The following is a 144179-nucleotide window of genomic DNA, read 5'->3' as shown; positions in this document are numbered from 1 at the left end:
AATAATCACTATTTCTTAATATCTCTCAACATCAATGGACTCATCTCCCCAATAAAAAGACATAGATTAACAAACTGGATACGCAACAAGGACCCTGCATTCTACTGCCTACAAGAAACACACCTCAGAGACAAAGACAGACACTACCTCAGAGTGAAAGGCTGGAAAACAACTTGCCGAGCAAATGGTCAGAAGAAGCACGCTGGAGTAGCCATTCTAATATCAAATAAAATCAATTTTCAACTAGAAGTCATCAAAAAAGATAAGGAAGGACACTTCATGTTCATCAAAGGAAAAATCCACCAAGATGAACTCTCAATCCTAAATATCTATGCCCCAAATACAAGGGCACCTACATACGTAAAAGAAACCTTACTAAAGCTCAAAACACACATTGCACCTCACACAATAATAGTAGGAGATTTCAACACCCCACTCCCATCAATGGACAGATCATGCAAACAGAAATTAAACAGAGACGAAGACAGACTAAGAGAAGTCACGAACCAAATGGACTTAACAGATATTTATAGAACATTCTATCCTAAAGGAAAAGTATATACCTTCTTCTCAGTTCCTCATGGTACTTTCTCCAAAATTGACCATATAATTGGTCAAAAAACGGGCCTAACAGGTACAGAAAGATAGAAATCATCCCATGCGAGCTATCAGACCATCACGGCCTAAAGCTGGTATTCAATAACAAAAAGGGAAGAATGCCCACATATACGTGGAAGTTGAACAATGCTCTACTCAACGATAACCTGGTCAAGGAAGAAACAAAGAAAGATATTAAAGACTTCTTAGAATTTAATGCAAATGAAGGTACAACATACCCAAACTTATGGGACACAATGAAAGCTGTGCTAAGAGGAAAACTCATACCTCTGAGTGCCTGCAGAAAGAAACAGGAAAGAGCATATGTCACCAGCTTGACATCACACCTAAAAGCTCTAGAACACAAAGAAGCAAATACACCCAGGAGGAGTAGAAAGCAGGAAATAATCAAACTCAAAGCTGAAATCAACCAAGTAGAAACAAAAAGGACCATAGAAAGGATCAACAGTACCGAAAGTTGGTTCTTTGAGAAAATCAACAAGATAGATAAACCATTAGCCAGACTAACGAGAGGACACAGAGAGTGTGTCCAAATTAACAAAATCAGAAATGAAAAGGGAGACATAACTACAGATTCAGAGGAAATTCAAAAAATCATCAGATCTTACTATAAAAGCTTATATTCAACAAAACTTGAAAATCTGCAGGATATGGACAATTTCCAAGACAGATACCAGGTACCGAAGTTAAATCAGGAACAGATAAACCAGTTAAACAACCCCATAACTCCTAAGGAAATAGAAGCAGTCATTAAAGGTCTCCCAACCAAAAAGAGCCCAGATCCAGACGAGTTTAGTGCAGAATTCTATCAGACCTTCATAGAAGACCTCGTACCAATATTATCCAAACTATTCCACAAAATTGAAACAGATGGAGCACTACCAAATTCCTTCTATGAAGCCACAATTACTCTTATACCTAAACCACACAAAGACCCAACAAAGAAAGAGAACTTCAGACCAATTTCCCTTATGAATATCGACGTAAAAATACTCAATGAAATTCTGGCAAACCGAATCCCAGAGCACATCAAAACAATCATCCATCATGATCAAGTCGGCTTCATCCCAGGCATGCAGGGATGGTTTAATATACAGAAAACTGATTTATTTCAGTTAATTTTATACCCAGCCACTATGCTGAAGTTGTCTATCAGCTTCAGTAGTTCTCTGGTGGAACTTTCAACCACCATGATTTTTTCAACGTGATCCATTATATAAACAAACTAAAAGAACAAAAGCACATGATCATTTCATTAGATGCTGAGAAAGCATTTGACAAAATTCCACACCCTTTCATGATAAATGTCCTGGAAAGAATAGGAATTCAAGGCCCATACCTAAACATAGTAAAAGCCATATACAGCAAACCAGTTGCTAACATTAAACTAAATGGAGAGAAACTTGAAGCAGTCCCACTAAAATCAGGGACTAGACAAGGTTGCCCACTCTCTCCCTATTTATTCAATATAATTCTTGAAGTTCTAGCCAGAGCTATCAGAAAACAAAAAGAGGTCAAGGGGATACAGATGGGAAAAGAAGAAGTCAAAATATCAGAGCTATCAGAAAACAAAAGGAGGTCAAGGGGATACAGATCGGAAAAGAAGAAGTCAAAATATCACTATTTGCAGATGATATGATAGTATATTTAAGTGATCCCAAAAGTTCCACCAGAGAACTACTGAAGCTGATAGACAACTTCAGCATAGTGGCTGGGTATAAAATTAACTCGAATAAATCAGTAGCCTTCCTCTACACAAAAGAGAAACAAGCCGAGAAAGAAATTAGGGAAACGACACCCTTCATAATAGACCCAAATAATATAAAGTACCTCAGTGTGACTTTAACCAAGCAAGTAAAAGATCTGTACAATAAGAACTTCAAGAACCTGAAGAAAGAAATTGAAGGAGACCTCAGAAGATGGAAAGGTCTCCCATGCTCATGGATTGGCAGGACTAATATAGTAAAAATGGCCATTTTACCAAAAGCGATCTACAGATTCAATGCAATCCCCATCAAAATACCAATCCATTTCTTCAAAGAGTTAGACAGAACAATTTGCAAATTCATCTGGAATAAGAAAAAACCCAGGATAGCTAAAACTATCCTCAACAATAAAAGGACTTCAGGGGGAATCACTATCCCTGAACTCAAGCAGTATTACAGAGCAATAGTGATAAAAACTGCATGATATTGGTACAGAGACAAAGAGATAGACCAATGGAACAGAATTGAAGACCCAGAAATGAACCCACACACCTATGGGCACTTGATTTTTGACAAAGGAGCCAAAACCATCCAATGGAAAAAAGATAGCATTTTCAGCAAATGGTGCTGGTTCAACTGGAGGTCAACATGGAGAAGAATGCAGATCAATCCATGCTTATCACCCTGTACAAAGCTTAAGTCCAAGTGGATCAAGGACCTCCACATCAAACCAGATACACTCAAACTAATAGAAGAAAAACTAGGGCAGCATCTGGAACACATGGGCACTGGAAAAAATTTCCTGAACAAAACACCAGTGGCTTACGCTCTAAGATCAAGAATCGACAACTGGGATCTCATAAAACTGCAAAGCTTCTGTAAGGCAAAGGACACTGTGGTTAGGACAAAACGGCAAGCAACAGATTGGGAAAAGATCTTTACCAATCCTACAACAGATAGAGGCCTTATATCCAAAATATACAAAGAACTCAAGAAGTTAGACCGCAGGGAGACAAATAACCCTATTAAAAATGGGGTTCAGAGCTAAACAAAGAATTCACAGCTGAGGAACGCTGAATGGCTGAGAAACACCTAAAGAAATGTTCAACATCTTTAGTCATAAGGGAAATGCAAATCAAAACAACCCTGAGATTTCACCTCACACCAGTGAGAATGGCTAAGATCAAAAACTCAGGTGACAGCAAATGCTGGCAAGGATGTGGAGAAAGAGGAACACTCCTCCATTGTTGGTGGGATTGCAGACTGGTACAACCATTCTGGAAATCAGTATGGAGGTTCCTCGGAAAATTGGACATTGAACTGCCTGAGGATCCAGCTATACCTCTCTTGGGCATATACCCAAAAGATGCCGCAACAGATAAAAAAGACACGTGCTCCACTACGTTCATAGCAGCCTTATTTATAATAGCCAGAAGCTGGAAAGAACCCAGATGCCCTTCAACAGAGGAATGGATACAGAAAGTGTGGTACACCTACACAATGGAATATTACTCAGCTATCAAACACAATGACTTTATGAAATTCGTAGGCAAATGGTTGGAACTGGAAAATATCATCCTGAGTGAGATAACCCAATCACAGAAAAACACACATGGTATGCACTCATTGATAAGTGGCTATTAGCCCAAATGCTTGAATTACCCTAGATGCCTAGAACACTTGAAACTCAATACGGGTGATCAAAATGTGAAATCTTCACTCCTTCTTTGATAGGGGAACAAGAATATCCTTGGCAGGGAATAGAGAAGCAAAGATTAAAACAGAAACAGAGGAACACCCATTCAGAGCCTGCCACACATGTGGCCCATACATATACAGCCACCCAATTAGACAAGATGGATGAAGCAAAGAAGTGCAGGCAGACAGGAGCTGGATGTAGATCTCCTCTGAGAGACACAGCCAGAATACAGCAAATACAGAGGCGAATGCCAGCAGCAAACCACTGAACTGAGAATAGGACCTTCATTGAAGAAATCAGAGAAAGAACTGGAAAGCTTGAAGGGTCTCGAGACACCATATGAACAACAATGCCAAGCAACCAGAGCATCCAGGGACTAAGCCACTACCTAAAGACTATACATGGACTGACCCTGTACTCTGACCAAATAGATAGCATTGAATACCCTAGTAAGATCATCAGTGTAAGGGGAAGCCCTGGATCCTGCTAAGACTGAACCCCCAGTGAACGTGATTACTGGAGGGAGGGCGGCAATGGTGGGAGAATGCGGAGGGGAACACCAATAAAGAAGGGGAGGGGGAGGGATTAGGGGGATGTTGGCCCGGAAACCGGGAAAGGGAATAACACTCCAAATGGAAATAAGAAATACTCAAGTTAAAAAAATAAATAAATAAATAAACAAACAAAAAAAGTGACAAAAAAAGAAAATGTTAATGCTGTACCAAATAGATCATTGTATCAAATATGACATAAAGAAAGAAGATGTGACTTTAGGTTGAATCATCAAATAAAGCAATGGTGTTTTATAATTGCTTACACATATATGTATATATCATCATATATTATATACATTATATATTATATATACATATTTAACGATTTATATATACAACACAGAAAATTAAAAACCAGAACGAGCCTAACCCTCAGACTGTGTGCATCAGAATAGAGAAATGTATGGACTTGGAAAGGGATGAATGAGGGCTGAGGAAAGGTGAGAGTTATGCCATGTGGCTGGAAAGCACATCCCTGAAAAGGAAAGATGAAACTCCTAAAATGTCAGTCAATACTGAGGTGAAAGACAGCCTGAGTACAAAGTGCAAGAATTAAATTAAAAAATAAATAAATAATCTGACACTTTAGAAAATTCTTTCCATTGGTGCACAGCAGCATTTTGACTTGGAGAATACAAGGGCAAGATAACAAAGTCTCCCAACAGGGTCCTTATTGAAATGCACCTAGTGTTTGCTTATTCTGTGTAGAAACACACAGATTTTAAAGTGATCATCATGGAAGAAAGTGTGTGCTCATATCAAGTAGGATCCACGGTGCTGCTCCACGCCAAAACAGCAGGTGGAGGAATTGCTTTCTCAGAAATCAGGCTGAGGTTTCTGGAAGGCTCAGTGGCTCTGTAGTTGATTCAGAGTATGTAGAGGAAGAGTTTGCCCCTGATAACAAAAGGGAAATCAAGAATTGAGATAAATTTTAATGAGTTAGGGCTGGGCTGGGAGTACCATAATTGGTGACATTGCTCTAGGCTGAGTCTCAGTGCCAGGGCAGGAGAGCTGAGCATTCCCCAAAAGGACTCACCCAGAGGGAGAACTAGGGAGTTCCAATATTTGTGTTCCTTTAACTCACCTCTCTTCTTCTCCAAAGTACCTTTATGTGGCTCGAAACGCCAAAGACTGCATGGTTTCCTACTACCACTTCTACAGAATGTGCCAGGTGCTCCCCAATCCAGGCACCTGGAATGAGTATTTTGAAACCTTCATCAATGGAAAAGGTAAATAAAAATGCATTGTCCCTCTGTGGTTTTACCCCGATTAGGCTGAGCTGAGAGAACAACCCCTGACAGTTGATCCCCCAGAGTTTCCTGTGCCTCCTATCCTGGCCTCTATTTGGGGATTCCCGACCTATAGACTTTCCTCAGCCTGTGTGACCCTGTCATAATATCAGGGTGCAAGTGATTGTGCATAATCAATATGAAGCCACTTTAATTCTCATATTAAAGAAAAGCCCCCAATACTGACAGAAACTACGTGACCTCAGAATCGAGCAGCTCAGTGATGCTGGGAAATATCTAATACAGAATTTTTCCTTCTCTGATGTACCTGAAGCCAGAAAAAAGAAAAAAAGAAAGAAAGAAAGAGAGACAGAGAGACAGAGAGACAGAGACAGAGACAGAGAGTGAGACAGAGAGAGAGAGAGAAAGAAAGAAAGAAAGAAAGAAAGAAAGAAAGAAAGAAAGAAAGAAAGAGAGAGAGAAAGAGAGAGAGAAAGAGAGAGAGAAAGAAAAAGAAAAAAGGAAAGTCAAACTTTCCTGACTTGGATGGTTTGTGTCCATGAAAACAATTCTTGTTTTTCACAGTAAGTTGGGGATCTTGGTTTGACCATGTGAAAGGATGGTGGGAAATTCGAGACAGATACCAGATTCTCTTCCTCTTCTATGAAGACATGAAGAGGGTAAGTAAATTACTTCTTCAGCATCAGGAACAGGGAAGCTGCTTTAGGAATGTGGTTCTGACAGAGATGTCTGGAAAAATGTGATAGTGTGAAAACTCTTTTCCAGTCCAACTAATGCTACCCTCACTCACAGGACCCAAAGCGTGAAATCCAGAAGGTAATGCAGTTCATGGGCAAGAATTTGGATGAAGAGGTCGTGGATAAAATAGTCCTGGAGACATCGTTTGAGAAAATGAAAGACAATCCTTTGACAAATTTTTCTACAATCCCCAAGACTATCATGGACCAGTCCATTTCCCCTTTCATGAGAAAAGGTCTGTGGGGCTTATTTATCTCTAATTCTGAGGCAGTCCCTCTCCAATCCACATATTGTGATTCTAAGAAAGCTAGAGATTTGTTCCTAGTGTACAAGAAGCTCTACAAAGCAAGTCTTACAGATAACTAAGACAGACTCCCCTTGGTGCACACCTCCTTGGGATCCCTGCCTGCGGTTAGACTCATCAGAGCTGACATCTAGTTTGATTCTGTCTCCAAATCATGACTCATGACACTTTCAGGAATTTCAGCATGTAATACTGAGACCCAGGCCCTTAATGCTTCCTAGATTTTGAAAGAAAAAAATCTGATTATCCCTGGTGATTCACTTTTAAGTGGGGAATGTTATTTTTTAAAGTTAGTATACTCAGTAACTTTCTAAAACTCAACAGTTCGATGATTTCACACAGATCCTCAGTAAACCCACTTTCCAAAAAGGTAGGTACAGAATGAAACCCATCCCACTGTCTCATTAACATCTGCACTTTTTTCCACTGCTATGCAACCAGGACTAGGTTTTATAAACAGCTGCAGAACTTTTTTTCTTTTACTTTCAGCACAGGAGTTAATCCATTGCCCTTGCAGTATTCCCTCTTTTCTCTCTTAGACTTTGGTAAGGTTTGAGAAGCACCCTTTTTCCCAGTCTATCCATGTCCACTCTTCTCTGCACTCACTTGTGTTTGCTTCTTTGCTTGCTTGCTTTGGCCATAAAAACACAACTAAGAATACCATGACAGAAACCTGTTCACTAACACAAACCGTGATTACCTTACATACTTTTGCTTACCAGAATATGAGCTATCCCTCCAGGAAAAGAAATACTGACCGCTACGCATGACTGTCTATACAGGACTCATGGATATCCTGTTATTCTTCCAAGTATTTCTCTTATTCTAGATATTGTGTCCATATTTTTATGATTAATGCTACAATGAACATTTCTTGTTCATCAAGTTGGATAATTTTCTTTAAGAATCACAAGTGTTACAGTGATTATCTCTCTAAAATTATTTAAAATAATAAAAATAGAATCTCGTTCCAATAACATAATCTACTAAAAACAATTCATAGAAATAAACGATGCAGTTCAATACATTCTTACAAACAAATAAAACTAAGTGATCAAAGTAAAAAGAATTCCATCAGCTTGGTTGATATCCTGCCATATCCTTTGCAGGCAATCTTTCCTTCAGAAGAAAATATTCCCATTTCTCACTGTAAGTTGGTTTTGTTTGTTCTTAGGTGGCATATACTTGGAGTGTCACAATATGTATTTTCTTATGCCCCAGATCTCTGGCCAGTATAACATCTTAAGATCTCCTTGTATGGCTATATGTCTACCATTCCTTCATTTTTATAATTGTTACTACCTAATATGTGTGTGTAGCACAGTAGAGCCAAGATTCTGGGTCACATTGAATTGATTGATTTTATTTAGATGCCAGAGCCCCTGCACAAAGACAACTAAACCCCCTTCTCATTAAGGAGAGGTAAAGTGGTGAGGAATTGAGCTCCTCTCAGGACAGCACCAATGTGGGTACTGCACACTCCAGTCAGGGATACAGTCTGTCAACCACACACTGATGCTTTTGTCTGGCCTTTGTCCTTTAGGAATTGTGGGTGATTGGAAAAACCACTTTACTGTGGCCCAGAATGAGAGGTTTGATGAAATCTATGAGCAAAAGTTGGATGGAACCTCTCTAAACTTCTGCACGGAACTCTGATCAAGATGAGAAGATAGACATCAAGGACAGGAGTCCGTCTGCAAGCCTCAATCCAGCCAAAGGAAGATCAGAAAGCAAACTGTAAATGCCAAGGACTGTGACACCGACTCTGTTATTACTGACATCACATTACAATTCACAAAATCATATTATGTCCAGTGTATACTTTCTCCACTATTCAGTACAAATCAGTAAGATGGCTTAATAAGCTAATAAATAAAGAAACTTGAATAGTATAAATTTTATGATGACATCTTTCTAAGAGGTATAGCCTATATTCTAACTCTAAATAACTATCTTATGCACAAAAACACAAATATTAGAAATCATCTAAATGAATGTACAGAAATTCCTAATGTCTTTCTGCTCAATCGGTATTTTTCATGGTTACAGTGGGAAGACTCAGTTTGTAGACAACTTGTTGCAACAGGCTCACTGGAACATTTTCTACCTGGTAGGAGGAAATTGAGGGAAGGACTTCAAGGAGATGTCAGAAATCCAAATCTTAATAAACAGAATCCTAGTTCTGGAGCATAAAAGAAACAGAAGAAAGGCATGAGGGTGACCTTTGGAAAGCACAAATTGTGTCTTGAAAAAAGCAGAATGGATGCTTGGTGTTCAACTTGCAGCCAGTTGAGTTTTGATCTCCTGTCATCTCTTCTGAGGAACAGCTTGTACTTTTGCCCACTTTAGCAGAGTCCATCTGCATTTGCTTGCCAGCATACTTCCTTCCACCTCCCACTCGCTCCATGTCTTGGGCATCCTTTTACTCCCAGTAACCAGGCAATATGGAGAACACAGCATGTTGCACGATGGCTCGGAAGACGGAAAGGCAAACACGTTTCGGGTCACAAATTCTCAGCACTTACCCTTTCACTTTAGTTGCAGATGTCAGCACTGCTAAGCTGAGATCAGCAGGAGCAGCCTGTGGTATGAGCAGGATATATATGTGAGTTCAGGGTACCTAGCATGAGCTAGAATGACATTTGCTTTCTATCACTCAAATGTACACTTTCTCCTAAATGTTGAGGACGTGGGCACAGCATGTGTTACTACCAGCAAGAGCTATGAGAAGGTGTAGTAGAAGTTAGTGGATGGAAGCTAAGAAACTGGAACATGGCCTAGAAGAAAATGAGTGCTCCTGGCCCTGGGTCTTCCTTTCCCTTGTTTCTTGGCCATGAAAAATTCAATAAAATGAGGTGGTTAGTTTTGCTTTGCCATTTACCCTCACCATGATATTCTGTCCATCTCTCCACAGAACGTAAATTCCAAACCCAAGAGCTAAAATAAAGCTTCTGTCTTTATAAGTTGCTTTCCCCAGATATTTTTATAATGAAAGAAAGCTCACTAATACATTCCCAATGATGTGGTTATAAAATACTAGAAAAGTCTGAAATTTTGTTGAACTTATAGACAATCGCTTGGTTACTGCCGAAATCTAACCATATGTGTATAGTTAATTAACAATGTCTATTATATTAAAAAATTATATCCTAATTGTATTGTAAATTTTTATTGTTTGCTTCTAAGTCTTGAAATTATTCAAAGTTTCTCTAGGTAGAGAGTCCCCTCTTACAATCCAAACTAAACTGAAGTCCCTACATCTGCCTCCTTTCAGGGTTAAGTTCATAAGAGCCCAGAGTCACTCTAGCCTATAAAAGGAATGACTCTGGTCTCCAACCATCTACTGGTTAACTGTAGATTTAAGGTAAACTTTGGAAACATAATAGTGTCGAACTTAAGCCTCTTTTGGCTTTATTTTTCTGGGAGTTTCCTTTGTATTCAGAAATTAAAATAGCAGAACTTGAAAGAGATAAATGGTAAAACATACTATGTTGGCTTTGTACACGATTGTATTCATAATTTACCCATTGGCAATTTTTAACTATTACTTTTAGAGAAAAGAATTAATCAAGTAAATGAAACATTACATCAGAAGAGTAGTTAAGTAACTGTTAGAACGTTTATAAACATTTTAGTTTTACTAGCATTGACTTATGATTATTTTACTAGCACATCTCTATATACACAAAATTCAATAAAAGAGTTTCAGTTACTCCATTTGTTTGCTATCAATCATTTATTTATTTCTGCTCATGATAAATACTGATAACAGACTGGGTGCAGGAAAATGGATAGTAAAAATGATTCAGTCCAGTTTAAGAATGAGCCAATTAATAAGCTCATGCAACCTTCCTCGGCAGACCTCTCTTACATCTGGTATCACTAAAACCTTGAGGTCTCCAATGCTTTTTGTACTTCATGGTTACAGCTTTACTCTTGGATTTTGGGGTTACTGTTGAGGATCAGGGATCCATCCCCTTCTGTGGCAGTCTCAGTTCAGACTGACACCTTTTAAACAAATGTGCATGTTCAGAAGTTGAAGTCTGCTATAGGTGGAGTTTTTCCTCAGTGTATGTTCATATCATCCCACAGCAGAGCAGGGGATTACAGGTAACAATCTCAGCCTCTTTTTCAGCATACACCTTAGCTGAAATTTTCACTTTGTCTTTTCCTAGTCAGTAATCTGCAGATTTTTTTCCAATCTGTCTATCCAACAGTTGCTCTTTTTCACCACAGATGTAGACAAGAGAGTTCAGAAGAAGCCACAGCATAGCCTAAATGCTCTCTTGTCTTGAAATTACCTGTGCCAACTAATTAGTTCCTAATTATTTGATTTAATTTTCAGTTTAAGTGCTCAATTCTTAGCATCCATTCGTGAATTCAAGTACACCTAAGTTCATAATAGAAGCATTTTTACAGCTTTACTCATATATTGACCCTTAAACACAGATAGTAGGAGACTTCAATACCCTACTCAGTTGACATGTCATACAGACAAAACTAAATAGAGAAATACCAGAGCTAACTGACATCGAAAACTAAATGGATCTGACAAATATTTACAGAACATTTCACCCAAATACAAAGTAATATACTTTCTTCTTTGCACATCATAGAACTTTCTCCAAAATTGATCACATACTTAGACGCAAAGTCTTCACATACAAGAAAGTTGAAATAACTCTCTACATTCTGTCTATCACAAGAGAAGCTGGATACCAACAATAGAAAAATGAAACAAAAAACTAAAAGACAGAAATCTTTACAAACTCATGGTAAAAGAACAGGTCACTACTGAATGAAAGCAAGTCAAGCTAGAAATTAAGAAAGAAATTAAACACTTTCTAGAATTGAATGAAAATGGTTACTCTACATGTTCACACTTAAAGGACACAATAAAGACAGTTCTCAGAGGAACTAAGTGCTTCACAGGGTTGTTAAGAGCTGTTATATTAGAAACTGTGAGCATACCTGAAAGCTATAGCATAAAAGAAAGAAATCACAACCAAAAGAAGGAGATGGCAAGAAATAATCAAAGTCAGGGCTGAAGTAAATAAATTTGGAACAAATACAAAGAATCAATGTAACAAAAGGTTGATTTTTTGACAAAATCAGCAAGATTGACAAACTCTTAGTCAAATTAAATAAAAGACAGAGAGAAAATATCCAAAGTACCATGATTAGAAATGAAAAGAGAGAGATAACAACAGAAACTGAGAAAATCCAGAGAATCATAAGGAAATATATTAAAAACTTGCACTCCACAATTTGGAAAATCTTTTAAAAAAAGAATTTTCTTTTTCTAAATTTCATTTATTTTATTGGATATTTTATGTGTTTAAATTTCAAATGTTATCCCCTTTCTCAGTACAACCCCTTTGCCATCACTCCTAATGCTCCCCTTCCCATCCACCCACTATGCTTCACTACACTGGCATTCCTCTACACTAGGAAATGAGCCTTCACAAGACAAAGGTCTTCTCTTCCTTTTGATACCAGTCGATGCATTCCTCTGCTACATATACAGCTGGATCCATGGGTCTCCCCACATGTACTCTTCTCTCTGCCCTAGAGCACTAAGGTTACTGGATTATTCTGTATGTCCTGGGAATGGGAATTTATACCCCCAATGCTTAAACAGCAAATACTATACAATCTCCATAGCACAATTTGTACAAAGCCCTCAACAAATCTACTAAAAATCAGCAGTGTTTTCCATACATACAGGTGTTTGCTTGAAAATCCAATTCAAATTTGTTCAGCACTTTTCTAAAGAGGACACCTCTACCACAATCTTCAAAAGCCTGTATTAGTCCCAACACTTGCAATTTTGTTTAATCAGTACACTTGTTAACATTTTCCACATTGCACAGCACATCAGTAAAATTATTTGGATAACTGACATGGGGAAAAAGACACTAGAGAGTACACAATTCTGAAAGAACAAGCATAAACGATATAGGTATTCTCTCCAGGAACAACTTATCTAAGAAAGTAGCATGGTGCTGGAAGTAGTTTGAAATATTTGAGGCTTATGAAAAACATGAAAGAGACACAAAATATCACTGAGCATGCTTTGTATCTGGGACATAACACTATTCTCCCTATGGAATATCAACCTCGTCTAAGTTAAAGGTTCATGTCAGGATAAATGTAAGGTATTTGTTATCAAAGCTGATCATTCCCAGAACTGAGGTCAATTCCCAGAAATTGAGTTTAATTCTCAGAACCCTTATGATGGAAGAAGAAAACAACTTCTGAAAAATTGTCTTTTGACTTCTAAATGTCTGCCTTGGCATTGGTGCCCCCACGACAGTATAAATTGTAAAAATCCCAAAACATAGAAATGAATGCCAAATGAACATAACATGGCCAAATAATTTTCTGGCATTAAATGGAAACAAAATTCAGGAAGAAGCTAAAACAAAAGCTATATAGGGGAGAAGATTAATTCTATCCAGTTTATATTTTCATTGGAAAACTTGCAAATACATCTATTGTTTATTCTCTCCAAATCTGTCTTCTTCTTGGCTGTGTTTGTGAATTTTGTCTATTCAAAATATGTCCTTAATATACGGTTTATAACTTCCCTTAAAACTGGGCTCACAAACCTCTTGATTTTGCTATTTTTGAATGATTACTATTTATTCAATTACATTAACTATGATTTAAATGCTCTTCTAAGCTGTAAAAGAAGTCTTTAGACAATAGTTTAAGACAAAGTCTGTGTTGTACATGTCAAGAAAGGGCATGTGTCCTGTATATATGTCCAGCCTTCTCCAGACATGGTGGTTTATAGATTTAAAATCTATAAATTATGTGGATAAACTCACACAGAACACACACACACACACACACACACACACACACACACACACAGACAGAGAGAGAGAGAGAGAGAGAGAGAGAGAGAGAAAGAGAGAGAGAGACATTCTAATTAAAAAGTGCCATGCCACTCTAGAAAATAACTGTCACAGGTTTCACAGCTCTGTGCAAACACTAGCCAACATAAGAAACCCATGTTTACCATGAGCTGCCAGCATTTTAACTATTTCCACATTTGCAATATGTGGTTTACATTGCAAATAGAGAGTAAAAACCTCTAGCAAAAATAATTGTATAATATTTTTACTATGAACAAGGTATAATAAGACCACAATTTTAAAATGTCAAATAAATCACTCAATCACAATCTAGTATTTTTCAGTCTACCCCCATGTAGACTCATTCTGGGGACTCTGCCCTCCAGTGTTCCCTCTCAACTGCCCCTCAGGTTTAGGATTTTGGGGATGCATACTAGACCTTGGACCAGGTGAGGAGCTGGGATACACATCCCTAGGCTCCACTGCGGGTGCAGGCAAATTCTGAAAAGGACCCATGGCTCAGCACCTCAGGTCACTATGAGACACGCAAAAAGGTATTACAGTCCTAGAAACATAAATCTGTTTCACTCGCCCTTCCAGATGAGCACATGGACCCCATACAGTCCTGAGGTCCCATTCTTTTCACAGGGCTACATCCCTTTCCAGCACCCTGAACTTCCACATTAGCCAGCCATGCCCTTGCATTCAGCTATGCCCCTGAAACAACCACTTCTCAGGCAAAGAGATCTTACCCAGAATTGTCAAAGAAGTACCTATCCCAATTTGTGGAAGAGACTGGGGTATTATACTCAACTAAAACCTTGCACCTTGTGGATCATTTTCTCCCGACCGCCAAACTGCACAACACCAAATGTGGCATTTTTCCTGAGCATACTGGTCACCAAGAGAGGTTGGAGTGGGTGGGTGGGAGTGGGAGCATCTTCAAAGAGGCAAGAGGAGTGGGGAGGGGATGCGGGAGAAGGAGAATGGAGATAACATTTGAAATGTAAATACATAAAATATCCAAGAAGCATAAAATCAATTAAATAAATAAATAAATAAATAAATAAATAAATAAATATTTTTTAAAAAGAGCTTAGGAGTCAAATGAATGACTCCTGTGATGATTTACTAAGTAAATCATATAGAGATGAATCTAAAAAAAAGTCTTCATTTTAGGAGAATGTTAATTTCCATTATTCATAATTAATAATCCCTAAACACAAATTGTTAATGAATAAAAATGTATACTACATGGTTTTTTATTGTTATTTGGTTGGTTGGTTGGTTGATTGATTGGTTGATTGGTTTCGGTGAGGAGTTAGACATCATGAAGAATGGCAGTATGAGGATGTGCAAACAATGACTTTAATATATGTGCTGGGTAGTTTTTGTCAACATGGCACAAACTAGAGTCACCTGGAAGAAGAAACTCCAGTCGAGGAATTATGTCCATCAGATTGGTTTTTTTGCAGGTCTGTGGAGCATTTAATTCATGATTGATATGGAGGGTACTGCCAAATGTTTGTGCCACCCCTTGGCAGGAGGTCCTGGTTTCTCTAAAGCACACCCAGACAATATGGAAAGCAGGGCAGCAACCAATGTAACTCCATGTTCTCCTCTTCATTCCTGTCTAAAGTTACTGTGTAGGCATTACTTCATGATAGCCTAGCTTGTGAGATGAAATAAACTCTTTTTTCTCACCTTCCTTACTTTTAGTCAGTATTTTCTTAAAGCAACAGAGCATCAAGCTATTCCATGTATCTAGACTTAGATGTATACTTGGCACCATCAGAGCCCAGTTCTTCCACCAAAGCAAATACTGAATATCCAAACACACCAGAAAAGCAAGATTTGCATTTAAAATTATATCTCATAATGATAGAGGACTTTAAGAAGGACACAAATAACTCCCTTAAAGACATACAGAACAACACAAGTAGAACAAGTAGAAACCCTTGAAGAAGAAACACAAAAATCCCTTAAAATACAAACAAGTAAAGGGATTGAACAAAATCATCCAAAATTAAAAATGAAACTAGAAACAATAAAGAAAGCAAAAAGGAAGACAACCCAGGAGATAGAAAACCTAGGAAAGAGATCAGGAGCCACAGATGCAAGCATCACCAACAGACTACAAGAGATAGAAGAGAGAATCTCAGGGGCAGAAGATACCATTAAAAAAAACATCACAATTGTCAAAGATAATGAAAAATGCAAAAAGCACCTATCCCAAAACATTCAGGAAATCTGGGACACAATGAGAAGATCAAACCAAAGGATAATAGGTATAGAAGAGTGCAAAGCTCCCCAAGTAAAAGGATCAGTAAATATCTTCAAAAAATTATGGAAGAAAACTTCACTAACCTAAAGAAAGAGATGCAATAAGCATCAACATAGAAGAAGCCTACAGAACTCCAAATAGATTGGGCCAGAAAAGAAATTCTTCCCATCACATAATAGTCAAAACATCAAATGCACAAAACAAAGAAAGAATATTAAAGGCAGTAAGGGAAAAAGGTCAACTAACATATAAAGGTAGACCTATGAGAATTACACCAGACTTCTCACCACAGATTATGAAAGCCAGAAGATCTTGGGCAGATATCATATGGAACTTAAGATAACACAAATGCCAGCCAAGGCAACTATATCCAGCAAAAATTTCAATTAACATAGATGGAGAAACCAAGATATTCCATGATAAAACCAAACCTACACAATATATTTCTACAAATCCATCCCTACAAAGGATAAGAGATAGAAAATTCCAAAACAAGGAGGGAAAGTACACCCTAGAAAAAGTAAAAAACTAAAAGAAGAGAGACACACAAACATAATTCCACCTCTAACAACAAAATAATAGGAAACAACAATCAGAACTCCTTAATACTTCTCCAAATCAATGGACTCAATTCCCCAATAAAAAGACATAGACTAACAGACTGGATATGTAAAGAGGAACCAGAATTTTGCTGCATACAGAAAACACACCTCAGTGACAAAGATAGCCACTATTAGAGTATAAGGCTGGAAAACAATTTTCCAAGCAAATAATCCAAAAAACAAGCTGGAGTACACATTTTAATATTGAATAAAATCGACTTTCAACTGAAAGTCATCCAAAAAAATAAGGAAGGACACTTCATATACATCAAAGGAATAATCCACCAAGATGAACTCTCAATCCTGAATATGTATGCTCCAAATGCAAGGGTACCTACATTCATAAAACAAACCTTACTAAAGCTCAAATCACATATTATACCTCACAAACTAATAGTAGCAGATTTCAATACCTCACTCTCATCCATCGACAGATCGTGGAAAGAGCAATTAAACAGACATACAGAAACTGACAGAAGTTATGAACCAAATGAATTTAACAGATATTTATAGAACATTTCATCCTAAGACAAAAGAATATACCTTCCTTTCAGCACCTCATGGTCCTTTCTCAAAAACTGACCATATACTGAGTCACAAAACAGGCCTCAACAGATACAAGAAGATTGAAATAACCCCATACATGGTATCAGATCACCATAATCTAAGGCTGGTATTTAATAACAACAAAAACGACAGAAAGCCTGCATATACATGGAAGTTGAGCAATGTTTTACTCAATGGTCAAGGAAGAAATGAAGAAATATATTAAAAACTTTTTAGAATGTAATGAAAATTAGGGCACAACATACCCAAACTTATGGGACACAATGAAAGCAGTGCTAAGAGGAAAACTCATAGTTGAGTGCCTCCAAAAAGAAACAGGAGAGAGCATACATCAGCAGCTTGACAGCACACCTAAAATCTCTAGAACAAAAAGAAGCAAATACACCCAAGAGGAGTAGATGACAGGAAATAATCAAACTCAGGGCTCAAATCAACCAACTTATACAAAGAATCAACAAAACCAGGAACTGGTTCTTTGAGGAAATCAACAAGATAGATAAACCCTTAGCCTGACTATCCAAAAGGCATAGAGAGTGTATCCAAATTAACAAAATCAGAAATGAAATAGGAGAAATAACAATAGATTCTGAGGAAATTCAAAAGATCATCAGATCCTACTACAAAACCCTATATTCAAGAAAACGGGAAAAATCTGGATGAAATACACAATTTTCTAGATCGATAACAGGTACCAAACTTAAATCAGGATTAGATAAACCATCTAAACAGGCCCATAATAAGTAAAGAAATAGAAGCAGTCATTAAAAATCTCCCAACCAAAAAATGCTCAGTACCAGATGGATTTAGTGTAGAATTTTATGAGACCTTCATAGAAGACTTTATACCAATACTGGCCAAACTGGTTCACAAAATAAAAACAGAAGGAACACTATACAATTCCTTCTATGAAACCACAATTAAGCTTATACCTGAACCACACAAAGACCCAACAAAGAAAGAGAACTTCACACCAATTCCCCTTATGAATATTGATGTAAAAATACTCAATAAAATTCTCGCAAACCAAATCCCAAAACACATAAAAATGATCATCCATCAGGATCAATGAGGTTTCATCCCAGGAATGCAGGAATGGTTCAATACACAGAAATCCATCAACATATTCAACTATGTGAACAAACTCAAAGAAAAAACCCACATGATCATTTCATTAGATGCTGAGAAAGCATTTGACATAATTCACCAGCATGAATCATTGGCTCCAGATCCAGCTAAATGTCTCTAAGATGATATATTTCAATAGCAAGAAATGAAATGCATAAATCTGATGGGGACTTTGTGTACCCTTGCTACTCAGTGAGGGGCATTGCTCCATGTAGACTTTTACCCGATAGGAGAGAAATCAGATGAGTACCAGGACCCCACATCCAGTACCTCCTTCCTTCCCTATCTGCTGGAGGGAATAGGAGCAGGGGCAGTCAGTCCAGCTATTTGTAGCAGGGTCTTCACAAAGATCATCTCAAAACATTCCACAGGTATTCACCTCATAGAGGACAAAACTGAGTCCTTGAGATGCTCTGTACCTTGCTTTTTTGGACAGATCAGTTTTGGTTGGGACAGTGTTTTAAGTTCTACCCAGTAAACCTTTTGACCATATGTAACCAGTGCACCTGGCTTCTTTGGAGACTCAGAGGCCAAATCCAGATCTCTCATTGACTGTCCTTTCTCTTCTAATATTTTCAGACTCTTTTGGACATATGCTATTGTGGAGGTTTACTTTCAACATGTATGCATTTAGTCTCATGTAAACATATGTGAGTTGTGGTGCAAGAATTAGGTGCATATGTTTAGACATTTTGGTGAGGAACGCTTTACCTCCTTTGCTTCTAGGGCCTGATTTCTGAAAAGTAACAGGGCATCAGTGAGAAATCATTAACTTGTAGTCAGAGGTGACAGAAGAGACAATGATGATGTCATTGTAGCGACTTTCACACTGGAAGACACTAAATTTTATATCTGTCTCAGTCCTGATTCCTCTAAAAAAAATAAGCCTAGTGTTATCTGCCAGGGTTACAGGTATTGGGCTTGGGGAATGTGAAACTCTTGGCCAGCTTCTTCATTGATCCATAATATTTCTTCTCTTGTAGGTCCCTGGCCACATCCTGAAGCTCATTTCCACTTCCCAATCCCAGGACCTTCACACTCAACACTTGTCCAGAGATGAAGGATAGCATGTCACACCACCCTTCTGCTGGGAGACCAGCAGGCCATTGCATGAGCTTTAAAGGATCATAGAGGCTCTACACAGCATCAGAAAGACATGTTGTGAATAACAATGAAATGGTTTCTATTCCATCATCTACCTATAGACTACCATCCTCACTTCTCAGTAGTATCTGGGAATAAAGACCCCCTGTGAAAGCCTTTCGGGAGATGAGATCCCCAATTCATTTTCATGCTTTCTACAGTGCAGAAATGTCATCTATGTCCTCTTGGATTACCAAGAAAACTGGCCTTATCAGATGAGGAACGTGTCTCAGTAGAGTCTTGAGAAGGGAATGCACAACTGTTGGGCCTCTAGACTAGATCTGAGAAAGGCAATGTCCATGGACCAATTATGCCTGGCTACAACTAAGCTGAAGAGGGTGAACTGGAGGTCATCCTATTAGACAATTTCTCACTGAAAAATTCTATTTAAATACTGAAGTATTCAAGAATTCCAACATAACTTACGTAAATTGTCATTAAGAAAACTTTAAAACTTGGTTGATAGAAATATAAAGTTGTTAACATGAGGGAACTTTTGCACTTCATCTATAGACTTAGCCAAATCTAGTATGATGCTCAAATACCAAATGTAACAAATTACTGGAAGAGGGCAGAAAAGATTCCTCAAGACCCTGCACTTCTGGTTCTAGCACTTTCCACACAAAGCCTCCAAGAAACAGAAAGTGCTACAAGGAAGGAACAAAGACTGAACACATGAGATTGACCACAAAAACCAGCAACAGATCACCTAATTCAAGTCAGCTAGTTCTGTCAAAGGCACACAGGCAAATCAAGGCAGATAACATTGTTTATCCACAAGGGTTGCAAAAGAAGCATAAAAAAGCAAGTAGGAAAGCCATTGAAATAATGAACACTGTCACCAATATTACACTGTCCCAAAATCTAAAACTATAGTGTTCATATAAAAGTTACCTAAGAGAATTACCTAACTGTGACGTTGTGGAGAGGATTATTCAGTTATGTTATAACATAACACAGAAAAGGTGAACTATGGACACAGGAGCTCTGCATTTACCAGACAAGAAAATACAGAATGTGGAGCCTGGCTTGTTCAAACACCGCCTTAGGACATCTAGAGTGAGCCTCATCACTGTAACACCCAGGTGCCACAAATTCCTATCCTATGCCAAGATACTGATTTACTATTTAGCAGTACCAAGGGAATGTCCTGGCAGACAGGCAGATGTGCTTTGTTTGCTGCTGTTTTACACTCAAGACTCCCTTATCCACTTCCAACATTTCTCCACAGGAATGTGGGATAGAAGAATGATCACAACCCAAAGCTGTGTTGTCCCTTCCAGCTCTTACTGTTAGCTTTGCTTTTGACTTCCAAATACCTCAGGAAAGTAGAAGAGTGAGGTAAAAGATGGGAAAGACATGGAACATTCTGTAGCTTGAGTGTCTCAATGCTGCTTCTCCTAGAAAACAGAAAGCCTAGAGCTGCACGTGTCCTATGAATTCTCTATACACACTGCTAGTTATCAACCCGTGCAGACATCCTCCTGCTCCCCCACAAAGACTTCAAGTTACCAGGCTCTGCTGGACACAGCACAGCTCCAACACTAGTAGGTACCAGCCCATGCAAATACTTGTGGCCCTATACCACATATACCTCTAGATATTAGGTCTTAACTGAGACCTTTTTCCATGCACACACAAACACATACCAAAACTCCACAAACATTACAATGTATCAGGTCTGGATGCCTCTCTCTCTCCACCACTCTATTCAATACATACCAGCAAGTCAGGACTTGACACATATGTCCTCCAGCTGCTCTGCTCAAATACCATTAGTAGTATTTGCCCCAGCTTGAAGTCCCATCCCCCAAAACCATCTCCTCAAATGTATTGCTCATCTAGAACCAGCTGAATATTTCCCCACAAAGCCCCATGTAACATACTCTATGACAAGCCTTTCTGTTCACCAACCATGCAGTTCTACATGAGCTGTGTATCAGCAGTTGTTAGGCACCCTCCATAACCCCACATACTGAACCATTTCTTGGGGCCCTACTAGACACAAAGGTCATCTCATTGCCACCCAAAGCACACTGCTATTTAATGGACCATGCTAGGTAATACCCTGCTATAACCTTGCAGCACAAATGGAAGGGCACCTACATTCATAAAAGAAACTTTATTAAGCTCAAAGAACACATTGCAACCCACTCTAATAATGGACATAACATGGAAAGAGAAACTAAACACAGACACAGAGAAACTAACAGATGTTATGAACCAAATGGATTTAACATATCTATAAACATTTCATCCTAAAAAAAAAGAATAGACCACCTTTGCAGCACCTCATGGTACCTCCTCCAAAACTGACCATATAATCAGACACAAAACAGGACTCAACAGATACAAGAAGATTGAAATAATCCCATGTTCCCTATCAGATCACCATGGACTAAAGCTGGCCTTCAATAAGAGCAAAAATGATAGAAAGCCCACATACACATGGAAGCTGAACAACACTCTACCCGATGGTAATTTGGTCAAGGAAGAAATAAAGAAATTAAAGACTTTATAATTTAATGAAAACGAAGGCACAACATAACCAAACTTATGAGACACAATGAAAGCAGTGCTGTGGAAAACTCATAGATCTGAGGGCCTCTAAAAGAAAACTGGAGGGAGCATACACTAGCAGCTTGACAGCACACCTAAAAGTTCTAGAACAAAAAGAAGCAAATGCGACCCGCGGATCCCGGCCCGCAGCAGCTCTCTGCTCCCAAACCCCGTGGGAGAGATCTCACCGCCTGGCCAGGTGGGCACTCCTGAGGCTGCAGAGCGGAGGAGACCACCAACACTGCCCACCCCTGCCCACATCCCTGGCCCAAGAGGAAACTGTATAAGGCCTCTGGGTTCCCGTAGGGGAGGGCCCAGGAGCGGCAGGACCCCTGCGACTGAGACACCACTGGAACCTGAAGGAAACCGACCAGATAAACAGTTCTCTGCACCCAAATCCCGTGGGAGGGAGAGCTAAACCTACAGAGAGGCAGACACGACTGGGAAACCAGAAGAAACTGCACTCTGCACACACATCTCGGACGCCAGAGGAAAACACCAAACACCATCTGGAACGCTAGTGCACAGAAGCTCCCGGAAAGGGCGGCGCATATCTTCCTGGTTGCTGCCGCCGCAGAGAGCTCCTGGGCAGCACCCCGCGAGCAAACTTGAGCCTCGGGACCACAGGTAAGACAAACTTTTCTGCTACAAGTGACCTGCCTGGGGAATTCAAGACACAGGCCCACAGGAACAGCTGAAGACCTGTAGAGAGGAAAAACTACACGCCTGAAAGCAGAACACTCTGTCCCCATAACTGGCTGAAAGAAAACAGGAAAACAGGTCTACAGCACTCCTAACACACAGGCTTATAGAACAGTCTAGCCACTGTCAGAAATAGCAGAACAAACTAACACTAGAGATAATCTGATGGCGAGAGGCAAGCACAGGAACCCAAGCAACAGAAACCAAGACTACATGGCATCATCGGAGCCCAAGTCTCCCACCAAAATAAACATGGAATATCCAAACACACAAGAAAAGCAAGATCTAGTTTCAAAATCATATTTGATCATGATGCTGGAGGACTTCAAGAAAGACGTGGAGAACTCCCTTAGAGAACAAGTAGAAGCCTACAGAGAGGAATCGCAAAAATCCCTGAAAGAATTCCAGGAAAACATAAATAAACAAGTAGAAACCCATAGAGAGGAGACACAAAAATCCCTGAAAGAATTCCAGGAAAACACAATCAAACAGTTGAAGGAATTAAAAATGGAAATAGAAGCAATCAAGAAAGAACACATGGAAACAACCCTGGACATAGAAAATCAGAAGAAAAGACAAGGAGCTGTAGATACGAGCTTCACAAACAGAATACAAGAGATGGAAGAGAGAATCTCGGGAGCAGAAGATTCCATAGAAATCATTGACTCAACTGTCAAAGATAATGTAAAGCAGAAAAAGCTACTAGGCCAAAACATACAGGGAATCCAGGACTCAATGAGAAGATCAAACCTAAGGATAATAGGTATAGAAGAGAGTGAAGACTCCCAGCTCAAAGGACCAGTAAATATCTTCAACAAAATCATAGAAGAAAACTTCCCTAACCTAAAAAAAGAGATACCCATAGGCATACAAGAAGCCTACAGAACTCCAAATAGATTGGACCAGAAAAGAAACACCTCCCGTCACATAATAGTCAAAACACCAAACGCGCAAAATAAACAAAGAATATTAAAAGCAGTAAGGGAAAAAGGTCAAGTAACATATAAAGGCAGACCTAGCAGAATCACACCAGACTTTTCGCCAGAAACTATGAAGGCCAGAAGATCCTGGACAGATGTCATACAGACCCTAAGAGAACACAAATGCCAGCCCAGGTTACTGTATCCTGCAAAAGTCTCAATTAACATAGATGGAGAAACAAAGATATTCCATGACAAAACCAAATTTAAACAATATTTTTCTACAAATCCAGCACTACAAAGGATAATAAAGGGAAAAGCCCAACATAAGGAGGCAAGCTATACCCTAGAAGAAGCAAGAAACTAATCGTCTTGGCAACAAAACAAAGAGAAGAAAAGCACACAAACATAACCTCACATCCAAATATGAATATAACAGGAAGCAATAATAACTATTCCTTAGTATCTCTCAACATCAATGGCCTCAACTCCCCAATAAAAAGACATAGATTAACAAACTGGATACGCAACGAGGACCCTGCATTCTGCTGCCTACAGGAAACACACCTCAGAGACAAAGACAGACACTACCTCAAAGTGAAAGGCTGGAAAAAAACTTTCCAAGCAAATGGTCAGAAGAAGCAAGCTGAAGTAGCCATTCTAATATCAAATACAATAATCCACCATGATCAAGTAGGCTTCATCCCAGGCATGCAGGGATGGTTTAATATACGGAAAACCATCAACGTGATCCATTATATAAACAAACTGAAAGAACAAAACCACATGGTCATTTCATTAGATGCTGAGAAAGCATTTGACAAAATTCAACACCCATTCATGATAAAAGTCCTGGAAAGAATAGGAATGAAAGGCCCATACCTAAACATAGTAAAAGCCATATACAGCAAACCAGTTGCTAACATTAAACTAAATGGAGAGAAACTTGAAGCAATCCTACTAAAATCAGGGACTAGACAAGGCTGCCCACACTCTCCCTACTTATTCAATAGACTTCTTGGAGTTCTAGCCAGAGCGATCAGACAACAAAAGGAGGTCAAGGGGATACAGATCGGAAAAGAAGAGGTCAAAATATCACTATTTGCAGATGATATGGTAGTTTATTTAAGTGATCCCAAAAGTTCCACCAGAGTACTACTAAAGGTGATAAACAACTTCAGCAAAGTGGCTGGGTATAAAATTAACTCAGATAAATCAGTAGCCTTCCTCTACACAAAAGAGAAACAAGCCGAGAAAGAAATTAGGGAAACGACACCCTTCATAATAGACCCAAATTATATAAAGTACCTCGGTGTGACTTTAACCAAGCAAGTAAAAGATCTGTACAATCAGAACGTCAAGACTCTGAAGAAAGAAATTGAAGAAGACCTCAGAAGATGGAAAGATCTCCCATGCTCATGGATTGGCAGGATTAATATAGTAAAAATGGCCATTTTACCAAAAGCAATCTACAGATTCAATGCAATACCCATCAAAATACCAATCCAATTCTTCAAAGAGTTAGACAGAACAATTTGCAAATTCATCTGGAATAACAAAAAACCCAGGATAGCTAAAACAATCCTCAACAATAAAAGGACTTCAGGGGGAATCACTATCCCTGAACTCAAGCAGTATTACAGAGCAATAGTGATAAAAACTGCATGGTATTGGTACAGAGACAGACAGATAGACCAATGGAATAGAATTGAAGACCCAGAAATGAACCCACATAACTATGGTCACTTGATTTTTGACAAAGGAGCCAAAAGCAGCCAATGGAAAAAAGATAGCATTTTCAGCAAATGGTGCTGATTCAACTGGAGGTCAACATGTTCAAGAATGCAGATTGATCCATGCTTATCACCCTGTACAAAGCTTAAGTCCAAGTGGATCAAGGACCTCCACATCAAACCTGATACACTCAAACTAATAGAAGAAAAACTAGGGAAGCATCTGGAACACATGGGCACTGGAAAAAAATTCCTGAACAAAACACCAGTGTCTTATGCTCTAAGATCAAGAATCGACAAATGGGATCTCATAAAACTGCAAAGCTTCTGTAAGGCAAAGGACACTGTGGTTAGGACAAATCGGCAACCAACAGATTGGGAAAATATCTTTACCAATCCTACAACAGATAGAGGCCTTATATCCAAAATATACAAAGAACTCAAGAAGTTAGACCGCAGGGAAACAAATAACCCTATTAAAAATGGGGTTCAGAGCTAAACAAAGATTTCACAGCTGAGGAATGCCGAATGGCTGAGAAGCACCTAAAGAAATGTTCAACATCTTTAGTCATAAGGGAAATGCAAATCAAAACAACCCTGAGATTTCACCTCACACCAGTGAGAATGGCTAAGATCAAAAACTCAGGTGACAGCAGATGCTGGCGAGGATGCGGAGAAAGAGGAACACTCCTCCATTGTTGGTGTGATTGCAGACTGGTACAACCATTCTGGAAATCAGTCTGGAGGTTCCTCTGAAAATTGGACATTGAACTGCCTGAGGTTCCAGCTATACCTCTCTTGGGCATATACCCAAAAGATGCCCCAACATATAAAAAAGACACGTGCTCCACTATGTTCATCGCAGCCTTTTTTATAATAGCCAGAAGCTGGAAAGAACCCAGATGCCCTTCAACATAGGAATGGATACAGAAAATGTGGTACATCTACACAATGGAATATTACTCAGCTATCAAAAACAACGGCTTTATGAAATTCGTAGGCAAATGGTTGGAACTGGAAAATTTCATCCTGAGTGAGCTAACCCAATCAAAGAAGACATACATGGAATGCACTCAGTGATAAGTGGCTATTAGCCCAAATGCTTGAATTACCCTAGATGCCTAGAACAAATGAAACTCAAGACGGATGATCAAAATGTGAATGCTTCACTCCTTCTCTAAAAGGGGAACAAGAATACCCTTGGCAGGGAAGAGAGAGGCAAAGATTAAAACAGAGACTGAAGGAACTACCATTCAGAGCCTGCCCCACATCTGGCCCATACATATACAGCCACCCAATTAGACAAGATGGATGAAGCAAAGAAGTGCAGACTGACAGGAGCCGGATGTAGATCGCTCCTGAGAGACACAGCCAGAATACAGCAAATACAGAGGCGAATGCCAGCAGCAAACTACTGAACTGAGAATAGGACCCCCGTTGAAGGAATCAGAGAAAGAACTGGAAGAGCTTGAAGGGGCTCGAGACCCCATATGTACAACAATGCCAAGCAACCAGAGCTTCCAGGGACTAAGCCACTACCTAAAGACTATACATGGACTGACCCTGGACTCTGACCTCATAGGTAGCAATGAATATTCTAGTAAGAGCACCAGTGGAAGGGGAAGCCCTGTGTCCTGCAAAGACTGAACCCCCAGTGAACGAGACTGTTGGGGGGAGGGCAGCAACGGGGGGAGGGTTGGGAGGGGAACACCCATAATGAAGGGGAGGGGGGAGGGGATGTTTGCCCGGAAACCAAAAAATTATTATTAAGTATTAAACAAATTTAAAAAAAAAGAAGCAAATGCACTCATGAGGAGAACAAGGCTGGAAATAATCCAAGTCAGTGCTGAAATCAACCAAGTAGAAACAAAAATCACTATACAAAAAAATCAACAAAGTCAGGAGCTGGTTCTTTAAGAAAATCAACAAGATAGATAAGCCCCTAGCCAGACTAATCAGAGGGCACAGAGACAGTATCTGAATTAACAAAATTAGAAATGAATAGGAAGACATGACATCAGAAACTGAGGAAGTTCAAAAAGTCATCAGATCCTATTACAAAAGCCTATTCTCAACCAATTGGAAAATCTGGAAGGAATGAACCATTTTCTAGACACATACCAGGTACCAAAGTTAAATCAGGACCAGGTAAACCATCTAAATAACTGCATAAGCCCTAAAGAAATAGCAGCCATTAAAAGTTTCCCAACCAAACAGAGGCCAGTACCAGATGGGTTAGTGCAGAATTCTGTCAGACCCACAAAGAAGACCTAATACCCTTCACACTATTCCACAAAATAGAAACAAATGGAAAAATACCCAACTCCTTCTATGGAGCAATAATTGTGCTTATACCAAAACTACACAAAGACCCAACAAGAGGATTTCAGACCAATTTCCCTTATGAATATTGATGGAAAAATAATGAATAAAATTATTGAAAACCAAATCCAAGAACTTATCAAAAGTTCCATCCATCATCATCAAGTTGGCTTCATCCCAGGAACGCAGAAATAGTTCAGTATATGTAAATACATCAATATAATTTGCTATGTAAACAAATTTAAAGGAATAAACCACTTAATCATCCCAATAGATGCTGAGAAATCATTTCACAAAATTCAACACCTCTTCATGATAAAAGTCTTGAAAAGATCAGGAACTCAAAGCTCATACCTAAACATAGTAAAATCAATAAATGGCAAAACAGTAGCCAACATCAAACTAAATGGAGAGAAACTTGAAATAATCCCACTAAAATCAAGAAGTAGACAAGGATGCCCACTCTCTTCCTACCTATTCAATATAGTACTCGACGTCCTAGCCAAAGCAATCAGACAATGAAAGGAGGTCAAAGGGATACAATTTGGAAAGTAAGAAGTCAAAATATAACTATTTTCAGATGATATGTTAGTATACTTAGAGCCCACAAAAATTCCAGAAGAGATCCTAAACCTGATAAACAACTTCAGCAAAGTGGCTGGATATAAAATTAACTCAAACAAATGAGTAGCCTTCTTCTATTCAAAGAATTAACAGGCTGAGAAAAAAATTAGGAAAATGATTCCCTTCACAATAGTCCCAAATAATGTAAAATACCTCAGTGTTACTCTAACCAAGTAAGTGAAAGATTTGTATGGCAAGGACTTTAAGTCTCTGAAGAAAGAAATTGAAGAAGATCTCAGAAGATTGAAAGTCCTCCCATGCTCATGGATTGGCAGGATTAATACAGTAAAAATGGTCATGTTGCTAAAAGCAAACTACAGATTCAGTGCAATCCCCATCAAAAACCTGACTCAATTCTTCATAGAGTTAGAAAGAGTCATTTGCAATCTCATTTGTTATAACAAAAAACACAGGGTAGCAAAAAATATCATCAACAATATAAAAACTTCTTGGAGGAATCACTATTCCTGACCTCAAGCTGTATTACAGAGCAAGAGTGATAAAAAATGTATGGTATTGGTAAAGAGACAGGCAGGTATATCAATGGAATAGAATTGTAGACCCAGAAATGAACCCACACATCTATGGTCACTTGATCTTTGACAAAGGAGCTAAATCCATCCACTGGAAAAAAGGATAGCATTTTCAACAAGTGGCACTGGTTCAACTGGAAGTCAGCATGTACAATCAAACCATTCTTGTCACACTGTACAGAGATCAAGCACAAGTGGATCAAGGGCCTCCATATAAAACCAAATACACTCAAACTAATAGAAGAAAAAGTAGGGAAGATTCTCATACACGTGGGCACAGTGGAAAATTTCCTTTTTTTTTATTAACTTGAGTATTTCTTATATACATTTCGAGTGTTATTCCCTTTCCCGGTATCCGGGCAAACATCCCCCTCCCCCCTCCCCTTCCTTATGGGTGTTCCTCTCCCAACCCTCCCCCCATTGCCGCCCTCCCCCCAACAGTCTAGATCACTGGGGGTTCAGTCTTAGCAGGACCCAGGGCTTCCCCTTCCACTGGTGCTCTTACTAGGTTATTCATTGCTACCTATGAGGTCAGAGTCCAGGGTCAGTCCATGTATAGTCTTTAGGTAGTGGCTTAGTCCCTGGAAGCTCTGGTTGCTCGGCATTGTTGTACATATGGGGTCTCGAGCCCCTTCAAGCTCTTCCAGTTCTTTCTCTGATTCCTTCAACGGGGGTCTTATTCTCAGTTCAGTGGTTTGCTGCTGGCATTCACCTCTGTATTTGCTGTATTCTGGCTGTGTCTCTCAGGAGCGATCTACATCCGGCTCCTGTTGGTCTGCACTTCTTTGCTTCATCCATCTTGTCTAATTGGGTGGCTGTATATGTATGGGGCACATGTGGGGCAGGCTCTGAATGGTAGTTCCTTCAGTCTCTGTTTTAATCTTTGCCTCTCTCTTCCCTGCCAAGGGTATTCTTGTTCCCCTTTTAAAGAAGGAGTGAAGCATTCACATTTTGATCATCCGTCTTGAGTTTCATTTGTTCTAGGCATCTGACAATTTCCTAAAGAAAACAACAATGGCTTATGCTCTAAGATCAAGAATTGACAAATGGGACTTCTTAAATTTGCAAAGCTTCTGTAAGGCAAAGGATACTGTCATTAGGACAAAATGTCAACCAACAGATTAGGAAAAGATCTTTACCAACCCTACATCAGACAGAGGGCTAATATCCAATATATATGAAGAACTCAAAAAGTTAGACTCCTCAGAATCAAATATTCCTATTAAAAATTAGGATACAGAGCTAAACAAAGACTTCTCAACTGAGAAATATTGAATGATTGAGAAGTACCTAAAGATATGGTCAACATCCTTAGTCATCAGGGAAATGCAAATCAAAACAACACTGAGATTCCACCTCACACCATTCAGAATGGCTAAGATCAAAAATTCAGGTGACAACAGATGCTGGTGGAAATGTGGACAAAGAGGAATACTCCGCTATTGTGGGTGGGATTGCAAGCTGGTACAACCATGCTGGAAATCAGTCTGGCAGCTTCTCAGAAAATTGGACATAGTACTACCTGAGGACCAAGCTATAGAACTCCTGGGCATACACCCAAAAGATGGTCCAACGTATAACAATGACACATGCTCCACTATGTTCACTGCAGTCTTATTTATTATAGCCAGAGGCTGTAAAGACACCCCTCAACAGAGAAATAGATACAGAAAATATCATAATCTATAGAAGGTGTACTACTCAACTATTAAAATCAATGACTTCATGAAATTCATAAGCAAATGGATGGAACTTGACAATATCCTGAGTGAGGTAACCCAATCACAAAATAATATACATGATATGTACTCACTGCTAAGTGGATATTAGCCCCAAAGCTTGGATTACTCAAGATACAGTCTACAGGCAACATGAAGCTCAAGAAGAAGGACAACAAAAGTGTGGGTACTTCAGTCCTTCTTAGAAGAGGAAGCAAAAATATTCATAGAAAGAGATATGGTGGGAAAGTTTGGAGCAGAGACTGAAGGAAAGGCCATCCAGAAACTGCCCCACCTGAGGATCCAGCCCATATACATACAGCCACCAAATCAAGACAATATTTCTGATGCCAAGAAGTGCATGCCAAGAAGAGCCTGATATAGATGTCTCCTGAGAGGCTTTGCCAATGCATGACAAATACAGAGGCAAATGCTTGCAGCCAACCATTGAACTGAGAAATGGGGCCCTGATGGAGGAGTTAGAGAAAAGATCAAAGGAGCTAAATGGATTTGCAACCCCATAAGAACAACAACCAACCAACCAGAGCTCCTAGGGACTAAACCTCCACTCAAAGAGTATACATGAACTCTAGCTGCATATGTAGTAGACAGTAGGCTTGCTGGGCAACAATGGGAGGTAAAGCTCTTGGTCCTGCTAAGGCTCAAGCCCCCAGTGTAAGGAAATATCAGGGCATGGAGGTGGGAAGGGATGGCTGGATGGGTGGGGGAACAACTTCATAGAAGAAGGGGAAGGGGACATTTGATAGGGGAAATGGGATAACATTTGAAATATAAATAAATTTTTAAAATCCAATAAAAATATTTATACTTAGTACCCATAATAAATTAATACATGTAGTATATATGTATATAGTATGTGAAATATATTTAATGTTTATGCTAATTATGAATATTTTAATATATTCTAATTATACTAAAATGGATAATTACACTATTTTATAATTACAATTTATTTACTGTATTACATGCTTAAATTATAATAATAGTTACAAAACAAGTATAATAAGATATACTAAATATATATTATACACATATATATATATCGCATAATCAATTTCATTATGCCATTTCTATGCATGCCTAAAATGGACTTTGATCATTTCTCTTGTAGCATTTCACTCCCTCCACAATGTCTTTGTAACTATGACTTTTACAAAAGCTTAGCCTTCTTTTTCCACATGACCAAAAAAGACAATATATATCCTATTTCTGTTTGTGAAACTGCTTTGTTTCCTGTAAAACTTCCTTTCTTTCTAGCTACTTTCTTAATGACAGGAGAGTTCACTAGTCCCTGTGCTGAGTAAGAACCCTTTGAGTCTCATTATATGTTATGATGTTATTTAACTTTTGGTTACAAATTATCCTTCTGTCCCTGAGTGGGAGGATTTTGAAAGTGAAAGAAGGGCTCTGTAGTGTGTTACTGAAATGGATGTGAAGTATCAAGTACTCTCATTGGTGATTTTCCTATCTCTGATCATCAGGAAAGGGAACTTGTGCTTTCTCTTTTCTTTGTGCTTAGTTGATTATGGGATCATTTGTGCTACCACAGGAATGAGTTCCAATGTAAACATTTGTGTTCTATTTCACCAGGTATTTTTTGTAACTTTGGTGTATATTTTTCTCCAAAGCTATTACAGAGTTGGGGAATCCATGAGGCCTTCTTTGGAGTTACATTTTTTGGTATCCCAAACTTGTTGCTTATGACTCTTGCTTTTAAGTGTTTTATTTCATTTTATTTAAATACTGAGGCATATATGAACTCCTTTCAAATATTCTTGTTTCTGAAAACATAAAATTTTGAATGTCCCTGAAAAATCATGTGAATTGTAGTCTATTGGGTAGAACATCACCTTATTTTTTTCTACACTGAATTTGTATCAGGTCTCTTTTAATCAGTGTCATTGGAGGGACTGCATGTTGGTCTTGCTAACAGCCATCTCACTTCAACAACAGAAACACTGGAAAGTCTATACATTCATGGAAATTAACTCTCTACTCAATGATCTCTGGGTCAGGGAAGAAATAAAGAAATCAAAGACTTTCTAGAATTCAATGAAAATAAAGACCCAACATAGCCAAATTTATGGAATGTAATGAAAGCAGTGCTAAGAGGCTGGCACCAGATACCTGCATAAAGAAATTAAAAGCTTCTCATACCAGCAATTTAAAAGTACACCTGAATGCTTGAGGGAAGAAAACTGAGGCAAGCACTCCAAAGAGGAATAGAAGGCAGGAAATCATCATTTAGAAACAAAGAAAACAATACAAAGAATCAACAAAACCAAGAGATGATTCTTTGACAAAATCAACAAGATAAACAAGCCCTTTAGCCAAACTAACCAAGAGAGAGAGAGACAGTATCCAAATAAACAAAATCAATAAGGAAAAGGGAAACATAACAACTGATGCTCAAAGAATCATTAGGTCTTATTTCACAAGCCTATGCTCCATAAAAGTTCAAATTCTTAATTAAAAGAATGGTTTTCTAGACATGTACCACTTAGTAAGGTTAAATCAAGATCAGGCAAATTACCAACGCAGCTCCATAACCCCTAAAGAGATAGAAGTGGTCATTAAAAGTCTCCCAACCAAAAGAGCCCAGGGTAGATGGTTTTAGTGCAGAATTCTACCAGATTTTAAAAGAAGAGATAATAATAATATTCCTCAAACTATTTCACAAAAATACAAACAAAGGAACACTGACAAACTAATTATATGAGACCACAGTCACCATATTACACAAAGACTCAACAAAGAAAAAGAACTTCAGATTGATTTCTCTTATGAACATTGATGCAAAAATACTCAATAAAATTCTCAAAAACCACAAACTGAATTCAGGAACACATCAAAGACATCATCCATCAAAACTAAGAAAGTTGCATCCCAGGGATGCAGGGATGATTCAATATATGAAAATTCATCACAACCACTCTGGAAATCAGTCTGGAGGTTCTTCAGAAAATTGGACATTGCACTACCTGAGGACCCAGCTATATCAATCACTACTGGGCATACACCCAAAAGATGCTCCAACATACAACAAAGAAACACGATCCACTATGTTCATAACAGCCTTATTTATAATAGTCAGAAGCGGGAAAGAACCCAGATGCCCTTCAACAGAGGAATAGATACAGAAAATGTACATCTACACAATGGAGTACTACTCAGCTGTCAAACACAATGACTTCAGGAAATTCATAGGCAAATGGATGGAACTAGAAAATATCATTCTGAGTGAGGTAACCCAATCACAGAAAAACACACATGGTATGCACTCACTATACGTGGACATTAGCCCAAATGCTCAAATTACCCAAGATACAATCCACAGACCATATGAAGCTCAAGAAGAAGGACAACCAAAGTATGGATGCTTCACTCCTTCTTAAAAGGGGGAACAAAAATATTCATAGGAGGGGATATGGAGGCACAGTTTGGAGCAGAAACTGAAGGAACACCATTCACAGCCTGCCCCACCTGGGTATATAACCCATATATATGTACAGCCACTAAAACTAGATAAGACTGATGAAGCCAAGAAGTGCATGCTGACAGGAGCCTGATATATCTGTCTCCTGTGAGGCACAGCCAGAGCATGTCAAATACAGAGGCAAATGTTAGCAACAAATCATTGAACTGAGAATGGGATCCCCATTGGGGGCATTAGATAAAGGATTGTAAGAGCTGAAGGGGCTTGCAACCCCATAAAAACAACAATGCCAACCAAGCTGAGATCCCAGGGCCTAAACCAATACCCAAAGACTGACTATACATGGACTGACCCATGACTCCATCTGCATATGTAGCAGAGGATGGACTTGTTGGGCAACAATGGAAGGAGAAGCCCTTGGTTCTGCCAAGGCTGGACCCCCAGTGTAGGGGAACTTTGGGGGGAAGGGGGTGGTTGGGTAGGGAAACACCCTTATGGAAGAAGGGGGGGATAGGATAGGAGGCTTATGTCTGGGAAACTGGGAAAGGGAATAACATTTGAAATGTAAATAAAAAAATCCCTGACACTATTAATGGGACTCTTTTATGCTTATAGACATTAGTCTAGCTTAACTGTGCTCTGAGAGGCTCTATCCAACAGCTAATTGATAGAGATGCAGAGATCCACAGCCCAACATTAGGTTGAGATTGAAGAGTTTTTGTGGAGCAGTTGTTGGAAAGATGGGATGGGCAGAGAATAGAAACTTCAGAAGAAGACCAACAGAAGCAACTGACCTGGACCCTTGGAAGCTTCCTGAGAAGTAACAACCAAGCAAAGAGCAAGCATGGGCTAGACCTAAGCCTTGTGCAAATACGTGGATGATCTGCAGCTTGGTCTTCATGGGAGTCCCCCAACAACTGGAGTGAGGGCTGCTTCTGAACCTTTTGCCTGCCTGTACATACCATTCACACGTAACTGGGGCACCTAGTCTGGCATCAGTGGGAGACCATACGCCTAGTACTGCAGAGACTTTATGTACCAGGGTTTGGTGATACCCAGGGAAGGACTCCCTCTGCTCAGAGAAGAGAGTGAAGGGAAAGTGGGGGGAGGAACAGTGTAAGGGGGGTGTGGAGCTAATGTTGGGTTGTAAAGTGAATAAATAATGAAAAAAACAAGGCAATTACTTAGCTATAGTTCAGATGTAATATTTCATTTACTTTATTCATTCTTTGCTCCAAAAGTAATAGTTAAAATTACCAGTGGGTAAATTATCTTGCACTTACTAAACTAACATTATATGTTTTACAATTTTGAACAACTTTACAAGTTACTTTTATTTTCAATTCTGAATAGAAATGTAAACTCCAAGCAAGACAAAGCCAGTAGAGGCTTAAGTTCATCACCAACAAGTTTCAACAATTTACCCCAAATTTACTGTTAACAGTACCTGGCTGAAGACACAAGCTGCGCCTTAAATACGCTGGAGCGACTCTGGGATGTTATGAACTTAACCTTGAAAGGAAGAAGGTATACGAACTTCTATTTGGTTTGGATTGTAAGAACAGACAAATTACTTACAGAAACTGAATTACTTCAATACACATGTGAAGACATAGAAGAAAACAATAAAAATTTACAATCCAATCAGGATATAAACATCTTTTATATCATAGAAGTTGTCAATTATCTATGCACATATAGTTAGATTTTAGTAGTAACCAAACAGTTGCTTCTAAGTTCAACAAAATTACAGATGTTTTTCAGCATTTTATAGCCACATCGTTGGGAATGGGTTGTTGAGCTTCCTTTCACTTTAATGAGTATCTGGGATAAGCAAGTTATAAAGACAAAAGCTTTATTTTAGCTTTTGCTTTTGGAATTTACATTCCATGGTCAGATGGACAGAATATCATCATGGAATTAAATGACAGAGCAAAACTGCCCACCTCATATTATTGAATTTTTCATGGCCAAGAAACAAGGGAAAGAAAAAGCAAGGGCCAGGAGCACTCATTCTCTTCTAGGTCACAGTCCAGTTTCGTAGCTTCCACCCACTAAGTTCTACCACACATTCTAATGGCTCTTGCTGGCACTAACACATGCTGTGCCCACGTCCTCGACATTTAGGAGAAAGTGTACATTTGAGTGATTGAAAGGAAATGTCATTCTAGCTCATGCTAGGTACCCTGAGCTCACATATATATCCTGCTCATGCCACAGGCTGCTCCTGCTGATCTCAGCTTAGCAGTGCTGACGTCTGCAACTAAAGTGACAGGGTAAGTGCTGAGACCCAAAACATGTTTGCCTTTCTGTCTTCTGAGCCATCATTCAGTCGTGCAACATGCTGTGTTCTCCATATTGCCTGGTTACTGGGAGTAAAAGGATGCCCAAGACATGGAGCGAGTGGGAGGTGGAAGGAAGTATGCTGGCAAGCAAATGCAGATGGACTCTGCTAAAGTGGGCAAAAGTACAAGCTGTTCCTCAGAAGCGATGACAGGAGATCAAAACTCAACTGGCTCCACACTGAGCATCAAGCCTCCATTCTGCTCTTGTCCAGACACAATTTGTGCTTCCAAAGGCCACCTTCATGTCTTCTGTCTGTTTCCTTTATGACCTAGAAGTAGGATTCCCTTTACTAAGACTTGGATTTCTGACATCTCCTTGAAGTTCTTCCCTCACTTTCCTCCCACAGAACCTGCTCCCTTAAACACATTGCAACAAGTTGCAACATGTTGACTCTTCCCATTGTAATCAGGCAAAACAGACTGAACAGGAAGGACTTTAGGATTTCATGTACTTTAATTTAGATGATCACTATTGATGTGTGTTTCAGAGTTAGTATCCTGGTTATACCTTCTAGAAGAATGTCATCATAAAATGTATACTACTAGAGTTTTATTTATGTGTTTATTTACTAGCTCGTTAAGCTGTGTTACTGATTTGTACTGAAGAGTGGAGGAAGTATATACTAAACATGATGCTTTTATGAATGGTAATGTGATGTTAGTTATCACAGAGTAGGAGCCACAATCCTTGGCCTTTACAGGTTGCTTTCAGAGCTTCCTTTGGCTGAATTGAGGCTTGCAGACAGACTCCTGTCTTAGATGTCCTTCTTGATCAGAGTTCCATGCAGAAGTTTAGAGAGGTTCCGCCCATCTTTTGCTTATAGATTTCATCAAACCTGTCATTCTGAGCTACAGTAAAGTGGTTTTTCCAATCACCCACAGTTCCTGAAATACAAAGCCCAGACAAGAACATCAGTCTCTGATTGACAGACTTTGTGTCCCTGACTGGAGGGTGGAGGGACCACAATGGAGCTGTCATAACAGGAATCTAATTCCACATCACCTTACTTCTCCTGTCTGAAAAGGACCCCTATTTGTCTTTGGGAGGGGCACCAGCTTCTAAATTAAGTGGTTGATTAATTCAAGGTGATCTGGCTTACATATACTAGATAGTCCTAGTTATAAAAATGAACAAATAGTAGACATATAATCATACCAGAGGAGCTTAAAATGTTATAATGGCCAAAGACCCTGGACACAATAAAATACATATTGTGATATTCCATCTATACATGATCTAAAAGCAAGCTAAATCAACCTATAGTGAAAAATGAGAACATTTTTCTCTGTAGGAAGTGACTGCAGGCAAAAGATATCACACGAAATTGCTCAAGGTGATGAAATTCATTGCTTCTTTGATTCAGATGCTAATTGAATAGTTTTATTGGTTTAGAAAATTTATTGAAGTGTAGAGTTAATTTCTGTGAATTGATTTTATGAAGAGTACATCTTTGGAATTCCTATGATTCTTGTGGAAATTATGCAATTTGATGAACAGAAATGTTCATTGTAGCATTGATCCTATAATGTAAACATAGTATTTATAGTTTCTAAAATTAGAGAAATGATTGCAAAAGTAATAGTATGTCTATAACACATGTACAAACATGTACAAACAGTGATGTTTGAGATCTGTGTTTCTTTCTCTGGAGAGATAGCTCTTATTCATTATATACAAAAGTGTATAATATAACCACAGTTTATATTGTAATTAACAGATTAATGTCATGGTATCTGTATTTGTGTTTTTATGGCCAAAGCAAGCAAAGAAACAAACGCAAGTGAATCCAAAGAAGAGTGGACATGGATGGGCTGGGAAAAAGCTACTTGTCAAATTCTCACCAGGGATTAATAAAGAAAAGAGATAGAACAGTTTGATTTGTTTCAGGGCCTGAACACTTGGTATACTGCAAGAGGAGTGGAATGAATTAATTCATGTGCTAAAAGGAAGACAAAAGATGTTCTGGAGAAATGTGTAAACCTCAGTGCTGGTTGCACTGCTGTGGGAAAAAATGCATGTGTCAATGAGACAGTGGGATGGGTTTCATTCTGTACCTAACATTTGGAAAGTGGGTTTACTGAGGATCTGTATGAAATCATCAAACTATTGAGTTTTAAAAAGTTATTGAGTATACTAACTTTAAAAAAAAACGTTTTCCTCTTAAAAGTGAATCATGAGGGACAATCAGATTTTTTTTTCTTTCAAAATCTAGGAAGCATTAAGGGCCTGGGTCTCAGTAATACATGCTGAAAGTCCTGAAAGTGTCATGAGTCATGATTTGGAGACAGAATCAAACTAGATGTCAGCTCTGATGAGTCTAACCGCAGGCAGGGATCCCAAGGAGGTGTGCACCAAGGGTAGCTCTGGTCTTAGTTATCTGTAAGACTTGCTTTGTAGAGCTTCTTGTACACTAGGAACAAATCTCTAGCTTTCTTAGAATCACAATATGTGGATTGGAGAGGGACTGACTCAGAATTAGAGATAAATAAGCCCCACAGACCTTTTCTCATGAAAGGGGAAATGGACTGGTCCAGGACAGACTTGGGGACTGTAGAACGATTTGTCATAGGATTCTCTTTCATTTTCTCAAACGATGTCTCCAGGACTATTTTATCCACGACCTCTTCATCCAAATTCTTGCCCATGAACTGCATTACCTTCTGGATTTCACGCTTTGGGTCCTGTGAGTGAGGGTGCATTGAGTTGGACTGGAAAAGAGTTTTCACACTATCACATTTTTCCAGACATCCCTGTCAGAACCACATTCCTAAAGCAGCTTCCCTGTCCCTGGAGCTGAAGCAGTGATTTACTTACCCTCTTCATATCTTCATAGAAGAGAAAGAGAATCTGGTATCTGTCTCGAATTTCCCACCATCCTTTCACATGGTCAAACCAAGATCCCCAACTTACTGTGAAAAACAAGAATTGTTTTCATGGACACAAACCTTCCAAGTCAGGAAAGTTTGACTTTCCTTTTTCTTTCTTTCTTTTTTTCTTTTTTCTGGCTTCAGGTACATCAGAGAAGAAAAAATTCTCTATTAGATATTTCCAGGGTCACTGAGCTGCTCAATTCTGAGGTCACGTAGTTTCTATCAGTATTGGAGGTTTTGCTTTAATATGAGAATTAAAGTGGCTTCATGTTGATTATGCACAATCACTTGCACCCTCATCTTATAACAGGGTCACACAGGCTGAGGAAAGTCTATAGGCCAGGAATCCCGGGAATAAAAGGCCTTTAAATAGGAGGCACAGGAAACTCTGGGGGATCAACTGTCAGGGGTTGTTCTCTCAGCTCAGCCTAATCGGGGTAAAACCACAGAGGGACAATGCATTTTTATTTACCTTTTCCATTGATGAAGGTTTCAAAATACTCATTCCAGGTGCCTGGATCGGGGAGCACCTGGCTCATCCTGTAGAAGTGGTAGTAGGAAACCATGCAGTCTTTGGCATTTCGAGCCACATAAAGGAACTTTGGAGAAGAAGAGAGGTGAGTTAAAGGAACATGAACATGAAAAGTTCTGGGTTCTCACTCTGGCTGAGTCCTCTTGGGGAATGCTCAACTCTCCTGCCCTGGCACCAAGACTCAGCCTAGAGCAATGTCACCAATTATGGTACTCCCAGCCCAGCCCTAACTCATTGAAATTTATCTCAGTTCTTGATTTCCCTTTTGTTATCAGGGGCAAACTCTTCCTCTAGATACTCTGAATCAACTACAGAGCCACTGAGCCTTCCAGAAACCTCAGCCTGATTTCTGGGAAAGCAATCACTCCACCTAGTGTTTCGATGTGGAGCAGCACCATGGATCCTACTTGCTATGAGCACAAACTTTCTTCCATGATGGTCACTTTCAAAACTGTGTGTTTCTACACAGAATAAACAAATGCCAGGTGCGTTTGAATAAGGACCCTTTTGGGAGACTTTTTCACCTTGCTAGAGATCTAACCCATGTTTCCTCCAAATCCAAATGCTTCTGCGCTCCAATGGAAAGAATTTTCTAAAGTTTCAGTTTATTTATTTATTTATTTATTTATTTATTTATTTATTTATTGATTCTTGCACTTTGTACTCAGGTTGTCTTTCACCTCAGTATTGACTGACGTTTTATGAATTTCTTCTTTCCTTTTCATGGATGTGGCTTCCAGTCACAACACAGGACTCTCACCTTTCCTCAGTCCTCATTCATCCCCTTTCCAAGTTCTTACATTTCTCTATCCAGATGCACACAGTCTGAGAGTTAGGCTACTTCTGGTTCTTAACATTCAGTGTTTTATATATAAATCATTAAATATGCATAATATTTATAATGTATATGATATATAATATATATGTGTATATATAATTATAAAACACCATTTCTTTATTTGATGATTTGACTCAAAGTCACACCTTCTTTCCTTATGTCATTTACGATACAATGATCTATTTTATACAGCATTAACATTTTTTTATTTTTGCATACAACAGGTTTGTCAGAAGTTTTTGGGGGCCAACTCTGACTCTTCTTTGGCAGACACCCTTATGAAGCTCTCTTCCCTTATGTATGTTGTGTGTATGTATGTATGTATGTATGTATGTATGTATGTATGTATGTTGCAATGTATGATCATGATCACAGTGGTAATCTGGGGGTCTGCGCTGAGATGACTCTTCAGAAAAGATCATGTGTATTTCTGTTGAGTATACTCTTGTTTTTGGTACTGGGGTCATCTTAGCTGACTTGTATGAGCTTGTAGTGTCCTGAACAGGGCAAAAAGCGGGAATTAATCTTTAAAACCTTTGAGGGGTGACAAAAGACTATCCAGAAACTACCCATGGTCTCCTTTACGACCCACAATGTACATTATATTGGTAAATTGCCTTCTGTTGTTTGAACTCACTGACAAGCTGTTTCCAGAAGTTGGGTTACTCTACACACATTTCAACACCAAGCATGTAGTTCTAAGTGTTCTCAAGATCCCTTATCTGGGGAGAGACTATTCCACTAACTCTGTTACAAGGAGGGGAGAGAACAGTAAATTGCTTCTGTTACTGAGATCATCTGGAAGTTGAACTATTTCCTACAGGTGAAACTTTGTTTAGCCCACTGGGAAAGAGATGCTAGATCAGATCTTGGAAACCTTAGCCATAGAGAGAAACCTCAGTGTGAAACTCCAGCTGATGCTTAAACTTCCTCAGTTTCTTGAAAATGGTGTGAGCACAGGATCTCCTGATGTTATCTCTTTCCTACCAGTCCTTTACTTGGAGGAATACTCTGCTCAGCCTGTGTATTTTATGAGTAAACTGACTGGCTATCCCAATGGAGATTCATCAGTAGTTTTTGCTAGATGTTTGTGAGTCCTCCCCTTGTAATATTATCTTTCTACTGTGATTTGTTCCTTGACCTGGAAGCCGTGCCCAGGGACACACTATGCTCTGCCTGGGAATCTCAGTGCTGGGAACACAAAGTGTCAGATTCAAGAGGGCTTGTCCAGGCAATTTCTGCTTGAGGACCTGATTTGTTGTTTGTCTGTCTGTCTATCTCTCTAACTCCATCCTTTCATCTACATGCTGCTTGCTATTTATTTTTCTTTGGCTTGTTTTATATACTTAATAACCTCACTCATTCAAAACTGAAAATATACCCATTGAAGACTATTCTCTGTACCACAGAGCTCAACTCCTCCACCTACATATACATTGAAGATGATGACCCATGATACCAAAGCTCTCTCCTCATTCTCTTATCTCCTTGTGTTCATGTTCTGTTTCAATCCCTGTGCAAACATTAAAGCTAATGTTGCTGAATTATCCAGGGGATCAAATACCACTGCACAGGTCCATGATAATTCTGCTTTTCTTAATTTTATTTCAGTTTTATTTTTTGTAACTTGGGAATTTCCTCAGCTTATTTGATCTCAGATAATATCAAGAGGTATTCCTCAGTGATTTCATGATAGCTGGTCCCAGTAATGCCAGGAATAGAATTGGCATTCCTCACCCACCTTTACAGACAATACACAGTCATTTGATTGTAGGAGCTCCAACAATATTTCTGCTATCTAGAAATACTTTAGTCCTTTCAAAACAATCCTTAAAGCTTAAATTATGCGATGGTTTTATTTATATTGATGCGTTGCCTGCTTCTATGATCATGACCCATGTGCAAGCAGTACCCATCCAAACCAGAAGAGGGCATCATATCCCCTAGTACTGAAGTTTCAGACAGTTGTGAGCTAATATCTGAACCTCTGTCCTCTGGAAGAACAGTCAATGCTCTTAAGCACTGAGCCCATTTCTCCAGTCACTTTTTATCTTTCTTTCACTATTTCCATTTAAAAAAGAAAAAGATTATTCTTAGAAAAGCCATTGCCTCATCCTTGAATCTCAGCTCCACTCACTGCACGATTACTGTACCCTTGGCATACTCCTTGGTATACCCATGGTATACTCCTACCATGGTCCAACACCCTCAATGTGTCAGGAACACAATAGACAAGACACTGGGACACATGACATAATCCTAGAAAGATTGACAGCAGCCTGGAGGCTTCTGAGGCTCCATCCAAGCCTCCTTTGCAGCTCCACTGGGATTTACCCTTTGAACATCAGTCCTTTGCACTTGATCTGCTCAGTCTTCTTTGTGCTCCACTCCATAAGCCCTCCTATAGCCTACAGCCTATGGTTCCCGTTCCCCACTCCCAGTCTGCTTCACTGAAGAACACATGATCCCCAGTATCTCAGTCTGCCCTCGGCCTTCACATCACATTTGAAAGCCTCTGGGGAACCACTCTACTAAATCTAGCATGTTGTTTGACTTTACTGCACAGTATGAGGTCTCAGAGGTACAGCGTACTGCTAAGGAAGCTATACTCACTCAGGCTGTGAGGCCTGAGGCCCTGGACTCCCTGCTCCAGTCCGGATAGGAACTGCTACTGTCTTACCTTACAGTTGTTTGTCCAGAAAGACGGTGGCAGCAGCTGAGTGGGAAGATGGGTCCTTAATATCCTTGGAGCTGGCATCGCATTGGCTTTGTCCACACCTGTAACACAATTCAGGAGATGATTGCACAGTCTGCTCAGCACATGAGAACATCCACTCCAGGCTGCCCACTCTCTCCCTACTTATTCAATATAGTTCTTGAAGTTCTAGCCAGAGCAATCAGACAACAAAAGGAGATCAAGGGGATACAGATCAGAAAAGAAGAAGTCAAAATATCACTATTTGCAGATGATATGATAGTTTATTTAAGTGATCCCAAAAGTTCCACCAGAGAACTACTAAAGCTGATAAACAACTTCAGCAAAGTGGCTGGGTATAAAATTAACTCAAATAAATCAGTAGCCTTCCTCTACACAAAAGAGAAACAAGCTGAGAAAGAAATTAGGGAAACGACACCCTTCATAATAGACCCAAATAATATGAAGTACCTCGGTGTGACTTTAACCAAGCAAGTAAAAGATCTGTACAATAAGAACTTCAAGACACTGAAGAAAGAAATTGAAGAAGACCTCAGAAGATGGAAAGATCTCCCATGCTCATGGATTGGCAGGATTAATATTGTAAAAATGGCCATTTTACCAAAAGTGATCTACAGATTCAATGCAATCACCATCAAAATACCAATCCAATTCTTCAAAGAGTTAGACAGAACAATATGCAAATTCATCTGGGATAACAAAAAACCCAGGATAGCTAAAACTATCCTCAACAATAAAAGGACTTCAGGGGGAATCACTGTCCCTGAACTCAAGCAGTATTACAGAGCAATAGTGATAAAAACTGCATGGTATTGGTACAGAGACAGACAGATAGAACAATGGAACAGAATTGAAGACCCACAAATGAACCCACACACCTATGGGCACTTGATTTTTGACAAAGGAGCCAAAAACATCAAATGGAAAAAAGACAGCATTTTCAGCAAATGGTGCTGCTTCAACTAGAGGTCAACATGTAGAAGAATGCAGATCGATCCATGCTTATCACCCTGTACGAAGCTTAAGTCCAAGTGGATCAAGGACCTCCACATCAAACCAGACACACTCAAACTAATAGAAGAAAAACTAGGGAAGCATCTGGAACACATGGGCACTGGAAAAAATTTCCTTAACAAAACACCAATGGCTTACGCTCTAAGATCAAGAATCGACAAATGGGATCTCAAAAAACTTCAAAGCTTCTCTAAGGCAAAGGACACTGTGGTTAGGACAAAACGGCAACCAACAGATTGGGAAAAGATCTTTACCAATCCTACAACAGATAGAGGCCTTATATCCAAAATATACAAAGAACTCAAGAAGTTAGACCGCAGGGAAACAAATAACCCTATTAAAAAATGGGGTTCAGAGCTAAACAAAGAATTCACAACTGAGGAATGCCGAATGGCTAAGAAACACCTAAAGAAATGTTCAACATCTCTAGTCATAAGGGAAATGCAAATCAAAACAACCATGAGATTTCACCTCACACCAGTGCGATTGGCTAAGATCAAAAACTCAGGTGACAGCAGATGCTGGCGAGGATGTGGAGAAAGAGGAACACTCCTCCATTGTTGGTGGGATTGCAGACTGGTAAAACCATTCTGGAAATCAGTCTGGAGGTTCCTCAGAAAATTGGACATTGAACTGCCTGAGGATCCAGCTATACCTCTCTTGGGCATATACCCAAAAGATGCCTCAACATATAAAAGAGACACGTGCTCCACTATGTTCATCGCAGCCTTATTTATAATAGCCAGAAAATGGAAAGAACCCAGATGCCCTTCAACAGAGGAATGGATACAGAAAATGTGGTAGATCTACACAATGGAATATTACTCAGCTATCAAAAACGAGTTTATGAAATTCGTAGGCAAATGGTTGGAACTGGAAAATATCATCCTGAGTGAGCTAACCCAATCACAGAAAGACATACATGGTATGCACTCATTGATAAGTGGCTATTAGCCCAAATGCTTGAATTACCCTAGATCCCTAGAACAAACGAAACTCAAGACGGATGATCAAAATGTGAATGCTTCACTGCTTCTTTAAATGAGGAAAAAGAATACCCTTGGCAGGGAAGGGAGAGGCAAAGATTAAAACAGAGACTGAAGGAACACCCATTCAGAGCCTGCCCCACATGTGGCCCATACATATACAGCCACCCAATTAGACAAGATGGATGAAGCAAAGAAGTGCAGACCGACAGGAGCCGGATGTAGATCGCTCCTGAGAGACACAGCCAGAATACAGCAAATACAGAGGCGAATGCCAGCAGCAAACCACTGAACTGAGAATAGGTCCCCTATTGAAGGAATCAGAGAAAGAACTGGAAGAGCTTGAAGGGGCTCGAGACCCCAAAAGTACAACAATGCCAAGCAACCAGAGCTTCCAGGGACTAAGCCACTACCTAAAGACTATACATGGACTGACCCTGGACTCTGACCCCATAGGTAGCAATGAATATCCTAGTAAGAGCACCAGTGGAAGGGGAAGCCCTGGGTCCTGCTAAGACTGAACCCCCAGTGAACTAGTCTATGGGGGGAGGGCGGCAATGGGGGGAGGGTTGGGAGGGGAACACCCATAAGGAAGGGGAGAGGGGAGGGGGATGTTTGCCCGGAAACCGGGAAAGGGAATAACACTCGAAATGTATATAAGAAATACTCAAGTTAATAAAAAAAAAAAATGGGATTCAGAGCTAAACAAAGAATTCACAGCTGAGGAATGCCGAATGGCTGAGAAACACCTAAAGAAATGTTCAACATCTTTAGTCATAAGGGAAATGCAAATCAAAACAACCCTGAGATTTCACCTCACACCAGTGAGAATGGCTAAGATCAAAAACTCAGGTGACAGCAGATGCTGGCGAGGATGTGGAGAAAGAGGAACACTCCTCCATTGTTGGTGGGATTGCATACTGGTACAACCATTCTGGAAATCAGTCTGGAGGATCCTCAGAAAATTGGACATTGAACTGCCTGATGATCCAGCTATACCTCTCTTGGGCATATACCCAAAAGATGCCGCCCCAACATATAAAACAGACACGTGCTCCACTATGTTCATTGCAGCCTTATTTATAATAGTCAGAAGCTGGAAAGAACCCAGATGCCCTTCAACAGAGGAATGGATACAGAAAATGTGGTACATCTACACAATGGAATATTACTCAGCTATCAAAAACAACGAGTTTATGAAATTCGTAGGCAAATGGTTGGAACTGGAAAATATCCTGAGTGAGCTAACCCAATCACAGAAAGACATACATGGTATGCACTCATTGATAAGTGGCTATTAGCCCAAATGCTTGAATTACCCTAGATGCCTAGAACAAATGAAACTCAAGATGGATGATCAAAATGTGAATGCTTCACTCCTTCTTTAAAAGGGGAACAAGAATACCCTTGGCAGGGAAGAGAGAGGCAAAGATTAAAACAGAGACTGAAGGAACACCCATTCAGAGCCTGCCCCACATGTGGCCCATACATATACAGCCACCCAATTAGACAAGATGGATGAAGCACAGAAGTGCAGGCTGACAGGAGCCGGATGTAGATCGCTCCTGAGAGACACAGCCAGAAAAAAAAAAAAGAAAATTTAGATGCCCAAACTACCAGACCCAAGGAGAACAGAAAGCCACTAATGACAACACATCCCACACCTGTGTAGCATGTTCAACTTCAATAGATGTGTCCCACACACATCACTGGAGTTCTACATTCCTACCCTGGGATTATTCCTCCTCCTCCTCCTCCTCCTCCTCCTTCTCCTCCTCGTCCTCCTCCTCCTCCTCCTCCTTTTGCTTCTGTATAGGAATTAGTCAGCCTGAGTTCATGAAACCCCCCAATTTCTCTGAGACCTATAAGAATGGACTTCCCACATTTTACCATGTTGCTTGGATTCTCATCAGTGCCCTTTCATGCTGCTGTCTATCTGTATGACCATGGGGTTAACAATTCTCCTAACAAGACTTACAACTCTAAGGAAACTCCTCTTAGTGTCCCTCTCAGCACCCAAACCTGAAGTCTCTTATTGGAACCTCAAGGAATTCACTCTATCATTTTGAGGATAATGACCTGGAAGCCAAGAATAACCAAATTTGTCCTTTTGAGCCAGAGCTGATCAGAAACAGTGAGCAGACTCTTTTCACCTCCCTTCCTGTCATATCAAAAACATCTCTCTGGTTCTGTGCAGTGATGTTTCTTCTATTACATCCTTTCTGATACATGGTTTGTGATGTTTGCACTTCTATTTACAACTCTTGTAGGGACTTTCTCTGTGAATCTTTGAGATAAACTGGAGTAAGATGAAATAAAGATATTGCAGACTGTCCCTAAGGTCTTTCCTTTAATCTAGCAATCAGGCTCTTCAAATAATGGCAGTGGAGAGGTTAGGGGATTAGTCCTGCATTGCTTCAAAGATTGCATGAAATCATTCTGTTAGGCGGCACATTTGAATCTGGACTGTGATCCCCAGAAAATGGTAAAGATTCTCTTATATGAATAATCGGAAAACCTGTCAAACAAGGAACAGAGATACTTTTAAAAAACTAGAATTGTGACTGATAATAAGTGGCATTTAACTATAAACATACAGCGGGAGGGCATGGTGTAAACTTACGTTCCACCTTACTTCTATGATATGAGGTCTGGAAGGTAACAAGGTATAATGCTTACTTTCCATTGTCAACTTGACTGGACTATGAACTGTATCTCTGGGTGTGTATATCCATAATGCGGTTTCCAGAAAGGTTCACCCACAGATTGGCAGCCCAATGGGAAATTAAACTAAATAGAAAAAAGGTGAGCAACACATTAGCATCTGTCTCTGCTTCTAACTATAGACTAATTGTGATGAGCTTCATGACAGATTCATAATGTGTCCTGAAATTTGAACATCAAGCTTAAAAGCCCTAAAATGCTGTAAGCAAAGCTTCACAGACAATTCTGGGGAAAATTTGGAAGAGCGCAGTGCCAAAAGAGTAGAGAATGGAGGCCCACTCATGAGGTTGCAGAACTGCTCTATGGAGAGATGGGCTGGAGGTTATTATATTATATTTTGGTGAAGAGTCTGGCCACTTATTGCTCTTGAACTAAGAACTTGAGGAAGGTTGATTTCACAACAATAAGGGATTATGTTTAGCAAGAAAATCTCAAGACTAGAAACTATGTATGAAAAGAAAAATGTTCAGTTAACGTCACGGGAAAAATAGCTTTTTAATTGAACAAAGTAATTGCCTCCTCGTGTGTGTGTGTGTGTGTGTGTGTGCATATGTATGTATGTGCATGTGTATGTGTGTGTATTAATATGCCTGTGTATGTGTGTGCATGTGTGTGTATGTTTGTGTGCATGTATATATGTGTATGTGTGTATATGTGTGTATGTGTGTGTGCATGCATGTGTTTGTGTGCGTGTGTGTGTGTTTTGAATCATAAGACACTGTCCAGAAACCACTTGGTTATGAAAGGTAAAGTACTGAAAGCAGATGGCTGTGAGCTGCTGATGAGTAGAGTTCTGTTCCTTCCTCTATTCTGCAGTTACACATGACCAGAGCAAAGGTATAATGAGAACATTAGGCAGAATTTTGCCTTCATATGCATCTATCTTCCTTGCTGATTCACATTTGGTAGAAATACAGAAAAAAATGGATCTGGAAGGGGTGGCATATACACTTAACCCAACACTCAGGAGGCAGAAGAGGAGAATCTCAGTGAGCTCAAGGCCAGCCTAATATACAGCATGATGCTGTTCCAAATAGCAACTAGGGGGAGGGAGAGAGACAGGATAGGAAAGAAAAAGAGAAGATGAAGGGACAAGGACAGAGATTAGACAGGAGAGGAACATATATGGAATCAGGGTCTCTTACCTGATGGTTGGGGTGGCCGAGCCCACTCAATAAAAGGGTGTCGGTGTTGAATGATGGTCCTCTGGCACTTCTCTACATCCCCATTCTGCTCAATCATGTCGACAATTTCTTGAATCCATGTTGTCCCTGGGAAGACCATAAAGATTGAGTTAGAAGATTATTCTTCAAACATACTAATGAACGGGTGTGGATGCAGATGTTGGCTTTACCTTCTGTTCTAACCAGGATCTTGTTAACTATAGAAGAAATACTTTGGATCTCTGGGAAAGGTAAAAGAGTAGAGACAAATCTCACCTCTTCCCAAGAAAAATGAATGGTACAAGAGACTAAGCTTCAAGATCCCAGGGATAAGACATGTGAAGTAGCACCCATTGTGGGACAAAAAGAGCCAGCTTCTCATTGTAGGTAGTCCTAACTTAGGTGAGAAGTTCAGATAGCTCAGAGGATGAGGCTGGGGCTACTACTCTACCAGGTTACCTGATTTAGGGTAAGTACAGATGAGGAGGTCATCTGGCTTCGCCTTGAAGGTCTGAATCTGACTCCAGTTGTCGACAGTTGGAGCCTGCAGTGGGATCCCTGCGACCTCTTTCAGTTTTGTCTGTCTGCTCAATTCTGGGGCCAGGGCCATGATGTCTCAGGGAAGAAGGTTTAGTCCCTGTGAGAAAAGATCAGAATGGAATTATTAAAGTACTGTGATAAAGCATACACAACATGAAAATGACTCTTAAGTATCATAAGTGGATGGCTCAGTGCATTAATAATATTCCTGCTGTTCTTTGTCTACCATCACCTTGAATCTCCTGAAAACATTTTACTTTTCTAGATGGAAGCTAGGAGCCCACTGCTGCTAAATCTCAGTGCCTGGCTACCACTATTTTCCTTTTTATCTCCTTAAACTCTAGATGCTTTAGACTAAGTTCATTTTGTCCTCTTGTGAATAGCTAATTTATTTAGTTGAATATTCTTAAGGATCGGCTGTATTGTGGCATGTCATCAGATTTTCTTCCCAATTAATGCTAACTTTTATTGCATGCCTGCTTGTAGTGTGGTTTGTTTATCCATTTCTTTGTCCATGGGCACTTGGAGTGCCTCCTTTCAACTATTGTACAATAAAAAATGTACAAATATCTAAGCTTCTACATTCATATTTTTGGGTTCATAACTCAATGCAGATATGCCATATAGTATGTTCTCATTTTTGAGAAATTGTCATAGAACTTTCCTACAGTGGCTGTATCATTTAAGAAGTCTACCAGTAGTATATAGTACTCTCTAATCACTGACATGTATCTCCCTTAAATCTCCATCCCAATAGATTTGTTTTGCTTTTCCTTCATGACTACTAATGAATATCTTCTCATGCACTTACAGTCTACTTTATGTCTTTTTTTTTTCAGAAAGAGACACATTGTTCCACTGTTTGTTGGTGGTTGCTATACCTAGAAACTTACAAATATATGAATAGAAGGGATGAATGATCTTCTAATACTCAAGAGTAAGTGGCTATTTGAGTTTCAAAGCACATCTATCACTGCTGCTCAGAGGGATAGCAAGGTAATGTTCAGTGACTGCTACAATAGTGAGCACCACTATTTTATTTATTATAAGCAACTTGTTTTTAGTTCTTATATAATTTGAGGCCTAGAACATTAGAGGGAAAGAATATTTATGGAAAGTGTAACAGTGAATAATTGCTAGTAATTGTGTAAAGAAAACTACAATGAGTGAGAGAAACAAAGACTGTCCAGGCTGGCCAGACCAAATATCAGGATGACAGGTTCCCAGAGAAAGCTGAGTTCTCTGGAATGGATGCAGTGCTTTTAGAAAATGAAGACCCAGTTGTACTTGAAAACATTTCCAATATAAGCAGCAGCTACAGTTGTAGTATGGCAGAGAGGGTGTACTTCCCATAAAACTCTGAGATGTGATATAATCAGCTTCAGCAGAGGAAGATAAAGTATTGCCATCTCCCCTTTCTTTTCTTTTAAGGTAAGAGTAGATAGGGTCTCTACATATCCCAGGATTGCCCATTGCTCATTCTGTAGCCTTGAATGTACAATCCTCCTGCTCCAGTCTCCTTGGTTCTGAAGTGGCAAGTGTAAGCTCACTCACTTGGTTTGGAGCACTGACATTTCTAACATACCTTCTATGTTAGGTCCTTCCCTAAATTCCCCCTTCACTTTTAATCCACATCACAGGTTTAGCATAAGTAATATTCATTCCTCTAAACATAAGAAGGCTTACAAGATTCTAAATCAATGGTTTGATAAAGACCTCAGCTAGTATCTGTCTACTAATCTCATAAAACTTCTTTAAAAATTGCTTCTAAGTTACAAGTGTCCATGAAATTTAAGATGCCCATGCAATAAGTCCATATTCACAAAGAAAACTAATACAGAAATTGTTACTACTTAATGTATTTTTGTCCTTTTCTTTTTTTTTCTTTGAGCCAATTGGTAAGATATAATTGCCCACCTAAAATACAAAGCCCAGTACCATCCATCCCTTAGGAACATTAATAACAATCTGTAAATACACAGAGTGAGATCTTTACATCAGCGTCCATTGTCCTGCCAGCGCTTCTCTCTCTCTCCCTCTCCTCTTCTCTTTCTGTTCCAGTCTCCTCCTCTTCCTTCAAACTTCTCTCCCACCCATCCTTCCTTCTCCAATGACAGGCCTCCTTCTATCCTGTACCTACCCCTCACCTGTATTTTACAAATTCAATGGGGAGAAGTTTCTACTGAAGTCACCTGATTCCTGAGTACATGACTAGACAGCTGTTCTTGGGGCAGTGGAGTTAGCATCAAAATACAGATAACTCCAGGGCAAACCACAACATTTATCCCTTTTTGTCCAGTTAAAAAGCCTTTTCACTTATATATAAATTGAGTACAATTATTACCATTCTAAAATTTATAAAGCATATGATATACTCAACACACAGTCCATCACTTGTTTAGTTAAACAGAACATTTAGTTATCCATTCCAGCTTAAGAAAGGCTTAAAATCTATATTATATCTTGGCTAGCTTGTATAGTATAGATAACTATACAAAAAATATGTATTTTCAGAGTTAAACAGCCTGATAGGCTATGAGACTGTAATCAGTCTTCAACCCCACCAGAAATCTTTGAATGACCAAATATCTATTAAGATGGGAAGCCTAATATGGCCTCCAGAACTGAGAGGTTGTAGAGACAAATCTCTACTAGCACATTCCCCTGTTGGCAACATGAGAGCACAAGTCTGCAAGTCTACAGTGTCCTTTTCAAATGTAAATTTAGGTATTCAATATAACAGTTCCCAAACACATTCTCATTTTGAACTCCAATAGAACTTTGGTGGTGGATATGGGAGTTCTCTAAGTATAATGATGATGCAGTTCCCACTACCAGCTCATAGACAAAAGGGAATAGATTTCACGGCCTTTAGAAGCTGAGGATAAATTGGAGGCAGCATCCTCAGTCCTTTACCTGCACAACAGAACAGAAGGCTGATGTTCAGCAGATGAACTGAGGAGGGATGCTTTCCCCTAGCCTCTTGGTGTGCAAAACTTCATTTCACCCAGCCGCTGTAATCTGCTCAAACTTCTGACCAAAAACAGTTAAAACAATCAGTAGGCTATGATGGCAAGCAATATGAGGGAAGCTAGCAGAAAGAGTGTGACTTTGAGGCCAGTCTAGGTTATAGTAATACTGTTTCAAAGCACTAAACCTGTGAGTCTGGAATGCCATGCAACCAAGGGAGCCAATCCAGAGCAAGAGTAAGTTTGATGTGTCGAAGCCTTGAAAATCTCATCCTGACACCAGCAGGAGTAGGACTGTTTTCCTCCTTGCTCTGGGTGTGCATTCCCCGTGCACATAAACCCTATGATCCCCACTTTTGCAACCCTTGAGGTAGTCATGGCAAAATTAGAGATTAACCTTCCTCTTTCCCTGTAAGGATATGTTCAGGAATCAAATAGTCCTCCACAGGTAAAGGAACATTCCCAACATATGAACACCAGCCAGTAATATACCCTCACTATGGAAACTCCTACCTACACACCAAGGTTTATATATACCCCTTAATACCCCCAATAAGAGAGAGCTATTTCACTGAAAACCATCACTAAAGAAGGCTATTTATCCCTTTGCATTCACTCCGACTGACACCCTGTGAAATCCACCTACCAGAATAAACTTTGTTCTTTTCAGTCCTACTCAGTGCACAATGGTACCTGGATACCTCAAGGGCAGAAGCAGACCTAGGCTGGCACAAAACAAAATAAGAATAAAGGAAAAAGTTTGAGTTAATTAATTCATCCTTTGTATTTCTAAACAAAATTGCAAGTATCCCTCTGCCTCTGCCTCTCCCTCTGCCTCTGCCTCTGCCTCTGCCTCTGCCTCTGCCTCTGCCTCTGCCTCTGCCTCTGTCTCTGCCTCTGCCTCTGCCACTGCCTCTGCCTCTGCCTCTGCCTCTGCCTCTGCCTCTGCCTCTGCCTCTGCCTCTGCCTCTGCCTCCAAAATGCTGCGATTCCAGATACGTACTACCACATCTTGTTGCATCATTTTAAATTGCTCAATTTGTGAGCAACAGCAAACTATTTGCATAAACTAATAATGCAATATCATTGGTGAATATGATGGACTGAACTGTGTGCCTCCACATTCACATGTTGAGCTCTAATCTTCTTACTTTAAAATGTGACAGTTTGAGACAGGGCCCTGAAGATGTCATTAAGTTGAGATGAGGCTCCAATTCTATCATACTAGGGTTCTTCTTAGAAGAGATTTAGACATACAGAGAAATACCAAGGGATGTACACAGGGAACAACATGTGTGGACATAGTAAAAGAAGGCCCCCTGCAAGCAGAGGAAAAGGCCTTGAGAAACCATACTGACAGACACCTTGATCTGGGACTTTTTTGTAGGAATTTTTTTTAAAACTGAGCAGAATAGCATGATCAGTTAAAGCTCAGAGACCTGCTGTTTCATTGAACATTGGAAAATAAAGAAAATTATGCATTTCTCTTAGTGTTTCTTTGTTACTTGACCAAACAAGTAACTGAATTTAAATAAGTTTAAAATTATGACCTGGAGGTAAGGACTGAAAATCTTCAGTTGACAGAGACCAGCTCATTAATAGAGTCTGTGTGGTATAAAGGTAGATTTGAGGGGCTGAGTGAGGCCATGGAAGTATGTACAGTGAGTCAGGTGGGGGCTGATGTGTAGTTCTGTAGTAAAGGTTTGCCCAGTGTGCACCATGCCCAGCTTGACAATGTTGGGGAGGAATAGAGGTTTCTGAATGCCTTATCTTACAGTGATACAAAAGCCACAGACACCCAGCTGAAATCAGATTCTCAAGTTTGAATGTGTTCCCAGAATTGGAGTTGATGTGTGCACAAACCTCACTTCTGCTGCTGAGCAGAAGCAGAGATCACAGGGGAAGAACTGAAAGCAGCTTCCTGTGCTACTGAGCACCAGTGCCTCGCAGACTGGGTACATCAAATACTGAGAATGACACTTTCTACTTCTGATAACCTCATAGAAGGTCAAGGAGCACACAGGTAGAAATACACCTGCCATCTGACAGCCCACAGCATGCAGGCTAGAAGAGAAAAAGAGTGCTTCCTTGGGCTTCTACTTATAGGTGGTCTCAGCTGTGGTCACTGCTATTTTTAGAGTAAGGCAGAGAGACGCACAGACTTTCCTAGGCAGGCTCCTTTTCGTCCTCTGAGGCCAGGTCCCTGTGGCCTCCTTTGTGAAACAATCTCTAGTCTTTTCCATAGAGTTAACCTTTCATCTTGTTTTCTGAGACAGGTCCTCACACTGTCCTCCAGACACGATTTGAAATCATAACTGTCCTCCACCCTGAGCTGCAAGAGGATCTAAATTTACATTAGAACTTTCCAGATCTTATGCCACAGTGCTATGGTTACTTGCTTATATAAGTAACTTCCCTAAGCAGGAGACCTGGTCCAGTTCCTTTTATAGGCCTAGCTTGAATGGTGTCCAAAGACTTAGATGAAAGAGGGTCCAGTGTGGTGAAGAAAGAGTCATAGCCAGAGCAGTGTAGCTGGCTGACAGGAGGGGAGTCTTTCTGAGGGAAAAGTACAGTATGCACAAAGAGATGGTATTGTGGAAAGGTGTCTGCATGAATTTCTAAGTTGAACACAGCCAATGTTAGCTTCAGATTTTTTTTTCATTATTTTTCTTAGGTTTCTTAAGTCTTAGGATCTTTCTGACTTGAGTTACACCACTTACACATTAGCACCTGTATGTCTGAGAACTAAGAACATACACCAACAAGTTATGCCAAATGTTTTAGATAAGCTTTGTTCTTACCTTCAAACTCTAGTTGTCAGCAATCTAAAAGCTGGACTCCCCAGTGTTCGGTAAGTATAAAGGTACATTTAGAGGAAGGAGGAAAGTATTTCTGGTATAGGGCAAGCACAGATGCTCAAATTCTACTATGCCAAATGTACCCAACCTTTAGCAATCAATCTCAAATGCTCTGCAATCAACGAGATCAGCTAGAGCTTTAATCAACAGAGTCACGACTACAAGAAACAAACTTTGGCATCTGGCCAATGAGGAAGTAAGTCTCACTGTTTAGTGATCACTGGTCTATAAATCTCCACTACCTTAAGTACTTTCAGACTCAAGGCTGTTTAGAGAAATGCACAGAGGCAAACACACTGCTCCTCCCTCTCTAAGACCACCTGGTTCCCCACTATGTGCAGGCCCTGACTTTGTTGCAGAGTTCCCATGCTACTTGGTCTTCTTCCTCTCCAGTCTGATAGAGTTTAAACTGGGAAAAACAAGAGTATAGCCATGCTTATGTTCAACACGAAAAATAACTCAAAAGCTGACACATTCAGCCTTTTGCTCAAAGCACCCTGTGCCTAGATGAGTGCAGCCCTTATAAAGTTACTCAAACCCGGCACATGAGGCTTACATACATGACCTCATTTACCTTTTAAGACTCGTGATGCTAAGGTGTGCCAAACTAAAAAAATTATTAACCACCAGGATTCACTAAGTAAACTAATTCCCAATCTCCCCTTGACTGTGATAAAAAGAAGCTTAAAACCTGAGTGAGTTTAAAAAGACATTTCAGAACACGAGTCTAAAGAATCTTTGTTTTTCTTCTACCACAAGAGCTAGTCTTAGTTACTTGGGTCCTGTTCTGTTGGCAAGTAAACAGACTTGGGTTCAGTAATGGAGAAACTAAAATACTGGCTACATGGTCTCAGGTACCCAGTGGGACCTTCTTAGAGATTTCTTTTCTATATCTATAAAATGTGAGTCACGCTAATTACCTCCAATCAGTACTGTTAGATTAAAAACATGGAACCAGGGCTCTGAGGTTGGAGTGGGTGGGTAGGAGAGGGAGCATGCTCATAGAAGCAGGGGGAGGAGGTATGGGAGAGAGGGAAAGGGGATAACCTTTGGAATGTAAATACATAAAATATCCAAGAAAAATAAAATTTAAAAAGAAATAGAGAGAGAAAGACAGACCCAACACAGACTAAATAGTTACAAATGCTGGCTTTTTCCCTTTCTTTCCAGAATATATTCATTGATACACACATATGAAGAAAGGACAGAACAAAAGTCTAGACGAAGAAACTATGTATATATTTATTTATACTCACATCATCCCATGATATATATATGTACATATATATATATACATACATATATACTTGCATGAAGAAGGCAAATTATGTTCCTTGATGTTGTTCTTGGCTACCTAAGATCAAACTGAGCTTACTAGATATCTTCTGGCAACTTCCAAAGTTGCTTTAGCCAGGAAATTAAAGCTTAACTCATCTTTTGATACTGTAATTCCTCCATGGCTGATATGTCTTCTACCACCTCCTTTCAAAAAAAGAGGTTTTCTTTGTTGACTCGCAAGTCACAATTGCCCTGTAGCAGAAGTCCCTGTGTCCTAGTATCTGTGTGGAGATATCCTACACTGCATGCAACTATTTTCACACTCAATGTGTCACTTTAGACTCTTTATCCCATATCAGAGTGATATTATTAATTGAACAGCTATGTATTGAGGGTGAATGTAAAGGAGATAAATCAATAGGTTCTAACAACCTGGCATATGTATTTAGTGAGCATTGATTACAACTGATTCCTTCATGGTCACAGTGATGAACTAAAGTGACACTCACCCCTCCAACAGCTCTATTTACTTCCTCTACCACACAACAAACTGTGGGCCACCAACCAGACGCCAATAAATGAGAGAGCAGAAATGGTATACAGCTTTCGACAGTTGAAACAAGCAGCTAGAAGCCAGGGGAAAAGATGGTAAAAGTCCTCAAATATTCAGTCACTCCTGACAGCCCATTGATCAAGTAAGGGGCCTCTAGAAAAGAAAATCTGTAAATATTTATAACCATAACTGCACTAAACACAATTTCATAAAACAAATACTGTCTATTAGATCTAAATCTACAGATTAATCACCACAATGACATTGGATGACTTTAGTACCCAATTATCAAAAACTGAGAGGTTGTCCAGACTCAAACTAAACAGAGAAACATTGGAACTGAATGAAATCATAACGCAAAAGGACAAAATATATCTTATAGCACATCTACCTAAACATTAAAATTATACTTTCTCCTCAACGAGACAAAGAAATCTCTCCAATATTCACCATATATTAGAACAAAGAGCAACTTTCAACAAACACAGGAAAATTGAAATAACTTCCTGCATTCTATCTGAACACAATGATATATTACAGCTTTGAATGCTTAATGAAAAACTAATCGAGACATCAGTAATCAATAACGTAATGATACATCCAAAAGCCTTGAGCAAACCAAACCCCAAACCAGTAGATGAAAAGAGGTCAAAAGTTAATGAAATGGAAGCAAAAAAGTTTCCAAAGAATCCATTAAATTAAAAGTTATGTTTGAATATATTTTGGCAAACTCTATGTTAATCTAAGAAAAGTAAAAAGAACTCACATATAGAAAGCCCTGAATGAAAGCCTAAGTGCATGTGTGTTTTTACAGACCCAAATAATAAAATGAGAAATGAAAAAGGAAATATTATAACATATAAATGTAATTAAGAAAATTATAAGAACCTATTTTAAAAGTCTCTTTTCCACTAATCTGAAATGTCTGAAAGAAACAGATGAATTTCTAGAAACACTTGACATATCAAAATTAAACCAAGAAAAAACAAGTGAGCTAAACAGATCCATAAATTAGTGATGAGACTGAAGAAAATAATAAAAATAATATATGTCCCAAATAACCAGTGCCAAAGATCAGATGGACTCACTGCAGAATTTTAGCACAAGTTCAGAGAAGAACTATCCAATTGCTATGGAAACGACTCCACAAAATAGAAAAAGAGTGTATGAGCCAGCAGATATAGAGGACAGCTATAAAATGTTGGCTTCTGGAAATGAAACAGCTGGTGCAAGAATCAGAGCTGATGTGGTTACCTGTATAACACCTGTACAAGATCATCAAGCCAATTAATTACCCTGTAGTAGAAAGTCCTGTGTCCTGGTGTCTCTTTGGGGATGTCATACACTGCATGCAACTATTTCACACTTGAAATGGCTTACAAGAATTGGTAAATCCAATCACAGGACCCATGCCCTCTTCTGGCTTCTGTGGACACAGGTAAAGCACTCAAACATAAAAGAAAATTACTCTAAACAACTTCTTTTAAAGAAAAATAACATTTTTCTTGTTAGCCAACATCATTTGAAATTTGCCCTTGTCAATTGAAGAGCCAACAATCCCATTCATTTTTCAAAGTGTGTAATCTATTTTCTTACATTTTCGGTTGTTAGCCTAGCTTTTAATGGCTGAGCCATCTCTTCAGCCTAACAGCATATTTTCTATTCAGTGTTTAATGGCATTTCATTTAAAGGACTAAGTAAAGTCAGTGCTATATGCTATCTTTAATTACTTACAGTTAGTGTTTAAGCACAAGCAGTATGGGTCTGTAAGATGTTAAGCAGAACAGATGCACCGTCTTCCTTTTCTGACAGTCTCTTCTGAAGGTCCTCCTTCAGACTAGTAAATTCCCTGATCCAAGGTTAACTGGCAGCACAGGAATCCACCCACTTTGACCCCATCCTGGAGGCACAAGAACATCTTGGCATGAATGCTGTGGCTTTCTTCAGGAAATCACTCCTCAGTGTTGCCATATTGTATTATGATTAATAAGTTTACTTTTGATAGTATTGGCCATATATATGTTTAAAATCAGGGTTGGACTTTTGTCCTCTAGAGGAAAGAGCATGCAGGCTGAATTAATTCTCAATGTGGGAGGAAAGTGACAGAAACATTCTTCTTGAGGGCCTCTGTTCAAAGGAAGGAGAACAGTGCACTACACTTATGTCTTTTGAGACTTTAGGGGGATATTGGTGATGGCTAGTAGCTTCTGGAAACATGTTCTAGTTAGAAAGCCAAAAGGTTCTATGAACAGGTAATAGGAGGCTTTGAATTCTATAAAAAGATGGAAAGAAATACTGATATTGTTCTAGTAACTAGTGATGATGGCCATTTATTCATTAAATATTGGTTGATTACTAGGAACTGTATCAGACATGGAGGAGTGTGCAAAGAAAGAAGTGTTAAAAATCTTAAGATTTTTAAAACTTGGTACTGCATGTGTAGTTACTGCTCTCAAAATCTTAAGAGAAATGGCCCAAAACTCCTGGGTTGAGTATATAGCCCTATCTCCTGCTTCTGTAAAAGACAGTGGAATTCTGGAGACAGGTAAGATAAAAGAATGTGCAATAGGACAATGTGCTCCCTTGGTTCTGTCCATTCAGATGCACTTACTGGCTGGTAAACATGGTTATCCTGAAAACCTTCAGTGGTGGCACCCTCTACATAGCAGGGTCTTAGTTTGATTTCTCTTCCTATTACAAAATAGCCTAGACTAGGTAATTTATCAAGAAGTGAAGAATAGAGAACCTTGTGCCCTCTGAGGCAGAGGTATCACACAGTGAAGAACAGGAAACATTCTAGTTCTTGCCTTATGTATTCTCACCCAATCCTATTTACTTTTCAAAGACCCTTCTAAATAGGATTCATGCATGAATGTGGGATGATTGTTTCTAGCACATGGTTTTTGTGGTACACTTTAAACTTAATAATAAAGACCAGATGTATATCTTGGGCAGCATCATATAAAAATATGTTATGATTTACTGATCGATCATATGGTAACTTTGCAAAGTGGTCTATTTACTGTGAAATCAGTCACATCACACTAAGTAGTTAGGCATGACTGTATTCAAATAAAACATTATTTACAAATAGAGATAGTGAACTGTTTTTCCCCATTCTAGTATACAGAATAAAGAGGAAAGTCCTGTACTAGAAACAACACCCCATCCCTTCAGTAAATATTTCCTTACCCACACCTTGGAATCTCTGTGACTCTTTTCCCTGTTACATTCTCCTTCAGCCATCATCTGAAGGCCTTGGTTTTACTGTCTTTTCCCTACTTGTCTTTTCCTTTTGTGGACAAAGATCATTTAGCTGAGGCTATGTAGTTTAGCCTGGCCTTGAACTCCTCCTATGCTTCCACTTCCTAAAAGCTGGAAGTGTGTTCTACCACATTTTCATTACTTATTTTTTTATAAAAACGTCATTTGGGTGTAGTTTGGACATCATATAAATAATGCATTTAAATTGTACCATTTAATTAGCCTAAGAACTTTCCTGCTAAATATACTGTCATTGTTTCCCACAGATTTGGTATGTCATATTTTCATTCAGTTCTAAAGCTTTTTTACTTCCTTCTTGGATTCTGTTTTGAACCAGTTTTTATACATGAGATTGTATAATTTTTGATATATCTATTGTTGATATCCATATTTAATACATGGTAGTCTGATGGCATAGGCATAATGTTTTGTGCATTGTATAAAGATTAGCCTTGTATTATTCAAATGTTGATTTCTCTGCTCCCATAACTTCTTTAATCCAGACATGGCGTTGTAATGCTTATTCCAATATCTCCTGTCTCGCTGTTATATACATTTTGCTCCCCATTTATTCTCTGATTTGTCAATGAAAACTGATCAGCCAATGGCTGAGCAGGGGAGAGAACAGGGGTGGACTTCCGATTCCAGTGAGTGGAAAGGAGTAAATAAAGGGGTTAAAGAAACGTCAACACAAAGAGAGAGTCCGAGAGATACCTGGAAAAGTGCCCAGAGCAGAGAGAGCCAAATCAATACTAAAATGCAAGTATCTTGGGAATCTTCCCTGAGAGGTAGCCAGATTAGCTTAGAGGATTAGATTGATTAATAACTACTCAGATATTGTTCTGTAAAGCTTATCAAATAAACCTTATAGTCTCTGTCTCATGTATTTGGAAGATAACCAAGATAAACAAGAAACTGTTAATTATAAAATTGCATTAACAAGATGAGGTGTCAGATGTTATTTCAATTTTCCTATGTTCATGAAGACTTACTTTTTCTCCTAGTACTGTGTTTAGTTTTGGAGAAAATGTCATTAACTGCCAAAATAAAATTTAATGTTTAATGATTGGGTAAAACATTGTAAGAGTTCCATTAGCTCCATTCAATGTATGATGTAATTAACTCCAGAGTTTTTCTGTTTAGCTTTTGTCAGGGTGACCTGCTTATTGGTTAGAAGTAGGTCCTGAAGTCACTATACCTGTGTGATGCTCGACATACAATTTTGGATAGAGTAGTGTTTGTAGTATGAAAGGGGGTGCCCTTACATTTGGTACAGAAATGTTTAAAACTGTAACATCCTGTTGGTAGTTTTTTCCTTTAATGAGTATTTAGCTTCCTCCCTTATATCTTCTAATTAGTTTTTGTTGGAAGTATATTTGTCAGATATCAAATAGTTAGCCTGTTTGCTTCTTGTCCTCATTCCCTTGAGTACATTTCTCTATTCTTTAACTCTAAGATGGTACCTGTCCTTGATGGACAAGCGTGCTTCTTCCAGGGAGCAGGATCCTGCTTTCTAATCAAATCTCTTATTCTGTATCTTTTTATTAAGAAATTAAAAATATTAACAGTTATTATTAAGGAGTATTTATTAATTCCTGTTGTTTTTGTGTTCCTGACTCACTTTTTAATCATCTTTTGCCTACGTGTTTTGGGATTATTTACTCATTGTGCCTTCTTTTGGTCTATAACTAATGCCGTGTGTAGAAATGAATTGGTGGACAGAAATTGCTGATATTTGTCCCTACTGTGAAATGTTTTTTCTTTAACCTTCATTATGTTTGATAGTTTTACTACGTATTCTGGGCTGACATCTGATTTTCTTAGAGCATGCAGATTATCTATCTAGGTCATTCTGACTTTCTGCATGTCTGCACAAAAACTCTTGGAAAGATTTCATATTAGTAAGTTAATGATACACATGAACACTTTAAAAAAAACAAGCAGAAGCATTACCCCAAAAGTACAGACAGAAAGAAATAATCAAACACAGAGATCAAACTAATAAGATAGATATAAACAAAAAAAGCAATACGCTAAAAGTAAGTGAAATTAAGAACTATTTCATTTAAAAAATTAATAGTCCTGACAGACTTTTAGACAAATTAGCCAGAAAAGAAAGAAAATCAAGACCACCGGAACCTGAAGGAAACAGACCGGATAAACAGTTCTCTGCACCCAAATCCCGTGGGAGGGAGAGCTAAACCTTCAGAGAGGCAGACACGCCTGGGAAACCAGAAGAGACTGCACTCTGCACGCACATCTCGGACACCAGAGGAAAACACCAAACCCCATCTGGAACCCTGGTGCACTGAAGCTCCTGGAAACGGCGGCGCGGATCTTCCTGGTTGCTGCCACCGCAGAAAGTTCGTGGGCAGCAGCCCGCGAGCAAACTTGAGCCTCGGGACCATAGGTAAGACCAACTTTTCTGCTGCAAAAGACGTGCCTGAGGAACTCGGGACATACAGAGGCAGAATTCCTCTAGGACCGGGCATGTCCTGTGTTTAGCGGGAGTCCCACACCCGAGGATCCCGGCCCGCAGCAGCTCTCTGCTCCCAGACCCTGTGGGAGAGAGACCCCACCGCCTGGTCAGGTGGGCACTCCTGAGGCTGCAGAGCGGAAGAGACCACCAACACTGCCCACCCCTGCCTACATCTCTGGCCCAAGAGGAAACTGTATAAGGCCTCTGGGTTCTTGTAGGGGAGGGCCCAGGACCGGCAGGACACCTGCGCCTGAGACACCGCTGGAACCTGAAGGAAACAGACTGGATAAACAGTTCTCTGCACCCAAATCCCGTGGGAGGGAGAGCTAAACCTTCAGAGAGGCAGACACGCCTGAGAAACCAGAAGAGTCTGCACTCTGCACACATCTTGGACGCCAGAGGAAAACACCAAACGCCATCTGGAACCCTGGTGCGCGGAAACTCCTGGAAAGGGCGGCGCAGATCTTCCTGGTTGCTGCCGCCCCAGAGAGCTAATGGGCAGCACCCCGCGAGCGAACTTGAGCCTTGGGACCACAGGTAAGACCAACTTTTCTGCTGCAAGTGACCTGCCTGGTGAACTCAAGACACAGGCCCGCAGGAACAGCTGAAGACCTGTAGAGAGGAAAAACTACACGCCCGAAAGCAGAACACTCTGTCCCCATAACTGGCTGAAAGAAAACAGGAAAACAGGTCTACAGCACTCCTGACACACAGGCTTATAGGACAGTCTAGCCACTGTCAGAAATAGCAGAATAAAGTAACACTAGAGATAATCTGATAGCGAGAGGCAAGCGCTGGAACCCAGCAACAGAAACCAAGACTACCTGGCATCATCAGAGCCCAATTCTCCCACCAAAGCAAACACAGAATATCCAAACACACCAGAAAAGCAAGATCTAGTTTCAAAACCATATTTGATCATGATGCTGGACGACTTCAAGAAAGATGTGAAGAACTCCCTTAGAGAAACAGAGGAAAACATTAATAAACAAGTAGAAGCCTACAGAGAGGAATCGCAAAAAATCCCTGAAAGAATTCCAGGAAAACACAATCAAACAGTTGAAGGAATTAACAATGGAAATAGAAGCAATCAAGAAAGAACATATGGAAACAACCGTGGATATAGAAAACCAAAGGAAGAGACAAGGAGCTGTAGATACAAGCTTCACCAACAGAATACAAGAGATGGAAGAGAGAATCTCAGGAGCAGAAGATTCCATAGAAATCATTGACTCAACTGTCAAAGATAATGTAAAGCAGAAAAAGCTACTGGTCCAAAATATACAGGAAATCCAGGACTCAATGAGAAGATCAAACCTAAGGGTAATAGGTATAGAAGAGAGTGAAGACTCCCAGCTCAAAGGACCAGTAAATATCTTCAACAAAATTATAGAAGAAAACTTCCCTAACCTAAAAAAAGAGATAACCATAGGCATACAAGAAGCCTACAGAACTCCAAATAGATTGGACCAGAAAAGAAACACCTCCCGTCACATAATAGTCAAAACACCAAACGCATAAAATAAAGAAAGAATATTAAAAGCAGTAAGGGAAATAGGTCAAGTAACATATAAAGGCAGACCTATCAGAATTACACCAGACTTTTCGCCAGAAACTATGACAGCCAGAAGATCCTGGACAGATATCATACAGACCCTAAGAGAACACAAATGTCAGCCCAGGTTACTGTATCCTGCAAAACTCTCAATTAACATAGATGGAGAAACCAAGATATTCCATGACAAAACCAAATTTACACAGAATCTTTCTACAAATCCAGCACTACAAAGGGTAATAAATGGTAAAGCCCAACCTAAGGAGGCAAGCTATACCCTAGAAGAAGCAAGGAACAAATCGTCTTGGCAACAAAGCAAAGAGAAGAAAAAGCACACAAACATAACCTCATCTCCAAATATGAATGTAACAGGAAGCAATAATCACTATTCCTTAACATCTCTCAACATCCATGGCCACAACTCCCCAATAAAAAGACATAGATTAACAAACTGGATACGCAACGAGGACCCTGCATTCTGCTGCCTACAAGAAACACACCTCAGAGACAAAGACAGACACTACCTCAGAGTGAAAGGCTGGAAAACAACTTTCCAATCAAATGGTCAGAAGAAGCAAGCTGGAGTAGCCATTCTAATATCAAATAAAATCAATTTTCAACTAAAAGTCATCAAAAAAGATAAGGAAGGACACTTCATATTCATCAAAGGAAAAATCCACCAAGATGAACTCTCAATCCTAAATGTCTATGCCCCAAATACAAGGGCACCTACATACGTCAAAGAAACCTTACTAAAGCTCAAAACACACATTGCACCTCACACAATAATAGTGGGAGATTTCAACACCCCACTCTCATCAATGGACAGATCATGGAAACAGAAATTAAACAGAGACGTAGACAGACTAAGAGAAGTCATGATCCAAATGGACTTAACGGATGTTTATAGAACATTCTATCCTAAAGCAAAAAGATATACCTTCTTCTCAGCTCCTCATGGTACTTTCTCCAAAATTGACCATACAATTGGTCAAAAAACGGGCCTCAACAGGTACAGAAAGTTAGAAATAATCCCATGCGTGCTATCAGACCACCACTACCTAAAACTGGTCTTCAATAACAATAAGGGAAGAATGCCCACATATACGTGGAAACTGAACAATGCTCTACTCAATGATAACCTGGTCAAGGAAGAAATAAAGAAAGAAATTAAAAACTTTTTAGAATTTAATGAAAATGAAGGTATAACATACCCAAACTCATGGGACACAATGAAAGCTGTGCTAAGAGGAAAACTCATAGCGCTGAGTGACTGCAGAAAGAAACAGGAAAGAGCATATGTCAGCAGCTTGACTACACACCTAAAAGCTCTAGTACAAAAAGAAGCAAATACACCCAGGAGGAGTAGAAGGCAGGAAATAATCAAACTCAGAGGTGAAATCAATCAAGTAGAAACAAAAAGGACCACAGAAAGAATCAACAGAACCAAAAGTTGGTTCTTTGAGAAAATCAACAAGATAGATAAACCCTTAGCCAGAATAACGAGAGGACACAGAGAGTGTGTCCAAATTAACAAAATCAGAAATGAAAAGGGAGACATAAATACAGATTCAGAGGAAATTCAAAAAATCATCAGATCTTACCATAAAAGTCTATATTCAACAAAACTTGAAAATCTACAGGAAATGGACAATTTCCTAGACAGATACCAGGTACCGAACTTAAATCAGGAACAGATAAACAAGTTAAACAACCCCATAACTCCTAAGGAAATAGAAGCAGTCATTAAAGGTCTCCCAACCAAAAAGAGCCAAGGACCAGACGGGTTTAGGGCAGAATTCTATCAAACCTTCATAGAAGACCTCATACCAATATTGTCCAAACTATTCCACAAAATTGAAACAGATGGAGCACTATTGAATTCCTTCTATGAAGCCACAATTACTCTTATACCTAAACCACACAATGACGCAACAAAGAAAGAGAACTTCAGACCAATTTCCCGTATGAATATCGACGCAATAAAATTCTGGCAAACCGAATTCAAGAGCAAATCAAAACAATCATCCACCATGATCAAGTAGGCTTCATCCCAGGCATGCACGGATGGTTTAATATACCATCAACGTGATCCATTATATAAACAAACTGAAAGAACAAAACCACATGATCATTTCATTAGATGCTGAGAAAGCATTTGACAAAATTCAACACCCCTTCATGACAAAAGTCCTGGAAAGAATAGGAATTCAAGGCCCATACCTAAACATAGTAAAAGCCATATACAGCAAACCACTTGCTAACATTAAACTAAATGGAGAGAAACTTGAAGCAATCCTACTAAAATCAGGGACTAGACAAGGCTGCCCACTCTCTCCCTACTTATTCAATATAGTTCTTGAAATTCTAGCCAGAGCAATCAGACAACAAAAGGAGGTCAAGGGGTACAGATCGGAAAAAAGAAGTCAAAATATCACTATTTGCAGATGATATGATAGTATATTTAAGTGATCCCAAAAGTTCCACCAGAGAACTACTAAAGCTGATAAACAACTTCAGCAAAGTGGCTGGGTACAAAATTAACTCAAATAAATCACTAGTCTTCCTCTACACAAAAGAGAAACAAGCCGAGAAAGAAATTAGGGAAACGACACCCTTCATAATAGACCAAAATAATATGAAGTACCTCGATGTGACTTTAACCAAGCAAGTAAAAGATCTGTACAATAAGAACTTCAAGACACTGAAGAAAGAAATTGAAGAAGACCTCAGAAGATGGAAAGATCTCCCATGCTCATGGATTGGCATGGATTAATATAGTAAAAATGGCCATTTTACCAAAAGCGATCTACAGATTCAATGCAATCCCCATCAAAATACCAATCCAATTCTTCAAAGAGTTAGACAGAACAATTTGCAAATTCATCTGGAATAAGAAAAAACCCAGGATAGCTAAAACTATCCTCAACAATAAAAGGACTTCAGGGGGAATCACTATCCCTGAACTCAAGAAGTATTACAGAGCAATAGTGATAAAAACTGCATGGTATTTGTACAGAGACAGACAGATAGACCAATGGAATAGAATTGAAGACCCAGAAATAAACCCACACTCCTATGGTCACTTGATTTTTGACAAAGGAGCCAAAACCATCCAATGGAAAAAAGATAGCATTTTCAGCAAATGGTGCTGGTTCAACTGGAGGTCAGCATGTAGAAGAATGCAGATCGATCCATGCTTATCACCCTGTACGTAGCTTAAGTCCAAGTGGATCAAGGACCTCCACATCAAATCAGACACACTCAAACTAATAGAAGAAAAACTAGGGAAGCATCTGGAACACATGGGTACTTGAAAAAATTTCCTGAACAAAACACCAATGGCTTATGCTCTAAGATCGAGAATCGACAAATGGGATCTCATAAAACTGAAAGCTTCTGTAAGGCAAAGGACACTGTGGTTAGGACAAAATGGCAACCAACAGATTTGGAAAAGATCTTTACCAAGCCTACAACAGATAGAGGCCTTATATCCAAAATATACAAAGAACTCAAGAAGTTAGACCGCAGGGAGACAAATAAACCTATTAAAAAATGAGGTTCAGAGCTAAACAAACAATACACAGCTGAGGAATGCCGAATGGCTGAGAAACACCTAAAGAAATGTTCAACATCTTTAGTCATAAGGGAAATGCAAATCAAAACAACCCTCAGATTTCACATCACAGCAGTGAGAATGGCTAAGATCAAAAACTCAGGTTACAGCAGATGCTGGCGAGGATGCGGAGAAAGAGGAACACTCCTCCATTGTTGGTGGGATTGCAGACTGGTACAACCATTCTGGAAATCAATCTGGAGGTTCCTCAGAAAATTGGACATTGAACTGCCTGAGGACCCAGCTATACCTCTCTTGGGCATATACCCAAAAGATGCCTCAACATATAAAAAAGACACATGCTCCACTATGTTCATCTCAGCCTTATATATAATAGCCAGAAGCTGGAAAGAACCCAGATGCCCTTCAACAGAGGAATGGATACAGAAAATGTGGTACATCTACACAATGGAATATTACTCAGCTATCAAAAACAACGACTTTATGAAATTCGTAGGCATATGTTTGGAACTGGAAAATATCATCCTGAGTGAGCTAACCCAATCACAGAAAGACATACATGGTATGCACTCATTGATAAGTGGCTATTAGCCAAATGCTTGAATTACCCTAGGTGCCTAGAACAAATGAAACTCAAGACGGATGATCAAAATGTGAATGCTTCACTCCTTCTTTAAAAGGGGAACAAGAATACCCTTGGCAGGGAAGAGAGAGGCAAAGATTAAAACAGAGACTGAAGGAACACCCATGCAGAGCCTGCCCCACATGTGGCCCATACATATACAGCCACCCAATTAGACAAGATGGATGAAGCACAGAAGTCCAGGCTGACAGGAGCCGGATGTAGATCGCTCCTGAGAGACACAGCCAGAATACAGCAAATACAGAGGCGAATGCCAGCAGCAAACCACTGAACTGAGAATAGGACCCCCGATGAAGGAATCAGAGAAAGAACTGGAAGAGCTTGAAGGGGCTCAAGACCCCATATGTACAACAATGCCAAGCAACCAGAGCTTCCAGGGACTAAGCCACTACCTAAAGACTATACATGGACTGACCCTGGACTCTGACCCCATAGGTAGCAATGAATATCCTTGTAAGAGCACCAGTGGAAGGGGAAGCCCTGGGTCCTGCTAAGACTGAACCCCCAGTGAACTAGACTGGTGGGGGGAGGGCAGCAATGGGGGGAGGGTTGGGAGGGGAACACCCATAAGGAAGGGGAGGGGGGAGGGGATGTTTGCCTGGAAACCGGGAAAGGGAATAACAGTCGAAATGTATATAAGAAATACTCAAGTTAATACAAAAAAAAAAAAAAGAAAACAAAAAAAAAAAACAAAAGAAAGAGAATCAAAATTAGGAAAATTAGAGATGTGAAAGGGGGCCATTACAACAGACACTGAGGAAATTCAGAGAATCATAAAGAAATAGTTTAAAAAACTTTATTACACTAAACTGGAAAACGTACAAAAATGCGTGAATTTCTTTTTTCTTTTCATTTCATGTATATATATATATATATTTCATCTTTATTAACTTGGGTATTTCTTATTTACAGTTCGACTGTTATCCCCTTTCCCGGTTTCTGGGCCAACATCGCCCTAACTCCTTACCCTCCCCTTCTTATGGTTCTTCCCCTCCCCATCCTCCCCCCATTACCACCATCCCCCCTACCATCCAGTTCGCTGGTGGTTCAGTCTTGGCAGGACCAAGAGCTTCCCCTTCCACTGGTGCTCTTACTAGGCTATTCATTTCTACCTATGAGGTTGGAGCCCAAGGTCAGTCCACGAATAGTCTTTGAGTACTGGTTTAGTCCCTGGAAGCTCTGGTTGGTTGGCATTGTTTTTCATATGGGGTCTGAAGACCCTTCAAGCTCTTTCAATCCTTTCTATGATTCCTTCAACCGGGGTCCCGTTCTCAGTTCAGTGGTTTAAGATGGCATTCGCCTATGTATTTACTGTATTCTGGCTGTGTCTCTCGGGAGAAATCTACATCCGGTTCCTGTCTGCCTACACTTCTTTGCTTCATCCATCTTATCTAGTTTAGTGGCTGTATATGTATGGACCACATGTAGGGCAGGCTCTGAATGGGTGTTCCTTCTGCCTCTGTTCTAAACTTTGCCTCCCTATTCCCTCCCAAGGGTATTCTTGTTCCCTTTTGAAGAAGGAGTGAAGCATTCGCATTTTGGTCATCCTTCTTGAGATTCATGTGTTCTGTACATCTAGGGTAATTCAAGCATTTGGGCTAATAGCCACTTATCAATGAGTGCATACCATGTGTGTTTTTCTGTGATTGGGTTAGCTCACTCAGGATGATATTTTCCAGTTCCAACCATTTGCCTATGAATTTCATAAAGTCATTGTTTTTGATAGCTGAGTAATATTCCATTGTGTAGATGTACCACATTTTCTGTATCCATTCCTCTGTTGAAGGGCATCTGGGCTCTTTCCAACTTCTGCCTATTATAAATAAGGCTGCTATGAACATAGTGGAGCACGTGTCTTTGTTATATGTTGGGGCATCTTTTGGGTGTATGCCGAAGACAGGTATAGCTGGGTCCTCAGGTAGTTCAATGTCCAATTTTCTAAGGAACGTCCAGACTGATTTCCAGAATGGTTGTACCAGTCTGCAATCCCACCAACAATGGAGGAGTGTTCCTCTTTCTCCACATCCTCGCCAACATCTGCTGTCACCTGAGTTCTTGGTCTTAGCCATTCTCACTGGTGTGAGGTGAAATCTCGGGGTTGTTTTGATTTGCATTTCCCTTATGACTAAAGATGTTGAACATTTCTTCATGTGTTTCTCAGCCATTTGGCATTCCTCAGCTGTGAATTCTTTGTTTAGCTCGGAACCCCATTTTTTAATAGGGTTATTTGTCTCCCTGCAGTCTAACTTCTTGAATTCTTTGTATATTTTGGATATAAGGCCTCTATCTGTTGTAGGATTGGTAAAGATCTTTTCCCAATCTGTTGGTTGCCGTTTTTTCCTAACCACAGTGTCCTTTGCCTTACAGAAGCTTTGCAGTTTTATGAGATCCCATTTGTCAATTATTGATCTTAGAGCATAAACCATTGCTGTTTTGTTCAGGAAATTTTATCCAGTGCCCATGTCTTCGAGAAGCTTCCCTGCTTTTTCTTCTATTAGTTTGAGTGTATCTGGTTTGATGTGGAGGTCATTGATCCACTTGGACTTAAGTTTTGTACAGGGTGATAAGAATGGATCAATCTGCATTCTTCTACATGCTGACCTCCAGTCGAACCAGCACCATTTGCTGAAAATGCTATCTTTTTTCCATTGGATAGTTTTGGCTCCTTTGTCAAAAATCAAGTGACCATAGGTGTGTGAGTTTATTTCTGGGTCTTCAATTCTATTCCACTGGACTATCTGTCTGTCTCTGTACCAATACCATGCAGTTTTTATCACTATTGCTCTGTAATACTGCTTGAGTTCAGGGATACTGATTCCCCGGGAAGTCCTTTTATTGTTGAGGATAGTTTTAGCTATCCTGGTTTTTTGTTATTCCAGTTGAATTTGCAAATTGTTCTGTCTAACTCTTTGAAGAATTGGATTGGTCTTTTGATGGGGATTGCATTGAATCTGTTTTTCGCTTTTGGTAAAATGGCCATTTTTACAATATTAATCCTGCCAATCCATGAGCATGGGAGATCTTTCCATCTTCTGAAATCTTCCTCAGTTTGGTAAAAGTTTAAGTGGGAGAGAGGCTTGAATTCATCAAAGAAGAAAATAGTTTTTAAACAGGAATGTGATTAAAACCAATTATTAATAAATTTAATCTAGTGAAGTTGAAAATTTTCTGTACAGCAAAGATCATCATTATTCAAATGTCAGCCTGCAGAATAGAAAAATATCCTGACTGATTGATTATACGTTTAAAAGAGGGTTATCATCCAAACTATATTTATAACTAAAGAGCGACCATTGAGGGGAAAAAACAATTTTAAAGTGGGTATAAAAGTAAACAGTTTGCAAAGGTTTGTCAAAGAAAATGAAAATAGTTAAGAAACACTTAGAAATTGTTAAACATCTTAGCCACCAGGAAAATGCAAATTAAAACTATTTTGAGATTTCCCCTCACTCCCCTAAGAATAGCCAATATTAATAAACTAAATGACAACTGATCTTAGTGAGGATTTGAGGAATGGTGAACATGTATTCATTGTTGATAAAAAATTACCAATATGGAAATCAATATGAAGATTTCTCAAAAAGCAGAAAATAGATCTAGCAAAAGAGCCAGCTATACTAGCATTGGACATACATACACAGAACACTAAAAATTCTGTGAGCTATAATAGCAACCTCAATGCAAGGTATACTTTCTGGTCTAATATGTTATGCTAATAACCAACCGCTTGAATAGAATTTATGGCCTGCTCCAAGAGAATAGAAGCCATATTTGGCACTGTTCATGATCAATAACCCGAGGTAAAATAGGTCATGATTACTAGGGGAAAACTTTATATTTTTCTGCTAAGTGAACACAGCAATAGGATGACTCCTAATGATGTAGACAACTGCATCACTCAACCCTCACAAGAGAAGCTTCTTGCAGTAGACAGTAGTTAAGAGACACTACAAGTGGACAACGTGCAAAGAGTAAGAGATTTGGAGCATTTGGCCCCAAATAGGATGACTCTATGAAACAACTCCTCTCAAGGTTCAGTGATCTATGAAGGAAAGGAGGTAGAAAGAGACTGAAATAGTCGATGAGTCCAACAAAGAAGTATTTTCCAGACAATAGGGAAGGTGCACAAGCACTCAAAGAGAATGACCCTGACTACATGCAAAAGACAAAGTTAAGCCAGACCAAAATCCTAGCACAGGGGAGAAATAGACCCAAAGTAGCATCCCTAATTAGAAGCTACTTGAAATTGGTAACTGCTAGAACTGGGAAAATGAGTTTTCTTCAGTGGAGTGAAACTGGATGTATCAATCACTCTGTAGGACAAGCTTCATCTTCAAGAATAGTGACCCAATACAAAATGGATGAATAAAAAAAGAAAGAGAAAAAAGAGGGGGGAGGGAGGGAGGGTTAAGAGGAGGGGAGAGAGAGAGAGAGAGAGAGAGAGAGAGAGAGAGAGAGAGAGAGAGGGAGAATGAAATGTTGGAGGAGATTTATTGTAGATATTGAGAAGAGCATAGTCAGAGGCAGGAACAAATGGGAGAGTTCAGTGAGGACAAAACCAGACTGAGTTTGCCATGTGAGTAAACGGGGAACGGGGGGAGGGGGGACAAGGGGGGGATGGGGGGACGGGACACGGACAGGCTCTGCAGCAGGAGGCCCAAAGGTATAAAGAACCCTCTGGGCTGAAAAGTTCCAGGTACAGCAGGGTCTGCCACCCATTAGAACTCTATAACAAGTTAAGATTGAGGGTTGTGTGGAGATCCTAATAGGCAGCATCTGCTTTGATATGTTAAATAGACACCTCAGCCATTGTCCCAGGTTTGAACCCTAAGAATGACTTCACTTTGGTTAATTGAATCTGTACTTTTACATTTTGGTTTGGTATTGTTTTGTTTTGTTTTTGTTTTTGTTTTGTTTTTTTATTAACTTGAGTTTTTCTTATATACATTTCGAGTGTTATTCCCTTTACCGGTTTCCGGGCAAACATCCCCCTCCCCCCTCCCCTTCCTTATGGGTGTCCCCCTCCCAACCCTCCCCCCATTGCCGCCCTCCCCCCATAGTCTAGTTCACTTGGGGTTCAGTCTTAGCAGGACCCAGGGCTTCCCCTTCCACTGGTGCTCTTACTAGGATATTCATTGCTACCTATGGGGTCAGAGTCCAGGGTCAGTCCATGTATAGTATTTAGGTAGTGGCTTAGTCCCTGGAAGCTCTGGTTGCTTGACATTGTTGTACTTTTGGGGTCTCGAGCCCCTTCAAGCTCTTCCAGTTCTTTCTCTGATTCCTTCAACGGGGGACCTATTCTCAGTTCAGTGGTTTGCGGCTGGCATTCGCCTCTGTATTTGCTGTATTCTGGCTGTGTCTCTCAGGAGCGATCTACATCCGGCTCCTGTTGGTCTGCACTTCTTTGCTTCATCCATCTTGTCCAATTGGGTGGCTGTATATGTATGGGCCACATGTGGGGCAGGCTCTGAATGGGTGTTCCTTCAGTCTCTGTTTTAATCTTTGCCTCTCCCTTCCCAGCCAAGGGTATTCTTTTTCCTCATTTAAAGAAGGAGTGAAGCATTCACATTTTGATCATCTGTCTTGAGTTTCGTTTGTTCTAGGGATCTAGGGTAATTCAAGCATTTGGGCTAATAGCCACTTATCAATGAGTGCATACCATGTATGTCTTTCTGTGATTGGGTTAGCTCACTCAGGATGATATTTTCCAGTTCCAACCATTTGCCTACGAATTTCATAAACTCGTTGTTTTTGATAGCTGAGTAATATTCCATTGTGTAGATGTACCACATTTTCTGTATCCATTCCTCTGTTGAAGGGCATCTGGGCTCTTTCAAACTTCTGCCTATTATAAATAAGGCTGCGATGAACATAGTGGAGCACATGTCTTTTTTATATGTTGGGGCATCTTTTGGGTATATGCCCAAGAGAAGTATAGCTGGATCCTCAGGCAGTTCAATGTCCAATTTTCTGAGGAACCTCCAGACCGATTTCCAGAATTGTTGTACCAGTCTGCAACCCCACCAACAATGGAGGAATGTTCCTCTTTCTCCGCATCCTCGCCAGCATTTGCTGTCACCTGAGTTTTTGATCTTAGCCATTCTCACTGGTGTGAGGTGAAATCTCAGGGTTGTTTTGATTTGCGTTTCCCTTATGACTAAAGATGTTGAACATTTCTTTAGGTGTTTCTCAGCCATTCGGCATTCCTCAGCTGTGAATTCTTTGTTTAGCTCTGAATCCCATTTTTTAATAGGGTTATTTGTCTCCCTGCAGTCTCACTTCTTGAGTTCTTTGTATATTTTGGATATAAGGCTTCTATCTGTTGTAGGATTGGTGAAGATCTTTTCCCAATCTGTTGGTTGCTGTTTTGTCCTAACCACAGTGTCCTTTGCCTTACAGAAGCTTTGCAGTTTTATGAGATACCATTTCTCAATTCTTGATCTTAGAGCATAAGCCATTGGTGTTTTGTTCAGGAAATTTTTTCCAGTGCCTATGTGTTCCAGATGCTTCCCTAGTTTTTCTTCTATTAGTTTGAGTGTATCTGGTTTGATGTGGAGGTCCTTGATCCACTTGGACTTAAGCTTTGTACAAGGTGATAAGCATGGATCAATCTGCATTCTTCTACATGTTGACCTCCAGTTTAACCAGCACCATTTGCTGAAAATGCTATCTTTTTTCCATTGGATGGTTTTGGCTCCTTTGTCAAAATTCAAGTGACCATAGGTGTGTGGGTTCATTTCTGGGTCTTCAATTCTATTCCATTGGTCTATCTGTCTTTCTCTGTACCAATACCATGCAGTTTTTATCACTATTGCTCTGTAATACAGCTTGAGTTCAGGGATAGTGATTCCCCCTGAAGTCCTTTTATTGTTGAGGATAGTTTTAGCTATCCTGGGTTTTTTCTTATTCCAGATGAATTTGCAAATTGTTCTGTCTAACTCTCTGAAGAATTGGATTGGTCTTTTGATGGGGATTGCATTGAATCTGTAGATCACTTTTGGTAAAATGGCCATTTTTACTATATTAATCTTGCCAATCCATGAGCATGGGAGATCTTTCCATCTTCGGAAATCTTCCTCAATTTCTTTTTTTTTTTTCAGAGTTAATAACATGTTACCAGAGCTCACTTCATAATGCACAGTTACATTTGATTTACCATCTAAATAAGAAGGTTGCATGGAATCATTTGACAGAATAATGAAGGATTCCTTCACATTCAAAGTTATAAAGTTATCAATTACCTAAAAGGCTTGGTAAATAACATAACATTTTATCTTCTATAATAATTAGTGTCTGGCACCTAGAAGTTAGATTGTTTTCCCCGTATTGTTACAAACTCTCAAAACCAGCTTTGTCTTGTGTTCTCAGCTCAGGGAACTCAGGAGCAAACAAAAGCTTATCCAACATAGCTGCATGAAACCAGGTATGGTGGCACATCCTAAACCCAGCCTTTTTGGAGGTGGAGAGAGTACATTCAAGTGCATCCTCAGCTACCCAGCGAGGTCAACGTCATCCACAGCTGCCTTGTGTGTTCTAGGGCAGCCTGGGCTACATGAAACCCTATCTTACAAAAAGAAGAGAAAATATTGTTTGAGTACTTTCCTTCATACAGTTAAGGTTCTGACTGTCTGAAATGTTTTTTTTTTCATTTTTAAAAAAATGTTTTCTTACGTTTATCACAAAATAATCGATATGAACTTTATAAAAATGATTTCTTTTTCAGATTTTACATGCATTTTTTTCTTGAACTGCATCATCTGTTGCATCACCTAGAAATGGAGTTACAGACGGCACGAGCGGCCTTGTGGGTGCTGGGAATCGGAAGAGCAGCCAGTCCCCTGAACCTAGGCGCTACCTCTCTAGACTCCATCTCTGAAATAGGATGTTCTTTTTTTTTTCAGTTACTACTGTACTTTATTGTGTTCAACCAAATAACCATGTTACAAAAATAGCAAGCTGCCATAATAAAAAATAAGGCTCCTCTATCCAGCACCAGATAGCATCATTATACTTTCAAGCCTAGAAATTGCACACTTGTATATAAACCAACCAAAGATGAGGATTGAGAGTTCATCTTGGTGGATTTTTCCTTTGATGAATATGAAGTGTCCTTCCTTACCTTTTTTGATGACTTTTAATTGAAAATTGATTTTATTTGATATTAGAATGGCTACTCCAGCTTGCTTCTTCTGACCATTTGCTTGGAAAGTTGTTTTCCAGCCTTTCACTCTGAGGTAGTGTCTGTCTTTGTCTCTGAGGTGTGTTTCCTGTAGGCAGCAGAATGCAGGGTCCTCATTGCGTACCCAGTTTGTTAATCTATGTCTTTTAATTGGGGAGTTGAGGCCATTGATGTTGAGAGATATTAAGGAATAGTGACTATTGCTTCCTGTTATATTCATATTTGGATGGGAGATTATGTTTGTGTGCTTTTCTACTCTTTGTTTTGTTGCCAAGACGATTAGTTTCTTGCTTCTTCTAGGGTATAGCTTGCCTCCTTATGTTGGGCTTTACCCTTTATTATCCTTTGTAGTGATGGATTTGTAGAAAGATATTGTGTAAATTTGGTTTTGTCATGGAATATCTTGGTTTCTGAATCTATGTTAATTGAGAGTTTTGCAGGATACAGTAACCTGGGCTGGCATTTGTGTTCTCTTAGGGTCTGTATGACATCAGTCCAGGATCTTCTCGCCTTCATAGTTTCTGGCAAAAAGTCTGGTGTGATTCTGATAGGTCTGCCTTTATATGTTACTTGACCTTTTTCCCTTACTGCTTTTAATATTCTTTCTTTATTTTGTGCGTTTGGTGTTTTGACTATTATGTGACGGGAGGTGTTTCTTTACTGGTCCAATCTATTTGGAGTTCTGTAGGCTTCTTGTATGCCTATGGGTATCTCTTTTTTTAGGTTAGGGAAGTTTTCTTCTATGATTTTGTCGAAGATATTTACTGGTCCTTTGAGCTGGGAGTCTTCACTCTCTTCTATACCTATTATCCTTAGGTTCGATCTTCTCATTGAGTCCTGGATTTCCTGTATGTTTTGGACCAGTAGCTTTTTCTGCTTTACATTATCTTTGACAGTTGAGTCAATGATTTCTATGGAATCTTCTGCTCCCGAGATTCTCTCTTCCATCTCTTGTATTCTGTTGGTGAAGCTTGTATCTACAGCTCCTTGTCTTTTCTTTTGATTTTCTATGTCCAGGGTTGTTTCCGTGTGTTCTTTCTTGATTGCTTCTATTTCCATTTTTAATTCCTTCAACTGTTTGATTGTGTTTTCCTGGAAATCTTTCAGAGATTTTTGTGTCTCCTCTCTATGGGTTTCTACTTGTTTATTTATGTTTTCCTGGAATTCTTTCAGGCATTTTTGCGATTCTTCTCTGTAGGCTTCTACTTGTTCTCTAAGCGAGTTCTCCACGTCTTTCTTGAAGTCCTCCAGCATCATGATCAAATACGATTTTGAAACTAGATCTTGCTTTTCTGGTGTGTTTGGATATTCGATGTTTATTTTGGTGGGAGAATTGGGCTCCAATGATGCCATGTAGTCTTGGTTTCTGTTCGTTGGGTTCCTGTGCTTGCCTCTTGCCATCAGATTATCTCTAGTGTTACTGTGTTCTGCTATTTCTGACAGTGGCTAGACTGACCTATAAGCCTGTGTGCCAGGAGTGCTGTAGACCTGTTTTCCTGTTTTCTTTCAGCCAGTTCTGGGGACAGAGTGTTCTGCTTTCGGGCGTGTAGTTTTTCCTCTCTACAGGTCTTCAGCTGTTCCTGTGGGCCTGTGTCTTGAGTTCACCAGGCAGGTTTCTTGCAGGGGAAAAGTTGGTCCTACCTGTGGTTCCAAGGCTCAAGTTTGCTCGTGGGGTACTGCCTAAGACCTCTCCGTGGCGGCAGCAACTGGGAAGATCTGCGCCGCTCTTTCTGGGAGCCTCCATGCAGCAGGGTTCCAGATGGCGATTGGTGTTTTCCTCTGGCGTCTGGATGTGCACAGTGCAGTCTCTTCTGGTTTCCCAGGCGTGTCTGCCTCTCTGAAGGTTTAGCTCTCCCTCCCACGGGATTTGGGTGCAGAGAACTGTTTATCCGGTCTGTTTCCTTCAGGTTCCAGCGGTGTCTCAGGCGCAGATGTCCTGCCGCTCCAGGGCCCTCCCCTATGGGAACCCAGAGGCCTTATACAGTTGCCTCTTGGGCCAGGGATGTGGGTAGGGGTGGGCAGTGTTGGTGGTCTCCTCTGCTCTGCAGCCTCAGAAGTGCCCACCTGACCAGGTGGTGATGTCTCTCTCCCACGGGGTTTGGGAGCAGAGAGCTGCTGCGGGCCGGATCCTCGGGTGTGGGACCCTCAATTTCTTTCTTCAGAGGCTTGAAGTTCTTATTGTACAGATCTTTCACTTGCTTAGTTAAGGTCACACCGAGGTACTTTATATTATTTGGGACTATTATGAAGGGTGTCCTTTCCCTAATTTCTTTCTCGGCTTGTTTCTCTTTTGTGTAGAGGAAGGCTACTGATTTATTTGAGTTAATTTTATACACAGCCACTTTGCTGGGTATAAAGTTGTTTATCAGGTTTAGTAGTTCTCTGGTGGAACTTTTGGGATCACTTAAATATACTATCATATCATCTGCAAATAGTGATATTTTGACTTCTTCTTTTCCGATCTGTATCCCCTTGCCCTCCTTTTGTTGTCTGATTGCTCTGGCTAGAATTTCAAGAACTATATTGAATAAGTAGGGAGAGAGTGGGCAGCCTTATCTAGTCCCTGATTTTAGTGGGATTGCTTCAGGTTTCTCTCCATTTAGTTTAATGTTAGCAACTGGTTTGCTGTATATGGCTTTTACTATGTTTAGGTATGGGCCTTGAATTCCTATTCTTTCCAGGACTTTTATCATGAAGGGGTGTTGAATTTTTTGAAATGCTTTCTCAACATCTAATGAAATGATCATGTGGTTTTGTTCTTTCAGGTTGTTTATATGATGGATTACGTTGATGGTCTTCCGTATATTAAACCATCCCTGCATGCCTGGGATGAAGCCTACTTTATCATGGTGGATGATTGTTTTGATGTGCTCTTGGATGCGGTTTGCCAGAATTTGTTGCCATGTAGTCTTGGTTTCTGTTGCTTGGGTTCCTGCGCTTGCCTCTCGCCATCAGATTATCTCTAGTGTTACTTTGTTCTGCTATTTCTGACAGTGGCTAGACTGTCCTATAAGCCTGTGTGTCAGGAGTGCTGTAGACCTGTTTTCCTGGTTTCTTTCAGCCTGTTATGGGGAGAGAGTGTTCTGCTTTCGGGCGTGTAGTTTTTCCTCTCTAAAGGTCTTCAGCTGTTCCTGTGGGCCTGTGTCTTGAGTTCACCAGGCAGGTCACTTGCAGCAGAAAAGTTGGTCTAACCTGTAGTCCCGAGGCTCAAGTTCGCTGGCGGGGTGCTGCCCATGAGCTCTCTGTGGTAGCAGCAACCAGGAAGATCTGCGCTGCCGTTTCCGGGAGCTTCAGTGCACCAGGGTTCCAGATGGCGTTTGGTGTTTTCCTCTGGAATCAGTAATGTGTGCAGAGTGCAGTCTCTTCTGGTTTCCCAGGCGTGTCTGTCTCTCTGAAGGTTTAGCTCTCCCTCCCATGGGATTTGGTGCAGAAAACTGTTTATCCGGTCTGTTCCTTCTTGTTTTGTTTTTAAGACAAGGAAATAAAAGTACTTTGAATATAATCTGGGAGTATTTGGGGGAGGAAAAGAATATGATCAAAATGTATTAGTTGAGGGATTTTCAGTATATTCACAGGTTTTTGCCTCCTTCCATGTTAAAATACTGTCATCAATTCTCAAAGAAACCCTGTGGTCTTCATTTACCTTCTGAGCCTTCCATCCCCCACATGACTCATCTATGACTCTTTAAAACTGGAAATAGATTTGTCAATTCTTCACATTTCCTGCAAGTACAGTCACTCAGGTTCTTTTGTGACTGGCTGCTTTCACAATCTCAAACGTACAGTCTCAATTTTGTAATTCTTTCAAGGCTCAGCGGTATCCTGGTTACTTTATTTTTAACTTTAAGCAAGTTAGAGTTATTTGGGAAGAGGAATTCTGAATTAAAAACAAAACAAAACAATGCCTCTAAAAGATTTGCAAGTATGCGAGTTTGTAGGTGATTTTCTTTCTTTCTTCTTCTTCTTCTTCTTCTTCCTCTCCTTCTCCTACCCCTCCTCCTCCTCTCCTCCTCCTCCTTCTTCTTCTTCTTCCTTTTTTTTTAAAGTGGTATAAATCAAGCATCTTATAGTCACTAACATTTGGGGGGGGTGTTTTGTTTTCTTTTAATTTTATTTTTCTTGGATATTTTACATACTTGCATTTCAAATGTTATCTCTTATTTACCCCCTCTTCCGAGTGGTTGTACTGAAAGATCCCATGCAGAAAGACCCTTACTCAAGTCTTGGGAAATCGTGGACCCCAGACACAGAGAGACCATTTTGGATGTAATAAGCAAAGGCTAGGTTTATTACGGAGACCTATTACAGAGATCTCCGGGCCGACACGTATCCGCAGGAGACAGAGGTGTCGACCCCCGAGAGGCTGGAAGAAAGAGCATTTAAAGGCAGAGGCTGGGGTTGGGGATTTAGCTCAGTGGTAGAGCGCTTGCCTAGGAAGCACAAGGCCCTGGGTTCAGTCCCCAGCTCCGAAAAAAAGAACCAAAAAAATAAAAAAAATAAAGGCAGAGGCTGTGAGCCCAGGGGATGGGGATGTCAAAGGGGGATGCACCTGAAAGATCCCACGCAGAGAGAACCTTACTCAAGTCTTGGGAAATCGCGGACCCCAGACACAGAGAGACCATTTTGGATGTAATAAACAAAGGTGAGGTTTATTATGGAGACCTATTACAGAGATCTCCGGGCCGACACGTATCCCACTCAGGAGACAGAGGTGTTGACCCCGAGAGGCTGGTAGAAAGAGTATTTAAAGGCAGAGGCTGTGAGCCCAGGGGATGGGGGATGTCAAAGGGGAAGGCACTACAAGTTACAGGATTGTTTTATGGCTCCAGGAGATAAGGGGACGCCAGAAGGTTTTATGGCCCCCTGGTTCCTGGAACAGAGCTACTAAATCAGGAGAATGGTTAGGTCTTTAGGTCCTCATTATTTTTAAAAGTTTGTCAAAATTGATGAAGCATTTGTATTTGAAACACCTCTGGTTAGGCTTGGGCCACCGGTTTCCTGGAGTGCTCTCTATAGGACACAATGGCTAGAAAGCACAAGTAGGGGCTTATCAGGGTCTGAAGGACATCTGGTTAAAGTATGACTCTGAGTAAGCTGGGGGGATGTCTTTGGATGGTTTATGGGTCAGTCCTTGATAGCCTGAGCTGGTTTTTTTATTCCTTTTCTTTATCTTTATGGCCTGCTATTCCTGGCGGCAGGGCTTACTGAGTCTGTGGCTTTTGGGGCTTACTCTTTTAATTTTATATTTCTAAACCTTAAATTCGTATAATTTTGCTTTCATTCCCTTCTTCTTCTACTAAATAATTCTAATCTTAGAATTTTGATATCAAGTCTCGTATTTGGTCTCACCAGTTGTCCTAACTGACTGGTACTGTTGTCTCAGAACCATCAACCGCACAGCACACACTCGATTTTTAACAAAAGCAATTAACCTGTTTGTCACGCAGGGGCCAAAAACTAAAACCAAGAAAATTATTAATAATGGCCCAGCTGTAGCAGAGAGTAGGGTAGTCATCCAGGGAGACCGAGTGAACCAAGACTCAAACCAACCTTGTTAAGCGTCTCTATCTTTTTGTAGGAGTCAAGTCTATTAACTAGTTTTTTTTTTTAACACACATGGACCTATAACCGGAAGCAGAAGCAAAACTAAGAAGGGTCCCTTAAGGGAAGATATCAGAGTAGTCATCCCAGGAGATCTACTAAACCAGCTCTTGAACCATCTCTGATGTGTTTTTTTGTCTGTCTTTTGTCTAACCTTTTTCTAAGTTTATTTATGGAGTCTTTAATTACTCTTGAATGGTCTGTATAGAAGCAACACTTTTCTTTCAGTGTAGCACACAGACTCCTTCTTTAAGGAATATCAGGTCTGATCTTTTCTTATTTTGAAGGACTACCTCTGAGAGGGAGGTTAGGTATTCTTGGAGGTCAGCTATAAAGTCCTTCCCTCTTTTTATATCTGAGTCAATGGCAGTTCTGAATTCTCTATAAGCCTTGTATTGTAGGGCAACAGCAGATGTCTTTGTGTTGCCCTTGTAGCACCTAGATAGCCTTAAGTAATTTTCAACTCTTTTTTTTATTAAGTTTTTAGCATCAGGATTTTATCTGGACACTATCTAAACCTATACACCAAGGTCATGACTAGCTTTTAGAACTTCTAAACTTATATAGATTGTGATCCCTGAGGCACAGTCCCAAGAAGTGTTAGGAGTACTAACATATGTAATGTTATATCATTTGTAATAGAAATCAAGCCTATTCCCACACTTATCCCGATGGAACCCAGGGCAAACATGCTGAGTGTCCCTCTAGGTCTCAGCTCTCAGCCCCAACAGCTAGTATGTGGCTGGTGAGGGCTGAGAATTGACGGCTGTCAGGGTGGTCAGCAGCACCAGGTACAGTCCTTTCCAGCGATGCTCGAGTGCCTGGGCTCCGTGTCGTTGTATGTAGCTGTAGTCTCCAACCTGGAATTGATCAGATGTCTCAGGGGTCTCTGGGGTATAGGCTGTTGTCAGCTGTGACCAAAATTCTTTTCGTATCACCTGTAGGTCTTTTAGCCTGGCATACAAATCATTATTATTATGACATGTTGGTTCAGTAACATCATCTAATACAGTCAGGGGAGCTGAGGCCCCATATAAGATCTCAAAGGGGATAAGGCTGAATCTGGAAGGGATATTTCTTGCTCTGAAGAGAGCAAGAGGGAAGGAGTGTCACCCAGTCTGCGCCAGTCTCCATGGTCAATTTAATTTGTTCAGGGTCTCTTTTAAAATTTTATTTATTTACTCTACCTGTCCTGAACTTTGAGGTCTGTAGATACAATGTAATTTCCAATCGACCTCTAAAAACTTGGCCACACCCTGTCTTACCTTGGCAACGAAAATAGGGCCGTTGTCTGACCAGATTACCTTGGGCACTCCAGACTGGGGGAAGATTTCTTCCAGTATCTTCTTGATGACTATCAAGGCCATCTCTTGCAGTTGTTGGCTTCACCAGGGCATCCAAGAGATGGTAAAGGCATCTGAAGTGCTGATGTGCTGGGGGGTAGAAGTTCAGCCATCCCAGATGACATCGTGTTGTCCACCATGGCAGCACCCACTTGTCTCTGACCTTCATTCATGAAGAGAACTGTTCCCGTCTGTGGACAAGGTCCTCCCTTTCAGCAGGGGTCAATCAGCCATGCTTCTGTCAGTGTTTGACACTCGTGCTGTCGTGGCTCCAGGTCTGGATTGGGCAGCAAGGTGACCAGATTGCCCCCAACAGGTGGAGAATCTAGACCAGTGGTCCCATCCTCTGGGACATTTTATTTAAAGGCAAAACATCAGCCACTCTATCACAGTTTAAGTCCTGGATTGGGTGATAATTGTTAGTGCCTGGTTGGCAGGAGTGATGTGTTCCAGGCAGAAAAGCACTAAGCCACACATCTCCCAGCATCAGGTACTGGTGCACTGAGACAGGTCTTAAGCTCCACATATACAGTCTGCAGATATGTATACACATGGCCTCACCCAGCCATTTTAGCCCACGCAAGCCATTTTAGAGAGCAAATTTAGGACCAAGAAGCTCTCCAGTGGCCCCTCTTGTTTTTTCTTGGGCAGTCCCTGACCCAGTGTCCTTTTTCTTTGCATTAGGCACCCTGATCTTTAGCCAGGAATTCTCTTCTGTTGCCAGGTACTATCTTCCTAGGTTCCCTAATTACTGTGGCCAGTATATGTTCCTCTCTTATCTTTTATCTCTCTTTAGCTCTCTAACTTCCTCTTCTTAACTTTCTGTCTCTTCTCTTCTCTAGCTTCCTGCTCTTTTTACCTCTTTCTCTGTAACTTGTACTAACTCTCAGCAACTTAACTTAACCCTTTAAATTTCTGTAACTTTCTCTTCATATCCTTTTCTTATCTTAGCCAGATTGGTGGGGCATTTTCTAGCCCCTCAGAGACCCACCCTTGGAGTCTGGCGGCAGACCTGGCACTCCCCACCTTTAGGTGTTTTGAAGTCAACAGACAGAAGTGAGGGCCTTCCATCCGTGTCTGGAACATTTTTTCTGGCCTCTAGTAGGATTCCGTCTTTCCTCGGTGGTAAAGAAGACCTGTAACAGTCACTAACAAGCATCTTAAATGGGATGGTGAGAAAACAAGGGAATCTCGAGAATAGAGGTCCACTGAAGAGGGCAAATAGCATTTAGTCACACAGCTAAGCCAGGCGGCTTTCTTGGGACAAAAAGGCCTTGTGTCTGTGAAACAGAAAAGTGAGCAGAGGGGCAGCCTATCTGTTACCGGCTCTCTCTCTGGACTTAGATTTTCCCTTAAGGAGTACCTCCCTATAGTGTCAGCTCCATGGTTTTATCGCTCAAGAAACCCATTCTCTAAATGGCACTAGGCTTCTAGTAAGAACTAATAACAAAAGGATGGAGAGACGTAAGAAACTGGGTGTTAGATACTAAGCAGCTGACAAAAGAATTGTAACCAGTTCACCTGGGGCTTCTTGTCTCTTACATCTAATAAAGAGATTGTTAATACTATAGTATCAACCTTTAATAAAAAAACTATAGCTCTCTCCATGTCTCTGAATATCAGGACTGTAGTAGTAGTCCTTCACCAAACTGTCTCAGTGGGCTAAGGGCCCATGGAAAAGAAAACATTAATCCTGACCTTGGCCACAGCCAAAGTTTGAATTCTAAATTTTGACTGGCAAAACAAAACAAAGTTCTTTACAGTTTGTTGTAGATTTTTTAAAACTATTTTAGGGGTTTCTCTGCCCCCCAACCTGGGACATTTCGACCACAGGGGCAGGAACTGGCTGCTGTGGGGATAGGATCAAAGGCATTCTCTATGTTAATGATGACCAATGAGAAAAGTAATTTAATGCTGGAGACTGACTCCACTCTTGGAATAGGGCCAGCAGATAAGGCAGGCTCCCTAAAGAACTTCTCTTAATGAGCACTCTCTTTCTGTGAGCAAGAGTGGAAGGTCTGGCCACTAAAAGCAGAAATTTCTTTCTTGTTCTTGTTTTCCTTACAGTCTTCCCCCACCTCACTCTCAGCCTTTTTAGATCATTCTTCCTGTAGCATTTCTAACACAGCCTGTCCCTTTTTTTATAGCCTGTCCCTTTTTAATAGCCTGTTGACAGCATTTCTGATCTTTTAGGCAGCTACGCACTAAGTGTCAAACCGGCTGAAACTCCGCCTTTAAGATTCCTTGTTCCCAAGCAAAATTTAAATCTTTTTTTAGCTTATCTCAGCTGTCCACCGTGAGATTCCCAGAGATCGTGAACCAAGGTGTAGCAATTCACTAAGAAATCTCTCTGCAGTGTTTTTTTTTAATCTTAAGCCTTTTTCTTTTAAACAGCTCCTGAAGAGCCAGAAAAATTGGTTGAGACTGAGAAGTCCCCATGCTCGCTGCAGCAGCTCCGCAGCTAGTTTCACTCCCCGCTACTGTGTGTTGTGAGCACAAGCACAGATAAAACACTATGTTTTAAAAAATTAACGTTGGCTATCAACCAACACACCTCCACTAGAGTGGGGTCCATAAAATTAAGTTTCTTACTCACTATATTTGTTCTATAGCCAGCTGCCTAATCTGGGGAACTTTTTTTTTTTTTTATGAGCAGTTTCTTCCTCAAGGTTTTTGTTAATGTCTGTTTACACAACTGTTAACAGCAGCTAGGTTGGTCAAAGGGAGCAAAGGGAGGGGCCTCTCTCCTTGGGAAGGAGGCTCAAGAGAGAAAGACAAAACTCCCTGGCAGAAAACAATTTTTCTCAAGCAAATTATTTTTAACTTTTAACTTAAGCACCAAGAGGACCAAGTAAAACTCTTTGATGAACAAAGCAGACAGTTTCATGATTTCAAACACAGTCATCAGTCCAAGATTTTAAACACAGTCGTCAGTCCAAGATTTCAAACACAGTCGTCAGTCTAAGCCAAAAGAAAAAAAAAAAAAAAAAACACTCGACAATACCACAGAAAACAAACCAGACAAACAAGACCAAGACAAAGCATCCTATCCAGAAAACCACAGTCAGGTACACAGAGTGGGATTCCACATCCACTCTCTCAACACAGACACAGAGTGGGATTCCACATCCACTCTCAGAGTGGGATTCCATATCCATTCTCTTAGGAGGCAACACTGAGTAGGATTCTACATCCACTCTCTAAGTACTGACCAGAGTGAGACTCCACGTCCACTCTCTAAGCACTGACCAGAGTGAGATTCCACTTCCACTCTCTAAGTACTGACCAGAGTGAGACTCCACGTCCACTCTCTAAGCACTGACCAGAGTGAGATTCCACTTCCACTCTCTAAGTACTGACCAGAGTGAGACTCCACGTCCACTCTCTAAGCACTGACCAAAGTGAGATTCCACTTCCACTCTCTAAGTACTGACCAGAGTGAGACTCCACTTCCACTCTCTAAGTACTGACCAGAGTGAGACTCCACTTCCACACTCTAAGTACTGACCAGAGGGAGACTTCACCGGTACCGAGACACACATATATACACACACGACGGAACGAAAACAGAGACAGACACAGACTGACAAATGTGGCGCCGCTCACACGGAGACATTCAGACAAACATCTAACTCACTTCCAAGGGGTCTTCGGAGTCTGGGGTGGTCGTGCAGATCCCGGACGAGCCCCCATTATGAAAGATCCCACACAGAGAGACCCTTACTCAAGTCTTGGGAAATCGCGGACCCCAGACACAGAGAGACCATTTTGGATGTAATAAGCAAAGATGAGGTTTATTACGGAGAACTATTACAGAGATCTCCGGGCCGACACGTATCCCACTCAGGAGACAGAGGTGTCGACCCCGAGAGGCTGGGAGAAAGAGTATTTAAAGGCAGAGGCTGTGAGCCCAGGGGATGGGGGATGTCAAAGGGGAAGGCACTACAAGTTACAGGATTGTTTTATGGCTCCAGGAGATAAGGGGACGCCAGAAAAGGTTTTATGGCCCCCTGGTTCCTGGAACAGAGCTACTAAATCAGGAGAATGGTTGGGTCTTTAGGTCTTCATTATTTTTAAAAGTTTGTCAAAATTGATGAAGCATTTGTATTTGAAACACCTCTGGTTAGGCTTGGGCCACTGGTTTCCTGGAGTACTCTCTATAGGACACAATGGCTAGAAAGCACAAGTAGAGGCTTATCATGGTCTGGAGACATCTGGTTAAAGTATGACTCTGAGTAAGCTGGGGGGATATCTTTGGATGGTTTATGGGTCAGTCCTTGATAGCCTGAGCTGGTTTTTTTATTCCTTTTCTTTATCTTTATGGCCTGCTATTCCTGGCGGAGGGGCTTACTGAGTCTGTGACTTTTGGGGCTTACTCCTTTAATTTTATATTTCTAAACCTTTAATTCGTATAATTTTCCTTTCACACCCAAGTCACAGGATTGTTTTATAGCTCCAGGAGACAAGGGGACCCAGAAGGTTTTATGGCCCCCTGGTTCCTGGAACAGAGCTACTAAATCAGGAGAACGGTTGGGTCTTCAGGTCCTCATTATTTTTAAAAGTTTGTCAGAATTGATGAAGCATCTGTATTTGAAACACCTCTGGTTAGGCTTGGGCCACGGGTTTCCTGGAGTGCTCTCTGAAGGATGCAATGGCTGGAAACCACAAGTAGGGGCTTAAATAAACATCAAAGGGGCAGAACAAAGAACAGTTACTCACACCCGGTGATAAGCAAAGTAGTTCTCTTGCATTCCTTTTCTTTATCTTTATGGCCTGTTATTCCTGGCAGCAGGGCTTAGCCCTGAGTCTGTGGCTTTTGGGGCTTACTCTTTTAGTTTCATATTTTTAAACCTTAAATTCGTATAATTTTCCTTTCAGTACCAGTTTACAATCCCACCAACAATAGAGGAGTGTTCCTATTTCCCCACATCCTCACCATCATCTACTGCCACCTGAGTTTTTGATCTTAGCCTTTCTGACAGGTGTGAGGTGTTACCTCAGGGTTGTTTTGATTTCCCTGACAACTAAGGATGTTGAAATTTTTTTAGGTAATTTTCAGCCATTCAGAATTCCTCAACTGAGAATTCTTTGTTAAGTTCTAAACCCCATTTTTTAAAAAGATTATTTGGTTCTCTGAAGACTTTGAAGAATTCTTTGTATATATTAGATAGTAGCCTTCTATTAGATATAGGATTGGTAAAGATCTTTTTCTCAATCTGTTGGTTGCTATTTTGGTCCTAAACACAGTGTCCTTTGCCTTACAGAAGCTTTGCATTTTTATGAGGTCCCATTTGTCAATTCTTGATCTTAGACATAAGCCATTGGTGTTTTATTCAGGAAATTTTCCCCTGTACCTATGTGTTCAAGACTCTTCCCCATTTTTCTTCTATTAGTTTGAGTGAATATGGTTTTATGAGGAGATCTTTGATACACTTGGAATTGAGCTTTGTACAAGAAGAAAAAAAATGGGTCGAAAAGGGCGGCACAGATCTTCCTGGTTGTGGCCGCCGAGGAGAGCTCATAAGCAACACCGCACGAGCAAACTTGAGCCTTGGAACCACAGGTAAGACCAACTTTTCTGCTGCAAGCGACCTGCTGGTGAACTCAAGACATACAGAGGAAAAATTCCTCTAGGACTGGACACTTCCAGTATTTAGAGGGAGTCCCAAACCTGCGAATCCCTGCCCGCAGCAGCTCTCTGCTCCCAAACCCCATGGGAGAGAGCCCTCACCACCTGGACAGGTGGGCACTCCTGAGACTGCAGAGTGGAAGAGACCACAAACACTGCCCACCGCTGCCCACATCCCTGGCCCAAGAGGAAACTGTATACGGCCTCTGCGTTCCCTTGGATAAGGGCACAGCTGCAGCGGGTCCCCTGCGTCTGAGACACCGCCAGAACCTGAAGGGACCGACCAGATAAACAGTTCTCTGCACCCAAATCCCATGGGAGGGAGAGCTAAACCTTCAGAGAGGCAGACACACCTGGGAAACCAGAAAAGACTGCACTCTGCACACATCTCTGATGCCAGAGGAAAACACCAAACGCCATCTGGAACCCTGGTGCACTGAAGCTCCCGGAAACGGCGGCACAGATCTTCCTGGATGTGGCCCCTGCGGAGAGCTTATAGGCAGCACCCCACGAGCAAATTTGAGCCTCAGGACCGCAGGTAAGACCAACTTTTCTGCTGCAAGCGACCTGCCTGGTGAACTCAAGACAAAGGCCCAAAGGAACAGCTGAAGACCTGTAGAGAGGAAAAACTACACGCCCGAAAGCAGAACACTCTGTCCCCATAACTGGCTGAAAGAAAACAGGAAAACAGGTCTACAGCACTCCTGACACACAGGCTTATAGGACAGTCTAGCCACTGTCAGAAATAGCAGAACAAAGTAACACTAGAGATAATCTGATGGCAAGAGGCAAGCGCAGGAACCCAAGCAACAGAAACCAAGACTACATGGCATCATTGGAGCCCAATTCTCCCACCAAAGCAAAAACGGAATATCCAAACACACCAGAAAAGCAAGATCTAGTTTCAAAATCATATTTGATCATGATGCTGGAGGACTTCAAGAAAGACGTGGAGAACTCCCTTAGAGAACAAGTAGAAGCCTACAGAGAGGAATTGCAAAAATGCCTGAAAGAATTCCAGGAAAACATAAATAAACAAGTAGAAGCCCATAGAGAGGAGACACAAAAATCCGTGAAAGAATTCCAGGAAAACACAATCAAACAGTTGAAGGAATTAAAAATGGAAATAGAATCAATCAAGAAAGAACACATGGAAACAACCCTGGATATAGGAAACCAAAAGAAGAGACAAGGAGCTGTAGATATAAGCTTCACCAAGAGAATACAAGAGATGGAAGAGAGAATCTCAGGAGCAGAAGATTCCATAGAAATCATTGACTCAACTGTCAAAGATAATGTAAAGCAGAAAAAGCAACTGGTCCAAAACATACAGGAAATCCAGGACTCAATGAGAAGATCGAACCTAAGGATAATAGGTATAGAAGAGAGTGAAGACTCCCAGCTCAAAGGACCAGTAAATATATTCGACAAAATCATAGAGGAAAACTTCCCTAACCTAAAAAAAGAGATACCCATAGGCATACAAGAAGCCTACAGAACTCCAAATAGATTGGACCAGAAAAGAAACACCTCCCGTCACATAATAGTCAAAACACCAAACGCACAAAATAAAGAAAGAATATTAAAAGCAGTAAGGGAAAAAGGTCAAGTAACATATAAAGGCAGACCTATCAGAATCACATCAGACTTTTCGCCAGAGACTAGGAAAGCCAGAAGATCCTGGACTGATGTCATACAGACCCTAAGAGAACACAAATGCCAGCCTAGGTTACTGTATCCTGCAAAACTCTCAATTAACATAGATGGAGAAACCAAGATATTCCATGACAAGACCAAATTTACACAGTATCTTTCTACAAATCCAGCACTACAAAGGATAAGAAATGGTAAAGCCCAACATAAGGAGGCAAGCTATACCCTAGAAGAAGCAAGAAACTAATCGTCTTGGCAACAAAACAAAGAGAAGAAAAGCACACAAATATAACCTCATATCCAAATATGAATATAACAGGAAGCAATAATCACTATTCCTTAATATCTCTCAACATCAATGGCCTCAACTCCCCAATAAAAAGACATAGATAAATAAACTGGATACGCAACGAGGACCCTGCATTCTGCTGCCTACAGGAAACAAACCTCAGAGACAAAGACAGACACTACCTCAGAATGAAAGGCTGGAAAACAACTTTCCAAGCAAATGGTCAGAAGAAGCAAGCTGGAGTAGCCATTCTAATATCAAATAAAATCAATTTTTAACTAAAAGTCATCAAAAAAAAGATAAGGAAGGACACTTCATATTCATCAAAGGAAAAATCCACCAAGATGAACTCTCAACCCTAAATATCTATGCCCCAAATACAAGGGCACCTACATGCGCAAAAGAAACCTTATTAAAGATCCAAAGACACATTGCACCTCACACAATAATAGTAGGAGATTTCAACATCCCACTCTCATCAATGGACAGATCATGGAAACAGAAATTAAACAGAGACGTAGACAGACTAAGAGAAGTCATGAGCCAAATGGACTTAACACATATTTATAGAACATTCTATCCTAAAGCAAAAGGATATACCTTCTTCTCAGCTCCTCATGGTACTTTCTCCAAAACTGACCATATAATTGGTCAAAAAACAGGCCTCAACAGGTACAGAAAGTTAGAAATAATCCCATGCGTGCTATCAGACCACCACTACCTAAAACTGGTCTTCAATAACAATAAGGGAAGAATGCCCACATATACGTGGAAACTGAACAAAGCTCTACTCAATGATAACCTGGTCAAGGAAGAAATAAAGAAAGAAATTAAAAACTTTTTAGAATTTAATGAAAATGAAGGTACAACATACCCAAACTTATAGGACACAATGAAAGCTGTGCTAATAGGAAAACTCATAGCGCTGAGTGCCTGCAGAAAGAAACAGGAAAGAGCATATGTCAGCAGCTTGACAGCACACCTAAAAGCTCTAGAACAAAAAGTAGCAAATACACCCAGGAGGAGGAGAAGGCAGGAAATAATCAAACTCAGAGCTGAAATCTACCAAGTAGAAACAAAAAGGACCATAGAAAGAATCAACAGAACCAAAAGTTGGTTCTTTGAGAAAAACAACAAGTTAGATAGACCCTTAGCCAGACTAACGAGAGGACACAGAGAGTGTGTCCAAATTAACAAAATCAGAAATGAAAAGGGAGACATAACTACAGATTCAGAGGAAATTCAAAAAATCATCAGATCTTACCATAAAAGCCTATATTCAACAAAACTTGAAAATCTGCAGGAAATGGACAATTTCCTAGACAGATACCAGGTACCGAAGTTAAATCAGGAACAGATAAACCAGTTAAACAACCCCATAACTCCTAAGGAAATAGAAGCAGTCATTAAAGGTCACCCAACCAAAAAGAGCCCAGGTCCAGACAGGTTTAGTGCAGAATTCTATCAGACCTTCATAGAAGATCTCATACCAATATTATCCAAACTATTCCACAAAATTGAAACAGATGGAGCACTATTGAATTCCTTCTATGAAGCCACAATTACTCTTATACCTAAACCACACAAAGACCCAACCAAGAAAGGGAACTTCAGACCAATTTCCCTTATGAATATTGACACAAAAATACTCAATAAAATTCTGGCAAACCGAATCCAAGAGGACATAAAAATAATCATCCACCATGATCAAGTATGCTTCATCCCAGGCATGCAGGGATGGTTTAATATACGGAAAACCATCAACGTGATCCATTATATAAACACACTGAAAGAACAAAACCACATGATCATTTCATTAGATGCTGAGAAAGCATTTCAAAAAATTCAACACCCCTTCAGGATAAAAGTCCTGGAAAGTATAGGAATTCAAGGCCCATACCTAAACATAGTAAAAGCCATATACAGCAAACCAGTTGCTAACATTAAACTAAAAAGAGAGAAACTTGAAGCAATCCCACTAAAATCAGGGACTAGACAAGGCTGCCCACTCTCTCCCTACTTATTCAATATAGTTCTTGAAGTTCTAGCCAGAGCAATCAGACAACAAAAGGAGGTCAAGAGGATACAGATGGGAAAAGAAGAAGAAAAAAAATATCACTATTTGCAGATGATATGATAGTATACTTAAGTGATCCCAAAAGTTCCACCAGAGAACTACTAAAGCTGATAAACAACTTCAGCAAAGTGGCTGTGTATAAAATTAACTCAAATACATCAGTAGCCTTCCTCTACACAAAAGAGAAACAAGCCGAGAAAGAAATTAGGGAAACGACACCCTTCATAATAGTCCCAAATAGTATAAAGTACCTCGGTGTGACTTTAACCAAGCAAGTAAACGATTTGTACAATAAGAACTTCAAGACTCTGAAGAAAGAAATTGAAGAAGACCTCAGAAGATGGAAAGATCTCCCATGCTCATGGATTGGCAGGATTAATATAGTAAAAATGGCCATTTTACCAAAAGTGATCTACAGATTCAATGCAATCCCCATTAAAATACCAATCCAATTCTTCAAAGAGTTAGACAAAACAATTTGCAAATGCATCTGGGATAACAAAAAAACCCAGGATAGCTAAAACTATCCTCAACAATAAAAGGACTTCAGGGGGAATCACTGTCCCTGAACTCAAACAGTATTACAGAGCAATAGTGATAAAAACTGCATGGTATTGGTACAGAGACAGACAGATAGAACAATGGAACAGAATTGAAGACCCAGAAATGAACCCACACACCTATGGCACTTGATTTTTGACAAAGGAGCCAAAACCATCAAATGGAAAAAAGACAGCATTTTCAGCAAATGGTGCTGGTTCAACTAGACGTCAACATGTAGAAGAATGCAGATCAATCCATGCTTATCACCCTGTACAAAGCTTAGGTCCAAGTGGATCAAGGACCTCCACATCAAACCAGATACACTCAAACTAATAGAAGAAAAACTAGGGAAGCATCTGGAACACATGGGCACTGGAAAAAATTTCCTGAACAAAACACCAATGGCTTATGCTCTAAGATCAAGAATCGACAAATGGGATCTCATAAAACTGCAAAGCTTCTGTAAGGCAAAGGACACTGTGGTTAGGACAAAACAGCAACCAACAGATTGGGAAAAGATCTTTACCAATCCTACAACAGATAGAGGCCTTATATCCAACATATACAAAGAACTCAAGAAGTTAGACCACAGGGAGACAAATAACCCTATTAAAAAATGGGATTCAGAGCTAAACAAAGAATTCACAGCTGAGGAATGCCGAATGGCTGAGAAACACCTAAAGAAATGTTCAACATCTTTAGTCATAAGGGAAATGCAAATCAAAACAACCCTGAGATTTCACCTCACACCAGTGAGAATGGCTAAGATCAAAAACTCAGGTGACAGCAGATGTTGGCGAGGATGGGGAGAAAGAGGAACACTCCTCCATTGTTGGTGGGATTGCAGACTGGTACAACCATTCTGGAAATCAGTCTGGAGGTTCCTCAGAAAATTAGACATTGAACTGCCTGAGGATCTAGCTATACCTCTCTTGGGCATATACCCAAAAGATGCCCCAACATATAAAAAAGACACGTGCTCCACTATGTTCATAGCAGCCTTATTTATAATAGCCAGAAGCTGGAAAGAACCCAGATGCCCTTCAACAGAGGAATGGATACAGAAAATGTGGTACATCTACACAATGGAATATTACTCAGCTATCAAAAACAATGACTTTATGAAATTCGTAGGCAAAATGGTTGGAACTGGAAAATATCATCCTGAGTGAGCTAACCCAATCACAGAAAGACACACATGGTATGCACTCATTGATAAGTGGCTATTAGCCCAAATGCTTGAATTACCCTAGATGCCTAGAACAAATGAAACTCAAGACGGATGATCAAAATGTTAATGCTTCACTCCTTCTTTAAAAGGGGAACAAGAATACCCATGGCAGGGAATAGAGAGGCAAAGATTAAAACAGAGACTGAAGGAACACCCATTCAGAGCCTGCCACACATGTGGCCCACACATATACAGCCATCCAATTAGACAAGATGGATGAAGCAAAGAAGTGCAGGCAGACAGGAGCCGGATGTAGATCGCTCCTGAGAGACACAGCCAGAATACAGCAAATACAGAGGCAAATGCCTCTGTAGGACCCCTGTTGAAGGAATCAGAGAAAGAACTGGAAGAGCTTGAAGGGGCTCGAGACCCCATATGTACAACAATGACAAGCAACCTGATCTTCCAGGGACTAAGCCACTACCTAAAGACTATACATGGACTGACCGTGGACTCTGACCTCAGAGGTAGCAATGAATATCCTAGTAAGAGCACCAGTGGAAGGGGAAGCCCTTGGTCCTGCTAAGACTGAACCCCCAGTGAACTAGATTGTTGGGGGGAGGACGGCAATGGGGGGGAGGATGGGGAGGGGAACACCCATAAAGAAGGGGAGAGGGAGGGATTAGGGGGATGTTTGCCCAGAAACCGGGAAAGGGAATAACACTGGAAATGTATATAAGAAATACTCAAGTTAATAATAGAAAAAATTAAAAAAAAAAAGATCCCACTGCTGACTTGTGTGATCTGAACTGCTGATATCCTGACAACACAGATTGGATTTGCTCCAAAGAACTATTTCTAAACAGGTACACATCTAAGACATTATTTCCTTTGGCAGCCTCCTAGGCAGACCAGCAATTCTGGTATATCCAGAATCCCTCTGTTGCTAAACAACATTCCCCCACTTTCATTCAATTTCACACCCCTACCTTTACATATAAGCAACCCAAACACTCGCATTAGTATGTCTCTACTAGCTACAGACTCTCTGGTTCCAGCCCCCCAGGAAAATCAAGAGTCAACCAATTGTAACCCAACAGTAAGATTTACATGTTAAATTCTCAATCCACAATACATTTACACAATAAGCTTACAACCAATGAATAAGAATATAAACCACCCACCTACATAAGCTATAATTTGCCCATCTAGACACACAAAATCATGTACACATCTATCCTTTAAGAATAGCCATCACAACCTGTAAATGTGCAGAGAAGAATCTTAACAGCTACCACAGGTTCTCTCAGCTGCCTCCTCCTTGCTCTGACTCCTCCCTCTCCTTCTAAAACCTCTGTTCCTGCCTCCCATCCTTCTCATGCAATGACGGGCCTCATTTTATCTTATCAGCCTTTACTTGTATAATGACATCAACCTATATTTCACCCTTTCTAAGGAAAAAAAAACTTTTCTCTCAATGTAAGTTGAGCACAACTATTATCATTTTGTAATTTAAAGGTATAACATATACCTAACACCCAGTCCAACATTTTATCCGTTAAACAGAAGATTTAGTTATCTATTCTAGCTTAAGAAAGGTTTAAGTCCCTGCACCTAAATCCCATGGGGGAGAGAACTAAACCCCAAGAAGTGCAGAAAATCCTGGGACCTAGGGACAGACAGCCACTTCTGCCCAATTTTGCTCACATCCTAGCCCAAGAGGAAACTGCATAGTGCCTCTGGATACAGGAGTATAGGAGCAGTGAGTAGCAGGAGCCTGCTGGTTTCTGCCTTCGCCTGAAACTGAACTGAAACAGTCCCACAGTTCCCTGAACCCAAATCCTAGGGAGAGATCTAGACCCTCAGAAGTGTACACACTCCTGAGAATCAGAGGAGACAACTACTTCAGCCCACATTCCTGACCCAAGAGGAAATCTCCTAGTGTCATGTGTGCCTTCTGGGCACAGGGACCTAGGAGCAGTCCGGGGCAGGAGAATTTGGGCTTCTGCCTTCACCCAGAGTTGAAAGCCAGTCGCCAAGAGCAGCCACACAGCTGAGACCAGAGCTCACTCTTCCCAGATCCAGCTGAAAGAAAACAGGTCTACAGGACTGCTGACACACAAGCTTACAGGAGGGTCAAGCCACTGTCAGAAACAGCAAGAAAAGCTAACACCAGAAACAACCTGATGGTAAGAGGCAAGCAAAGGAACCTAAGCAACAGAAACGAAGATTACTTGGCATCATCAGAGCCCAGTTCTCCCACCAAGGCAAATCCTGGATATCCAAACACACTGGAAAACCAATATTTAGACTTAAAATCACATTTTATGATGATGATGGTGGAGGAATTTAAGAAGGACATAAATAACTCCCTTAAGAAATACAGGACAATATAAGTAAACAAGTAGAAGCCCTTAAAGAGGAAACACAAATCTCCCTTAAAGAATTACAGGAAAACACAACAAAACAGGTGAAGGAATTAAACAAAACTGACCAGGATTTAAAAATGGAAATAGAGGTTTCTGACTGTGCCCAGAACTGAACTGAAATGGTCAAATAGCTCCCTGCACCCAAATCCCATGGAGGAGAGAGCTAGACCCTCAGAAGTGCACATGCTCCTGAGAAATCAGAGGAAATTACCCTCTGCCCACAGTCCCAACCCAAGAGGGAAACGAGTAGTGCTATGTGTGCCCCCTGGGCACAGGGACATAGGAACAGTCAAGGACAGGATCCTTCTGATTCCTGCCTGCACCAAGAGCTGAAAGACAGTCACCAGGAGCACCTACACACCTGAGAACAGAGCACTCTGTTCTGTTTCCAAAAATGGCTGAAAGGAAACAGGAAAAAAAGGTCTACAAGAGTGCTGACACAGAGGGCCACAGGAGGATCAAGTCACTGTCAGAAACAGAAAGACAAGCTAACACCAGAGACAAGCTGATGGTGAGAGGCAAGCAAAGGAACCTACGCAACAGAAACCAAGAGTACTTGGAATCATCACAGCTCAGTTCTCCCAGTAAAGCAAATACTGGATATCCAAACACACCAGAAAAGCAAGACTTAGATTTAAAATCACACTTTATGATGATGATGGAGGACTTTAAAAAGATCAAAAATAACAACTCCCTTAAAGAAATACAGGACAGCACAGGTAAAGAAGTAGAATCCCTTAAAGAGGAAATATAAAAATCCCTTAAAAATTATAGGAAAACACAACCAAACAGGTAAAGGAATTGAACAAAACCATGCAGGATTTAAAAATGGAAATAGAAACAATAGAGAAAGCACAAAGGGAGACAATTCTGAAGATAGAAAATCTAGGAAAGAGATCAGGAGTTATCACTAACAGAATACCAGAGATGGAAGGGAGAATCTCAGGAGCAGAAGATACCATAAAAAACATCAACACAGCCATCAGAAATAATGTAAAATGCCAAAAGCTCCTAGCCCAAAACATCCAGGGAATCCAGGACACAATGAGAAGATCAAAACTAAGGATAATGGGTACAGAAAAGAGTGAAGACTCCCAACTCAAAGGGCCAGGAAATATCTTCAAAAAAATTATAGAAGAAATCTTCCCTAACCTAAAGAAAGAAAAGAAACATACAAGAAGCCTGCAGAAGTCCAAATAGATTGGACCAGAAAAAAATTCCTCCCATCACATAATAGTCAAAACACTGAATGCATAAAACAAAGAAAGAATATTAAAAGCAGTAAGAAAAAAAGGTCAAGTGACATAAAAAGGCACACCTTTTCATATAAGAAATACAGCAGACTTCTCACCAGATTCTATGAATGCCAGAAGGTCCGGGGCAGATGTCATGCAGACCCTAAGAGAACACAAATGCCAGCCCAGGCTACTATATCCAGCAAAACTCTCAACTAACATAAATGGAGAAACCAAGATATTCAATGAGAAAACCAAATTTACATAATATCTTTCTACAAATCCAGCCCTACAAAGGATAATAGATGGAAAACTCAAACACAAGGAAGGAACCTACCCCACAGAAAAAAGCAAGAAAGTAATCTCCTTGCAATAAAACCAAAAGAAGAGAGACACACAAACAGAATTCCAGTTTTAAATATGAAAAGAACAGGAAGCAACAATCACTAGTCCTTAATATCTCTCAACATCAATGGACTCAATTCCCCCGAAAAAAGACATAGATTAACAGACTGGATATGTAAAGAGGACCCAGCACTTTGCTGCATGCAGGGAACACACCTCAGAGACAAAGACAGACACTACCTCAGGGTAAATGGCTGGAAAACAAATTTCCAAGCAAATGGCTGGAAGAAAGAAGCTGGAGTTGCCATTCTAATATCAAATAAAATTGACTTTCAACCAAACATCATCCAAAAAGATAAGGAAGGTCACTTCATGTTCATCAAAGGAAAAATCAACCAAGATGAACTCTCAATACTAAATATCTATGCTCCAAATTCAAAGGCACCTACATTCATAAAAGAAACCTTACTAAAACTCAAATCACACACACAAAATGACAGTAGGAGATTTCAACACCCCTCTCTCATCAATGGACAAATCATATACACAGAAAGTAAACAAAGACAAGAGAAACTAACAGAAGTTATGAATCAAATGGATTTAACAGATATTTATTGAACATTCTACTCTAAAACAAAAGGATATACTTTCTCAGCACCTCATGGTACCTTCTCTGAAATTGACCATGTAATCGGTCACAAAACAGGCCTCAAAAGACACAGGAAAATAGAAATAATCCAATGAATCCTATCAGTTCGCCATGGACTATGACTTGTCTTTGATAACAATAACCACAGAATGCCCACTGCCCATATATACATGGAAGTTGAACAACGCTCTACTCAATGAAAATTGGTCAATGAATAAATGAAAAAAAAGCAATTAAAGACTTGTTAAAATTTAATGAAAATGAAGGCACAACATACCCAAAATTATGGTACACCATGAAAGCACTGCTAAGAGCACTGCTATTATTTATAGCTCTGAATGCCTCCAAAAAGAAACAGGAGAGAGCTTGACAGCACACCTAAAAGCCTCTAGAACAAAAAGAAGCAAATACACTCAGGAGGAGTAAAAAGCAGGAAATAATCAAACTCAAGGCTGAAATCAACCAAGTAGAAACAAAAAGGACTATTCAAAGAGTCAACAAACCAGGAACTGGTTCTTTGAGAAAATAACAAGAGAGATAAACCCTTAGCCAGACTAACCAGAGCACAGGACCAGATGGGTTTAGTACAGAATTCTATCAGCCCTTCATAGAAGACCTCATACAAATACTGTCCAAACTATTCCACAAAATAGAAACAGACAGAGCACTACCCAATTCCTTCTATGAAGCCACAATTATGCTTATACGTAAACCACACAAAGACCCAACAAAGAAGCAAAACTTCAGACCTTATGAATATTGATGCAAAAGTTCTCAATAAAATTCTCACAAACTGAATCTAAGAACACATCAAAATGATCATTCATCATAATCAAGTAGGCTTCATCCCAGGGATACTGGGATGGTTCAATATATGGAAATCCATCAACATAACCTACTATATAAACAAACTCAAAGAAAAAAAAACACATGATGATCTCATTAGATAGTGAGAAAGAATTTGACAAAATTCAACACCCCTTCATGATAAAAGTCCTGGAAAGATCAGGAATTCAAGGCCCATGCCTAAACATAGTAAAAGCAATATACAGCAAATCAGTAGCCAAAATCAAACTAAATGAAGAAAACTTTGAAGCAATCTCACTAAAATCAGGGACTAGACAAGACTGCCCACTCTCTCACTACTTATTCAATATAGTAATTGAAGTCCTAGCCAGAGCAATCAGACAACAAAGGGAGGTGAAAAGGATACAAATTGGAAATGAAGAAGTCAAAATATCATGAGTGCAGATGATATGATAGTATACTTAAGTGACCCCAAAAGTTCAACCAGAGAACTACTAAGCCTGATTTAAAAAAAACTTTGACAAAGTGGCAGGGAATAAAATTAACTCAAAGAAATCTTCCTCTACTCAAAGGATAAACTGGCTGAGAAAGAAATTAGGGAAATGACACACTTCAAAATAGTCCCAAATAATATAAAATACCTCGGGGTGACTCCAACCAAGAATTGGAAGATCTGTATTACAAGAACTTCAAGTCTCTGAAGAAAGAAATTGAAGAAGATCTCAGAAGATGGAAAGACCTTCCATGGTCATGAATTGGAAGGATTAATATAGTAAAAATGGCCATTTTGCCAAAAGCAATCTACAGATACAATGCAATCCCCTCAACATTCCAACTCAATTCTTCAGAGAGATAGAAATAGCATTGTGCAAATTCATTTGGAATAACAAAAATCACCAGAATAGTGAAAACTACTCAACAATAAAAGAACTTCTGGGGGAATCAACAACCCTGACCTCAAACAGTATTACAAAGCAATAGTGAAAAAAGTGTATGGTATTGGTAAAGAGACAGGCAGATAGATCAGTGGAATAGAATTGAAGACCCAGAAATGAACCCACACACCTTTGGTCACTTGATTTTTGACAAAGGAGCTAAAACCATCCAATAGAAGAAAGATAGCATTTTCAGCAAATGGTGCTGGTTCAACTGGAGGTCAGCATGTAGAAGAATGCAAATCAATCCATTCTTATCACCCTGTACAAATCTTAAGTACAAGTGGATCAAGGACCTCCACATCAAACCAGTTACACTCAAACTAATAGAAGAAAAAGTAGAGAAGAATCTCAATCACATGGGCACTGGGAAAATTTTCCTGAACAAAACATCAATGGCTTCTGCACTAAGATCAAGAATCAACAAAAGGGACCTCATAAAACTGCAAAGTTTCTGTAAGACAAAGGACACTGTCATTAGGACAAAACTGCAACCTAGAGATAGGGAAAAGATATTTACCAATCCTACATCTGATAGAGGGCTAATATCCAAAATATACAAAGAACTCAAGAAGTTAGACTCCAGAGAGCCAAATAACCCTATTAAAAATGGGGTATAGAGCTAAACAAAGAATTCTCAGCTGAGCAATATTGAATGGCTGAGAAGCACCTAAAGAAATATTTAACAGCCTTAGTCATCAGGGAAATGCAAATCAAAACAACCCTGGGATTCCACCTTATACCAGTCAGAATGGCTAAGATAAAAATCTCAGGTGACAGCAGATGCTGGCAAGGATGTGGATTAAAGAGAAACACTCCTCCATTGTTGGAGTACTACTCAACTAACAACAATGACATCATGAAATTCATAGGCAAATCGATTGAACTACAAAAATATTATCCTGAGTGAGATAACTCAATCACAGAAAAACACACATGTTATACACTCACTGATAAGTGGATATTAGCCCAAAAGCTTGAATTACCCAAGATGCAATCTACAGACCACATGGATCTCAAGAAGAAGGATGACCAAAATGCGGATGTTTCAATCCTTATTAAAAGGGGGAACAAAAATATCCATAGGAGGGTATTTGGAGGCAAAGTTTAGAGCAGAGACTGAAGGAATAGCCATTCAGAGTCTGCCCCACATGTGGCCCATACATAGCCACCAAAACTAAATAAGATTGATGAAGCTAAGAGGTACATGCTGACAGGAACCAGATATAGCTCTCTCCTGAGAGACAGACCCAGAGCATGTCAAATACAGAGGCAAACACTAGCAGCAAGCCATTGAACTGAGAACAGGACCCCCATTGGAGGAATTAGAGAAAGGATTGAAAGAGCTGAAGGGGCTTGCAACTCCATAAGGGCAACAATGTTAACCAGCCAGATAGACTATACATGGACTGAACCATGGCTCCAACTGCATATGTAGCAGAGGATGGCCTTGTTGGGTACCAGTGGAAAAAGAAACCCTTGGTCCTGCCTAGGTTGGACCCCAGTGCAGGGCAATGTCGGGTGAGGGGTAGTAAGTGGGGGTAGATGGGGGGAACACCCTTATGGAGGAGGGGGAGGGCATAGGTGGCTTATGGACTGGAAACTGGGAAAGGGAATAACATCTGAAATGTAAATTAAAAAATCCAGGGGTTGAGGATTTAGCTCAGTGGTAGAGTGCTTGCCTAGCAAGCGCAAGGCCCTGGGTTCAGTCCCCAGCTTCGAAAAAAAGAAAAGAAAAAAATCCAATAAAATAAAAATAAAAATTAAAGGAAAAAAGAAAGCTTAAAATCTGTGTTATATCTTGGCTTGCTTGTATACTAACTGATAACTATCTACTTAAATATGTATTCTCAAAATTAAACAGCCTGGGTAGGCTATGAAACTATAATCAGTCTTCAATGCCATCAAAAATCTGAGAATGACCAATATATCTGTAAATATAGTAAGCCTAAAATGGCTTCTGTAACTTAGACAGGTTATAGAAACAATTTTCTGTTTGCACAGTTTCCTGTCAGGAACACATGAGAGCAAATCTTCAGCCTTCTGGCCTAGCATCATTTCACAGACTTTTGAAATGCAGAAAACTAGAAAGGCTGATAATTCTGGCTTAGCAAAGATTATCAGTTGACTATTCTGCATAGTGTGTCCCTTTTTGGGTAGTTTTAGTCTATAGGTGAAATAGGCAGTTTCTGCCTAGTGGCTGCCTAGCCACAAAGTATTACCTCACCTGGAGGTAGAGATGTTCAATTTCTTCATTAAATCCATCAAAGGGTGTCATCTCCGTCTCCATCCCGCAGAAAGGAGCAACACCATGACGTTCTTCTCAAAGCAGTTTATTCAGGAACCTTTCTTTCTGCATGCAAGCAGCAATCTCCTACCCCCAAGCACACTCCCTACTAAAAAAACCGTAACCATGCCCCATCAGTCCAGTCTACGCAGTCTCAGTTCATAGGTCCACACCAAATGGCCTGATCTTGTGACATGGTGAGCCTGCGCAGCTCTCCCGATGGGCATGGCTGACTTTTGGGTGTATGAGGAAGTCAGGTGCTAGTCATAAGACTTGGTAGCAGTCCCGGGTGCCATCTTGGGATTGCCGCCACACCCGCTCCCCATAAAAGGGGAACTGTTAGGAGCAGATATGTCTTAACAAAAGATAAAATAACTTTAAATGTCATATTTTGTGGATTTCTGATGTTTTTGAAAACCATCTATCTATATAAGGTAAACTGGACTGTTGATCGTTAACTCTTCTCAGCTATTTCTGATGAGAATATTTGAAAAACACCCTAATGGTGAACTAGGAGCCATGAATTTGTTATTTGTCCTCTTTCCTATGTTTAATAAACTCAGAAGTTCGCAATGGCATCAATAGAAGGACTGGATCCAAACTTTATACTTTTAAATTTTTTGTAACAAGTAAGTTCTATACCAATGTAAAGATATGACTTTAGTTTAGATACCAAATGAGATTATGTCTGTACAAATCAACCTAGCTAATTCCTCCCTGTTACATTATGACCATTTCTAAATTCCTCATAAAAACAGCATAAAATACCACCTTCAGACCCCCCAAATTCCAGGAAATTGGGGCGATGACTCTTCAAAAGCTTTTTCAAGCTATACGTGGGCATTGGGGGGTAGGAGGTAGGGAAAACGGAATGAATGTTGTAGCCTGATGTGTCTGCCTTGACTAGACCCAGCTTAAAGTTCTTGAGATCAGGAATCAAAACAGGTACATTCTGCAATACATAATTCTCAAGACAAAAGTTTAGAATCAAGATATCTCTTTGTTTGATTCTCTTGAATTCAGTTCTTCAGGTGGTCTCTCTTTACCAAATCTAATCAGTATTTAACTCTGGAAGGTGTCTAAAGCCTAATCACCCTCTTTTAAAAAAAAACACAAAGACAAAACCTTTCTCCCAAAATATCATGTTCTTTAGTCTGTAACCAGAAAAACTTGTATCTTGCATTATCTCCCAGAGGAATAATATACTCACAAGACTTAAAATCACACCCATTATGAAAATTAAAACATTCATAAAAGAAACTTTACTAAAGCTCAAAGCACACACTGCACCTCACATGGTAATTATGGGAGCCTTGGAAACTCCATTTTCATCAATGGACTGATCGTGGAAACAGAAAATAAGCAGAGACACAAAGAAACTAACAGAACTTATGAACCAAATGAATTTGACAGATATCTATAGAAAATTTCATCCTAAAATAAAAGAATATAGCTTCTTCTCAGCCCCTCATGGTACCTTCTCCAAAACTGACCATATAATCAGTCACAAAACAGGCCTCAACAGATAAAAGATGATTGAAATAACGCCATGCATCCTATCAGATCACCATGGACTAAGGCTGATATTAAATAACAACAAAAATGTCAAAACACCCACATACACATGTAAGTAGAACAACGTTTTAGTCAATGGTAATTTGGTAAAGGAAGAAATTTTTAAAAATTAAAGAATTTTTAGAACTTAATAAAAATGAAGGCACATACACAAACTTATGGGATACACTGAAAGCAGTGCTAAAATGAAAACTCATATCTCTGAGGGCCTCCAAAAAGAAAGAGGACAGAGCATACACTAGTAGCTTGCCAGCACACCTGAAATCTCTAGAACAAAAACAAGCAAATACATCCAAGAGGAGTAGAATGCAGGAAATATTCAAACTCAGGGCAGAAATAAACCAAGTAGAGACAAAATATTATATAAAGAATCAACAAAATCAGGAACTGGTTCTTTGAGAAAAATCAGCATGATAGATAAACACTTAGCCAGATTAACCAGAGGCCACGGAGAAAGTATCCAAATTAACAAACTCAGAAATGAGAAGGGAGACATAAGAACAGAAACTAAGAAAACTAAAAAAAAAAAAAAAAAAAAAAATCAGATCTTGCTCCAAAAGCCTATACTCAACAAAACTGAAAAATCTGGAGGAAATGGACAATTTTCTAGACAGAAACCAGGTACCAAAGTTGAATCAGGATCAGATGAACCATCTCAACAGTCCTATAACCAGTAAAGAAATAGAAGCAGTCATTACAAGTCTCTGAACCAAAACAAGCCCAGGACAAGATGAGTTTAGTGCAGAATTTTATCAGACCTTCATAGAAGACCTATGCTTTTCAAACAATTCCACAAAATAGTAACAGAACGAACACTACAGAATTCATTCTATGAAGTCACAATTGTGTTTAAACCTAAAGCACACAAAGACTGAACAAAAAAAGAGAACATCAGGCCAATTTCCCTCATGAATATCCATGGAAAAATACACAATGAAATTCTTGCAAACCAAATCCAAGAACACATCAATACAAACATTCACCATGATCAAGTAGGCTTCATCCCAGAGATGCAATATACAGAAACGAGTAGCCAACATCAAACTAAATCGAGAGAAACTTGAAGCAATTCCACTAAAGTCAAGGACTAGAAAAAGCTGCCGACTCTCTCACTACCTATACAAGAAGTCCGAGCCAGAGCTAATAGAGGACAAAGGATACAAATTAGAAAGGAAGAAGTCAAAATATCACTGTTTGCAGATGATATGATAGTACACTTAATTCACTTAAAAATCCCACCAGAAAAATCCCACAGCTGATAAAGAACTTCAGCAAAGTGGCTGGATATAAAATTAACTCAAACGAATCAGTAGCCTTCTTCTACTCAAAGAATAAACAAGGTTAGAAAGAAATTAGGGAAACAACACCCTTCACAATGGTCACAAATAATATAAAATTCCTTGGTGTGACTCTAACCAAGCAAGTGAAAGATCTGTATGACAAGAACTTCAAGTGTCTGAAGAAAGAATTTGAAGATCTCAGAAGATGGAAAGACCTCCCATGCTCATGGATTGGCAAGATTAATATACTAAAAATGGACATTTTGCCAAAAGCAATCTACAAATTCAATACAATCCCATCAAAATCCCAACTCAATTCTTCACAGAGTTAAGAAGAGCATATTTGCAAATTCATTTCAAATGACAAAATACCACAGGATAGCAAAAATTATTCTCAACTGCAAAATACCTTCTGGAGGAAATACCACTCCTAACCACCAGCTATATTACAGAGCAATAGTGATAAAAACTGTATGGTGTTGGTACAGAGAAAGGAAGGTAGATCAGTGGGATAGAATTGAACACCCAGAAATCAAACCAAACACCTATGGTCACTTGATCTTTGACAAAGGAGCTAAAACCAATCAGTGGAAAAAAGATAGCATTTTCAACAAATGATGCTAGTTCAACTGGCAGTCAGCATGTAGATGAGTGCAAATCCATCAATTCTTATTTTCTTGAACAAAGCTCAAGTCCAAGTAGATCAATGACCTCCACATAAAACTAGATACACTAAACTAATAGGAGAGAAAGTGGAGAAGAGCCTCGAACACATGGGCACATGGAATAAATTTCCTAAACAGAACACCAATGGCTTATGCTCTAAGATCAAGAATGCACAAATGGGACCTCATAAAATTGCAAAGCTTCTGTAAGGCAAAGGACACTGTCATTAGGACAAAATATCAACCAACAGATTGGGAAAAGATCTTTACCAAACCTATATCCGAAAGAGAACTACTATCCAATATATACAAAGAACTCAAATAATCTTCATAGAACCAAATAAACTTATTAAAAATGGCGTACAGAGCTAAACAAAGAATCCTCAACTTAGGAATATTGAATGGCCAAGAAGCACCAAAAGAAATGTTCAACATCCTCAGTCATTAGGAAAATGCAAATCAAAACACCCTGAGATTCCACCTCATACCAGTCATAATGGTAAGATCAAAAATTCACGAAACAGTAGATTCTGGCGAAGATGTGGAGATAGAGGAATACTCCTCCATTGTTGGTGGGATTGCAGCTGGTACAACCACTGTGGAAATCAGTCTGGTGATTGAACTCAGAAAATTGGACATAGTACAACCTGAGGACCCAGTTAAATCACTCCTGGGCATATACGCAAGCCCCAGCATATAACAAGGCCACATGCTACACTATGCTCATAGCTGCCTTATTTATAGTAGTGAGAAGCTGGAAACAACCCAGATGTCCTTCCACAAAGAAATGGATGCAGAAAATATGGTACATTTACATGATGGAATACTACTAAGATATTAAAAACAATGACTTCATGAAATTCTTAGGCAAATGAAACTAGAAAATATCATCTTTATTGAGGTAACCCAATCACAAAAGAACACACATGGTATGCATTCACTAATAAGTGGACATTAGCCCCAAAGCTCAGGATACCCAAGATAAAATTCACAGACAACATGAAGTTCAAGAAGGAAGACCAAAGTGTGTATGCTTCAGTCCTTCTTAGAAGGAGGAACAAAAATATTCACAGGAGGATATATGGAGACAAAGTGTGGTGCAGAGACTGAAGGAAAGGCCATCCAGAGACTGCCGCATCTGAAAGATCCATCCTATATACAGTCACCAAATCTAGACAATATTGAGGATGCCAAGAAATGCATGCTGAGGGGAGCCTGACATAGCTGTCTCCTGAGAGGCTCTGCCAAAGCCTGATAAATACAGAGGTGGATGCTTACAGCCAACCACTCAGCTGAGAACGGGATCCCCAATGGTGGAATTAGATAAAGGACTGAAGGAACTGAATGGGGTTGCAACTCCATAAGAAGAACAACAATATTAACCAACCCAACCCCACCAGAGCTCCCAGGAACAAAACCACCATCCCAAGAGTACACTGGGATAGACCTACGTCTCCAACAGCATATGTAGCAGAGGATTGCCTTGTTGGGCATCAATGGGAGGAGAGATTCTTGGTCCTACCAAGGCTTAATGCCCCAGTGTAGTGGAATGTCAGGATGGGGAGGTGGGAGAGGGTTGGTGGCAGGTTGGGAAAACACCCTCATAGAAACAGGGGAAAGAGAGATGTGATAGCATATTTCTGGAGGGGAAAATGGGAAAGGGGATAACATTTGAAATGCATATTTAAAAATCCAATAAAAGAAAAAATTATAAACTAAAAAAAACTGAATAATATTCTATTGTGTAAATTACTACATTTTCATTCACAAGTTGGAACACACCTACTAAGTGGACTCTGCTTCCTGGCTATTGTGACTAGAACAGCAAGTATATCAGTGGAAGCTTTGGCCCTAAAGCCATATGCCCAAAATCATGTGGTATTTCTATCTACTTGAGAAACCTCCAAATAGATTGCCATAGTAGCAATGCCAGTTTGCATTTCCACTAATATGTAGTAACCATACTTCTGTCCCCATATCTATGCAAGCATGTGTTATCATTTGTTTTCATTAATTGATTCTTTTTTAAGATCTTAACCATCATGCCTTGAGAAATATGAAATCTAAATGTAGCTTTAATTTTCATTTCTCTGATTGTCTTAGTTCGGGATTCCATTGTTGCTGTGAAGAAACACCATGACTACGGCAAATTGTATAAGGACAACCAATTAAAGGGCCTGGCTTGCAGGTTCTGAGGTTCAGGCAATTATTATCAAAGCAGGAAGCATGGCAACATCCAGGCAGGCATGGCCCTGAAGGAGGCGAGAGTTCTATATCTTGTTCCAAAGGCAACCAGGAGAAGGCTGTCTTGGAGGCAGCAAGGAAAAGGGTTTCAAAGCCCACCCCAAAAATGACACACTTCCTCCAACAAGGCTACACTTCCAAATAATGATACTCCCTGAACCACCCATATACAAACCATCACATTGATATTAAACTATGGAAATGATTTATAAGTCACATATTTTTCATCTTTTGAAAATGCTCTGTTTAGGTTCATACTCAATTTTAATTGGGTTATGTGCTGTTTTCTTGAGGATTAATGTCTTTTGACTTTGCCTATTCTAAATAGTAGACAACTGTGAAGTGTATAAGATGGGAAAGATTTTTCCCTAATTATTGTTTGTTTATAGAACATATTTTATTATTGATATGGACACAGGGTATAGGTGTATTGAAGATATGGTATTATAGGTTTTGTCTTGTATTGAAAATAGATTTTTTAAATACAGTTTGTTCTGATTAGTTTCCCTTCTCCTTATTCCTGCCCATACCAACTCCCATCTGGATTCTTATCCTTTCTGTCTCTCATTTAAAAACAAACAGCTACTTAAGGAATAGTAATAAAGTGACACAAAATATGATGAGATAAATTAAAGCAAACAAATTTTAATAAAAATACAAACAAACAAGAATCGGAGCCAAAGGAAAAGCACAAGAAATACATATAGGAAGAGACACACATGCTCCCCCACACATAGGAATCTCATTAAACCCAAAAACTAGAAGCCACAACATATACACAAAGGAACAGTAAGGTTTCACTCCTTCTTTAAAAGGGGAACAAGAATACCCTTGGCAGGGAATAGGGAGGCAAAGTTTAGAACAGAGGCTGAAGGAACACCCATTCAGAGCCTGCCCCACATGTGGCCCATACATATACAGCCACCAAACTAGATAAGATGGATGAAGTAAAGAAGTGCAGGCCTACAGGGACAGGATGTAGATCTCTCCTGAGAGACGCACCCCGAATACAGCAAATACATAGGCGAATGCCAGCAGCAAATCACTGACTGAGAACAGGACCCCCGTTGAAGGAATCAGAGAAAGGACTGGAAGAGCTTGAAGGGGCTCGAGACCCCATATGTACAACAATGCCAAGCAACCAGAGCTTCCAGGGACTAAGCCACTACCTAAAGACTATACATGGACTGACCCTGGACTCTGACCTCATAGGTAGCAATGAATAGCCTAGTAAGATCACCAGTGGAAGGGGAAGCCCTGGGTCCTGCCAAGACTGAACCCCCAGTGAACATGATTATTGCGGGGAAGGTGGTAATGGAGGGAGGATGGGGAGGGGAAACCCATATAGAAGAGAAGGGGGAGGGGTTAGGGGACGTTGGCCCGGAAACCAGGAAGGGGAATAACAATCGAAATGTAGATAAGAAATACTCAAGTTAATAAAGATTTTTTAAAAAAAGGAAGGTAGAAGTAAGCAAATAAAATATGATGCATTGATGGATTTTCACATCCAAAAAAAAATGACCTTGATTCAACATCATGACACAGAAAACGTCCGAAGATGCATTTGAATTTGTTTTGTCTTGTTTGTTTTTTGTTGACCATCTATAACTAAGCACTGGGATTGCAGTGAGACTCTCATGAAGAAAACTAGATTTCTATTATTAAGAGACTATCGATCAGAGTCAAGAATGTGTTCACTTCTCTCAGCTCTAGGACCCCTCCTAATACAGATGAATGCCAGCCCTGTGCGTGCTGTCGCAATCCCTGTGAGTTCATATGTGTTCTAGTCCTGCTGTGTCTAGAATGTCGTGACTGTTCGGGGTCCTCCGTCCCCTCTGGTTTGTACAGTCTTTCTGTCTCCTCTTCTGCAGTGTACCCTGAGTCCTGAGGGGAGGCATTTGATGCTTGCCTCTCCTTCTTTATCCTGCTTCTTATCTCAAATGATCATGTCCTTTGCTCTTCTTGTTCAGAAGATTTTCAATTTCATTTTGTTCCATTTATTAATTTTTAGTTTTAATGTTTGTGTGACAAAGGTCTTCTTCAGAAAGTTCTTTCCTGTACCAGAAGATTCAAGATTTTCTATTATTTCTTCCATTGGGTTCATGTTCTTAAATCATTTATTATTTAGATTGGTACAGGGTGGGAGATAAGAGTCACATGACATTCTTCTACATGTGGACACAGATTAACCAGCACCATTTGTTGAAGATGCTGTTTTGTGACAATGTATATTATTGGCTTCACCATATAAAATTATGTGTCATATAGGAGGGTGGATTTACATATAGAAAATCAGTTACGGTCCGTCAGTCAGTGAGTTCCTTTTTATGGCCACACCGTGCTGTTCTTATTACTATATCTCTGTAGTATAATTTGAAATCTGAGATGGTTATACATTGAGCGATTTCCTTTTTACTGGTTAGAATGGTTTTGGTGTTACTGGGTCTTTTGTGTTTCCACTTGATATCCAAAGATTTTTTTCAATTTCTGTGAAGAATTCCATTGCTGTTTCAATGACAATTTCCTTGAATCTATATATTGCTTTTGCTAGAATGGCTATTTTCACCATCTTAATTATACCAGTCCATGAGCATAGAAAGGTCCATCTTCTGGTGTCTTTAATTCTATTTGAGAGTCTTAAAGTTTGCATTGCACAAGTCTGTTATTTCCTTAATTAGATATATTCTAGATTGGTATTTATTGTTTCCCTGCTTTCTTCCCTGGTATGTTTGCCATTTATATACAGGAAAGTGTGCTCACTAGTTTATGTCAATGTTACACCAGCTACAGTTATTTGAAAAGGGAAAGACTCAATTATTGCAATTTCATATTTACATATCTATATGTTTACACATTTATATATAATTAATTTATATATAGTATAATTTCTATATTTGATATATAATTATATATAATATAACATACATATAATTTAACGTGTGTGGTTTATTTACAGGGGTACTTATACATTTAAGAATATATATATACATACACACATTTATGTGTATGAGTGTGCATGTTTGTATGTATGTACAAATTGGGATGGAAAAAAATCAAAGTATCACAATTTGCAGATGATATGATAGTGTGTATATGCAACCCCGAAAATTCTACCAGAGAACTTTTACAGGTGATAAACACGCTGTAAAACATTTCAGAAATATTGCTGAAAAAATTAACTCAAAAAAATCAGTAGCCCTTGTTTCTATGAATGATAAGCTTTTCACTCAAGTGATTTTCATAGAATTGAACTTTCACAAACTGTTGGACCTTGACATAAAGTTAGTTTCCCAGGTTTTCAATTTAGCTTTTGGTGTTTGATATCTATTGACTGGATTTCTTGACAATATTGGTTTTAGTTTTGAAATATGGCTGTACGTTCTATCCCTTCATTGACTAAGACTTTCCAGTTATCAGTCTCACAGCTTTGTGAGAGTTGGCTTTGTAATTACTTACTTTAAACTGGTAAGGTATGTATGTCCAGACAGGAATTTGATCATGATTTCAAGATCCAGCCTTCCCAATCCCAGCACTGTAGTCATATTCACCTGATCTGTTGTGTTTCCCAACCCATTTCTTTTTTTCTTTTTTTTGGTTCTTTTTTTTTTTTTTTCCGGAGCTGGGGACCGAACCCAGGGCCTTGCGCTTCCTAGGTAAGCGCTCTACCACTGAGCTAAATCCCCAGCCCCCCAACCCATTTCATATGACCATTTGTCCCTAAGCGTAAATATGGACACAGGTAAGCCAAAGTGATAATTGTGTTTGTGGAAAGGCCTGGCTGCAGTAAAACTTTCTATACTGCCATGTTTGTCCTTGGCCATGACATTTAATTCCTTGGCATCCCTCAATGCTGTGTGTATGCTATGCTTTTTGCCAATTTGGCCCATGGAATGATCCTTGTGTTCCCAGTGAAGACCCCTGGACCATAAAGAATGCTCTTCTTTACCATATCATTGGCTATGGGGTAAAGCATCTATTACCCTCATTAAGGATTTTATCATCTTGGTAATCAAATGTGTTGTCAGATACTTGGAGGTTTTCAGTGTGTAGTGTGTTTACTTGGTTAGACAGTAAGGGTAACACTTGTTTGATTAAGAGTGTGAAAAACAATGCCAACAAACCAGAGCTTCCAGAGACTAAGTCACTACCCAAAGACTATACATGCACTGGCCCTGGGCTCCAACCTCATAGGTAGCAATGAATAGCCTAGTAAGAGCACCAGTGGAAGGGGAAGTTCTTGGTCTTGCCAAGACTGAACCCCCAGTGAACGTGATTGTGGGGGGAGGGTGGTAATGGGGGGAGGATGGGGAGGAGAAGTCCATATAGAGAGGGAGGGGTTAGGGGGATGTTGGCCTGGAAACCGGGAAAGGGAATAACAATTGAAATGTAAATAAGAAATACTCAAGTTAATAAAGATTTTTAAAAAAGAAAAAAGAAAATAAATAAAAGAGTGTTAAAGCGCTTCTTTCCTTAGGTTTATGGACTACTGGAATATTTGTGGATCACTGCTATTAGCTCTTTAATTTCCCTGTTAATTTCCCTGGCTATAATACAAGACTATTTTGATGCATTAGTTCTTTTAGAATCTGTTGCCTGGTTTTATTATTCAGATTGTAAGTGTTCCACTGATTCTTTTCTCTCTCAGTGTTGTGTGAATTTGTTTCTATTCTGGGTGAGCAGGATAAAGAAGATAGATACACAGGGACAGTGATGCTAGGAAAGATCTCCTTTCAGGCAAAGAGTCTTCAGTAATGAGGCTCACTCTGCGGCAGTCTGAAGGAGACAATTTCTGATTATTTTTGCTCTCATCAAATAAAATAGGTCTCTGTAGACTGAATGTTTCTGATGGAATAAGAATTCCTGTGCTACTAGGTTCACATGAGACCTATGCTACATGACAGAGGATGAGGCTAGAATTGAGGCTACTTTGTAGGGCTGCTTGTGTCTCTGGAAGGGTTGTGTAACTGTGTGACAGCAATGAATCTGCCTTGAATTCTAGGCAATATAGATAGAGTGGAGATGAGCAGTAGCTCTCTTGTCTAAGGGTGGATATATTGATGACTATTCTGTTTTGTGTGTGTGATAAAAGTTCATGAACATGAGGTAGAAGCATGGCAGTTAGCTGGAGCAGCCATCTGGGAGCATCACAAATAAAGACTAGGCTTGGCTCCCTCAAGGAGACTCCAAGTGATGAGCTTCTGCTGCCATGGCTACACAATATAATGTTCCATAAACTGTTTAACAACTGGTGTACATGTGTCCAAATGCACTAGATAGTGGGAGAAATTACACATTCAAAACCACACTGGTTGTTTTCAATCATCTCAGATGTTTAAACATTTGATTTCTAGTGTGTGTTTTTGTGGAACAGAGGGAGATGGAGTTCCTTAGCTAAAGGAACTGCGTCATTAGGTGATAGAGAATATCTAATGCAGTGTTACTTTGACCAGATAACTACATCATGTATAGTACAAGATGCTGACAGCAGTATGGCTTCCTTGTCTCTTCAAAGCCAATGCACAACCAAAACCTTCCTTCTTAGAGGTGATTCTGGCCAGGGATTTGGTACAGCCATGAGAAAAATAACCAGGGCACCGGGTGTAGCACAGAACCTGAGGAAAAACACTGTCAGCTCTGACAAGCCATCATTGGTTGGTTGCTTGAGATGTCATAACAAGAAGGAATAATGAAGAATGCTAGCAACAAGTCAATACTAGGCACTGCCTGCATATTCCTCCTCTCCTTGTATCCTGGAGTAGCTCCTGATGCCTACAGAGCAGTTGGACTTAAAATTCATCCTTATGGCTTGGAATCTCCAGTCTACTGAGTTTGTTCCTCGGATTGTTGGTTTTGTGTCCAGGGTTTAACTATGGTATTCCATGTTTTCTAATTTATATTATTAGGTTTTGTCTGAGTTTTGATTTGTCTATGTCTTATCTCTTGATTATTAGGCAAATTCTGCTTTAAAAACTCATTTGGTTACTCTTTTTAATTTGGTTTCTATTTCCTCCTCTAAAAACATGTAGAAGTTATGTCTGGTTCTACTTCCTAGCCCCATGTTCTCAGAAATAAAACTCAGACTTAAATACTTTGTCCATACAGCTAGTCTCAACTCTGAATAGATCATAACTAAAATATCCTATATATTTTATACTACATTCTGCCACATGACTGGTTACGTGGACTCAGGCACCATGCATCCATCTCCTCACATCTTTCTGGCAAATCTAACAGGCCTAGCTTTATCCCTGAATATTTTCTCCTCCATGATGGATGTCCTTCCATTTCCTGACTAAGTCATAGGTCACAGGCTATTTGGTAAGTGATACATACATATAATACATAAGACATTCTATACATATGTGTTGCTAAAATACTGACAAATTGATTTCCAGAGTGGTTGTACAAGTTTTCACTCCAATATAAAACCACATACACAAAATTTAATAGAACACAAAGTGGGGGAAAGCCCTGAACAAAATGATACAGGAGACAACTTCCTGAACAGAACATCCATGGTTAAGGCACGAAGATCAACAATAAGTGGGACTTCATGAAACTGAAAAACTTCAATAAGACAAAGGACATGGTCAAAAGGGTAAAATATCAGGCTACAGAATGGGAAAATATTGCCCTAAATCCCATATCTAATAGAGGGCTGCTGTCCAAAATATATAAGTAAATCAAGAAATGGAACATCACAAAACCAAATAATGTAGGTAAAAATAAGGTGCGGATCTAAATAGACAATTCTCAGCGAAGGAATCTCTAATGGCATGGCTGCAAAGCACTTAAAGAAATGTTCAACACCTGAAGATATCAGGTAAATGCAAATCAAAACAACTCAGAGATTTTATACAATATTTGTCAGAATTGGTAGGATCAAAGACACAAATGACAGTGAAAGGAAAATTATACAGATTTAAGGTTTAAAAATATGAAATTAAAAGAGTAAGTTTCAAAATTCACAGACTCAGGCCTAAACATTGTGAAAAGCAAGTTCTGGCAGCCCCGCCCTGCCACTAGGACTAACAGACGATAAAGATAAAGAAAAGGAATGCAGGAACCAGCCCAAGTTATCAGGACTGACCCAAACCATCTGGCAGAAAGGCACCTCCCCCAGCTTACTCAGAGTCACACCTTAACCAGATGTCCTTCAAACCCTGATACGCCCCTAGCTTCTAAAATTCTGTACGCTCCAGTCAATACGTACTCTCCTGCTGTGCTGTAATCTCACTGCCATGTTTAAATGAGCCAATTACTTATAGCCGCACCAGAAATTAGCCAATTGTGTGTAACCACGCCAAAACCCCTAGCCTTCCCTATATAAACCCCTGACTTTTGAGTTTCTGGGTCGACACCTCTGTCTCCTGCACAGGATACGTGTCGACCCGGAGATCCCCGTAATAGATCTCCGTAATAAACCTCGTCTTTGCTTATTACATCCAAAATGGTCTTTCTGTGTCTGGGGTCCGTGATTTCCCGCGACTTTAGAGAGGGTCTCTCTTCGGGGATCTTTCAACAGCTCATGCTACCGAGGATGTGGACCAAGGGAAACACTCCATTACTGCTAAATAGATTGAAAAGTTATATAGTCACTTTGGGAATAAATACGGCAGATTCTCAGAAAACATGCAATCGGTCTACGTCAAGAACCAAGTGTAGTAATCCTGGGCATATATCCAAAGGACACCAAACCTCAAGGACACTTGTTCAAGTATATTCATTGCATTTTTTATTCATAAGCCAGGAACTGGAAACAACTTAGATTTCCTCAACTAAAGAATGGATAAAGAAAATGTGGTGCATTTATAAAATGGAGTATTACTCAGCTGGTAAAAATGATAACATCATGAAGTCTATCAACAAAAGGATGTGAGTAAAAGGATGTAAGTGCAGTACCCCAGATACAGAGAGCCAAAAATTGTATGTATTCACCTGTAAATGGATATTTTCTGTACATAAAGGATAACCATGCTATGACCCACAGACCTTAAATGCTAATCAGCACAGAGGACTCAGTGGAGGACAAGCATATCTCACTGTGAAAGAGAAACCAAACAGATGATGTCAGTGTTGGAGATGTCACAGGTGAATGGAGAGGGGCCTGGATAGGATTGGGGGTTAAGGATTGGACCAGGAGGGATCAGGTTTAGGTCACACAAAGGGAGAGAGTACTGAGAGGAACAACAGGAATGGAAGAGAGACACATCTCCAGGACAAACTAGAAAGCTAGGGCAATGGAAACTTTGAGGAATCAATGATGGTGACTCTAGCAAGACTATTAGCAATAAGGGAATATCAAGACTGAACTGACCATCTCCTGTAGCCAAGGAAGACTTCCAGTGGAGATACTGGGACACCAACCCTGCCACTACATCTCCAACCTACAATTTATCTTGCCTAATAAATGTGCTGGGGTAATGGTGGTTTACAAAAATGTGGAACTGGCCAACAAATGAGACCCATGCCATGAGAAGGAGTCCATCCCTGACATTGCCTGGAAAGCCAGGAACCTGCCTTGGCAGACTGATACCCACAGGAGGCTCGCCCTTTTTTTGAAGAAAAACAGAGGAGGAGTGAAACGAGGACCAAGAGGGGAAACTTTAATCATGACATAAAAGAGAGAGAGAGAGAGACAGAGACAGAGACAGAGAGAGAGAGAGAGAGAGAGAGAGAGAGAGAGAGAGAGAACCCTCACGCTGTCTTTGTTTGCCAAGAAATTGACTTGCAATTATTTTCCATCATTACATTATCTCAAGATTTCTATTTATCTATTCAGTATTATGCTAAATACCTGTATCCTAGCACTCAGGAGGTAAGGCAGTAGGATTCAAACACTGAGATTTCTCTTAGGATAGTCCTAGTATAATTTGTATTTCTTATAGACACCAATTAATGTGGGGTAAACGATTTTATTTGGCTTACTTGTTTTGATCAAAGTCCATCATTTATGGAGGTTGGGAGAGGAATTTATACAGCAAGAGAGCCAGAAAACAATGAGGAAACCAGTCTACAGTCTTGTTCTTTACGCCTTCCACGCATACACACACACACACACACACACACACACACACACACACACACACAACTCAGGACCAACTTAAAGAGGTGGAATCACCAACAGTAGGCTGGCCCCTCCACATCATTAATCAAAAACAATGGGTTTGTAGCCTTCTACCAATTGTAAATTCAAGCCTAGTTTCAGATGTTCAACTCCTTAAAGCTCTTTGTTTCTGAGCCATATTTTTGGGTAAAAGGATGGATAAAGGAAACATATTGAGTCTGGGAACACATATCTAGATAGACAATTACCAGAACGTTTGTTTTAAATACACACCAACTTTATTAGAATAACAGAAACTTCCAATTTACAAGACAGAAAACACCATGAACCCAGCACTGCCTGGGAAGTGTCATATCATATTACTATTCTGATGGCACCTGGTCACACTGAGGGTCACAGGAAAACCCCATCATAGCTGCTGCAAGACCACACTTCTAAGTGACAGTCAGGGCTGCACACAGACTTGTTTTGAAGCTTGGGCCGTGGAAAGGATGAATGAGGAGAGCACAGATTTCCTTTTCCATTTAATTACAAACAGAGTCCGCGAGAGAGTTGTATGGGAACTCGCTTCCATTTCTGCAACACGGGGAGGGAAAGAAGGGATGACAGGGGTCCAGGACACTAGCACTAGCAGGCTGCTCTGGTGACACTCTGAGCTCCCTTCTCGTTCTGGAGGTGGTAATAGGTGTCTTTCCTGGCAGCTGCAGCAGCTTGATGGGGGAAGACAGGGCCACCCAAGCACTACCTTTCTTGAAGCCGTATTTTTTTAACTTATTTTTACAATACAGATTTATTCCTGTCCCAGTCCAACCCCAATTCCCCAACTGTTCCACATCCCATACCATCTCACCACCCTACCCCATGTCTCCACAAGGATGTCCTCACCCCACCCACCCCACCAGACCTCTAAACTTCCTGGGGCCTCCACTCTCTCAAGGATTAGGTGAATTTTCTCTGACTGAACCCAGACCTGGGGGGCCTCCGCTGTATATGTGTTGGCGTCCTCAACTCGGCTGTTGGAGGCTGCCTGGATGATGATCCACTGTCTGAGAGATGGGTGTATAGGTTAATGGAGACTGCTGATCCTCCTACATGGTGGTCCTCCTCCTCAGCTTCCTCCAGCTTCTCCCTAATTCAACAACAGGGATCAGCAGCTTCTGTTCATTGGTTGGGTGCACATATCTGCATTTGACTCTCTCAGCTGTTTCTTAGGTCTTTCGGAGGGCAGTCAAGATAAGTCCCTTTTTGTGAAAGCCCCATAGCCTCAGGAACGGTGTTAGGTCTTGGGCACTCCCCTTGAGCTGCATCCCGCTTTGGGCCTGTATCGTTTGTGCTCATAGAACAGGGCTCGCTTAGAGCTCCCCAAATTGACAAATTTTGGGCAACAATCTCTATCTTTCTCCAGAATGATACACTGTTTACAAGAGTAGGCATCAAAGAATTCGGAACCTTCAATGATCACACAACAGCCTGGTTAGATCCAAAGTCACACTCATCACATATGCAAACGAGGGTGCAGGGCTACACATAGGAATCACAGATCACACATTTGCCATCCTATTTTTCACACAGTCTTCTGAAAGCTACACAAGCCTGCTTGTAGCAGAAAAATCTGGATGTTTAGCCATAACTCTATTCCAAGCTTGTGGCCCCAGAAGATCTTTATATCCTCTGTTCCTAATCCTGAGATGTGAATATAAGACATGGAGGGAGACACAGTTAAGGGGTTAACTAGAAGGACTTGACACCTATTCTTATTTTTGAGCTTTTGCTGGAGGGAAAAGGTTACCAAGCAGGACTCAATACCTAGGTTCCTGTTTGCTTTGGGACTTTAACTGTAGGGAAGAAGGCTCTTAGCAAGAGCTGAAACTTAACTCTATGTGTATTGTGGCTTTGGCTGCATGTGAATGCCATGTAGAACCAGACAAAGCCATGTATTGTATGAGGCTTTTAGTTACAGGTAGGAGACACATAATTGAACCTACATCTAAACATGTGTGGAGAATTAGTTGATTGGGAAGATATCAGTAACTGAAACCCAGCTCATGTGTATGTGTATTCATACCTAACAGGCCAAAAAATGTAGCCATGTGTATATCTGTGTGCATACATGGACCTTTGTCCATAGCACAACCCAACTGGTTGCCATGACAGCATGCTTGCCTCTGTATAGGAATCTATGTATCTGTGCTTCTGTTCTATTTCTGTCTCCCTCCCTCCCACGCCATCTCTTTTCAATCTCCTGGGGTGTGTGTGTGTGTGTGTGTGTGTGTACATGAATGCATGTGTGCATGTTCCTAGTGTGGCTCTAGGGACAGGTATACATGTATCTGAACATGTGAGGATTTGTAAAAGAAGATGTTACTGTGAGGATCTGAACCATAGCTGTGTAAGAGAGCCTTTGGTTGTAGGGAGGTATACCCAGCAGACCCTAGCACCAGGGGTGTGTGTGTGCATGCATGGATGTGACTTTGACTATAGGGAATAAGAACTTACCAGGACCCTATACCTAGAAGTGTTATGGAGATCTTTGTCTATAGGGCAATATCTTGAATGACATGAAAGTCAATTTAGGGCTCTGAATGGGGTTAGATACCTAGCAGAACCAGCTACCTAGCCATGTGTTCAGAGACCTAAATTGACTTTCACATTATTCAAGATATCGCCATGTACACAAACATCCACATCCCTAGGTATGGGGTCCTGGTAAGTTCTTATTACCTACAGTAAAAGTGATATACGCTCATGTACACACACACACACACACACACACACACACACACACACACACACACACCCATAGTGCAAGGATCTGCTGGGTATACCTCCCTAAAGTCACAGGTTCTCTACACACACTGGCTAACATCCATTTCACTGCTTTCCAAGGATCGATGTCTTCCATGATATCAGGTTCCAAGGAAAACTGACTAAATCACCTCACATTCACAGATGTAATCCAAAGTGCATTACAATCCACAACAACAGATTTTAGGTTCATATTCACTGCAGGTGAAAACACCACACCAAACTTTATAACCCCTCACAATACACACACACACATACACACACACTCACACACACACACACACACACACACACACACACACACACACACACACTGTTCCATATAACATCATAATTACCACCTGTGCTCCATACATACTATTGATAAGTTACTGCTGGACAGCACCCTGGTCCCCTGCACAGACCAGTATATCTCAGGTCCCTACTGCTGGAACTCAATACACATTACTGTGTTCATAAGACATTACAGAACATCTTGCTAATGCTCTGGAAATCAATCATTTCAGTATCAGGAGCTTCTACCACTATCTTACTAGATACCCTCAATCCTACTGCCAAACCCACTCAGGCACTGCTATTTATCAGGTCCACAAGATAATCCATCCCCTGCCACCGTAGCTTGGTTTCAGGTTTCACTGGACACCTTGTTGAGCCCTTATGCACTACTGTGTATCAAATTGTTCAATCCTGCAGTCTTGAGACTTATGTATGACATAGTTGGTATCAGCAACGCTAGACACAGAGGATAGATAGTACATGGGGCTTTGTACTGGAGGTGTCCTGATGACTCTAGTACATTTGGGGGTGTCATGGGTGGGGACATCTGGCTAGCACAATTACTTGCATGGGTGTTGGAGCACAGCAGCTGAGGACAACATATCTGGCACGTCCTGAATCCTACTGGTGTGTGTTGACTAGAGTGGTAGGAGAGGGTCATATAGAACAGGCACCTAGTAGTGGATGTGGAGTGGCTATGTCAGAGGACAAGTGTGAGGGCAAGGCCAAATATATAGAAGTATATGTGATACGGGGGAAGCAAGTGTTCCCAGGTCCTGACACCTAGCAATGCAGAGGCATGTGGAATGGACAGCACAGGTTGGTCCCTGGCATGGATTGAGCAGCAGCAGCTGGCTGAGATGTTTCATGTGGGTGATATGTAGCAGCATATCTGAATCAGTGGACACTTGCAGCTCTGGCCTTCCTGTTCTCCATGAGCAACAGCAAGACACACCAGGTCCAAAGAGTCCTATATGTCTCCCATCTTAAACCTCTTCCCTCTATTGGCTTCGGGTATTTGGGAGCCAAAATGGTGCTGACTGTCAGAGCTGGAATTAATCACCAAGGCTTGAATAGTGATCATTTTCGACCTCTACCCCTTCTGCTTATGCAGTAATTATTAGAGTTGCATGGATGGAAGAGAGTGTATGTTAAAGCACTTCTACTTGTTAATCTCTAGGTAGTACAGGGATGTGTTGTCTCCTGGGGTGTGTTAGGAGTCAGGTTCCTTGTAGGTGCCCTAGGGAGGCTTTTGCTCCAGCCATTGTCTGGTTCTTGATTTTCTTAAGGATTTCGTTTGCACAGTTCATCTTCTACATTTTCTCTGATCATCCTACTTATGAGACAAATTCATATATGCCTCTTCTTTAACATGTATATAAAAATTATATCGTGTGCATTTGGAGACACAAGTAACTTTGTTGACTGTGTTCTGTTTTTCAATGGATTTTCTAATATTTGCTTTAACACAATTCAACATTTTTTGACGGCAGCTCACTTTTTTGTGCCTTGATTTCCCTGGTTGCCTTTGACAAAATTAGCTGGCCTGATTTCGGTGGGTCTATTGCTAGACTATGTGCTCAGTCATATCTGTCCAGTCTCTGTTCTTTTTCTGGAGCACTTCCTCTAACTCTGAGACAATGTGGGAAGGGATGGAATGAGAAGGGCCGGGTAGGGAGGAATCTCGTCTTCATTCTGTCAGATCTTCTAGGTTTAGGACCAGCTGTTTGCTCCATTTGGTGTTTGGCCATCGAAGTGGTTTTGCTGAGCATATAGATGATGTATAAAAAGGATGTATGCAGTGCTGCTGAGACTACATGTCTCAGGGTGGAGTGGTGCCCAAAGGAGGCTCCCTCTTTCTCTGAAAAGAAGGTAGATGGGGCAATGAGAGGAATGATATGTAAGGCCCTGACTGGGAGCACAGGAAAGAAGGTGGCTGTGATCAAAGTGTAAAGTGTATAAAAAATGAACTGTTGAAGAAAAGAACAGTGACTAGGCAGGCATAAGGGTTCAGGTCAATTTGTATTTCTCTCAGCCATGTGTGAAAGTGTTCTGAATACCAATTCAAAGCTGATTTTGGAATTGTACTGAAACACTTTAGTACTTTTTGACTGTGAATATTATCTACCCAACACCACTAAGACATGGCCCAACAGAACGCCCTCAATTTCACCATCTTCCTGTAAGTGGTCCTTGGGTCCATGGCCACTGGCCTTCTCAGGAGATCCAGTCTAGACAACAGACATGGAGGCACATTCACTTGCTCAGGCTCTGCGGAGACACATACTTCATCTGCTCAGGAGTGATTCCTTGAATATCTGTGAGAATAGAGAAGCATAGGTGAGAGTTGTTCACAGCCAAAATGCAAACTATCTAAGATGGGCAGTGAATCGGCTATATCTACCCAGTGGGTGGTTTCACGAAGAGATCCTCCTGTAGAGTGCCCAGATATGGTTGGAAATGTGGAGTGGTTGTGTGTAGTTGGATGGTAGAAGGGCATTTCATTGTCTTCCACAGCATGTCCTCCTGGTGTTGTGTGAAGCCTCTGAGCTCCTCTAGATCTCAGGCAATGACATGATACTCATTCATGAGACGTGTAGGTGGGAGATGCTCTCCACAGCCAGTGTCATAGTAATGTGTGCCACATCCTGAGGCAGGAATTTTCTGGGTACATGTTTCAAGATGTGGACAGACGTCTATCTACTAGAGAAGGCTCATTGAAGATACATGATGATGTTGCCAGAAACATTCACTGTCCTACCTAAGACTTGTGACTATTCAGATCACACAGCCTGTTCATTTTGGGTGGACTTCAGTACCCAATGAAGCAGGGATAATGTTTATTTTCCCCTTATGTGACTTACGTGATAAAGAACTCAATGGTTCTCTTCAGGAAATAATGTTTTCAGGGACTGGTCTGGCTTGTTTGCCTGCATCTGTCCCATAAACAGGAACTAGGAGAAAGGAATTAAGCAGTTTCCCAACATTCTATGTGGATTGGACACTGCATTTCCTATACCATCTTCTTTAACAATTTTCTAGATGAGTCAGAATGCAAGGACGGTGAAAGGATCTTTGACCACAGATCTTGTTCAGCAGAACCTGCAGATTAGAGAAGACAGAACATGGCCAGTGACTGTAGTGTACACAGTAAGACTACAAGGAAGTCAGTGTGCTTGTGGTCATTATGTCTGAGTCAAATATCTGGTTGGGTTTCTATAGTATATGAGCCAAACATACATTGTACAAAAGAGCAAGCTACGGATCATCTCTGGGACTCAGTTTTCTTCTCTGGGAGATGAGTATTACTGGCCTGTAATGTCATGTTTGGATAGGTCCTGGTTGAAATAGCTTGTGTTGACTACACCTGTCCAGGTGTCTCTCTCAGGCAGGCTGTGTGGAAAGGAAGGTGTTGAGTCTGTAAGCTTGGCCCTAAAGAGCTGACTTCTCTTCTCTCAGGTAACAGGCAGCAACGTGCTCCCTCTAGTGGCTGCAACACAAAATGTCCACTTTATACTCTTCTGGTCTCTTGGGCATCAACTCTGCACTGGGAAATTCACATACTTGGAATCAATGGCAAATGGTGGGGCCAAACATTCATTTCTGCTGTCTCTCCTGGGATTTCGTGACATGGCTACCTTACTAATGTCTTTTTTGCTCTGGTCTGGCTTTCCATAAGGTGCATCAGTATTGAAGACTACATTAGTGGTCACTAAAAGCAGACCAGCTATGGGCGAAGCAAAAAATGACCAATTGCCTCTTGGCTATCTTCTTCTGAAAGATCCCCGAATGGAGACCCTTACTCAAGTCTCGAGAAGTCGCAGACCCCAGACACAGAGAGACCATTTTGGATGTATACACAAAGGCGAGGTTTATTATGGAGATCTACTAAGGAGATCTCTGGGCCGACACGTATCACATGCAGGAGACAGAGGTGTTGACCCTGAGTGGCTGGGAGAAGGGCTTTTTAAAGGAAGAAGTCACAAACTCCAGGAGATGAGAGGATGTCAAAAGGAAATACCAAAAATGTCACAAGGGAAAACTCTCAAAATTACAAAATTGTTCTTAAGACTCTAGGACTTAAATGAGGGGAAAGGGCAAGCATTCTCCTGAGAACAGATCTTGATTGTCCTTTAGGGTAAATGTTTGTCAGTGTTGATGAGGCATCTGCATCTGAAACACATCTGGTTAGGCTTGGCCAGCCTGTTTCCTGGAATACTCTCTGCAGGACTCAATGGCTGGAGGGCACAACCGGGACTTGAACAAGTATCTATCACAGGGGCAGTACAGAACTCATTACTCATTTACTCATATCTGGTGATAGGGGGAGGGTCAGTGAGTCTCGATAGGTTCTCCTGCATTTTTAACAATCTGTCTTCCTGAGTCAGATCCTGTTCCTGAGTTTTGAGCTAATTTGAAACTCTATCTTTCATTTCTGGTAGGTTATTTGTACCCTAGCTCTGGAAGCCAATACAAATGCAGTAAAAGTCCAGTGGCAGTATGAATGTCAGGACATAGATGTGAGTGAAGATGTTTGCACTCTTTGTTTCAAAGTTTCCTCTTCAACTGTTTTAGTACAGAGAATCGCCTACACTAAGTTATCTCATGTTCCCTGAGAGCCACTCCTTAGTGTCTGTGTCTCTATCTCTCACTATCTCCCTCTGTCTTTCCATCACTTATCTTGGGATTGAAGGAACCCTTCCAGGGCATCCTCATGGTTGCTAACATGTAGTGCTAAGTTTAGACAAGATTCCAAGAATTTATCTTCTATTATCACTGTGCTCCTGGCTACGTAAACCCACCCCCTCAAAAGGGAAGCAGGATCCAAGTATTCCTACTAAAAAGGATTCCTATTTCCCTTCATTGCTGGCACTCCCCTGTTAGGAGACAGATACGGTCCTGATAAAACTCCCCACCGTGAGTCTCCTAAGCATACAGAAAAACTGAGGCAGCATGCAGTGAGCTATGACTTCTGTGATGGGAGGGATACGGGGATACAGGGAGGCTGCAAATGCAACATCAGAGAGGGGACCATGAGGAAAGAGGGATGGAGCTGGTCTTTCCTCATGTGGGAAATCTGATGAGAAAAGCAGAGAAATGAGTATTGCTGTAGTATTTCTGTACAGATTTGCCCAAAGAATTGGCACATTCATGGGCAGATTGGACATGGTATTGGCTCAAGGTACACTCTGAAAACAATGCTGTGAGAGGGTAGGCCTGGGCCATGTTTCCTTCTTAAATATGGTTTCCTGTGGAGAAAACACTCATAGATGGTTTACCTGGTCCTGTGTTGGATAGAGGCCTCTATATTGGGTAAATCAGTAAATGGACACAGACTCTATGGATTTCCTACAGGATTCTTCATTCTGTTCTCTCGCTCTACAGCAGGAAACCCCATGTCTCACAATATATAGGGCTCATCCCTTCAAACAAGGAGGATATATGAACCATGCAAAACATTAGTTCTCCACCCTCCATTTTCAGCAAAAGTTAATGGAGTTCATGCTGCCTCTGCAACCTGTGCTTCTCATCCTCGGAGGTCCATCTTGAGCTCAACTATGATGGTTTACAAAGAGCTAAAAGCTTCTGGGGAACGGCATTATGAAATCAGATTTTTGAATGTGTATACCCATCCATGGAAAACATTTAATGTTTCAATGGAATAAGACAAATTTTAAAAGAAAATATAATGAAAAAATTATATGAAGATGATATAGGAAGAAAACTCCACATAACCAGCCTCAATTATGAAATTTTGACATTTTTCAGAGACAGATAAAGATCAGGAGGACTGTGCTGTGTGTCACAAGCTTTCCCCAAGGACAGAAATGGCTTGTTTTCACTCAATAGAAGTTTGGTGGTTAGGAACCTGAACATAAATGACAAAGCTCTAAGGATATGGAATAGGACGGGGTCTCCCTAACATGTTCGACAATTCTTATGTGGAGAGTTTACCTGTCCCATCACAGACGTTCCATGAGGTATTGTACAGTGCTTTGGGTGATGCAGAACTCAGATTCTTACATCCCAATCTCCACATTAGCCTGCCAGGATCAACACGTTTCAGTGGTTTAAAACTCAATCCAAAGTGGTTTGACAAGCAAAGACAGCACTGTGGGACCCATGAAATCCAAACTAGTCATGAAAGTCAGCAACTGATCAGACTGTATCTTGGTGTTGAATCAGGAGAACAAGAGTCTTTCCTCTACCATAGATGACCATGAAGTGAAAGCTGTGCTTTCAATAATAAATGACAGGTACCAGTTGTCTCAGTGACCCACCTTATGTCTTCATCTATGACCACTTGGCTCAGATGGAAAGAATTCTGTCGACAAGACTGGCTAGGTAGTCTACGGTATCCTGAAGTTGTCACTTTGAGGTCATGTGACTTATGCCCAGAAGGCAGCTAAGGGATCCTGTGAAAGCAGGCAAGGTAAGAGAGTCACACTCTGAGGCCTATATCCAAATGGTGTCAAGCATGACACACAACGCCTATCCCACTGGCTTCTCTCCACAGAAGTATTCTAGACTGAATTCCCACCATCAGGTGTCCACTCCCATGGGAACATAGACTTCTATTCTGAAGGTTACATTTGAGGTTGGTTTGCTCACTGTTCCTAGTCGACCCTGGATGTCAGTGCCTCCAGCTCAATTCCTGGCCATGCACAAATGATGAAAGCTCAGGACTGGAATGGTTCTACATGGAAAGATTACAAGAATTTATTATTGCTGCTGTACCCATGTACAATCCTAGCATACAAGATGCAGTGCCATGGAAGATCTCACTGAGTTTTGGAACCACCAATTCTACATTATGATTTACAGAACAAAAAAAATGCTATGTACTAAGTTCTTGTCTCAAAAAATAAAAACTAAATGTTAGGACAAGAAATTTCACTGTCCCCTTTAAAGAATTAAAAAGAAGCCCATCCATTCAACAGCTCTAGCTTCCATGATGTGCAATAGAAACACAAGCTGACCCTGGTTGATGCCATGAAAGTCAAAATTACTCTCAACCACTATGAACTCAGCTTTCTGTTCTGTTGACACAGGACTCACCAGATGATACAGATTCTAGGAAGTATTGACAGCCAAACTTCCCATCATCCTGTTGGGAAGAAGATTTGACCAATGCTGTCAATGTGCCCAGGGACAGCTGGGCAGAATGGAAGCTGGATGCCAAGTATAAAGGAGCAGGCAGTTCCTGCCTTACCACAGCTCTGTCGTCCCTCATGTTCCCATTGGTTGTCAGTAAACAGTCAACAATTTCCCTAGGAGAAGGCGATGCTGGCATAAACCACCTTCTGTGTTCCTTCCTTCACTATATGAAGACCAGGCTTCGGACACTCATGGTCTACAGCACACAGATACTTACTGGACTCCATCTTACTTTCAGCTGCATGATTCACTCACCTTAGGCCTCTGGATTCTCTGTGAAGCTCGGTTGCCAGGTCAACCCTGAGAGTTTCTCCTTCCCTGAAATGTGTCCTGAAAAACACCTCACAGAAACATTCATTCCATTCTCCATACCCCACCAGGGGCTGACATCTACAATTCCATGATCACCATTGTTCTTGTCTAAGCCTGGATTCTTGATTGGCAGTAGATACAATCCAGTACCATGGCTGCTGGCCTCTTAGAGGCAATATCTGGCATCAGGCTCGGTAATACCTATTTAACTTGCCATTGTTGAGCAAAACAAACATAGCTCAAATGATAGTTATGAATCAGTCCATGAGACGGGAGAATGATAAAAGATTCTTCAAACATGACATGGGAGGAAACGTGGAAGGCCTGGATGAAAGAGGCTGTGAAGAAAAAGACACAGGTACCAGATGAGACGTAGTCTGCATAAGACAAGAGCAGCAGACTCCCCAGTGCCACACCCTCCATCAGTCGCCCCAAACAGGAGAGTATTTATTGGGGCAAACTCCTACTTCTGTACCTTGACACATGTCAGTAACCATCAGAGCAGGACCACTTCACATGGTGTGCAGTGTCCTCACAACTCACATTGTCTGCGGTGGACAATGGTTCCTAGTCTTTCTTCATCAAACTCCTGCCCGAGACCACACATTCCCTCATTTCTGCTTCATCACTGACAGGAAGTGTCCCAGCACACTCTTGCTTTGTCCCTCTCCATGTCCACTCATTTCTTCTTTTCCCTATTCCTCCCTCTTATCTCCCTTTGTGTATCCGCAGCTCCAACAGTTCACTCGGGGTTAATGGCCTTCTTCCACAGAACCTTCAGAAGGGAGCTTGGGTATGATGAAGTGAACAGAGTGGAGTGGAGCCTGAGAACTACATGGATGTCTGCTTTGTTTGCAGAGGCCACTGTTCTAGATGCTCTCAAAGCCTTTTTCCACAAACATGACAAAACTAGGGACATAGAATTTTATCAGGTCACAGCTGCATGTGACTACTTAGGGAAATCTAGCAAGCAGGGCAGGCGCTCCAGGGAGGTGAAGGGTTTAAACACCGTAGCTGAAACTGTATATTTGGAGGATGGGTGCTATGACCTGTAGCCCTGGTATATTTTTACACAGCACCTCCAATATCTGACTTGCGTCCCTCTTGTTGCACATACAACACCAAAGGCATAGCTCAACTATGCCATTTCACTTTCCCCTCAAAAGAAACAAAGAATCCTGAAGGGCCTGTTATTGACATTGAAGACAGGACTTCCGGAGTCCTGAGCAGGATAGGAACCAACTGACTTTACAGGACTATACCTTTTTCCTGCCACTTGACAGCTCAGGAGCATAGAACAGGATGATGCTTCAAGGCAGCTTCCTACTTGTCTGCCTTGACTCATGCAAGGAGCCATCCAAGCAGGCCCTCTTCTCCTCATCGTTGGCCAGGCTGATCTAGTTACATGCTGTACCTCTCAGGAACTCTATTCCTACTCTTGATTGCCCCAAGCTCCTGCCTAGTCCAAAACAAGCATCTCTTTCATGGCACTTTTTGGACAGGAAGTTCCTAAGGACAGAATCTATTCCTCACACTACACCCTCTCATTTCTGTTTCCCATTCCATCCCATTTGCCAATTGTTCCGCTTACCTCCTTTCACCTGTTTTCCTCCTTCCAGGGGACTTCCATGGTTCTTGCAGGCCTTTCCAAAGGACAGTCACAAAATAAGATGGAGGGTATAAAGTGACCAAGATGACACTCGTCCTCCTCAGGACTGAGTAAGTCCTGTCTTCAATGTCCATGACAGAGGCCTTGTCATGAGACAGGTCATTCCTGCCTGTAGAGGCCTCTGTTTTAGATGCTGTAGGCACTGGTCCTATAGCATGTCCAGAGCTGGGGAGGTGGAGCCTCCCCCGCTAGATGTTCCTTATGCGAACCTTTCTGTCCACGAAGCAGTGCTGGGGCTGGAGGAAACTGAAGGAGCTGCACACTGAAAGTTCAGACCCAAGAGCTGGAGAGGGACACAGAAGCGTGTAGCCCTGGGTTGGAGGAACACAGCAGCCTGGGGTTCTGTCCTGACTTTCTGCTGTGGCATCACTCCTCAATAGGGCCGGAATTCTATTAATTCATTTCAGTTTCCCCACTTCAAAGCAAAAGAAATATGAAAGTGCATCTATTACTGACCGTGACAGAGGTAGGACTTATTCAGCACTGAACTCACCTGATCTGCCATAGCTCTCACCTTCCTCCTTCCTCTATAAAATTTCTCCCCTTTAGCTAAACTGTCCTCTATCTCTTTCAACCCAATGTGCCCCATGCTATGCTATCTGCTTGTGACTCAACCCTCTAGACATTTAAATGAGGGTAAAGCTGTGGAATTGGGCCATTTAATGTGCTAGACATCTTATATTTTTGCCGTATTAGAGGGTCCATCTTATCGTTTGCAGAGGATATTAAAAGGCATATCCTAACTGCACAGGAATTGTGAATCTGGGTAGCCAGTCCAGCTGTGTTTTCTAAGGGACTTCACTATCCCATCTTTTCTTTGTTGCACCTAACACAGGGATTCAGGCTCACCATGGGGAGGGCAGACAGCAGCAGCAGCAGCAGGCTTCCAGGAAACGGAAAATTCGCTTCTTCATCAGCTTCCAGCCCCTAAGTGGCCTAGAAGCAGAAGCTATGGGTCCAACTTGGGGCTGGTCCCTGGAAATGTCGAGCTCTGGGGATGGTTCTTCTTCAAAAAAGCCCATGTTCACAAACCCTGTGGCTGTTCCATCCTGGGCTGATAATGGAGAGAAGTGTTCGCCACGTAGGCTGTCCATAGAATTTCTGTTGACTGCAATGTCCTCTGTAGCAGTATTAGTGATGTTAACTGCCAGAGAATATCCTTCTGGTACTGGGTCATCTGAACAGGGCATTAGGTCCACGGAGGAGTATTTGGTGAGCATGGGGTACCTTCTGCAACTCTCGCCTCTTTCTTCCACACCATCCTCCTGAAAGTGACTCTTGCCAGCTTCTATACGGGTTGAAGGAACAGGTTCACTCGCTCTCCTCTTCAAAGCTGGAAGTAGGCTAAGGGCACCTGCAGGGCTGCTGTTTGCCCAGGGCTTCTCCACTTGTTGATGGCTGTCCTCACAGTTCAGCTGGTATTTTAAAATATTAAAGGTTGCCATTACTTCACCTTTGACTTGCCTGTGTGTTAGGGATGACACAATCTCTTCACAGGTATAACCAATGGTGCACATTGTGTTCACGATCCTGGGAAGTATTCCTTTTGTGGCAAGCAGCCTATGTTCTTGAATGGGGCCCAGCCACGGTCGTTCCACCAGCTGATATATTGTCAACCTGTACCAGGTGGGGACCATGAGTAAACGTGCAATGATGATGTGACACGGTTTTGACAAGTGGTAAGGAATGGGACACATCGTAGTAGTGATGAGCCTGTGCATATCCTCAGTGGTAGCTTCTAGATATGGAAAGTGCCCAGTGACCAGAACATAGAGGACGATGCCCAAGCTCCACATGTCACCTGCCAGCCCATCATAGGGTTTCCTTGCCAAGATCTCTGGGGCCCAATAGAGCAAGGAGCCACAGATCTCCTCCAGCATCTGCCCTTCTGTAATTTTAATTGCCATACCAAAATCACAAAGCTTTGCATTTCCTGCCGCATCGACCAGAATGTTTTCTAATTTAATATCGCGGTGTGCTATGCGTCTTTGGTGGAGGAAGTGAACCGCCGACACCACCTGCTGGAAAATAGGTCTGGCCTCCTCCTCTTTCATACAGCCCAGTGATCTGAGGCAGCTCTCAAGGTCCTCTCCTGCCACATATTCCATGATAATGTAACTTGCTGTCAGTGTGTCGATCATGTGAAAAAATCGAACAATGTTTCTGTGTTCTAAAGATTGAAGGAGTTCCACCTCCAAAGTGATGTCAGCCACACTGTTGATGTTTTTATCAAGGACCTTGACAGCCACCCTTGTGCCTGTGGGAAGGTGACAGGCAAGTTTCACCTCTCCATATGAGCCAGAACCCAGAGATAGCAAGATCCGGAAATCTTTTTCAAGGATGTTCACTTCTGTGTGGCCGGCCATGATGCTTGCTTCAAGGTCAAACACCTAATCGCATGTGTTAATCCAGGAACATACAAGGCTAGAAATAAAAATGAATGCAAGTTTGGAATGAAGGCTTACAACTAAGAATTCTCTGTCATGAAACCTAAGATATCCCAAACCACCCAATGATGCACCTCAAGGACATATAAATCCCAGAAGATCCCAACCAAAAACTGGTAGAGCAGGAGTCCTGGTAAAGAGCAGAAATGGTTCCAGTGAACTGGGCATGCAAAGGGAAATACTGACATGACATCAATAATGAGCTGGCACTCATTGATAAGTGGCTATTACCCAAATGCTTGAATTACCCTAGATGCCTAGAACAAATGAAACTCAAGACGGATGACCAAAATGTGAATGCTTCACTCCTTCTTTAAAAGGGGAACAAGAATACCCTTGACAGGGAATAGAGAGGCAAAGATTAAAACAGACACAGAAGGAACACCCATTCAGAGCCTGCCCCACGTGTGGCCCATACATATACAGCCATCCAATTAGACAAGATGGATGAAGCAAAGAAGTGCAGGCTGACAGGAGCCGGATGTAGATCGCTCCTGAAAGACACAGCCAGAATACAGCAAATACAGAGGCAAATGCCAGCAGCAAACCACTGAACTGAGAATAGGACCTCGTTGAAGGAGTCGCGGGGGACTGGAAGAGCTTGAAGGGGCTCGTGACCCCATATGTACAACAATGCCAAGCAACCAGAGCTTCCAGGGACTAAGCCACTGCCTAAAGACTATACATGGACTGACCCTGGACTCTGACCTCATAGGTAGCAATGAATATCCTAGTAAGAGCACCAGTGGAAGGGGTAGCCCTGGGTCCTGTTAAGACTGAACCCCCAGTGAACTAGATTGTTGGGGGGAGGGCAGCAGTGGGGGGAGGATGGGGAGAAGAACACCCATAAGGAAGGGGGTGGAGGGATTAGGGGAATGTTTGCCTGGAAACCAGGAAAGGGAATAACACTCGATTTGGCTCAGTGGTAGAGCGTTTGCCTAGGAAGCGCAAGGCCCTGAGTTCGGTCCCCAGCTCCAAAAAAAAAAAAAAAAGAAAGAAAGAAATACTCAAGTTAATAAAAAAAAAATGAGCTGGCTATTTTCAAGACAACCATGCAGTTAACCTGAGTTATCAATTGAGACTTCTACAGACTATAAAAAGAAAACAATGAGATGATTTTTTTAATTTAAAAATTACTCAATTATTATTCCTTGTACCAATATCAAAATTTACAGGGCAATACATCTGATGTAATAAAAAGAAAAAGAAAAGGTTACAACAAATGAAAGACCTCAGAAATATACATCTAATTGACACTCTTGCCTTAATCGGTGGCTGCACTATTTTGCAAACTGTGGTATGACAGTCCTGAACAAGAGGGGCTTCCTGTTTAAGCTGCAATGACTTCTCTGACTATAGATCGTCGTTCCTTCTCTGGCAGATTTTTACAGTTCCTCCACTGCATTCAGGATGAGTGTCTCAAAGGAGCCTACAGCTTTCCTGACGACTCCTCATTCTCTCTCCCACTAAGACTGTAGTAGAAAGTAGCCGTTTCTGTTTTATTTTAAAACCTTCTGCTGCCACATCCACCACTTCACCTCCAGAGTCGTAGGCACCACCATCGGGACTGCCTGAGCTTCTTCCAGCAAAACTGCCCCCCTTCATGGCTCCATAATTTGATGGCTGCTTCCCACTATAATTTCCAAAGTCATTAAACTTACCACCACTACCATAGCTACCTCAAGCAAAATTTCCTTCTTCATTGTAACCATCATGTCCTCCTCCACCATCACCATATCTACCACCTTGGTTTCCATAACCTCCTCTACTATTGTAGCCAGAACTGCTACCATAGCTGTCACCATCACCTCCAAATCCATTATATCTAACACCACCGCCACCATGACTATCTCTGATGCCACCACATTCATTACCGTAGCCTCATCTTCCACCAGTTTCCTCCACAACCCATCAAGTAGACAGATCCACCTCCATGACCTCTCTGTGATCCAGCAGACTGCATGTCTTGTTTACAAAGGGCCTTTCAGTTCACACTTATGCCCATTGATATTATAGTTTTTCTGAACAAGAATTGTGTCAACTGTGTCATGACCATCAAAAGTTATAAAAGCAAATCCTCTCTTCCTCCCACTCTGCCTGTTTCCATAACTTCTATGGTTTCAATCATGCCATACTTTTTAAAGTAGTCTGTCTGATTATATTCTGGGGTTTACTCTTTAATAACACCAACAAAAATTTTCTTCATTAAATGAGCACCAGGCTTTGCAGAATCCTCTTTAGAATATCTCTCTTTGGTTCCACAACACACCCAGCAACATGGTGTGGCTGACCACACATCGTGGTATATGCTTCTTTAACACAAGAATAGGTAATAAAAACAAAACCACTGGAAGGTTGTTTGAGCATCTCTCCTTACCACACAGTGTGTAATTGTGCTCCATTTCTCAAAATGTTCTCTTAAGCTATCATCTGTCAGTTCAAAGCTCAGACCACCAATAAACAGCTTGCTTCACTGCTCTGGTTCCTTTGGATAGTGGCTCTCCAATTTGAGACCAGACTCTCCTCTTCCAACTAGAGTGCAATATGGCTGACATGATGTTCTACAAATACTCTACTATGACTACAATCCAGATGATCTTTCAGGGATATTTCAAGTTTTATGCTTCCAGAAATAAGAATATACGAAAGGAGATTGTAGACCTGTGTGAATTTTGAAATAAGATGAAATAAAACACATAAACACAAGAATCATAAGCAACGAGTATTGAGTAGCAAAAATAGTAGCTGCCAAATATTCAAAGAATTCAAGAAGTGAGGGTCCAGAGAGCCAAATAACCTTATTAAAAAATGGGTTACAGAGCTAAACAAAAACATTCTCAGTTCAGGAATATTGAATGGCCAAGAAGCACCTAAAGAAATGTCCAACATCCTTAGTCATCAGGGAAATGCAAATAAACACAATCCTGAGACTCCATCTCACATCAGTCAGAATGGCTAAGACCAAAAATTTAGGTGAAACCAGATGCTGGTGAGGATGTGGAGAAAGAGAAACACTCCTCCATTTTTGGTGGGATTGCAGACTGGTACAACTACTCAGGAAATCAATCTGGAGGTTCCTAAGGAAATTGGACATTGTACTACCTGAGGACCCAACTAAACCACTCCTTGGCATATACTCAAATGATGCTCCAACATACAACAAAGACACATGCTCCACTATGTTCATAGCAGCCTTATTTATACTATCCAAAAGCTGGAAAGAACCCAGATGCCCTTCAACAGAGCAATGGATTCAAAATATGTGATACATCCAGAAAGACATACATGGTATGCACTCACTATTAGCCCAAATGCTTGAATTACCCTAGATGCCTAGAACAAATGAAACTCAAGACGGATGATCAAAATGTGAATGCTTCACTCCTTCTCTAAAAGGGGAACAAGAATACCCTTGACAGGGAATAGAGAGGCAAAAATTAAAACAGACACAGAAGGAACACCCATTCAGAGCCTGCCCCACATGTGGCCCATACATATACAGCCACCCAATTAGACAAGATGAATGAAGCAAAGAAGTGCAGACCGACAGGAGCCGGATGTAGATCGCTCCTGAGAGACACAGCCAGAATACAGCAAATACAGAGGCGAATGCCAGCAGCAAACCACTGAACTGAGAATAGGACCCCCGTTGAAGGAATCAGAGAAAGAACTGGAAGAGCTTGAAGGGGCTCGAGACCCCATATGTACAACAATGCCAAGCAACCAGAGCTTCCAGGGACTAAGCCACTACCTAAAGACTATACATGGACTGACCCTGGACTCTGACCTCATAGGTAGCAATGAATATCCTAGTAAGAGTACCAGTGGAAGGGGAAGCCCTGGGTCCTGCTAAGACTGAACCCCCAGTGAACTAGACTGTTGGGGGGAGGGCAGCAATGGGGGGAGGGTTGGGAGGGGAACACCCATAAGGAAGGGGAGGGGGGAGGGGGATGTTTGCCCGGAAACCAAAGAATTATTATTAAGTATTAAATAAATTTAAAAAAAATATGTGATACATCTACATAACAGAGTACTACTCAGCTATCAAAAACAATGACTTCATGAAATTCTTAGGCAAATGGAATGAACTGGAAAATATCCTGAGTGAGGTAACCCACTCACAGAAAAATATACATGGTGTGCATCCATTGATAAGTGGATATTAGCCAAAAAGCTCGAATTACCCAAGATAGAATCCACAGGCCACAGGAAGCTCAAGAAGAAGGATGACCAAAATGCAGATGCTCCCACTCCTTCTTAAAAGGGGGAAAATATTCATAGGAGGGGATATGGAAGCAAATTTAGAGCAGCGATTGAAGGAATGGCTGTTCAGAGGCTTCCCCACATGTGGCCCATGTATATATAGCCACCAAAACTAGATAGGATTGATGAAGCTAAAAAAAATGCGTGCGGAAAGGGACCGGATATAGATCTCTCCTGAGAGACACAGTCAGAGCATGTCCAATACAGAAGTCAATGCTAGCAGCAAACCACTGAACTGAGAACAGGACATCCTTGGGGGGAATTAGAGGAAGGATTGAAAGAGTTGAGAAAAAGTGAAAGAAAGAGTTGAAGGAGCTTGCAACCTCATTAGAACAACAATGTGAACCAACCAGAGCTTCGAGGGACTAAACCACTACCAAAAGATTAGACATGGACTGACCCAGGGCTCCAACTGCATAAGAAGCAGAGAATAGACTTGTTGGTGCACTAGTGGAAGGAGAAACGTTGGTCCTGCCAAGGTTGGAACCCCAGTGCAGGGGAATTTGGGGATGATGGGATAAGAGGGGGTGGATGTCGGACAACACCTATATGGGGGATTGGGAGGGCATGGGAGGTTATGGGCCAGAAACCACGAATGGGAATAACATTTGAAATATAAATATAGCAATATATCTAATAAAAAAAAGACAAAAATAAATCAAAAAAATTATTATTTGTTAACTTTTACGTATCAACTGCCTGTAACATAAGTGTTTACCCAAAGTAATAAACTCGTGTTTTAGATGAAAAAAAGAAATAAAATAAAAGAAACTCAAAAAAAAAAACAAAAACAAAAACAGTACTCCCAACAATCTGAGGCCCGCCCCCGTGGATTACCCAAATGTGTAAAAACATTGGAGAAAAATATATACCAGAGTTACAGAAATTATGTCATGAACGAGAAAGCAAAGGACTACATCCAAACTCATGTCTGTTAGTATTGCCCTCTTCCTCCAACCAAATAATCACGATGGAAAAGAAAGCATAAGCTAGCTCCCTTCCTTGGTGAACATAAACATGAAAATTGTAAATGAGAGCCCTCGGTATTTCACATCCATTTCAACAACAGACTACAGAGCCCTTCATTCACAATCAAAATGGCCTCATTGAGGAGCAGTAGGACAATTTGTATCAAAAATAAATTGAACAACAGCAAAGCCTGTAAGGAGTGACTGGGGAAGAGTACATGTAGTAAGCACTGTGACAGTGAACTGTTGACGGACGAGGAAAGTCGCTGCACATACACAAATTTTTACTTGAAAGAAAGCAGTTCCACAAGCAGAAATGGGCTACATTTTTGTCTCTTGTGCTTCAGGAGAAAGGAGAAGCCTGAGTACAAACACATGGTGGACAGAATGTGGTGTTCAGGAGATAATGATCAAAGTCCACTCTACACAAGCCTTGGGGTTCCCAGAGAATGAACCACCAATCCAAGAGAGATCATGGGCTAGACCTAGGTGCCCCGACTCCCTGTGCACAAATATAGCATAAGTACAGCTTGGTCTTCATGGGTGTTCCCAACAACTGGAGAAGGATTGGGAGAAGATATATGAGGGGGTATTGGGACGTGAGGTAGGCTGATATTGGTATGTATAAAATAAAATATAATGGCTTGTTTATTTTTTTATCTTTATTAACTTGAGTATTTCTTATTTACATTTCGATTGTTATTCCCCTTTCAGGTTCCCGGGCCAATATCCCCCTCCCCTTCTCCATTGGTTTCCCCTCCCCATCCTCCCCCCATTACCACCCTCCCCCCAACAATCACATTCACTGGGGGTTCAGTCTTGGCAGGACCAAGGGCTTCCCCTTCCACTGGTGCTCTTACTAGGCTATTCATTGCTACCTATGAGGTTGGAGCCCAGGGTCAGTCCATGTACAGTCTTTGGGTAGTGGCTTAGTCCCTGGAAGCTCTGGTTGGTTGGCATTGTTGTTCATATGGGGTCTCGAGCCGGTACTTTCTCTGATTCCTTCAACGGGGGTCCCATTCTCAGTTCAGTGGATTGCTGCTAGCATTCGCCTATGTGTTTGCTGTATTTTGGGTGTGTCTTATTGATAATATATTTATAATACTTTTAAGTGCAATATAAATTTAGTGTAGTGTATTATACTTGTTTTATAATCACAATATATATTATGATATTACAATTTCAGCCTGTAATAATTTGTAGTCATAAAATAGTATATTTATAGTTTCAAATAACAAAATACTTTGATATATAATATAAGCAATTACCATAAATATCATATTATATAACATATAACATATATGTCACAACTAATATATATCCTGTGTACCATACATATTGAGGCTAAGTATGCTTGCAGACAGGAGTCTTGCACAGTTGTCCTCTGAGAGACTCCACCTACCAACTGACTCAGACAGATGGAGACACCTGCAGCGAACAGTGGATGAAGATTGGGGACTCCTGTAGAATAATGGGGGAAGGACTGTGGGGACCCAGAGAGAATAGGAACCCTACAGGAATACCAACAGAATCAACTAACCCTTGAGAACCCTTGGGGTTCTCAAAGTCTGAACCACCAACCAAAGAACATATACAGTTGAACCTAGGCCTCGCCTCCACATATGGAGCAGATGTGTGTAGCTTGATCTTCATGTGGGTCATGAACAACTGGAGTGGGGGCCATCCCAGAAGCTGCTGCCTGTGCATGAAAAATGTTCTTCTAGCCCCGGGTGCTTTGTCTGTGTCCGTGGGAAAGGATACATCTAAGCCTGCAGAGACTTGATATGCCAGGGTGGGTGGATACCCTGGGGGCCCACCCACTGAAAGGGGAAGGGGAGAGGATGGGAGGCAGGATTGTGGGAGGAAGTGATCAGGAGGGGGACAGTGAGCAGGAGGTAAAGTGAATACGTTGAAAATAAGAAAAATATATGTTTTATACAAGGAAAAGGTAAGGAAGGAAATTACAAACTTGGTTTTCAAAATGAAAATTAGGTCATAATTAATGAAGAAACAGATACCATAGGTAAGTTAACCCTAGAAGAAAATCCAACAATACTAAGAAAGGCTTCTTAGACATCTAGTTCTGCCATGTTCCGTCACTGTCCACAGGAGGCCACCTCTCTGAAGGAAATGGGAGCAGGGGGCCCGTGGGGACTTTGGGAGACAGAGGAAGCAAGGGGAAACCTTGGAGGAGTGAGTGAGGTGAGGATGCTGTTAGGAGGTTTGGAATGAGAGAAGAATCAAAGAAAGTAAAAATATAAATGTGAATATAAACTTACGTTTACATGAATATAACTATGAAAGACCAAACACAAACCCCAAGAGCAAAACCAACAAACTGTGAAACAACTCCTCAACAACTAACAGCAATGATTGGCAAGAAGTTCAGTACTCTGTGAAACTGAGGGAAGGCACACTTTCCACCTCTTTTCATCATCAGGAAACATATGAGATGAAATAACTTTGTCAGGGCAATGTTTCAGGAAAACGAGTGGAACTAGAGAAGTGTGACTTCAAACACGCCGATCCCACAAACACAAGTGTCTCATTTTGTTTCCTACAGGCCATGAGTAGGCAGGGGGATTGCACCCTTGAGCTATGGGAAGTATTTGTGACATCCAATGGAAGGGAAATGAAGTAAAGCCAATAAATAGAATCCAAAGGCAGGACAAGCAAGATGTGTGAAGTCATGATGATTTCCTCATTGTGTACAGTTAATACAGACCACCAAAGGTGTAAAATAGACAGAAACAAAGGCAAACAGGACGAGTAAATGAACTTGATCAAAGGAATAGCAGTTGAAATGAAGAAAAAGAACATAAAAGTATCCTTAAAACCCAAACCAAGAATGTAAATAAATAAAAAGTAAATGAACGCCAAATGCCAAAGCCCAAACTGAAAACCTAGGAAACAAACTCACTATGTTCAGATCCAACAAGTTGAGGAAAAGGCCAAATCTGTGAGAAGCAACTGAGTCCAACTGCTCTCTCACAAACCAACTGCCTCTCTGAAGCACAAGGACAGAACCCAGCCTTAGAGAGAACCCTGCTATTGGCTGGTATCTAACATTCTAGCAGTCTCATTATGATGTCACATGCAATAGGCCAATCAGAGATCTGATGGTTTTTTTAATGTATTTCCTCTCACATTCTTGACCCCAACTTCTGTAATGCTGTTTCCTTGTGATTGTGATCAAATGCAGACAAGGATCTACTTATAGGAGCAAGGTTTTATTTAGCCTCAGATCATCAGGAAACATAATTCACCATAATGGGAGCCGCCAATGCCATGCAGATCAGCATAGCTGTGCAGTTGGTTCCATGGCATTTCCAATCCCGGACGTCCTCTGTCATGTCCCTGTCTTTTCTATGTAGCACTAGCGCAAATCTTAAGTCTGTTTCTCTCCTCAGTCAGTGTGACCTCCTCAGTCTGCACAGGCTATGCAGACCTTGAACATGAACCCAGAAAGGCAGGAGGAGCAGACCTTGAGCTGTAGGTTTCATCAGACAGAACAGCAACACCTGCCTTGGCTGCAGCTGCAAGCTTTGATGTGCTGGAATTCACAGACTACAAAGATATGGAAACCTGTTGCATAGACAGATGTGCTGTTGCTATGCTGTTCTGGGGATGGGTTTTGTAGTTGTTCCCTTTATATACACTGTGCTGAATATTAAAACTTTGAGCCTTAATCAGAACACTCTATTGGTTCCATGTTTCTCTCACCCCCTGCCCTTTTCATTTCCACTATCGTTTTGGCTGAGCCCTGCTCAATGTTAAGCTGCTGGGGTGAGGCTCTATTCTAGCTGCCATGACCCTCACAGTCAGTCAACCAGTCTGTCTCTCTCTCCCCAAGCCTTCTCTCCTTTATCTCTAAAAGGCACATCTATGACCTGAAACTGTTCACGTTTAATAGTGTATCCTCCTCCAATGGTTATTCTCATGCATTTAATCATGTATGTGAAAATGTGTACATGTTCCCTGTTCCAGGAAGACTCTACATTCTAAACAAGGCCCATTCAATCCCCTTACCTACTACACTTGTAAAATTTCCCCCTTGATCACTGCTTCCTGGGATTTTCAGGTCACCAGCAGGAAAGCCTTTTGTGATGATTGGTATATGTTTGGCCCAGGGAGTGGCACTATTGAGAGCTATGGCCTTGTTGAAATAGAAGTGTCACTGTGAGCCTTTGCCTTAATACCGTGGGCCTAGCAGCCTCCAGATGAAGATGTAGAACCTGCAGCTCCTCCTGCACCAAGCCTGCCTACACACTGCTATGTTCCTGACTTGATTATGACAGATGAACCTCTGAACCTGTAAGCCAGCCCCAGTTAAATGTTGTTCTTTATAAGATTTGCTTTGTTCATGGTGTCTGTTCACAGCAGTAAAACCCTAACTAAGACACGCTTTGTATTCTAACACAGTGTCTTCAAAAATAATCAGTGTATCTACACGCAGGAGGAATCAGTGTTTCTCTTCTGTAATCTGTTAAAAGATTGTGATGTTGCACTATGTCTAACCTCTTGTCTAACCTCTTCTTGCCTCTTTCTGGACAGATTTATAAGAAAGATATGTAAGAGATGATCTACCTATATGAGGAAAACTGTACTGTATTCTAGAGAAATAAAAAAGTTTCATCCAAGTCCTATATTGAGCAGAAAGAAGGCCTTTGGGCAACACAGGGAACAGGAAGTTCAGGTATGCAGCTGTCCTGAGACTCAAAAATGGTATGGAAAAGCCCATCTACTCTTTGTGTTCATTCAGGAGGTCGACAGAGGGTTTGCCCAGAGGTCACTGACTGCTGGGATAAGCTTGGCCTGGATAGGCTAGCTGCTCTCCTGGCACTAGAACCTGCTTCCTGCCAAAAGGCCTGAACCAGGACCCTGAGCCTCCTACCCCACTTAGTTTCCCATTTGAAACAGAGAAAACATCTTCTTATGATGAGCTTCCATCGGGAATTATTTTTTCAGCTCCATCTTGCGAACCAATAACCACAAGACGGCCCTTTGAGAGCCTGAGAGTTTATCTTGGTCCTCCAAGGGACCCAGCCAGCGGCCACATGGTATCATAGCTGAGCCCAAATTTCTGACTCAGAAGTGACACTCCTCCTAGTTAATCCTGAACTCCCACAGATTCCTCCTCTATCCTGAGTCCTGGGATAAAGGCATACACCACACTGCCAGGGGAGAAGGAACACAGGCGAATGGCCCAGAAAGGAAGCAAACTCACACACGCTCTACCTCCATTTGTCTCTCCCTCATAGAGCTAGAAAAGACAGTCATTAACTGCTCCTGTATTCCAGTCTCTTCATACACATTAGACAAGCAGAGCTCTCAGGTGTCCACCTCACAATG

General features: G+C 40.7%; 3 protein-coding genes across 28 annotated transcripts in view; 1 reads left to right on the top strand and 2 right to left on the bottom strand.

Moving 5' to 3' along the window:
- The window catches only part of LOC148003347 (sulfotransferase 1C2A-like), a 41029-nt gene extending 20668 nt beyond the window's left edge, over positions 1-20361 (top strand). For 7 of the 11 annotated variants that reach the window (XM_087568419.1, XM_087568420.1, XM_087568422.1 and 4 more), the window contains 4 exons: positions 5680-5806; positions 6392-6486; positions 6620-6800; positions 8413-10586. In XM_087568419.1, the coding sequence (XP_087424545.1) occupies positions 5680-5806; positions 6392-6486; positions 6620-6800; positions 8413-8525 (516 nt within the window). In that variant the 3' untranslated portion in view covers positions 8526-10586. Of the gene's footprint in view, positions 1-5679; positions 5807-6391; positions 6487-6619; positions 6801-8412; positions 10587-19293 lie in introns of those variants that run through there. The other 4 variants (XM_087568429.1, XM_087568428.1, XM_087568426.1 and 1 more) reach the window with 3 other exon arrangements.
- Positions 20362-35215: 14854 nt separating this feature from the next.
- On the bottom strand, positions 35216-96758 carry LOC148003346 (sulfotransferase 1C2). 16 transcript variants are annotated; one of them, XM_087568411.1, is made up of 11 exons: positions 96673-96751; positions 59143-59308; positions 53366-53444; positions 52667-52783; positions 49670-49847; positions 49193-49318; positions 43288-43385; positions 39710-39836; positions 39182-39276; positions 38868-39048; positions 35216-37251 (listed from the first exon to the last, which is right to left on the bottom strand). In XM_087568411.1, the coding sequence occupies exons 5-11, from the start codon at positions 49818-49820 to the stop codon at positions 37139-37141; spliced, it is 891 nt and encodes a 296-aa protein (XP_087424537.1). In that variant the 5' UTR covers positions 49821-49847; positions 52667-52783; positions 53366-53444; positions 59143-59308; positions 96673-96751; the 3' UTR covers positions 35216-37138. The 16 variants fall into 16 exon arrangements, with proteins under 16 accessions (XP_087424537.1, XP_087424539.1, XP_087424534.1 ...); XM_087568413.1 differs by lacking the exon at positions 59143-59308 and having other exon boundaries at positions 53366-53439; positions 96673-96754; XM_087568408.1 differs by lacking the exon at positions 52667-52783 and having other exon boundaries at positions 96673-96739.
- Positions 96759-124013: 27255 nt separating this feature from the next.
- On the bottom strand, positions 124014-141853 carry LOC148003345 (putative sperm motility kinase W). Its single transcript, XM_087568401.1, has 6 exons — positions 141748-141853; positions 131999-133573; positions 131072-131564; positions 128292-129818; positions 124875-125112; positions 124014-124328 (listed from the first exon to the last, which is right to left on the bottom strand). The coding sequence occupies exons 2-3, from the start codon at positions 133513-133515 to the stop codon at positions 131543-131545; spliced, it is 1539 nt and encodes a 512-aa protein (XP_087424527.1). The 5' UTR covers positions 133516-133573; positions 141748-141853; the 3' UTR covers positions 124014-124328; positions 124875-125112; positions 128292-129818; positions 131072-131542.
- Between the last annotated feature and the right edge of the window lie 2326 nt (positions 141854-144179).

This window comes from Rattus norvegicus, chromosome 9 (assembly GCF_021556685.1).
Source record: "Rattus norvegicus strain SHRSP/BbbUtx chromosome 9, alternate assembly SHRSP_T2T, whole genome shotgun sequence".
Classification (NCBI taxonomy): Eukaryota; Metazoa; Chordata; class Mammalia; order Rodentia; family Muridae; genus Rattus; species Rattus norvegicus.
This window is presented reverse-complemented; position numbering and strand designations above follow the sequence as displayed.

Coding starts and splice junctions, on each gene's coding strand:
- LOC148003346 (XM_087568402.1), bottom strand. CDS start 49,820: ATGGCCCTGGCCCCAGAATTGAGCAGACAGACAAAACTGAAAGAGGTC. Junction 39,277..39,709: donor AACCTTCATCAATGGAAAAG/GTAAATAAAAAT, acceptor TGTTTTTCACAG/TAAGTTGGGGATCTTGGTTT. Junction 39,076..39,181: donor TCTATGAAGATATGAAGAGG/GTAAGTAAATCA, acceptor ACTCTTTTCCAG/TCCAACTCAATGCACCCTCA.
- LOC148003345 (XM_087568401.1), bottom strand. CDS start 133,515: ATGGCCGGCCACACAGAAGTGAACATCCTTGAAAAAGATTTCCGGATC. Junction 131,565..131,998: donor TGCTGTCTGCCCTCCCCATG/GTGAGCCTGAAT, acceptor TTTGCTTTGAAG/TGGGGAAACTGAAATGAATT.